Source organism: Phoenix dactylifera, chromosome 14 (genome assembly GCF_051530095.1).
Source record: "Phoenix dactylifera cultivar Ajwa chromosome 14, Ajwa_hap1_PhDact_Kaust_v1.1, whole genome shotgun sequence".
In the NCBI taxonomy this organism is placed as follows: Eukaryota; Viridiplantae; Streptophyta; class Magnoliopsida; order Arecales; family Arecaceae; genus Phoenix; species Phoenix dactylifera.
The window spans coordinates 14,938,799-15,082,977 of NC_143203.1; the positions used below are offsets into that span (position 1 = coordinate 14,938,799).

At 39.4% G+C, this 144,179-nt stretch overlaps 3 protein-coding genes, 1 long non-coding RNA gene, 1 other non-coding gene and 2 pseudogenes across 12 annotated transcripts in view; 4 read left to right on the forward strand and 3 right to left on the reverse strand.

Annotated features, from left to right (window-relative positions):
- Positions 1–1,097, reverse strand: part of LOC103723360 (protein argonaute 2-like) — a 3,170-nt gene extending 2,073 nt beyond the window's left edge. Inside the window, exon 1 of the mRNA XM_089927178.1 lies at positions 1–1,097. This exon is cut by the window's left edge and continues 2,073 nt beyond it. The gene's annotated coding sequence lies outside the window, so the exon portion shown is untranslated.
- Positions 1,098–19,394: 18,297 nt separating this feature from the next.
- Positions 19,395–19,501, forward strand: LOC120112817 (small nucleolar RNA R71). Its single transcript, XR_005514448.1, has one exon. It is a non-coding gene; the product is annotated as a small nucleolar RNA R71 (small nucleolar RNA).
- Positions 19,502–53,626: 34,125 nt separating this feature from the next.
- Positions 53,627–57,455, forward strand: LOC103709847 (O-fucosyltransferase 23 pseudogene; annotated as a pseudogene). 4 transcript variants are annotated; one of them, XR_016398318.1, is made up of 3 exons: positions 53,627–53,786; positions 54,470–54,545; positions 55,666–57,455. The product of XR_016398318.1 is annotated as an O-fucosyltransferase 23 pseudogene, transcript variant X4 (transcript). The 4 variants fall into 4 exon arrangements; XR_016398316.1 differs by lacking the exon at positions 53,627–53,786 and adding an exon at positions 53,800–53,966; XR_016398315.1 differs by lacking the exon at positions 53,627–53,786 and having other exon boundaries at positions 53,799–54,545.
- A 9,505-nt stretch (positions 57,456–66,960) lies between these two features.
- Positions 66,961–88,233, reverse strand: LOC103709846 (Cysteine proteinases superfamily protein). 3 transcript variants are annotated; one of them, XM_008795369.5, is made up of 10 exons: positions 88,093–88,233; positions 82,912–83,148; positions 82,505–82,578; positions 77,826–77,880; positions 77,577–77,651; positions 70,972–71,045; positions 70,799–70,847; positions 69,506–69,590; positions 67,331–67,387; positions 66,961–67,244 (listed from the first exon to the last, which is right to left on the reverse strand). In XM_008795369.5, the coding sequence occupies exons 2-10, from the start codon at positions 83,074–83,076 to the stop codon at positions 67,201–67,203; spliced, it is 678 nt and encodes a 225-aa protein (XP_008793591.2). In that variant the 5' UTR covers positions 83,077–83,148; positions 88,093–88,233; the 3' UTR covers positions 66,961–67,200. The 3 variants fall into 3 exon arrangements, with proteins under 3 accessions (XP_008793591.2, XP_008793592.2, XP_088566385.2); XM_008795370.5 differs by having other exon boundaries at positions 88,085–88,233; XM_088710259.2 differs by lacking the exons at positions 70,799–70,847; positions 70,972–71,045.
- Positions 88,234–93,771: 5,538 nt separating this feature from the next.
- Positions 93,772–100,146, reverse strand: LOC103709862 (FKBP-like peptidyl-prolyl cis-trans isomerase family protein). 2 transcript variants are annotated; one of them, XM_008795383.6, is made up of 5 exons: positions 99,830–100,146; positions 96,454–96,576; positions 95,076–95,192; positions 94,605–94,722; positions 93,772–94,160 (listed from the first exon to the last, which is right to left on the reverse strand). In XM_008795383.6, the coding sequence occupies exons 1-5, from the start codon at positions 100,100–100,102 to the stop codon at positions 94,156–94,158; spliced, it is 636 nt and encodes a 211-aa protein (XP_008793605.4). In that variant the 5' UTR covers positions 100,103–100,146; the 3' UTR covers positions 93,772–94,155. The 2 variants fall into 2 exon arrangements, with proteins under 2 accessions (XP_008793605.4, XP_026661523.4); XM_026805722.4 differs by lacking the exon at positions 96,454–96,576 and having other exon boundaries at positions 99,830–100,129.
- Positions 100,147–125,104: 24,958 nt separating this feature from the next.
- Positions 125,105–127,953, forward strand: LOC149751363 (THO complex subunit 4A pseudogene; annotated as a pseudogene).
- A 12,289-nt stretch (positions 127,954–140,242) lies between these two features.
- LOC149751364 (uncharacterized) lies at positions 140,243–141,379 on the forward strand. Its single transcript, XR_016398378.1, has 2 exons — positions 140,243–140,498; positions 140,602–141,379. It is a non-coding gene; the product is annotated as an uncharacterized LOC149751364 (long non-coding RNA).
- Positions 141,380–144,179: the final 2,800 nt, after the last annotated feature.

Below are 144,179 nucleotides of genomic sequence, written 5' to 3' on the forward strand. Positions count from 1 at the left end.
AGTATGGATTCATGCAACTTGAGATACAAAGAAATAGCGAATTATGGATTATTGGCTGAAGAATCATTCTAAAAGTAAATAAAAAATAGAATCTGATTAAGTATGTCTGGTGAAGAAAGGATTGAGCTCATGAATGAAATAGCTTTATCAAATTATGTAACAAATTACTCTTCCGATTCTATCTTTTAGATTAGTTTATGGTGAAAAGGCATCTGCTTCTGTCTTGTATCAATTAAAAAGATGAAAATGCCTTCCATTAAGTATACTGTCAAAGGTGAACAACATGGACCATGGAATATAGTTTTCCGAAGCAAAATTACGGAAAACCCATGCATATTAATAAGAGCAAAGAAGATTTAGATATTCTTTCAGAACTAACATAGAATGATATCTCTAGAATTAAGAACATTTTCACTTTTTATATTTGTGAGGTTAATATCAATTCAATGCATTCTTCACATTTTAGGCACTTGTGCATGCATGCACACATGCACAATATCTCAAGACATTCTTGAAAATGTCTACTCTTAATTTGAAGCTATATGAAGCTATAGTAGTTCTGATTAATTGGTCTTAGATCTTCAGTATGGCTAATTAGAGTCTGATGTATTCCAACAGGCAAGCAAGAAATGAAACAAAACTTGAAAATGTCTACTCTTTATTTGAAGCTATATGAAGCTATAGTAGTTCTGATTAATTGAACTTAGATCTTCAGTATGGCTAATTAGAGGCTGATGTATTCCAACAGGCAAGCAAGAAATGAAACAAAACTTGAAAATGTCTACTCTTCATTTGAAGCTATATGAAGCTATAGTAGTTCTGATTAATTGAACTTAGATCTTCAGTATGGCTAATTAGAGTCTGATGTATTCCAACAGGCAAGCAAGAAATGAAACAAAACTAAAGCAACAAGTAAGATGGTTTAGAACAATACCTGCAAGGCCCATCTTCTGTGCGCATCATGCTGAATATTATCTCTTTCCTCTTCATGGGAGAAGCTAAGCAAGAAATGATGTTTTGCATGAGTCTTCTCGGGACATTCCGCGAAGCAACCCAGTTATCTTAGTCTCTAAGGAAACCATTCTTGCGGTCCAAGTCATCGCACCATAAATTGAGGTCCTCCACCTTGCATTCCCTTTGTTTGTGGTCGGACTCCTCGGGCCTTTCATAGATGGACTTCCAATCCGGGAGAGCGAGCGGTGGTGCTGGTAGTGGCGGCGGCCGCGGTGGCGGTAGAGGGAGAGGCCGCAGGCCTAATCAAGGCAATGTCGCCGGATTCCGGCAGCTGAACTCGCCAAATTATGGCGTTGGGGCTAGCGGTCCCCGGCAGGGTCCGGGAAGTGGCAGCGGTGGATACTATAGGCAGGCGCCCGCCGCGAATTATGGCCGTGGCGGCGATGGCGATGGCGGCGCCGCATCCGAGATGGGGCAGTCGAGGCTGCAGAGGGGCGCATTTCGAGGACGCTGCGGTCCGGTCGCCGAGTTCAAGCTCGATGAGTAACAGTTAGCATAGTTCTTGGGATTTTAATTTAGTGATCTCGCTTTTACAATACTATATGATCTTTTGAAGCCTTCACACTTACTGTAAGACATAATATTTTTGGGTTGCAATGTGTGTATATATATATATATATAATCTAATGCAAATATTATGCTAGTACTGTAAATATTAACCATTATCATAAAAGAAAATTATAAACTTTTTTTTGGGTGCGTGAACAGTTGAGGGTTCCACTCATGCACTTATTCTTCTAATCTTCTTGCAGTTTGTCATTTTTTTTTTTTTACATGTTATAGTCATAATTATAGTTCATCCATGCGTCCATAATTCTAGTTTGAAATACATGACAAAGTTGGTCCTTAACTTAGCAAACTGAAAGCATTGCCTATTTTTGTGCAATATCTTGCAAAATATTTGTCTATATTGGATCATGTTTCTAAAAGCTCCTAATAATTCTTCAATTTTCCAGAGTCTCTGGCTTCAGATCTTAGTTCATTGACAATTTCCCAGTCACAAGCAATACCGTCATCTTTACCGCCATCTTTGCCTGATGTCAGTAAAAGGGTTCCCATGCAGAGGCCTGATCATGGCGGATCATCACGATCACCACAGCCACCAACTTCTCTCGAACTTGGAAAAAGGATACCTATGCGAAGGCCAGATCATGGTGGGTCATCACATATCAAGATTGTCAACCTCCTTGTCAACCATTTTCTGGTCAGTTACAATAAGAATTCAGTCAGGAACAAAGGGGATTAATTAATTGGACTTGAAACAAGAATCCTACTTCAGATAGGATACCTAGAGTCCTAATTAGATTAGGACTGGGAATCCTAGTTGGAGTAGGACTGAGATTCCTACTTGGAATAGGAAGAAGCAAGGAGGAGTGCTTTTTCTACAAGGAGGAGTGCTTTTTCTGCAAGAAGCAAGGACATTGGAAGAGGAACTGTCCTCTTTACATTGCATCCCTCGATCCGAACCGGCCTAAGAAAAGTGGGCAATCAGTTGCCAATCAAGGTACTTATATGATAACACCTTGCAATTTTTCTATTTGTGATAATTCGACCTGGGTATTGGATACCAGTAGTCCTTTTGTTGCCCAGTAGATACAACCCAAGAGGGGGGGTGAATTGGGTCTTTTAAAACTTTTAGACTACTTCTAAAACTTTTCAATTAATTATGCTAAGTTGTATAGATGCACAGTGAAATTTAAACTTAGCAACAGTTTGATGTATAGAATGTGACTTGATTGAATATGCTTGCAACTAAAGGATGCGCGGATAAGAGTTAAGCAAGCAATTTATCTAAGTAAGTAAGTGAGTAAGTTAGACAATGACAAGAGGCATTACAAACACAACAAACATATAGTGGTTCGGTGCACCCCAGCACCTACATCCACTCCCCAAGACCTCTTGGGAATTTCACTATAATCCTACAGATTACAGCCGGTTGTTTTACAAGCTCACAACCCAACTTGTTGTTTTGCGAGATAACAATGAACTCGGTCGGTTTTCACAGGCTCACCGACTAGAACCAACCGATTGTTTTCCCGGGTTCACAATCAAACCCAGTTGGTTTTCCCACAGGCTCACCAACCACAACCTTACAACGATTGTTTTCCGGGTTCACAATCAACCCAGTTGGTTTTCCCAAAGGCTCACCAACCACAACCTAACACCGTTGGTTTTCCCTTTGGCTCACCAACAAACCTTAACCCCTTGATTCAATCCCTTGATTGAATCAAGTTACAAGATATTAAAACAAAGGTTAAAACAAATCAAAGCTTCTTAAACAAGCAAATGTAACAATATAAACAAATAGAGTAAAGAGAAGCCCTCAAACGAGTTTTGAAGATGAAGGAGCTTGGCTTCTTCTTTACTTGACCCTCTTCTGATTTGGCACGAAGTAGAGGATCACCGAGGCAGCACACGGATGGAGAGGAAGCTTTGGGATTCACTTGGATTCTCTTCTTCTCTCTATTTCGCTTTGGATGGCCCTTTTGTGCTTATGGAGGATTTTCCTTGTAATCTCTTTGAGATCTCTTCTCTAAATGTTCTCTCCCACTTCCATACCTTCTTCCCTAGCTCTCCCCTTGATTTTATAGCTTTAGAGAGAGTGGAAACAAAAATCTAGCCGTTAGAGACAAAAATAGAGCCGTTGTGCACAGTCTGCAACTCCTGACAAAGTTTCCGTTGGGATCGGAGTCGACTCGCGCGATCTGGAGTCGACTCGCCTGTTGCAGGAGTCGACTCGTGCTTTTCTGGAGACGACTCGGCCACTGTTCCAAATTTGAATTAATGTGCATGCCTTGTCCTAGAGTCGACTCGGACCAAACTGGAGTCGACTCGCCAATAGCTGGAGACGACTCGGGCACTTAGGGGTCGGCTCATTCTCAGGAATCCAGAGAACATATTTTCTGATTTTCTTCCTCGAGTCGACTCGGATTCTCTTGGAGTCGACTCGGCTCTCAGAGCCCGAAAACTGATCCTCTGTATTTTGGGGTCGCGCTGCCTTGGAGTCGACTCGAACTGTCTTGGAGTCGACTCGCCTCTCAGAGACGAAAATACCGTCTTCTGTCTTTAGGGTTGCGCTGTCTTGGAGTCGACCCGGACTTAGCGGGAGTCGACTCGGCTCACAGTGTCCGAAATTTGCTCTCTGACTTTTGCCTTGTTTTCCTTAGGAGTTGACTTGCCAGCCATCGGAGTCGACTCGAGTTCTTCAGGAGTCGACTCGGCTCTCAGGGTCCAAAATAGCTTCTCTGTCTTTTCGTCTGTTACTCCCTGGAGTCGACTGGTTCTACTCTGGAGTCGACTCGGCAAGCATCGGAGTCGACTCGAATTCTTCAGGAGTCGACTCGAGGACTATTCTTTTGAATTTTTCTTTGAATTTGCTCCTCCAACTTGAATCCTTTGAACTTGAAACTTGGGCCAATAAATTATAGCTTTCTTCCAACTTTTCTTGAGAGCTTTGGAGGCCTTCTTGTGTTCTTCCAACTTGCTATGTTCCTTGCAAAATAAATATCTTTCTCCTTGCAACACAAACATTAGTATTTATACTTCAAGGTTTTGTGATCATCAAAATCAATCTTTAAATCGATCTTTGGGTCATCAGTCTCCCCCTTTTTGATGATGACAAAACTTGGAGTATATGCAATATAAAATATATTGTGTTCTAGAAGTAATGCATAGCTAAGTTGTTTGAAGTAGAAAATATATATCTTTAACATAGACTTCATGATAATGCTTTAGATTTAATCAACTTAACATAATCAACACATAAAGCATTATGAGCATATACTTAGATATTTCTCCCCCTTTTTGACAACATCAAAAAGATAGTAAAACATTAAGCACAAAGATAAGACTACTCAAATATTTCTTATTGTACTCTGATTTGCATGTCAAATTATTGCAAGAATATGAATCATATAACTCAAGGCAATAATATTAGAATAAGATTAATGGGCATAGATCAGAGCCAATTTCAGAGCAGAACATATCGAATGTGATTCCAAAGATAGTTTTCAAATTAAGTGTAGGTGGAATCTTTCTCAAGTTGATGCAAGAAGTACCATGAATGATATTCAAGGAAAGCACGAATGAAAATCTAACCTCTCTTCAATAATAAGTATGAAAGCTTGTTCATTTATGGTGTCAAAATATTGTGGCATAAATGCCAAAAAAAAAACATGAATTCATGCAATTTAGCATACATAAAATTCAAAGCTTTGAAGGTTCTTATAAAAACTTTAATCCTTTAAAAAAGAAGCATATTTTGGTACATATAATAATGAATTGGCATAAAAATTGAAGTTCTAAAGAACAAGCCAATATTAACTTACTAGTAAATTCCAAAAATAGGTTTTGTAAGAGATACTCAAGAACATTCAACACATTATTCTCTCCCTTTTTTTTTATTAAGTTAGAGGCTCTTAAGATCAGCTGTTTGAATTGCAATTTGGTTCATGATTTATGCATAAGATATATTGACCAAATAACAAGCCTCAAGGTGTATCATAAAGATTTTCAGATTTAAATTTCAGATAATACATATTGGAGTGCATTAGGATCACTTTTCATTATGCTTTCTCTCTCCTTTAGTTATAGATTTATGCGATTAAGTTTCATATGATCTTTTCCTCTAAAATTTTCTTTCTCCCCCTTAATTATTTATTCCATTTAAGAGTTTAAAATTTGAAGATAGTGTCCAATAAAATTGTCAAACTCGAAAATATATGTTCAATATATTCTATTTCCATAAAGCTCAAATTTTGAGATAAAACAACCTTTATAGAACTCATCTCAAGGTATAAACTTATTATATAATTAAAGCAAGTCTTGCAATATAGGGAGGTTCATCAAAATCAATCCATAAAAATTAAGGTATGAGATACTGAATATCTAAAGCTCCCGCTCAAAAGATGCATTCTTCTTTAATCATTCTTTTCTATTGTTGAATTTCAGATTTTAGTGATAAACGTGAATAAAACTGAAATTCTATGATATCGAGAATGTAGAGTAATCTAGTATTATTCAAAATTTGTAGCAATTACTCTTTCTAATCCTTCAAGAACAAGTTATGCTTTCTCTTAATCTTGGAGAAAATGTATAGAAATATTAATCAGAAAATGATTCATTTGAAGCTCAGTTTCTTTCAAAAGCATTTACATTTTCTTTCTTTTAGAATCATTTGAGTGAGCTGAAATATTTCTAGCTTTAAGATCATTCACTCTATATATATTCTGATGGAAGTCTTTAAGAATGTAGAAGAGAAAAACATAAAGATGATCATTGAGGTATATATATTTATAGAACTCAATTTCTTAATCATAGTTTTTCAGCAATGTATACATGGAACACAATATTTTTTTTTAATATCAAAATAAAATCATATATTTAGAAATTTTTGTTTGCAATCAAGATCATCGAAAGACACATCATTTGGACCAATATTAGTACACTTTGAAGATAAGAAATGATATGTTTCGGATGCGTATCGGAGCAATCAACCAAGGCATCAGAATTATTCTATTTTTCTTAAACTGTAGTTTTTATCTAGAAATCATATTGAGTTTAAGCTTTTATACAAAATCAGATTCTGAATTTCATAATGATTTTCAATAGAGGCTTTCAAAATCATAATTTGAGATATGTATCTTCCACATTGTAGCTCATCTTAAATCATTACGATTGAAAACACATATTTCAAACATATAAGAGCATATTCAGAATATTTATATTTATGTTGAGTTTTGGTATGAATTAGAACATTATATACCAAAATTAGGCAAGTTGAAAGATAAAACAAAATCAATTCATTTTGCCTAAATAGAAATATACTTCTCTTCTCCTTTTTACAAATTTATTCAACTTTCAGATTTTAACGATGATTGTGAACGACAAATCTGAAATTTCTTTTCAATAATACCAAACAAAAGAAATTAGTAGTATTTCAAACATTCAATCAAATTGTCCAAGCATGGAGCATTACAAAATATTGAGAACCCATAATTTAAGACATCATGCCACATGCAAAATATATTATGTGTTAAGTCATGCATTAAAATAACAAGCATGTCAATGATCAAAATCAATTCTTTTCAAATAAACTCTCCCTATTTAAATATAATCTTGCACTGATTTCATCCTTAAGGTGTGTTTCCAAGTGATTAAAGCTTGACTTGATTCTTCTTAGATACTTTCATTTACTTTGTCATTCATTTTTACTTTCTTATGCTCTATACTCTATTTGCTCCCTATCCGGTGGAGTTGGAAGGGGCACGAGGTACTACCACTAGCCTCCCTCTTGTGCCGTCCCTAATATACCCTACACTAAATAGTTGGGTCAAATAGTGCCGGGTACTACCACTAGCCTCCCCATTGGCACCATCCCTATGATGAGCAATATAGAAAGGTTAAAATGTTCACTTTAAACTCTCCCTCTATTTAAGTGTAATTCATTACGGATTTTATCCTTCCAAAAGAATGCTCACACAAGTGCTGAATATATTATGCTTATTTTGCTTTTTCTTAAGATTGGAGTATTTGCCTTTACTTAGATTTTACTTCTCTTGAATAATATCCATTATCTTTTCTTTATCTCTCTTTCTCTTTGTTATTCTCAAGTAATTTACTTGAAAGAGCAGAATAAAGAAATGATCAAATGTATCATATAGAGGTATATCAACATTTTCATTATGCTCAAGAATTCATAGCTTCTCACAAGTCATTTTAAATCAAAATTTTAAGCATAAACTTGTGTAGTTCATGGTTATGACATAGGCAAAGATATATTTTAGTTTGGGCAAACCATGAAACAATTTCTAAAAGCATAAGTCAATCAATACATATATAGACATGATATCAAGAAATTAATAATTAAGGACTTTAATCATGCCATAGAAAGATTTAAGTTAATGACTTTGCTCAGCTAATTTATGAGAGAGGTATCTAAAATTACCTAATCATTCTGCATTCTTCAAGTCAAATACCTACTAGATTTCTTATGTGTAACTTTTTGGCCGAAGAAAGTCCTCTCTCTTGTTTGCATGTGAATGTTTATTGTACCTTTTATGGAGGTGTCCTTCAAGTTGAAATCTCTCATTTTCTTGCTCAAGGATCCTGCAAACACCTTTTCTTTCTTGAAAGAAAGTCATTAGTTTCTTCAAGATACAAAACATTCATCCACCATATTTTTAACTAGATGACTCAATATAAGATATGACACTAGTTGAATGTTGAGTCACTTTACTCAAGAGATTGCCTAAATATAAGCAAGCACATATCACTTGAACTAAAGAGATAGTTTCATTAACCAAGATGATTCAAGGACAAGTATGTGAGGCAATAGGAAGATTTATCAAGGTCAAATCAATTTCTTATTTTCAAAATCAATTTAGTTTAGATTTTATTTGCTTAAGATAATTATCAATAAGACAAGCTAGCTAAGTTTTATCAAATTATCTTAAACAGTTGTTTCTATCAAAATTTAGATTATGATTTATTTGTTATCAATAAATTATGATTCATTAGAGTTAGATTGAAATCTTGCACATAATGAGCATACAATCTGGTCTACTAGCTATATGATAAAATAATTATTCTATCATGCTTCAATACAGCTTTAAAAACACTAGATCTACCTTGCTCATCCTTTTCAAATTCTACAAGATGAGGTCATAGAATACCTTCTTCATGCCAATCTTCTATAAGAGTTTTCTTGTGGATTAACTTTGGTCAATGAAGATCCTCTTTCTTGTTTCTCTTAATTTGGAGTTTGAGAGAAAATGTTAATTCATTCATCATACATATTTCAAACTCACCTTGCATGAGCTTAGTAAAATCTTCATATAAATCCTCGTTTGTAGAACCAAGAGTGATATCACAAATTCTTCTTTTTGATGCATAGATTTATCACTATTACTTTCTATCAAAAAGTTACTCAAGCTTTTATATCATGTTTTTGGTGCTTGTTCCAAATCACATATTGCTTTATCATATTTGTAATGAGTGTTTTCTACACATTCATTTGACAGAATATAAAGCTCATGAAGCAAGCAAATGATAATAGTGATCTTTACTTCTAATTATGCAAGAATTTCATCAAGATCAATTTCTCTTCATTAAGTGCATTTCTGAAAAGCTCAATTTGGTTCTAGTGATTAACAAGTTTTCAGATTGTTATATGTAAGAGATTAACCATATACATATATAATTAAATTTCAGTTTCTTGATAATAAATCATTAGTTTCATAAAGAATAAAATGAATTGATATTTCTACAACTCGAATCTTTTCATTGAATGTTCTATATGCATTGCTTGATGAATGATATCCAAGGATAGAAATATCTTTATCAGATTTGGCATTATTTTCAAAAGACCATATCAAGCATAACATAAACTACTGAAAAATATGAAAGATATGCAATAGATCATTTTCTATTTTTCAGAAGATCAAAAGGAGTTTTCATCAAAAATAGATCTAATAGAAATCATATGTATGACAAGCAGTGATGATAGCTTTTAAGTAGATGACTATCATACACAATTGTCTTTTTCATTTCTTCAAGAATTCTATTAACCTTATTTTACTTAAGGTGTCCTTGGTGCTGAAATAATTATTTTCTGTATAAACTTTATCAGGATTTTGGTTTTCAACACTGTGCCATGATACTCTTCACAGTTTGGAAACCTTTTTTATTTGAAACACTTTTACAGGATTTAGCAAATACAGAAAATACTTCAATTTTATTTGCCAAGAACAAATCCAATGTAAGCCTAAGCATCTGTTATACCCGGAGGAAATAACAAATCAAAGAAAATATATAAGTTTGAAATAATTTCTATAAATTAACTGCACCATAAATCAAATCAAAAACATTAAAATCCCATTGATGATTAAATGAAATACATGAAGAAAATGCTAGGCTTTTTCCTAGCCTTAGCTAGAGAAGATTTAGCTACTCATATGAAATGGAAACATTTTTATAAAAAGGATTAGTAAAGAATAACTTAAAATAAACATAAATTCCTTTTTTTTTTCTTTGGTTCAGAAAACAGGGTGCTCTGTTTTCTTCTCCCAGCTGCTTTCTCCCTTCCGTGGCCCGACTGGATGAGGAATCGTGGCTTCTCCTTCTTGGCTTCTTCTCCTCTCTCGCCCAGACTTGGATGGATCCGGCCTCCCTCTCATGATTTGCTCCGTCCGGCTGGGAAAATCGGAAGAGGAGATGCAGATGCTTCGGTGGTTCCCTTGGTCTCTTACTCCTCCGTCGCACACTCACACGGCTGCTTTCTCCTTCTTCCCGAATGGCCTCCTTCTTCCCGAATGGCCTCCTTTTATAGACACTTCACCGGATTGGAGAAGCTGGAACGCTGCTGGTAGTGGATGAGGCGTGGATTTGAATGCTTGGGACTCTTCGACGTTGGGAGGTTGAACGTTGAAGAAGTTTGAGCTGCAGTCATTGATGTTGGATTTGAATGCAAGACCCTCGGATGAGAATTTGTTTGCTGGGAAGGGAATTTGAAGATGAAACGATCGGATGTTGAATGCGGCTTGGAATTGAAGAGCTGGTTTGCATGTGCTAGGAGGTCCACTGTCGGTTGGGAAGCTGAGATTGAAGCGTTGCTGTTCGTTGGAAGCCACGGACGATGGGATGAAGGAAATGTGGATGACCGTTGGGAAGAAACAGGGGAGACGCTTGGAGATGATGATCGTTGGGAAGCTCCTCACAGCCGCTGACTCGAACGGATGGAATGTGGCAACGGTTAGAAGACTTTGACGTTAGGAAGTTGCTGGGAAACGGATACTTGGTTTGAGAAGCAATTGAATTGCTTTGGGACTCTCGAGACGGCCCGGGGACACTTGAAGATGTTGGGAAATCACTTGCTTCAGCCCGTTGACGTGGATACATGGGAATTTTAGGTTAGAAACTGTTGAGTCGCCTCATCACAGACACTGGAGAATTTGTTGAGCTCGGGCTGATAGGCATTGGGCTGAAACCCAGCGTTATTGAATCTCTTGAATTACTTGCACTCAGACAAAAATAAAACATTAATTGATTAATTTTATTAATAAAGATTGGCTATAATACTAATTAAGATAATATGAAAATTTCACTTTTGTACTCTCATCACACCCCCCAACTAGCTTATTGCTAGTCTCTAGCAATTTAGTGTGAAAATGATAAAATGAGGGTGCAAAAGTATTGTTTATTAATATATATCAATATGCATGAATTAAAATAAATACTCACTTTCGTAAAGCATTACGATTGCACTTAGCATGTGCAACAAGCCGTTAAACCCCTAGGTTACCCTAGTGGACGAGTGTTGTCTCGTGAGGGTTTGCAGTGATGTTACTCACAAACATCGTTTTTAAGTTAAAAAAATTCTTTAAATCATAGCAACCCTTAAGGCAAATGTAAATGTGACGTCTCAGAATACCTATACCTCCACCACAATTGGGTACCCCTTGAGTTCTAGGTGCACTACTCAAATTCACAAGTGTTAACTACCATTTGTTAGCTCCCGACCCACTAAATTTTCCAAATATCACATGTTATTTTTCCAAAATGGTTCGCATATAAAAATGAAGCTATCAATCCCAACTAGACATCCCAGGTACACTGAGTTCTAAAACAATGGAGTCAAACCAGTCATCCACAAGTCACTTGGTTTTAATTTAACTAACCCACTCATGTTTATTTTATTAATAATATATATATATATATATATTTCGCATAGTGACTACAGCAGTCCAACTCCATTAGGCTCTAGTAAGGTCCATGTAACGAGCTTTGGGTCAATGACTCTTGATCCAGTTGGCTCAAGGCATTAGGTGAAACACCCCTCGGACTTAATTACTCGAACCAGACTACGCCACGAGGCCAGACTAGTCACTTATTTCAGTCATTTTTACCTTTTTACGTGAACACTCGCTGCTTTGTAGGCAAGAGGCCCGGTTACTCAGTGAAGACAAACTGTATTATTTCTCTCTCTCTCTTTTTTTTTTTAATCTAACGTGATTGTATTGTGACTATAGGTCAACCAAGGTCAGAACATAAGGCACCCAGGTGATCTAGCCGGGAATTTCAAACTCTATCTTTATGTGAAAACCAAATCATGAACTTTAAGACAAGGACACTCGTACTTCTCTTGCGAATAAGGTCAACAAACAAATAGGTAACACAAGTGAACTCCTGAGGCCTTCCTATTGTCATTGAATACTTATGTGGGGATCCAATAATAGGTCTCTGATAAGTCATAATGCGCTCCTTGCCTTAATAGCTACACATGTTTAATTCTTTGAAAAAAATTAAAGTGGTAATTAAATGAAACAAAATATATGTTTGTTATTATGATTACTATTATTATATATATATATATTATTTATTTATTTTTTTTGAAAGATATGACAATTGGTATGATATATAGAAAAATACAGTAATCTCTCCCCTCCAACTTAATTTCAACATTGTCCCCAACGTTGCAACATGAATGCATAAAATATGGCATTAATGATTGTATGAAGGATAATAAGGCTGAAGGTTAGAATTTACCTGATAGAATGACCGCACACTGTTGTTGCTCACCAATTGTCATATCAATAGAAAATGAAAGAAAGAAAAATTATGTACAAACAGAGGATCTCTAGCAGATATAGAGATCAATCCTGATAAACAGGATCTCCCAGATTAGTCGATTCAACCTCTGGAATAAAGTTGTCTAAAAATAACTTCAAACGTTGGCCATTTACTTTAAAAATATTACCGGTGTTTGGATTCTCTATCTCAACAGTTCCATACAGATAAACAGTTTTAACTATAAACGGGCCGGTCCACCTAGATCTCAATTTTTCTGAAAATAAATGAAGTCTTGAATTATACAATAGAACTTTCTGGGAAGGCTCAAATGTTTTCCTTATAATATTTCTATCATGAAAGACTTTCATTTTGTTCTTATAAATTCGAGCATTCTCATATGCTTCATTCCTGATTTCTTCTAGTTCATTAAGTTGAAGTTTGCGTAGTGAACTAGCCTTATCCATATCAAAATTAAATCTTTTAATAGCCCAGTAGGCCCTATGCTCCAATTCCACAGGCAAGTGACAAGGTTTGCCAAAAATAAGACGGTACGGAGACATACCAATCGGGCTTTTAAAAGCAGTACGATAAGCCCAGAGTGCATCAGTTAAATGCAAAGACCAGTCTTTGCGATTTGGGTTAACTGTTTTTTCCAAAATATTCTTAATTGATCGATTGGAGACTTCAACTTGTCCACTTGTTTGTGGATGATAAGGGGTGGCGATTTTATGGGTGATTCTATATTTTTGCATTAAAGCCTCAAAAGGCTTATTACAGAAGTGTGAACCCCCATCACTGATGATGGCTCGAGGCGTTCCAAATCTGGAAAAAATGTTTTCTTTTAAAAATTTTAAAACAGTTTTATGGTCATTATGTTTGCAAGGAATTGCCTCAATCCATTTGGAGACATAATCTACAGCTACTAAGATGTACAAATTTCCGAATGAAGGAGGAAATGGACCCATAAAATCTATTCCCCAACAATCAAATATTTCGATAATTAAAATTGGGTTGAGGGGCATCATATTCCTACGAGTTATCCCACCTAACTTTTGACAATGCTCGCAAGCTTTGCAAAAGTTATGAGAATCTTTGAACAAGGTGGGCCAATAAAAACCGCATTGTAAAATTTTTGCAGCCATTTTCTTAGTAGAGAAATGACCACCGCAAGCTTCAGAATGACAAAAGGAAATGACACTAATAAATTCGTCATTAGGTACACATCTCCTAATAATTTGGTCTGGGCAGTATTTGAAAAGATAAGGGTCATCCCAGAAGAAATTTTTTATTTCGGTCAGAAATTTTCGTTTGTCCTGTTTATTCCAATGAATCGGGAGTTCACCCGTGACAAGAAAATTTGCAATGTTTGCAAACCAGGGTGACGACTGGATCTCAAAGAGTTGCTCATCAGGGAAAGTATCTCTTATGGGTGAATTGTCTATGGAATCTGGAAGAGTGAGACGGGACAAGTGATCAGCTACTACGTTCTCTACCCCCTTTTTATCTCTTATTTCCAGAAAAAATTCTTGGAGCAGAAGGATCCACCTAAGCAAACGTGCCTTAGCATCCTTTTTTGAAAGAAGGTACTTAAGGGCAGCGTGGTCAGTGTAGATAATGATTTTGGATCCAATCAAGTAAGACCTAAATTTGTCTAGTGCAACTACTACGGCGAGTAGTTCTTTTTCCGTAGTGGTGTAATGCATTTGTGCACTATTTAAAGTCTTACTTGCACAGTAGATAACATAAGGTTTTCTTTCTTTTCTTTGCCCTAGAACTACCCCAACTGCATATTCACTAGCATCACACATAATTTCAAAAGGAAGCGACCAGTCGGGTGGTTGCATGATGGGAGCAGAGGTCAGCAAGCTTTTAAGTTTATCAAAAGCTTTTTGACATTCTTCAGACCACACAAATTGGGTTTCCTTTTGAAGGAGATTACATAAGGGTTTAGATATTGAGCTAAAATCTTTAATGAATCTCCTATAAAATCCTGCATGACCCAAAAATGAGCGTATATCTTTGATAGTTTTTGGGTTGGGTAAGTTAGCAATTAAGTCAATTTTAGCCTTGTCTACTTCAATTCCTTCAGATAAAATGACATGCCCGAGAACAATTCCCCTAGTTACCATGAAATGGCACTTTTCTCAGTTTAAGATTAGATTTTTCTCCTCACACCGAATTAAGACTAGCTTTAAATGGTCCACACAGTTTTCAAAAGAGGAGCCAAAAACCGAAAAATCATCCATGAAGACTTCCAAAAAGCGCTCAACCATGTCAGAGAAAATACTGAGCATGCATCTTTGGAATGTTGCAGGGGCATTACATAATTCAAAAGGCATTCTCTTGTAAGCAAATGTGCCGAAAGGACATGTAAAAGTGGTCTTTTCCTGATCTTCAGGATCAATTGCAATTTGGTTGTAACCTGAATAGCCATCTAGGAAGCAATAAAATTTATGACCTGCCAACCTTTCTAAGATTTGATCAATAAAAGATAGAGGAAAGTGATCCTTCCTTGTGACAGAATTAAGTTTTCTATAGTCAATGCATACACGCCAACTAGTGGGGACCCTAGTTGGAACTAATTCATTGTTGGCATTTTTGACTACAGTAACACCAGATTTTTTGGGGACTACTTGGGTTGGACTTACCCATTTACTATCTAAAATTGGGTAGATCATACCCGCATCCAGAAGTTTCAGAACTTCTGCCCTAACCACATTGTGGAGTGATTGATTAAAACCCCATTTGATTTTGATGAGCTCAAAGCATTTGAGTATATCTTTTGATTACTAATGAATTCAATTGAGTGTTTCAGTGAAAATTCTGTCTAAGTGTCCCAAGACTTGGTTCATAATTTTTGGATAAGTTAAGGAGTCTGTTTGAACCAATGTCTGAGACTCGAGTCGACTCCCGAGTATCACGAGTCGACTCCAAGCGTATCAAGTTCACTGGCACGAGCTCGAGTCGACTCCAGATAAGTACGAGTCGACTCCGACTGAGAACAGACAGAAGGACAGAAAGCTTCAACTCAGAATCTATCAGCGAGTCGACTCCCGAAGTGCGCGAGTCGACTCCGATGTTCACCGAGTCGACTCCAAGGAAGTAAGAGTCGACTCCAAGCAGTCACATGCAGAAAAGTCAGAGAACAGTTTTCGGGTCTGAGATTCGAGTCGACTCCAGTGGAACGCGAGTCGACTCCGATAGGTGGCAAGTCGACTCCAAAGAAAGCAAGAGTCGACTCTCAGCGGTACACAAAGAAAAAGTCAGAGAGCATTTTATGGACTCTGAGATTCGAGTCGACTCCCGCAATACGCGAGTCGACTCCAAGACACCGCGACCCCAAGACAGACAGAAAACCAAGTTACTGCCTCTGAGATTCGAGTCGACTCCCAGACAGCTCGAGTCGACTCCAAGACAGCTTCACGTCAAAAGGCAGAAGACCATCTTTCGGAAACTGAGAGCCGAGTCGACTCCAAGGAAGTTCGAGTCGACTCCAAGACTGGACGAGCCAAAAGACAGAGGATCGGGAGTTCGGGCTCTGAGATTCGAGTCGACTCCCAGGACAGTCGAGTCGACTCGAGTGGACAAAATTCAAAATTGGATCCACGGACTTCAGTGGATGAGCCGACTCCAAAATTGCCAAGTCAGCTCCAGAAGTTGGCGAGTCGACTCCAGGTCAAGACGAGTCGACTCCCAGTCGTGAAGGCAACTTTAATTCAAATTTGGAACAGTTGCCGAGTCGACTCCGGAAAAGCTTGAGTCGACTCCCGCTACAGCCGAGTTGACTCCTGATCGCGCGAGTCGACTCCAACCCACCAACGGTCATATTGTCAGGCTGCGCAGAGTGTTCAGAACGGGCAGAAAAAGCACTCTAACGGCTAGTTTCCGTGGGGGTTGGCTTAAATAGCCACAGAGGATTGTAGCAAGGCAGAGAACAACCATTCCACTCCAACTAATCAAGCATTCAAGCTCTGCAACGTGCTCTTCAACGAAAAAGAGGAAGATCTGCATTTACTGCTTCCAACTACATCTTCCCAGCAATTAAAGCCTCCTTCTCCTGCATTCAAGTCGACTACTCTTTCTAGAGGAGACCAGAAGTTTAAGAAGCCATTCCTCATCTCCAATCTAAAAGCGTTTGAGGCTTCTTAACTTCATTTATTGTTCATATTGTTTTCATCTGCTTTTTGAGAAGCTCATTTTCTGTTTTCTTTCTACAACTTGTATTTACTTGGTTCAATCGGGGATTGAATCAAGGGGATTGAGGTTGGTTGGTGAGCCGAGTTAAAACCAACGTGTGTAAGGGTTTGATTGTGATCCCGGGAAAACAATCGGGGCGGTTCTAGTCGGTGAGCCTGGGAAAACCGACCGAGTTCGTTGTGAGCTCGTAAAACAACAAGTTTGGTTGTGAGCTTGGAAAACAACCGGCTGTAATCTAAGGGGGTTATAGTGAATTCCCAAGTGAGACTTGGGGAGTGGACGTAGGAGCAAGGGTTAGCTCCGAACCACTATAAAACCTTGTGTTTGTGTTGGATTGTCTCTCTTCTTCTTCCCCTCACATCACTCACAGCACTTAGCATTAATTAAATAACTTGCAATAGTTTTTAATTAGTCAACCACATCGTTTTAATTATTCAAATTATTTTAAAACCCAATTCACCCCCCCCCCCCTCTTGGGTTGTCTATCTGGGCAACACACATCCTTTATGTTTGGGTTTAATCGACGTTGAGGTTGACGAGAAGGTTTGGCATCAGCTTCTAGGTAGATTCTATGAGTGCAAATTGAGGGACTAATTTTCTTGATATCAGCAATTGTCCACCCAATTGCTCCCTTATGTTCCTTGAGAATTTCTAACAATTTTAATTCTTGATTTTGTTCGAGTTGGGATGATATGATCACAGGAAAGGTCTCTTCTTGACCAAGGTATGCATACTTTAGCTCAGATGGTAAAGGTTTTAGCTCAAGTTTGGGTGCTTGAACACTAGATGGTAGAGGACTATTGTTGCATGGAGGTAATTCTTCAAAACGAGATTTCCACCTATCTGTATCCAACAAAGGAGCTGAATCTAATATAACACTGATTTCTCTAAAGTTTTGGTTGATATCTGTATTTCCGAAATGAGTTAGGCATGTTTCTAAAGGATCAGAAGAAAGAGATGGGACAAGAGCATCTTCTACAATGGAGTCGATCAGATTAACTCCATGAATCTCATCATTTTCGTTGTCATTATCGGGTTGTTTGCAAATGTTAAATATATTAAAATCTATAGTCATATTTCCGAATGACATTTTCATTATTCCATTTCGACAGTTAATCAAAGCATTGGAAGTAGCTAGAAATGGGCGGCCTAAGATGATAGGTATTGGAGTGGTACAGTTCATGACAGGCTGGGTATCTAATACTATGAAGTCGACTGAAAAATAGAATTTATCAATTTGGACAAGTACATCCTCGACTACTCCTCTTGGTATCTTTATAGATCGATCGACAAGTTGGAGAGTAACCTTGGTGGGTTTTAGTTCACCAAGTCCTAATTGTTCATAAACTGAATAGGGCAGTAAGTTAACACTTGCACCTAAATCCAGAAGGGCTCGTTGTATCCTGAAGTTTCCTATGATGCAAGATATGGTAGGACAACCAGGATCTTTATATTTAGGTGGGGTGTTGTGTTTGAGAATAGCACTCACCTATTCAGTTAGAAAAGCTTTCTTTTGTACGTAAAGCTTTCGCTTTATGGTACAAAGATTTTTTAAAAATTTTGCATAAGATGGAATTTGCTTAATGGCATCTAATAGAGGAATGTTAATCTTTACTTGTTTAAAGATATCCAAAATTTCTTGATCAGGTACTCCTTTTTTAGTTGCAAGCAAGCACTGAGGGAATGGAGCAACTATTTTATGATGAGGTATTGGATCATCTTGTTCATTATCATCTTCATCCTTCTTTTCAATAGATTTTTCAGGTTTGTCATCTTTTGTCGGAATTTCTTTGTTAATTATTTTTCCACTATGAAGGGTTGTGACAGACTTAACTTGCTCAAATTTAGGTTGGGATGAACTTGCTTCATGGACCTCATGTTGACCCTTTGGGTTAGATTGAGGTTGGGCTGGAAATGTCCCTTTTTTCCTAATATTGAGTTGAGCCTCAATTCTACCTACAAAATTTTTAAGTTCTTGGAGTGATTGCATTGTATTCTGATTTATTTGAGTCTGCCCTTGCATGAAGGTTTGCAAAGTATCTTCAAGGGATTTCCTATGTGGTGGCACATAAGGAGTGGGAACAGAATTTCCTTGAGATTCATTGGCAGTGGGTCCATGTCTCCAGCTAAAGTTAGGATGGTTTCGCCAATTAGGATTATATGTTTCTGGAAATGGTCTTTTATAAGTATTGGTGAAATTTGCTTGATCATGCAACACTTCTTGAAAAGCAGGGATTGTAGGACAATCCTTGGTCATATGTGCATTACTCTCGCAAATTCCACATATACTTTCAACAATAGTTTGTGCTTTTCCTATATTGGCTTTGCTTAATTCCATGGCTTCAACCTTCCTAGTCAGATTAGCAATTTTTACATTGACATCATTATCATCTTTAATAAGATATATTCCTCCTTTTGCATTAGGTGCTATTTTAGATTTTTCATTTTTATCTGTTGTATCCCAAGCTTGTGCATTTTCTGCTAAAAGATCAAAATAATCCCAGGCTTCATTTGGTTCCTTACTCACGAATTCACCATTACACATCATTTCTACAAATTGTCTCATATTGGAGGACAAACCATCATAAAAGAAACTAATGACCCTCCAAATTTCATATCCATGATGTGGGCAAGCAAGCAGAAGGTCCTTAAATCTTTCCCAACACTGAAAAAATGTTTCCCCATCTTTTTGTGCAAAGTTCATGATATTTCTTCTAAGTGTGTTTGTTTTATGTGTTGGGAAGAATTTCTTTAAAAATTCTCTTGTCATTTCTTGCCAGGTAGCTATGGTCCTAGGCCTTAAGGAGTGTAACCATGACTTAGCTTTTTCCTTTAAAGAAAAAGGAAATAACTTAAGCTTAACTACTTCTTCAGTGACATCATTGAAATGAAGTGTTGAACACACTTCATCAAATTCTTTTAGGTGCAAGTAGGGACTTTCAGAATCAAGTCCGTGAAACTTTGGGAGTAATTGGATTATTCCTGGTTTCATGTCAAAGGCTCCCGCAGCAGTAGGAATAACCATGCAAGATGGAGTACTGGTCCTAGTAGGTTGTAGATAATCACGAAGCGTTCTAATAGGTAAGTCATCTTGAAATTCATTATCTCCCTGATTACTACCATTATCTTCCATTTGATTATTTGAATTTTGAACAATTAAATTTTTATCTCTTGATTCAACTCGAAATAATCTATTCGTTTTATCTCTCTCTCACAACAGCATATACTGAAATATATATATATATATATATATATATATTTTGTTTTATTTTTTTATTTTTATTTTTATTGTTTTTTTTGGGTTGGTACAAGTACCACCTAAAGAGATCTAAACAAACACTCTAACAAAAATCTAATTAAAATTAAACATGCATTAAATCATCACCCAACAATTTCTAATGTTTTCCTAAAAATTCTAGACAACTCCTAACTGGTTTGAAGAGGACACCTAAGTCTCCAATCCGGTCTAGTAACCTTAGTCGACCAGGTAAGCTCCCAGGTAAGTGGAGGGGTCACAATGCGTGTAGCAAAGGTCCCACTTAAAACCCACTTTCCTCGAACAGAAACTGTCTCCCTTCAATCACTTAGAGGGACAAAGCTTGCCTAGACATCGACCAGGGCCATAGAGCGAAATTGGTGCAACTTTCAGTGGTCTTCGTCCTATTGAGCTCGAATATCCTTAAGGGCCAACATCTAGTTGATTTTAATTAGGCTTAGGATATTTATGCACTGGGATGATTTTTGGGCTAAGGACGAGTGATGAAATCCCGACCTTATCTTTTAATGGGTTCAACCCTTAGATTATTTTATGCAAATGCTTTATACTATATGCAACAATCAAGAAGATTTTTAACATTTTATGTCATGACATTAAATTGCATTTGAATAGTTGATCAAGCAAACTAGCTAAAATTTTTTTTTCTTTTTATTTATTTATTATTTTATTATTTTAATTAATAATTTTTTTAAAACAAGAGTAAAATTCTAATGTAGGAAAAATAGGACTAGTATGAGCAAAACAGGAAAATTAATTTAAATACTCACGGTCGGAGTTCGTTCACTCCGGGAATCCAAATATGTGATCTTGATCTTCCTCGTTACTGGTCCCGCTTTGTGTCGTCCTTGAATCTGAAAAGATTTGAAATTTCAGCTGTGTTAAAAAATAAAGAAAAATTGAAGAAACAGAAAGTAAAAATTGAAATTTGCAGCCTTGTTCTCGTTCGCACGTTGCAAATCCCCGGCAACGGCGCCAAAAACTTGCTACGATTTTAATCTTGCTCTTTTAAAAAGGGAAATTAAATGTAGAATACCCCAAGTATAGGGTGTAGCAAAGTAATATTCTCGGTGAGTTTGAGATCGAATCCACAGGGATTTGACAGTGAATAAAAACTAAAGGCTGAATAATATTCGGATTAATAAAAATATAACTAAGGCATCAAGATTCAGCCTAGCATTTCATCATGCTTTTCTTAAAATCACCTATTAATCATAGTAAAATAGATTTAGTTTTATGGGCAGCATTACAGTAATTCAATTTTAAACTACAGGGATTTCTAAGCATCTGTTATACCCGGGAGAAATAACAAATCAAAGAAAATATATAAGTTTGAAATAATTTCTATAAATTAACTGCACCATAAATCAAATCAAAAACATTAAAATCCCATTGATGATTAAATGAAATACATGAAGAAAATGCTAGGCTTTTCCCTAGCCTTAGCTAGAGAAGATTTAGCTACTCATATGAAATGGAAACATTTTTATAAAAAGGATTAGTAAAGAATAACTTAAAATAAACATAAATCCTTTTTTTTTCCTTTGGTTCAGAAAACAGGGTGCTCTGTTTTCTTGTCCCGGCTGCTTTCTCCCTTCCGTGGCCCGGCTGGATGAGGAATCGTGGCTTCTCCTTCTTGGCTTCTTCTCCTCTCTCGTCCAGACTTGGATGGATCCGGCCTCCCTCTCATGATTTGCTCCGTCCGGCTGGGAAAATCGGAAGAGGAGATGCAGATGCTTCGGTGGTTCCCTTGGTCTCTTACTCCTCCGTCGCACACTCGCACGGCTGCTTTCTCCTTCTTCCCGAATGGCCTCCTTCTTCCCGAATGGCCTCCTTTTATAGACACTTCACCGGATTGGAGAAGCTGGAACGCTGCTGGGAGCGGATGAGGCGTGGATTTGAATGCTTGGGACTCTTCGACGTTGGGAGGTTGAACGTTGAAGAAGTTTGAGCTGCAGTCATTGATGTTGGATTTGAATGCAAGACCCTCGGATCAGAATTTGTTTGCTGGGAAGGGAATTTTAAGATGAAACGATCGGATGTTGAATGCGGCTTGGAATTGAAGAGCTGGTTTGCATGTGCTGGGAGGTCCACTGTCGGTTGGGAAGCTGAAATTGAAGCGTTGCTGTTCGTTGGAAGCCACGGACGATGGGATGAAGGAAACATGGATGACCGTTGGGAAGAAATAGGGGAGACGCTTGGAGATGATGATCGTTGGGAAGCTCCTCACGGCCGCTGACTCGAACGGATGGAATGTGGCAACGGTTAGAAGACTTTGACGTTAGGAAGTTGCTGGGAAACGGATACTTGGTTTGAGAAGCAATTGAATTGCTTTGGGACTCTCGAGACGGCCCGGGGACACTTGAAGATGTTGGGAAATCACTTGCTTCAGCCCGTTGACGTGGATACATGGGAATTTTAGGTTAGGAACTGTTGAGTCGCCTCATCACAGACACTGGAGAATTTGTTGAGCTCGGGCTGACAGGCATTGGGCTGAAACCCAGCGTTATTGAATCTCTTGAATTACTTGCACTCAGACAAAAATAAAACATTAATTAATTAATTTTATTAATAAAGATTGGCTATAATACTAATTAAGATAATATGAAAATTTCACTTTTGTACTCTCATCAAGATGTTGTGGGATAAAGATGGGGTTGGGCTCCAATAACTGTTAGGTGAGGACCCAATCACAGCTTTATTTTTGCGGGATATACAGTGGGTCTGACTTAACCAAGGAACGGATCCAATAACTGTTAGGTGAGGTCCTTATGACTTGGAGACTAGGTTAGCTCAATATGCTTATGAAGCATTGTACAAGAGTTATACACTCATCGTTTATGTGTCTCCAATAACTGTTAGGTGAGGTGATATGTAGATTGGTGGGACTGCAGCACCCCACTCGAAACCCTAAGTCGCAGGTTTCCGTATCTTTACCAGGGGAGTGTGAGAGATCCGAGAAATAGTGGAAGGATTTGATCCAATTTTGTTTTAAAAGTTCCTAAAACAAATTAATGTCAAATACAAATTTCTAATTAGAATCTTTACTCTCTGCAGATGTCAATGGCTTCCAACCCGATAGTTCGAATTCTAGATAATAATAGGTTGACCGGACCAAACTATAAAGATTGGCTCCGCAACTTGAAGATTGTCTTGACTTATGAAAAGATAGCTTATGTTCTTGATCATGAACTTCCAATGTTACCAACCCGTGCAACCAATGAGCAGCGTGAGATGCATGCAAAATGGTTGAATGATGACAATAAGATTAGGTGCTACATTTTGGCATCCATGTCCAACAAATTGCAATGCCAGCATGAGAGCATGAAGACTGCTAAGGACATACTTGATCATCTACAAGAGTTGTATGGTGAACAGAGACGCGCAGCGAGGTTTGAAGTGTCCAAGCGGCTCTTCAAAGCCAAGATGCGCGATGGGCAGTCCATCCATGAACATGGTTTGACCATGATCAAGGATCTTGAGGAGCTTGAGAAGCTTGGCATGACCATGCACAAGGATTTCAAACAGATTTGATCCTACAATCGTTACCATGTTCATATGGGCAGTTTATTGTAAACTACCATATGAATAAAATTGAATGCACCAAACTTGAATTGTTGAATATATTGGTGACAACTGAGGGAGCCTTGAAAGGTTCAAGGGGCACTATTCTCGCTGCTGAGCTAGCTTCTACTTCCAAGAGAAAGTCTACTGGGAAGAAGAAGAAGCCTGCGAAGAAGCAGAAGACCGAGAAAAAGCCGAAGAAGGAAGTTTCTAAGAAGAATGTCGAACCCAAAGAAAAATGTTTCCATTACAATGAAGACGGCCATTGGAAGAGGAACTGTCCTATCTAGATGGAAAACATAAAGAGCAAGAAGGATGACACGCCTTCTGAAGGTATGTCTAATATGCTCATTATTGAAACTAATCTAACGGTTTCTTCTATTTCCAGTTGGGTTATAGACTCTGGTTCTAATGTTCACTTGTGCACTACCATGCAGGGTTTAAAAAAAAGTAGAAGGCTTACGGAAGGTGCGGTAATCCTACAGGTTGGCAATGGAGCAAGAGTTGTTGTTGTTGCTGTGGGTACATTCCCTTTGCATTTACCGTCAGGATTTAGTTTGATACTTAAAGATTGTTATTTGTACCTAGTGCTAGCAGAAATCTGATTTCTATATCTTGTCTAGCACAGGAACATTATGAATTCAATTTTAATAAAGACTACGTTTCCATTTATTTGCGAAATAAACTGTTTGGACGTGGTTTTATGATTGACGGTCTCTATCACCTACATATGGATGTATCTGTGAACGTATCTGAGCATACAGTGAATACCATAGGATCTAAAGATCTAGAGATGAGATAAATCAAAAATATTTATGGCACCTCAGACTTGGTCATATAGGAGAAGACAGAATTAACAAATTGGAGAAACATGGGCTTTTGAGTTCATTGACTTCTAAGTCATATTCGATTTGTGAATCCTGCCTTCAAGGAAAAATGGCCAAATTATCTTTTGTAGGACACGGAGAGAGGTCCACTGAAATACTTTTTCTAGTACACACTAATGTATGTGGACCATTCGATGTGCAGGCTAGGGGTCAATTTTTCTACTTTATTACTTTTACCGATGATTTCTCACGGTATGGTTATGTCTATCTTATGAGACATAAATCTGAAGCATTTGAAAGGTTCAAAGAATTCAGATTTGATGTAGAAAAACAGACAGGATAAGATTTTTCGATCAGATCGAGGAGGAGAATACCTTAGTGGAGAGTTTCGTGATTATCTCAAACAAAATGGTATAGTTTCACAATGGACACCTTCTGGAACACCTCAACTCAACGGAGTGTCAGAAAGGAGGAATCGGACCCTATTGGATATGGTCAGGTCCACGATGAGCTTCACTGACTTACCTTTATTCTTGTGGGGAGATGTCCTACTTACAGCTATCTACATATTGAATGGAGTTCCCTCTAAGTCCGTTCCTACCACACCGTATGAGATATGGTATGGTAAGAAACCAAGTCTTAATTATCTCAAGATTTGGGGATGTCCAGCCCAAGTCAAGCAAGAACATGCGAACAAGTTAGAGTCTAGGATATTTGGTGCTCATTTTATTGGATATCCTAAAGAGTCGTTAGGATACAATTTTTACATCCTAGAAGATTATAAAGTGTTTGTGAGCCGACATGCCATCTTCTTGAAAAAACAGTTTATCCTTGATAGAGGCAGTAGGAGAAAAATTGAGCTCTAAGAGAAAGTCTCTGAAGAGCAACGAGCAATTGAGCCTAGTGAACCTATTCACATTGAGCCAATATATGAAGAACCTCGTCCACTTCGTAGATCCAGTAGGATCTCCCATCCTCCTGAAAGATACTTAGGTATACTTACATAGAAAATAGAGGAAGAGTTCCTCATGGGAGAAAGAGATCATAGTAATGCTTCCAAGACCTACAATGAAGCGATGTTAAACATCGACTCCGAAAAATGGATGGATGCAATGAAGTCAGAAATAGACTCCATGCATTCCAACCAAGTATGGACCTTAGTAGATCCGCCTAAAGGTATAGTACCTATTGGGTGTAAATGGATCTACAAAAGAAAAATGGGTTCGGATGGCAAGGTAGAGACCTATAAGGCAAGGTTGGTGGCAAAATGTTATAGTCAGTGTGAAGGCATTGACTATCAGGATACCTTTTCACCGGTAGCCATGCTGAAGTCCATTCGAACGTTGCTTGCCATTGCAGCTTATCATGATTATGAGATATGGCAGATGGATGTGAAAATTGCATTCCTTAATGGATATCTTAAGGAAGATATCTATATGAAACAACCACAGGGTTTCACTTTCAGTGATGGTGAACACAAGGTCTGCAAGCTGCAAAGATCCATTTATGGACTAAAGCAAGCATCTCGGAGTTGGAACACTCGTTTCGATGATGTGATCAAATCGTTTGATTTCATCAAAAACGAAGAGAAACCATGTGTGTACAAAAAGGTCAGTGGGAGGGCTATAGTATTCCTCGTATTGTACGTCGATGATATACTCCTAATTGGGAATGATATTCCCATGCTCACATCGGTCAAGTTATGGCTGTCTAAGAAGTTTTCCATGAAAGACCTAGATGAAGCATCTTATATTTTGAGAATTAAGGTCTATAGAGATAGATCTAAGAGGATGCTTGGCCTATCATAGAAAATGTACATAGAGGAAGTGCTGAAGAGGTTCAGCATGGAAAACTCTAAAAGAGGATTGTTACCCCTAAGGCATGGGATAAATCTCTCCAAGAAGATGTGTCCTAAAACATCTGAAGAGATTCAGCGCATGAGTAGGATCCCTTATGCATCGGCAATACGGAGCCTCATGTATGCCATGCTATGTACTCGACCTGATATAGCACATGCTGTGAGTGTCGCGAGCAGATATCAGTCGAATCCAGGCGAGGAGCACTGGATAGCTGTGAAAAATATCCTTAAGTACCTGAGAAGGACTAAGAATATATTTTTGGTCTTTGAGGGAGGCACAGAGTTAAAGGTAGAAGGATATACTGATTCAGACTTCATGACTGACCCTGATGATAAAAAGTCTACATCAGGATATGTATTCTTATGCAATGGAGGATCGATAAATTGGAAGAGTTCCAAGCAACCGATTATTGCAGATTCTACCATGGAAGCAGAGTACATTGCTGCATCGGATGCTGCGAAGGAAGCATTCTGGTACAAGAAGTTTGTCGAAGAGCTAGGAGTCATGTCATCAGATGCTATAACCCTTTTCTGCGACAACAACAGTGCCATAGCACTGGCTAAGGAGCCGAGATCTCACCAGAAGTCCAAGCACATAGAGCGGCGATTTCATCTAATTCGCGACTACCTCGAAAAAAAGTATGTAGAGGTGCAGAGAGTAGACTCCACTGATAACGTGGCGGATAAAAGTGATTCCTAGGTTCTTCGGTATTAAGCATGCTGATTTTTTTTTTTTAAACCATAGTTGAACCTGATCGGGTTGCCTACGTACCCCTTCATAAGAGGGATCAAGCCATACGTAGTTCTTTTTAAGTTTTAAAAAAATGCAGCGGAAAAACGAAATCAAACAATTTGATTCATGCATGCTTACAAAATCAAATCTAGAAATCAGCACCTTAAGAACACATAGGATTATGCCGGAATCGTTTAAACAATTATGCTAAAATATTCATGCATGATTAACTATCAGATCTGAAAGATAAACACTCTATTCCGATTAATCTCCGAATATCCATCGAATGGATTCTGGAGATAACTCCGTGAGGAGCCCCAAAGGAGGGTAAAACCTCGGGAAATCAGACCTAGATCCTGACCCAAAATAAAATATTAATGTGGGATTAATACCTTTGAGGATGATAGTGTTATTTTGATGATTAACAAGTAATTATCTAGAGCATGCTATAAGTTAAATTGATACTCCATTTATAAGTTCATTACTCTCAGTACATTTGTTTAATTGAAAATATATATATGGTCTTGTTCATTTGGATGAATCTAACCTTGAGAATGCAGCAAAGTGTGGATTGAGTCGACCCATAGGTTGATTGGGTCGACCCCGGCACATCTAGGAATCATCTGGCACACTCCTGCAAAAACAGCACAAATGAACAGTGAGTTGGGTCGACCCAAGGTAAGCATGAGTCGACCCAACCTCCAAAGAACCTCAAAACGCAAAGGAAGAATGCTCACTGGATTCACTGAGAGGGTCGACCCACACAGTGGTTGAGTCGACCCAAGCTTGAGTCGACCCAAACTCTGAGAGGGTCGACCCAAAGGGCAAGACAGAAAGACAGACAGAAAACGGTTCTCTGGAATTACTGAGAGGGTCGACCCAAGAAATGGTTGAGTCGACCCAAGTGAACTTTGAGTCGACCCAAAGAATGGTTGGGTCGACCCATGGGAAGGAAGGCTGAAATTGAGGTTTCTGTGGTTACTGAGAGGGTCGACCCAAGAAATGGTTGAGTCGACCCAAGGCAAAGTTGGGTCGACCCAAGGACAGGTTGAGCCGACCCAAACACGGGCTGAACATAACGGCTAGTTGTGCAGAAATGCTTTTTGGACTCCCAACGGCTATAAACGGCTAGTTTCTTCAATCCAACGGTCAGAAAGGACTATTTGGAGGTTGGAGAAGTATTTAAGAGGGAGTATTCATCAGAGGAAGCAAGCTTTTGGGAAAATACATCAGGTGCATTCAAGAGAGAACCCTAGCAAGGCAAGCTTCATCCAAGTGCTTCATTCAAGAGTCAAAAGAAAGGGGTTGAGCAGATTCAAAGAGTCATCAAGAGCTCCATCCTCCCTTGAAGAGTGAAGCTTCCTTGACAAAGAAGAGCAAAGCGACTTCAAAGCGATAATTTCTTTCTAACTCTTCTTTGTAGTTCATATTGCTTTATATGCTCATTTAGGAGTTTAAATCTTTTCTTTTCATTTGTTTTAAATACTTTGTAAAGGTTCGTTGGTAAGCCCGCAAAACCAACAAAGGTTTTTGGTAAACCCGGAAAACCAAAGTTGTATAGGTTCGTTGGTGAGCCCGCAAAACCAACAAGGTTTTTGGTGAACCCGGAAAACCAAAGTTGTATAGGTTCGTTGGTGAGCCCGTAAAACCAACAAGGTTTTTGGATTGTGAGCCCGGAAAACAATCCAACTGTAATCCGTGAGATTATAGTGAATTCCCAAGGGTACGCTTGGGGAGTGGACGTAGGTGCTAAGGAGAGCACCGAACCACTATATATTGGTGTGTTTGCATTGTGTTTGTGCTTTCATTTTCCCTTGCTTTATCTTCTATTCTTGTATTAACTTAACTCACTCAAATAACCTAAGAAAGCATCCACCGCACTTAATTACGAAAGTTTTTAAAAGCACTAAAATTTAGAAGAAACCAATTTACCCCCCCCCCCCCCTCCCTCTTGGATTGTCACCTTGGGCAACAAGTGGTATCAGAGCAAGGTGCTCCAATAGTGCTCATTGATCTAACAATCAAGAGTTAAAGATCATGGCAACCCAAGTGGGAGGTGCAATAAGTGAGGGGCAATCCACGAATAGACCACCTCTATTTAATGGCACAAACTATGCATATTGGAAAGCTAGAATGAGGATATTCATTCAAGCTTCAGATTATGAACTATGGCAAATAATCACTAGAGGACCTCACACACCCACACTCAATATAGAAGGCACTATCATACCCAAACCAGAAATGGATTGGAATGAAAATGATAGAAGACTAGCACAGTTAAATGCAAAAGCCATAAATATACTTTATTGCTCTTTAGATGTAAATGAATTCAATAGAATATCCACTTGCTCCACTGCCAAAGAAATTTGGGATAGACTTGATGTCACACATGAAGGGACCAATCAAGTCAAGGAATCAAAGATAAACATATTAGTACATAAGTATGAATTGTTTAAAATGGATTCTACCGAGTCCATAACTGATATGTTTACTCGTTTTACTGATATTATAAATGGGCTTAAAAGCTTAGGAAAATCTTATTCTAATTCTGATTTGGTGCGAAAAATTCTCAGGTCTCTACCAAGGAATTGGGAGGCCAAGGTAACCGCCATACAAGAAGCAAAGGACCTCAATACACTACAGCTAGAGGAGCTTCTAGGGTCACTCATGACCCATGAGTTGACTATGAGGCAAAATTCAGAAGATGAGGTCAAGAGAAGAAAGCCTATAGTCCTAAAGACTACCACCCCTAGACAACAATCTGAATCAGAAGATTCAGATGATGATGAAGATATTGATGAGGAAGGGATGGCAGTACTTGGCAGGAAATTCAGAAAATTCATGAGAGGTAAGAATAGATTCCATAAAAAGAAGCCCTTCTCTAAAGGTAACTCAAGCAAAGAAAAGGGTAAGGACAAAGAAAGGGAGAAAGAAACTCCCATTTGCTATGAGTGTAACAAACCCGGGCATTATAAGATAGATTGCCCAGATTTGAAGTGGATGGCAAGAAAATTGAAAAAGAAGAATTTTATGGCTGATTGGAGTGAGAGTGAGGAATCAAGTTCAGAGGATGAAGATCATCAAGACACGGCCCAAATATGTCATATGGCCAATGACGATGAGGTAGATTCTGAACTTGACTGTGATTTTACTGTTGATGAATTGCATGATGCATTTTTAGAACTCATGGAAGAACATAAGAAAGTAATTAATAAAAATAAAGCTCTAAAAGAAGAAAATCAATCTCTCATTAAAGATAAAATAAAACTGTCTAATAACTATGAAACGTTAAGTAGGAAACTTGAAAATGAAACCAAGAATCTAATTGCTGAAAATATTAAGTTAAAAGAAGATGCTGAAAAGTATAAATCCTTGGTAGATAAATTTACTCTTAGTTCTACCAAATTGAATATGATACTTGATAGTCAAAGAGCTGTATATAATAAGGCTGGTTTAGGTTATAGAACAAATACAAAACAAAAATTCTTAAAGAATATCTTTGTAAAAGCTAAAAATGAAAATGTTACTTGTTATTGTTGCAATAAGATAGGACATAGAGCATATGAATGTAACTTTAGAAAGTCTAGTCAAAACAAATCAAGTAATAATCAAAAGATTAAGTTCAAGAAAGTTTGGGTTCCAAAAGGAACATGGAGTACTAACCCTAAAGGACCCAACTTAGTTTGGGTACCTAAAGTTTCTTCTTGATCTTGATTGCAGGTGTGTCTTACAGCTGATAAAATGGAAAAACGATGGTATCTAGATAGTGGCTGTTCAAGACACATGACCGGTGACGAAGATCAATTTGTCACTTTGGAACCAAAGAAAGGTGGAGTAGTTACCTATGGAGACAATGGTAAAGACCATATCATTGGAAAGGGTAAAATTTTCATTGCTCCATCTGTTTTTATAGAAAATGTTTTGTTAGTTAAAGGTTTGAAACATAATCTTCTTAGTATAAGTCAATTTTGTGATAAAGGATTTAAAGTTACATTTGAAGCATCTGTATGTATAATCACAAATCCTAAAGATAATAGCATTGTACTTGTAGGACAAAGGCAAAGAAATATTTACTTAGTAGATCTTCATGAATTAGGCAAGAAAAATAGTTTATGCTTAATTACTAATGAAGAAAAGAAGAATGAAACTAGTTGGCTTTGGCATCGAAGACTAGGACATGCTAGTATGGAATTAATATCAAAACTAGTTAAGAAGGAATTAATAAAGGATGTGCCAAAATTGATTTTTGAAAAGGACAAAATATGTGGACCATGTTCATTAGGAAAACAAACTAGATCATCTTTTAAATCGAAAAATGTAGTATCAACAACTAGACCATTTGAACTCATACATATGGACTTATTTGGACCTACTAGAACTACAAGTCTAGGAGGAAAGAAATATGGACTAGTCATTGTTGATGATTTTTCAAGGTATACATGGGTTTCATTTTTGGCACATAAGAATGAAGCATTTTCAGAATTTTTGAAACTATACAATAAAATCATAAATGAAAAGAAACTCACATTGGTAGCAATTCGAAGTGATCATGGCACGGAATTTGAAAATCAATACTTCGAGGAATTTTGCACTAAAAATGGAATATCACATCAATTTTCAGCACCTAGAACGCCTCAACAAAATGGGGTTGTTGAAAGGAAAAATAGGACATTGGCAGAAATGGCACGCACAATGTTGTGCGAGTCAAATCTTCCAAAGTACTTTTGGGCTGAAGCTATAAACACTTCTTGCCATATTCTAAATCGAGTTTTAATACGACCTATAACTAAGAAAACTCCTTATGAACTTTGGAAGAATAAGAAACCCACTGCAAAATATTTTAAAGTGTTTGGATGTAGATGTTTTATCTTAAATAACGGCAAGGAGGACTTAAGTAAATTTGATGCCAAGTCAGATGAAGGTATCTTCTTAGGATACTCCACATCTAGCAAGGCATACAGAGTATTCAACAAAAGAACCTTAGTAGTGGAAGAGTCGGTCAATATTATATTTGATGAGTCTGATAGTGAATCTGCTAGGAAAGAAAACTCTATTGATGATGATACAGGAATTATCGATTTTGAGAAGTTAAAAATTGATGACGTACCAAATCAAGATAAGGGAGATGATTGCGTGCCACCACAACCCCAAGACGTGCCAAAAGAATGGAGGTATGCACATGGACATCCTAAAGACTTAATTATTGGTGATCCATCTCAAGGGGTAAGAACTCGATCCTCTCTTAAAAATTTAAATGATTATCTTGCTTTCGTTTTACAATTAGAACCTAAAACTTATGAAGAAGCTGAAAAAGATACTAACTGGATAAATGCCATGCAAGAGGAATTAAATCAATTTAAAAGAAGTAATGTATGGACATTAACTGAAAGACCAAAGCATAATTCAGTAATTGGAACAAAATGGGTATTTAGAAATAAACTAGATGAAAATGGAGTAGTTATAAGAAATAAGGCCAGACTCGTAGCTAAAGGATACAATCAGGAAGAAGGAATAGATTATGATGAGACATTTGCTCCTGTAGCTAGATTAGAAGCTATTAGATTACTTCTAGCATTTGCATGTTTTATGGATTTTAAATTATATCAAATGGATGTGAAGAGTGCATTCTTAAATGGTATTATTGAGGAGGAAGTATATGTAGAACAACCTCCAGGATTTGAAAATCATGAATTGCCAAATCATGTGTTTAAACTACATAAGGCATTATATGGATTAAAGCAAGCACCTAGGGCATGGTATGATCGACTAAGTAAATTTCTGCTTGAAAATGATTTTTGTAGAGGAAATGTAGATAAAACTTTATTTATCAAAAGAAAGGACAAAAATCTATTAGTGGTACAAATATATGTAGATGACATAATCTTTGGTGCCACTAATGATACTCTATGCAAAGAATTTGTTGATTTAATGCATGAAGAATTTGAGATGAGTTTGATGGGAGAACTAAGTTTCTTTTTAGGATTACAAATCAAACAAACCAAAGAAGGCATTTTCATTCATCAAACTAAGTATACAAAGGAAATACTGAAGAAGTTTGGAAATGAAAATCATAAGGGAATTGGCACTCCAATGAATCCTACTAGTAAGCTAGACAAAGATGAAAAAGGAAAAAGTGTTGATATTAAGCTTTATAGAGGACTAATTGGATCCTTGCTCTATCTTACTGCTAGTAGACCCGACATTGTATTTAGTGTAGGGATATGGGCTAGATACCAATCGGATCCTAAGGAGTCACATTTAAGTGCAGTTAAGAGAATCCTTAGATATTTAAGAGGAACTACCACCATTGGATTATGGTACTCGAGAGACTCATGTCTAGATTTGCTTGCATACTCAGATGCAGATTTTGCCGGATGCAAATTAGATAGAAAGAGCACAAGTGGCACATGTCAATTCTTAGGAAGCAATTTAGTATCATGGTTTAGTAAAAAGCAGAATTCAGTGGCACTATCCACAGCTAAAGCTGAATACATAGCTGCTGGTAGTTGTTGTGCCCAAGTATTATGGCTCAAGCAACAATTAGAGGACTATGGAGTTAAACTAGATAATATTCCTATTAAATGTGATAATACTAGTGCTATCAATCTCACTAAAAATCCAGTTCAGCACTCTAAGGCCAAACACATAGAAATAAGGTACCATTTCATTAGGGATCATGTGCAAAATGGAAATGTATGTATTGAGCATATATGCACAGAAAAACAATTGGCCGACATATTTACAAAACCATTGAGTGAAGATAGATTCTGTATGCTCAGGAGGAAATTAGGTATATGTGATCCTTTTATTGAATAAATATGAGAGGGAGCTAGTAGTCTCATGATACATTCCTCTAACTTCAAAAATCCCATGAAACATGAGTCAAACTTGTTATCTATAGATTTCTTACTCATGTATCATTGTTCCATAAAGAGCTTATAAGGATTGGAAGCAAGGAAAACCTTTTAGAAGCAAAAAGGGAGAGAAAACAAATTTCTGCACTTGGGTCGACCCAACCCAGAATATGGGTCGACCCAACGTTGAGTCGACCCAAGAAAATTCTTGAGTCGACCCAACGTCGGGACCCCACTGTTATAAGGGGGCCCGAGAGCTCATCTAGGGCACTGTTTGCCCTTTGTCTTCTTCCGAAAAGCCTAGTCCCCACTCTCCAATCTCCACTAAACTCTTCCAAACAGTAGATTTCCTAAAGATCTTGGAGAAATGGGACCCAAACGAGCCGTAGCCAAGAGATCCGGAAGAGTGACCCGAGTCCAACAAGAGGAAAGGCGCCCTACCGAGCCTTCTCCCGTGTCTCCACGACGTGAGGCACGTGCGGAGGTCCCTCCTCCTCCTTCCCCCTCAGTGATCCTTGCAAGATTTGCGGGGAGGCCGGTTACTACCGGGAGAAGGATCCATTCGGAGTTTTTCAACCAAGAAGGATTTAGGATTTGGGAATGGATCCAAAGACAAGGTTGGGAGTATCTTTGCTCCCTTGATGTGGTGGTTTACCCCGGGTTGGTCCAAGAGTTCTACGCCTTCCTCAAGACTGGTATGGGAGGGCTTATTTCAGATGTTAGAGGGTTTCGGATCCGTGTATCCGAGGAGAGCTTGAGTGAGCTACTACGCCTACCCTGCACAGGAGCTACTCCGGAGTGGCCAGAAGACAAAATGGGAGCCTTACGATTGATCATGGAAAATGAGAACTTCGACTTCTCTCAGAAGGTAATAGCTAGTTCTCTTTCCGCCGAAATGAGATTATTGCTCAACATGATCAATAGGATTTTATTTCCAAAGACCGGGAGATTCGATCTCATCTCAGAGCGAGATCTTGCAGTTATGGAGTGTATAATTCGGGGGATTCCCCTAAATCTTCCGGCCATGATATTGAGGCAGATGAGGAAGGTAATATGCAACAACAGGGTATCACTACCTTATGGTATGATACTTACATTGATCTTCCGTCAGCATGGGTTACCTCTCGAGGAGGAGGCATTCAAGAATTTGCATCCCACAGACACGTACACTGCACGGACACTCATACGCATGGGATATGCGAAAGTAAACGGGCAGTGGATTCACACCGGTGCAGGCATTCAGGGTGAGGCACCAGAGGGAGAGGCACCAGAGGATGAGGATGAGGAGCCTATGGATCATCCTACTGCACCCTCAGAGGCTGGACCATCGTCATCTGCTCCTCCGACAGATACGGATGACTTCTGGAGCAGGATGACAGAGCTCATGACAGCCCAGGCGAGGACTATTACTGACGGGCTCACGAGCCGATTAGACGCCCGGTTGGATGTCATGTCTGCTGATATCAGTGATCTGAGGCAGCAGATTGGAGCACTCCGGAGAGAGAGGGAGACACATGGACCATCTGTCCCACAGGCTGCTGAGTCAGAGATATCGGCACAGAGTCATCCAGCTCGACGTGCTCCACGCCAGACTCAGTCTCACCAGGCTCAACCTCCCCTCGCCACGTATGCTAGGAGGATGAGGACTAGATCCCAGCCATTAGATTCCCCCTAGGCTGATCTTAGTATCTATGTTTAGAGCCTAGGCTAGAAATCTAGTTCTCATATGTATCTTGCTTTTCCCTTATATCTTTAAATCTTGATTGAGGAACATTGTACTTATCTTTATTTTGGGCATTAATGTATGAAAATGTTCCTATTTTGATCAATGAAGTCTGAAGTTTGTTCTTTATTGCATCTTTTCCCATATATATGTTTTTGATGATAACAAAAAGGGGGAGAGAGAAGGAAAGAGTATATAAAGGAGAAGAGAAGGAAAGAGTGGAGAAGAGAAGGAAAGAGTATATAAAGGAAACGAGAAGAAAAGAGTATATAAAGGGGGAGAAGAAAAGATAGATATTCACTTCGAGAAAAGAAAGAGTATTTCATTTGACAAGTTAAGAAAGAGTATTGATTTTGGGAGAAGCAAAGATAGTGTTTAAAGAAAAGAATATTAATTTTGTGAGAATGAGTGAGTAAAGAAGTTATGAAAAGAAAAGAGAAATAAATGGGCAAACAAATTGAAAATCATATAAGAAAGCTTATATATCTAAGGGGGAGCAATTTGTAACAATGAAAACCATCAAATCAAAAAATTTCTATCATAATTCAGAATTTGGCACATATAAATTTAAAATTTGGCACGCTCCTCTCTCACCCCGATACATAAGCTGAAACTCATATTTTATCTCAAATTTTTGAAGTTTCATTGCTAATGAATTATAAATGAAAGGGGGAGCCATTCAAAAAGTCAAATTGGCAAATTTTGAATAATATAGGGGGAGATTTCACAAGTATATATGAAAAGCTGAAATTCTGAAATTCAATCCCTTTTATAAACTGATTTTAAAGACAAGTATCAATAGGCTTATACTCTTTATTTTGTAATCATCAAAAAGGGGGAGATTGAGGATGATAGTGTTATTTTGATGATTAACAAGTAATTATCTAGAGCATGCTATAAGTTAAATTGATACTTCATTTATAAGTTCATTACTCTCAGTACATTTGTTTAATTGAAAATATATATATGGTCTTGTTCATTTGGATGAATCTAACCTTGAGAATGCAGCAAAGTGTGGATTGAGTCGACCCATAGGTTGATTGGGTCGACCCCGGCACATCTAGGAATCATCTGGCACACTCCTGCAAAAACAACACAAATGAACAGTGAGTTGGGTCGACCCAAGGTAAGCATGAGTCGACCCAACCTCCAAAGAACCTCAAAACGCAAAGGAAGAATGCTCACTGGATTCACTGAGAGGGTCGACCCACACAGTGGTTGAGTCGACCCAAGCTTGAGTCGACCCAAACTCTGAGAGGGTCGACCCAAAGGGCAAGACAGAAAGACAGACAGAAAACGGTTCTCTGGAATTACTAAGAGGGTCGACCCAAGAAATGGTTGAGTCGACCCAAGTGAACTTTGAGTCGACCCAAAGAATGGTTGGATCGACCCATGGGAAGGAAGGCTGAAATTGAGGTTTCTGTGGTTACTAGAGGGTCGACCCAAGAAATGGTTGAGTCGACCCAAGGCAAAGTTGGGTCGACCCAAGGACAGGTTGAGCCGACCCAAACACGGGCTGAACATAACGGCTAGTTGTGCAGAAATGCTTTTTGGACTCCCAACGGCTATAAACGGCTAGTTTCTTCAATCCAACGGTCAGAAAGGACTATTTGGAGGTTGGAGAAGTATTTAAGAGGGAGTATTCATCAGAGGAAGCAAGCTTTTGGGAAAATACATCAGGTGCATTCAAGAGAGAACCCTAGCAAGGCAAGCTTCATCCAAGTGCTTCATTCAAGAGTCAAAAGAAAGGGGTTGAGCAGATTCAAAGAGTCATCAAGAGCTCCATCCTCCCTTGAAGAGTGAAGCTTCCTTGACAAAGAAGAGCAAAGCGACTTCAAAGCGATAATTTCTTTCTAACTCTTCTTTGTAGTTCATATTGCTTTATATGCTCATTTAGGAGTTTAAATCTTTTCTTTTCATTTGTTTTAAATACTTTGTAAAGGTTCGTTGGTAAGCCCGCAAAACCAACAAAGGTTTTTGGTAAACCCGGAAAACCAAAGTTGTATAGGTTCGTTGGTGAGCCCGCAAAACCAACAAGGTTTTTGGTGAACCCGGGAAACCAAAGTTGTATAGGTTCGTTGGTGAGCCCGTAAAACCAACAAGGTTTTTGGATTGTGAGCTCGAAAAACAATCCAACTGTAATCCGTGAGATTATAGTGAATTCCCAAGGGTACGCTTGGGGAGTGGACGTAGGTGCTAAGGAGAGCACCGAACCACTATATATTGGTGTGTTTGCATTGTGTTTGTGCTTTCATTTTCCCTTGCTTTATCTTCTATTCTTGTATTAATTTAACTCACTCAAATAACCTAAGAAAGCATCCACCGCACTTAATTACGAAAGTTTTTAAAAGCACTAAAATTTAGAAGAAACCAATTCACCCCCCCCTCTTAGATTGTCACCTTGGGCAACAACCTTTTATGATAGAAGAAACTTATGGATCTGATCCTTGACTTTGCAACCACGCACACGAATGGCCTCTATGAGAAGTACACGCGAAGCCCTAGGTAGATCGTCTTCCGCGGGAGTGCTAGCTCGCGCAGGAACGTTGCAATGGCTGAAGCTTTCTCCTTCTAAACACTCAACCTTTGATTGTTCTTCAAGAAGATGGAGGATGGACGCGAGGAAGAAGGAGAAGAAGGGATGGAGGCCCTCAGAGAATTTTTTCAGAATTTTTTGAAACCTCTAAATATGGTATATCTTGAACCCAAGGCATGTGGGTCTTTTATAGCCAAAAGACCACCCCACGCCTCATACCTAATTTAGCCAACTAATTTGGCTGATAAAATTCCCAAAAAATTCTTGTGGTTTGGTATCTAAGAGGAGATAAACATATCCAAATTTTGTGCATTTTGGATCCCTAAAAGATAGGAATTCATGCATTCAAAGTTCAGCCGCAGCCACCCTATTTCATGCGCCATGCAATCCATACAAATTAGGAAATTCATCTAAATCTTTCTAGAAATATTTAAGGTGCCATTTTTTTAAAAAATATAGCCTCATGCCTCCTCTCTTCTCACGCCAATTTTTGGCCAAAAATAAAGAGGATAGGCATAGAAAATATTGGGGATAAATTAAGGTGTCATTCTTCTCCAAGAAGATAAGGATGGGTTCCTAAAATTTAGGGATTCTTCTCCTTATCCAATTCTGATTATTTGGACTCATAATCCTCATCAAATAAGGTCTTCTAATTGATTTGGATCAAGCCCAATCCAATTGGGTCAAGTCCATCACTTGGGTCAAGCTCAATCTACTTGGGTTGAACCCAATCCAATTAGGTCAAATCCTGATGCAGCCCAAATTGAATCCTATTCAATTTGGCTCAACCTAAGCCCAATTACTCAATCAAATTGAGTTCATTAGCAATATAATTGCTAATTAATCCTCCAATAATTTAATAATTATTTTAATGCAACTTTTGCTTAGGATAATTTGTCAATCGAATTGACCAAATTACCCCTGAATGATTCTTAATCATCAATCAGCTATTTGATCAACCTAGAAACTTCTATGCGTGTGACCTCATAGGTTCGAACCTAAGCCGGTAGTATAGGAACATCTTCCTATACTAATCGATGTGACCATCTAGCAATGGTACCCGACGTCCGGATAGGCCGAATATATGCGAAGCAAATATTCTGGAACCCTGGACTATGGTTACTGTATAATTCAATCCCTTTGACTCCTAATGCCAGGATGACTTAGAGCTCACTGTCAAACCTATAATTAGTACATCCATTATATGATTAACTTTAGATATCCCGTGACTCCTCACTGGAATTACCCTGGCCAAGATTTTCCTAAATTAATCACAAGACATTATCTCCTGTTTCCAGGAGTGGTCAATTCTATCTCGACTCACAACTGACTACGCAAGTACTTGACTGCACTCAGTGACCTTCCGTCACTGAATTAGAAATTCAGATAGTCCGGTACCAAAGTACAGTGAGTTGCTTGCTAGTCACAGGTTGCGATCTCAGGTCAGAGGGCCAAACTTATACCCATATCCACTCGGAACGTCTCTTGATAGTAGAGCGTTCCGGATTTGGTCACGTTCAGTGAAATGTACTCCTACACTTCACCTGTATGGCATACCAGCGTCTCCACACTCCTTGGTTAAGAAGACAACCAACGTATATATCACACAACGACCTAATCTCGATAATGTTGTCGTCCTAGTAACAACGTATCATTTGGTCGCGAACAAGTTTAAGGACTCAAAGATAAATCCTCCTTTATCATAACATAAGTCCTAAGGACTTCATCATATAAGAGTTCATTTGAAGATGAAATGATGAATAATGTCAAATAATACTTTATTAATTTGTCAATTCATTTACAAAATTCAATCATCAATATGCTGATGATTGACATTTAGGATATAATTTCCAACAACTCCCACTTAGCCTAAAGCCAATCGGCACAGTATCTAATACCCATCTTCGACTTGTGTTCGTTGAACTCTTTGATGCCGAGGACTTTGGTAAATGGGTCAGCCGGATTTTCTTTTGTGTCAATTTTCTGAAGATCAATATCACCTCGTTCTATAATCTCTCGAACCAGGTGATAGCATCGTAGAATATACTTGGTCCGCTGATGTGCTTTAGGTTCCTTTTTCTGAGCTATGGCTCCAGTGTTATCACAAAATATAGGAACTGGACCATCAATGGAAGGTGCCACTCCCAGCTCGGTGATGAACTTGCGCAACCATACGGCTTCCTTGGCTGCATCAGATGCTGCGATGTATTCTGCTTCACATGTAGAATCTGCCACTGTATGCTGCTTGGAACTCTTCCAGTAGATGGCCCCACCCTTAAGAGTGAAGATATATCCTGACACGCTCTTGCTATCATCTTGATCTGACTGAAAACTTGAATCAGTATATCCCTCAAGTTTTAAGTCAGAATCACCGTAGACAAGCCACTGATCTTTAGTATTTCTTAAATACTTAAGGATGGTTTTTACAACCTTCCAGTGGTTGCTACCTGGATCAGACTAGTATCTGCTCACTACTCCTAGTGAGTATGCCACGTCTGGTCTAGTACATGTTATGGCATACATTATAGATCCCACTGCCGAAACATATGGAATTCTATCCATACTCTCTCTTTCTTGAGAGGTTGTCGGACAATCCCTTTTAGAGAGGTTAATTCCATGGTCCATTGGAAGATAGCCTTTCTTGGAATTAATCATACTGAACCTTTTCAGTATAGTATCAATGTATGTGGATTGGGATAATCCAAGCAATCTTCTAGATCTATCTCTGTAGATCTTCATCCCTAGGATGTAAGATGCTTCTCCCAAATCCTTCATGGCAAATTGAGATATGATAGCCAAACCATTATTCCTTGTATTGCAGGAATGTCATTTCCGATTAAAAGAATGTCATCCACATATAAAACAAGAAATATGATAACTGATTCATTTGCCCATTTATAAATGCAAGGTTCCTCTTCATTCTTAATGAAGCCATACGATTTGATCACCTTATCAAATCGTATGTTCCAACTCCGTGAAGCTTGCTTTAATCCATAAATGGATTTTTGAAGCTTGCACACCTTAGACTCATCTGCAGATATAAAACCTTCAGGTTGCATCATATACACCTCCTCTTCTAAATCTTCTAGAAAAGCAGTCTTTACATCCATTTGCCAGATTTCATAATCTAAGTGTGCTGCTATCGCAAGCATAATCCGAATGGATTTGAGCATTTCCACAGGAGAAAACGTTTCGTCATAGTCAAGACCATAACGTTGACGATATCCTTTGGCAACTAGACGGGCTTTATAGGTCTCTACCTTTCCGTCTGCGCCCCGTTTCTTTTTGAAAATCCACTTACACCCATGGGTTTAATTCCTTCAGGTGGGTCAACTAATGTCCATACATCATTGACCTTCATGGATTCCATTTTGGATTGCATGGCTCCAAGCCATGCATCAGAGTCATACCTCTGCATCGCATCCATGTAGGTGATCAGATCCTCATCGTTTTCATCAAGTTCGACAGGATCCCCGTTCCGGACCAAGAAACCGTAGTATCTGTCCGGCTGACGTGGTACTCTACCTGATCGCCTTAATGGTGCATCTAAGATGGGTTCTGGATCTGATCTAATCAAATCCGACTCAATTGGTTCAGTGGATGGTGTCGGATCTTCTACATGTTGAACTTTCCTAAGCTCAACATTAGAGCTTTTAGTTCCTTCACTAAGAAATTCTTTCTCTAAGAAAATATTTCTGTTGCTTACAAACAACTTTTGTTCTTCAGCAAAGTAGAAGTAATATCCTTTAGTTTCTTTAGGATAACCAACAAAGAAACATCTGTCAGACTTGGGTTCAAGTTTGTCTGTCGTCAAACATTTAACGTACGCTGGACACCCCCAAATCCTAAGGTGAGAGAGCATCGGCTTACGTCCAGTCCATCTCATGTGGTATTTTATTTACAGACTTACTTGAAACCTTATTTAGAATGTAGCAGGCTGACTCAAGAGTATATCCCCAAAAGGATATGGCAGATCAGCAAACCCCATCATGGATCGAACCATGTAGCCTGACTCAAGAGTATATCCCCAAAAGGATATGGTAGATCAGCAAACCCCATCATGGATCGAACCATGTCTAACATAGTTCGATTTCTCCTTTCTGATATACCGTTATACTGTGGTGTACCAGGAGGAGTCCATTGAGAGAGAATCCCATTTTCTTCTAGATATGTCAAAAACTCACTGGTGAGGTATTCACCTCCTCGATCTGATCGAAAAATTTTAATACTCTTTTCAGTTTGTTTTTCTACTTCATTACGATATAATTTGAACATTTCAAATGATTCAGATTTATGTCTCATTAAATAGACATAACCATACCTAGAAAGGTCGTCTGTAAACGTAATAAAATATGAATACCCACCTCTAGCATTTGTGCTCATTAGCCCACAAACATCAGAATGTACAAGGGTCAATAAGTCACTGGCTCGTTCACCTTTTCCGGTAAAAGGTGATTTGGTCATTTTACCAAGAAGACATAATTCACAGGTTGTCAATGATTCACAATCATTAACATCGAGGATTTCCTCTTTACTTAACCTGTTCATCCTATTCTTGTTAATATGTCCTAGCCTATGATGCCAAAGATAGACATCCATGACATTATCTATTCTAGGGCGCTTATTGGACTTGTACATTACATGAACAGGCTGTGACAAAATGTAAATGCCATTACTCAGAGTTCCATTCATTACAGCAGCACCATTCCAAATGATATTACAATAATTTTTTTTTTATTGATATTTCACTTGAAACTTTACTAAATTAGATTTAAAAGCTCTCTATCATTTTTTTTACTATAAATTTTATCTCGTTGTTAATCATTAGAAGTCGTCTTGATCTCATTCTCTCAATATATTATGAATGTATCGAGGGTGTCGTATTTATTAGTGATATATCATGTTAAACTGTATTTTTAATTTGATGTTCCCTTAATTGTTGTGTTAATCATCGAAATAACACTATCATCCTCACGTTGCGACCTCAGGTGAAACTTCGTGTGCGGCCTCAGGAGCAGCTTCAGAAGCTTGTTCATGAGCACCTTCGGCGGCTTCTCCAAATGGGGCCTCGCGAGCAACCTGCTCAGCCCCCCCGATCTCGATCTCGGTGGCTGTAGCTCAGGCTCGCCTTCGGGTTTCTCATGCGTACTATCGAGCGCGCCCTCATCCTTAGGACTTCCGGGTTCGATGTCATCCACAACGACCCCTAGACGAGGCTGAAGACTATGGAGGTCGAGCTTGGGGCAAATCCTCAGCATCTGCCTCCGGAAATCTTCGATGCCACGGATGTGCCCATCAACCGCCTCCTCCTCTAGCAGCTCCCGAAATTCGTCTGACTCACGGAAGATCTGCACCGCATTCCGAGCCTGCTCCAGCGCCTTCTTCTCTCAAGCTTCAAGTTGCTCGATCTTCAATCGAAGGACCCCCGCCTCATATTTTAGGCCGACGAGCTCAGAGCGAGCGTCAACCAAACATGCCTCAGAGGCACGAAGCTCTGACCTGGTCAGAGCTTGTGAGGCCTCTTCCTCATCAAAGTGCTCGGCCTTGGATCGAAACTCGGCCTCAGCAGCCTCCATTCTCGCAGTGGCCTCCTTCGCTCGGCCTCGGCCTCACCGAGCTTCCTCTCGGCGTCCTCCTGCCCCTTCTGGCTCCTCTGAGCCTGATGCTGGCACTCGGCCTCCACGGCGACCAGCATGTCAATCTCATGGAGGTGCTGTGGAAAAGAAAATGAAAGTGAGCCGAGATCGAAAACTTAGAAGAATATGAAAACCAAAGCAGGAAGACAACTTACTCGGACGGCGGAGCAGTAAGCTTGGTCAACTGGAAGCAATGTGCAGCGAACAACCTCGCGCAGCGAACAACCTCCAGCTTCGAGCTCGGCACGGTCAGCTGGAAGCAACGCGCAGCGAACAACCTCGCGCGCGACGTCACTATTATGGAGGGCCGAGTCATCCTATAGACCGACCACTCCGGGCAGAAGGGCCTCCTTTCAGAGCAGCCCCCAGTCTTCGACGATCTCGAGAGGTTGACCCTTGAAGAGCTCGGGAGGCTTGGTCTTGAAGAGCTCGGCACAGAACGATGAGAAGAGCTCGGGACCCCGAGATCGCTGCCCGGCTCGGGACCCGAGCGCCGCAAGCGGATGACCTAGCGGGGTCGCTGAGAAATCGGGGTCGAGCACGCTGGGGTCGCTGGATCTCTTGCAGCCCCGGATGAAGTTGCGCGCTCGACGAGGGGAGCTTCCTCCGGTTTGCGCTCCCCAGTCTTCTTCTTGCTGTTTTTCCGAACGAGCTTGGAAATCTCAGCTTCGAGGTCCTTAACCTCGATACCGGCTTAGCCTTCTTCTTGGGCATGGGGTGAGCTCCGCCGGCTTTGGCTGCCCTCTTCTTGTACCTGGCGAGGAGAGGCGCATTACTAGACACCATCCCTACAATGTCTGAAAGGAAGAAAGAACTCAAGTGTCAGACCGACACCAAAAAAAAGAGGAAAGGAAAAAAGAATAAGAGAAAATAAATAAAATGAAGGACGATGAAAAAGGGATAAGTGGTACAACCGCCCTTACTCTCAAGGCTCGCCGAGCTCAAGCCGACATTTACTAGGGCCTCCTCGCTCAGGAGGTCGTTCAGAGAGATATCCCCCTTCAGACCGCAAAGAGCCTCAAGGATCTTCTACTCGCTCATGGTCAGCTCGGGGACCCTATTGTTGGCCTTGACTATAGGCTGGCCCCACGACGGGTTAAACCCCCACGGACGCTCGGAGGAAAAAAAGAAGAATTTCTCCTTCCATCCACGGATGAAGGTAGGAGCACCTCGGAACAGCGGCCTACCTTCTCGAAGGGCAAAGTATAGCCACCCTACATCCGCGGGGTTAAACTTCAGCATATAACATCCACGGAAGATATTGACCGAGGTCGGTATGCCATGAGCAAGGCGAGGGATAAAAAACCAATTATTATCCTCCATAAGTTCGGAGCGAGCTGCGCTGGGACGAGGCGATACTTCTCCAGGAGCTCGCTCATGAACTCGTGCAGGGGACTTCTCAGGCCGGCTCGAAGTGTCTCCACATACACTGCGACCCGACCGGGAGGGGGCCTAGTAACTCGGTCCCACAACCCTGCGAATTCGAGCTCGAATTTGCACGGAAAGAAGAACTGGGTCCAAATCGTGCCCAATTCTTCTCTGGACAAGCTCGACCCGATCCCATCTGGACCATTGCTCACCTCAGGCCCAAGCTCCTTCCCCCGAGAAGGAGAAGCCCCCGCAAAGGAAGAATTGCTGTTTGACATTGTCTCACTCACAGTACTAAAAAGAAGAAAAGAAGAAAAATGGAGGAACAGAGAAGAAAGACTGACAATCCTCCGAGCGAACATGAAAAGAAAAACCTACCATGGACCTCGCTGAAAAGGCTAATGGTCAAAAGCAAAGAACCAAGGGGAATCACCAAAGAACGCCTTGAAGCACCCTCGAAGAAAGCTAAGTAATGATCGGGAGAAGAAGAAAGCAAAAGAGGAAGAAGACAAGAGCTACGGTGGCTAAATAAAGGCTTTTAGGGCCAGGCCAAGGGTGTATATAGACCCTTCCAACGATTCAGATCGACAAGGACAAACCGCGCCTCCCATCCAGATCACGCCACATGTTGACCTTAGAAACCGAAGCAACGTATCAACTTGGATCGGCGCTTTAAAAGCAAAATTGAAGCGGCGTCTCGTTGGACACTGGAGCCTCATCATGAACCCACGGCTCGAAACCTCCTCGAAAAGCAAAAAGCCGCCGCCTCGTGTTATCATTGAAGACGTCCTAAAGCACTCAAAACAGCGGAACAATTTAAAGCCGCCTGATCTCGCCGACACGACAGAAATAGCTACTACCTTCGCCCGCGCTCGAAAATGGCTCGAACTTGGAAGTCGGGGAGTAATGTTGGGAGAAAAATGGACCACTCCAAGCACGTGGTCAAATCGCTGGCACTCGATGACGAATGTGACGACAGCAACCATACTCTCGGCAATCACGACCTCAAAGCGCCCGACCTCAGAATGCCCGACCTCAAAGCGCTCGGTCTTGGCATCGACAACCACAGAGCTCACAACCTCGATCTCGGCATGACCTTGGCAGGCACGGTCTCGGCAGAGTTGAGCCCGATCGACCTCATGGCCAAGAAAGACCCAGTCAAAGGAAGACGTAAACCTCCCCACTACACCGAAAATCAAGCCCTCCATCTTCGAGATCAAATCCCGCGATCTCTACCTTAACGGCTGTCAACATTTGAATACACATGATCTCAACGGATCGCCAGCTAGCCCGAAATCTCGAATCGTTTATGGTAACTCATTGATTCGCGTAATCACGCCCGATCACAAATAACTGCTACATCCCCTACTATAAAATGGGGGGAGAGCTCTAGGTAGGGGACTTTTGGGCTTCCTTCCCGGGCCATCACTTCTCTCTGTTACTTCTCATTATTATCCCTCTCCATTAAAAATTCCCTCTAACTTAAGCATTGGAGGGCCTGCGCTGGAACCCCCAGCCCGCAGGCTTCTTGCAGGTCCGCCGGAGACAGCCATCAGCCGTCGTACCACCAGCCGGAGCTCCTCCACCTCGGTCCGCGGTCGCCACCGAGTCCAAATTCTAGCAACAAGTAGGATAGGTATTATGGATGTAAAGGTGATGAGATAGTGAAAAGCACATATTTGTGTGTATTAGTGACTTTTAATTATTTTGGAGTAGTCGATGACCTAGTGTACTATGGCTTGGAGATTGGGGATTAGGTTTTAAAAATCTATTTGGCCTAAGATTATAAAAATATTACCTGAATACTAGCAACATTGGTAAAAAGAAGTGAACTAGAATCCGATTGACCAAATTTTAAGTCAGTCTCAGTCAGTGCTAGTCGGATGATAAGGGTTTGATACCTATAATCCAAGCTAGTAGACATTATCTATTATGTCTAAGCACTTAAATATCAAATATCATATGATTTAGGAACCTCTAGCCTATGAATCAAGTGGTTAAAAGATATACATTATTTCATCTTATTTAAATTATCTTTTTTTTCTAAAATTTTATGTATAGATTTGGAGTATCCAAATTATATAATTTTTCTATTTAGAGATAAAAAATATATCGAATTGTTTCTCATTGGCGTCAAAAATCCATCCAATTAGGATTGATTAGATTTAACTTGAAATTCGGTAGAGTAGGTTCTAATCAACCTTTTCTGTAAAAATATTTGTTAATATGGCATAGGACCAACATCCGTATCATGGATAGACAGGTGGCAAGCAATTTTGAAAAAAATTGATTTTGGAGTAGTTACAACTCTACAATTAAGAAGATCTAGAAACAGAATGATGGTCATAGCTCATAAGGAAGGAGTTATAGCTCATCTCTTGATTTTTGCCTCCAACTATAACACACTCATGCTCCTTCGCTTATATAAACAAGTCCAAGGGACCTCAAAGGGAGGAGCTCTTATAGCTAGAAATTCTCATAGCTCAAAGATCTTATGGTGAGAGGCTCTCAAGTCCTGATCCATTGTCTGCTTTTCTTTCTTGCAGCTCAGTAGGTCTATGAGCTGCCAATGCTGGAGAGAAGGCCGAGGCCAAGATGAAGGCTAAGGTCGAGGTAAGGTAAAAGCCGAGGCTGAGATGAGAAGGCAAAGGTAAGGAGCCCATGACCTAGGTGAGAAGCCAGCGACCGAGGTGAGGAGCCCGAGGCCGACTAGAGGAGGCCAATCAGAAAAAGACAATATTACATACTAATCTTTTCTCTTATATTTTTTATTTTCTAATGTTATTCCAAAACCCTTCCCGACTTAAGTATCAGAGGGCCCGACTGGAGCCAATCTGGCAAGATTTTCTCTTCTTTTGTATGCAGATCAACATATCTTCATGGATTGACTAGCACTCTCCAAACTTCCATAGTTGGACAGGATTTTGGCATTAACAGCATGGCGTTATTTGTGGGAAAGCGGATAAAAAGCTATGTCGCCTAAAAGAAGGAATCACTCCGACATTAACTAGAATGGCAGCATAACTGCCAAGAGCTAAACCTATGGTTGGCCAACTTTACTGCCTTCAAGGGTTTAAGGTCCAAGAAAATCCATCTCCATCGTAGCCATCCACCATAGTGACACTTTGGTTGGGCCCATTTAACCATCCTCATGAATTTGGGGACCGAGGAGATCCATCTCTCATAGCCATTAGCCAACGAGGTAACTTGTTACCCAAGACCGAAAAATATGGTCGGGCCAACTTTGCTGCCTTGAGAGGTTTGGGGTCTGATGAAATCCATCTCTATCGTAGCCATCGACCATAGTGGCACTTTGATCGGGCCAACTTTACCACCCTTAGGGGTTTGGGGTTCGAGGAGATCCATCTCCCATGGCCATCAACCATAGCGGCGACCTAGCAATGTTAAGAGTGAAGGACAAAAGTCCGAGCCGACCATAATTACTTCAAACCTCTCCGAGCTAAACTCCTATAACCCAACGTCTTCAGGCTGGAAATAGATATTTTGGGATAAGAAGCTGACCTTGAGTTCGCTAAGCCAACCTCAAATACAGACATCATAAGTTATGAACAAAAATAAAATTGCTTTCAGTAACACTCAAAATATTTGATCATGAAATTGGTCAATGAGCCATCTGACTACTTCCTTCAGTCGAGCTAGAAAAAACGACTTAAGATTGGAAGTGGGAGGTTTATGATATGGCATAAAACCGATCTGCCTATCGTGGATGGACGCGTGGTAAGCAATTTTGAAAAGATTTGAATGCTGGACAGTTACAGCTCTACAATTAAAAGGATCCAAAAACAGAAGAGTAGTTATGGCTCATATGAAAGCAAATTATAGCTTATAAGGATGGTTATGACTCATAAGGACGGAGTTAAGGCTTATCCCTTGATTTCCACCTCTAGTTGTAATGGACTCATGCTCCCTCACCTATATAAATAGAACCAAAGGACCCCAAAGAGAGCTCTTATAGCTATAAGTTCTATAGCTAAAAGCTCCAATAGCTCAAAGCTCTCATGGTGAGGGCTCTCAAGCCCTCATCCATCATTCTGCTTTTCTTTATTGCAGGTCAGCAAGTCTATGAGTTGCCAAGGCCGAGATGAGAAGGCCGAGGCCGAGGTGAAGGCTAAGGCCGAAATGAGATAAAAACCAAGGCTGAGGTGAGAAGGCCGAGGTGTGAAAGCTAAAGCTAGGGTGAAGGTTGAGGTCGAGAAGATGTCCAAGGCCAAGGTGAGAAGAATGAGGACGAGGTAAAGACTGAGGTTGAGGTGAGGCCGAGGTGAAGGCTAAAACTAAGGTGAAGTCCGAGGCCGAGGTAAAGAGCCCAAGGCCAAGCTCCTAAAGGCCAAGCTCCCAAAGATCGAGCTCCCAAGGATGACTAGAAGGCCAACCTGGTAAGGCCGAGATAAAAAAAAACTGAGGTAAAAAGGCCAACATGATAAGACCGAGGTGTAAAGGCCGAGGTGAAAGGCAGAGGTAAAAATGCTGAGGTGAAAGGGTGAGGTAAAAAAACTGAGGTGAAAGGCTGAGGTAAAAAGGCCAACTAGAGAAAGGCAAATTTTGCACTAATTTTTTTCTCATTTTTTTTTATTTTCTGCTAAAGCTCTTCTTGACTTAAGAATCAGAGGGTTTGACTGAAGTTAATTTGGCGAGCTCTTATCTTCTTTTTGTATGCAAATCAGTAGCTCTTCACAGATTGACTGATATCTTCCAGATCTCCATCGTCCGACAAGATTTTGACATTAAGATATATTACCTAATGTTTTAAACTAATCAATGTTTTTAAAGAAGAAGCTATATGGGTGAAAGAGCAAAGAAGCTTCCAAAAAAGTGGCCTCGATGGTAACAGTTTGAAATAATACAAGGAAAAACTAAAGAATACCTGAAAGTATAAAGATTCCGGTCTCCACGGTGCCGACAATGCGTCCAAGGAGACGTCGCTTGTGCTTTCGAAATGTCTGTTTGACGTCACTATCAAACAGTGTTTTCAAATTCTACCTTGTCGGCTATCCTTTTTAAACAATGCATGTCCTTTTTCCACGTGGGCATGCAAAGGACACCTCCGTTTACATTTAGCTTATTTATTTATAACTTATTACAATTCATAACAACGATCGCAATATATGTTACTAAAAATAATTTTAAACCAAATATCATATATTTTATTAATCTCTAATCTATATAGTATAAAAAAATATTTTTATTATGCTTATATTATACTAAAGTATATAATAAAATATTTAAACTAAGAATCTATCTTACTTACCATGATTTTAATTATATATACCAATAAATTTTAATACTTAGATTATAGCAACATTTAATTTTTATTATTTTTATTATTTTAATCTTTTTTTTGTTAACATATAGATTGAAGATAACCAAAATATACGAATTTTGATCTATAAATATTTTTAGTATATAAATCAAATTAATGATGTAGATCTTTAATTTAAATATTATATTATTGATTTTAGAATCGAAAAAAGTAGATATTTTCTTCTTTTAAAGAGCATAGTTTATATACATGTACAATATAAATGTATAGATAATAATGTTATAAATTGATGCTATGCTCTCCTAACATTCACTTTCTATTAATTCAATCTTACATCTTGTACGGGATAATAAAATGAGTTCATAAAACACTAATGGCAGATTTGCTGCCAATTACAGAATGCAAGTACAAAGAAACAATTGTAATTCAGTTCACACTAATTCCTTGAGCATTTCTAGTTTGTCATCCAACATTATTTAATTAGGCAGACAAATTAGTAGTTAGATTGTTTTTTATCCATTGATCCATTATCTTTTTGGATTTTTTGAATGAATACCCTTCTAAAAATTCAAATTTGTGTGAATACACTCTTAAAATTTATATTTATTTCCATACTCTCATAAAACATTATTTTTCCAAAAATGCTCCTAATATAATGGTTCTTCTAACACCATTAATAAAAACCATATTTATTTTAATTAAAAATAAAATAAAATTTTAAAATTACTTTTTTCTCTTCCATTGCGATCATCTTATAAATGTTTTTTTTTTCACATCTACCCATTAAGGGTATTATTTAAAACCGTTAATTTTTTAATGACGTTAGATGGCGTGGGTACATATAAAAAAATAAGAATAAAAAAAAGAGTATAATAGAAAAAATTGTTTTACGAGGATATACGTGCAAATATTAATTTTGAGAGGATATTTATGCAAAATTTAATATTTAGGATGTAAAAACTCCCTATCTTTTTCTACCAATGAGTTGCCCCTATAAATTTCTAAAGAATCAGAAGAATCAATTAGAAAAGAGGGAAGGGGGGGGGGGGGGGGGGGGGGGGGGGGGGGCTGAAATCATGGAATACAACTTTGAATACTTACATGAATGGTTTTATTCAGAGTTCTTAGTGTAACCTACACGAAACATCTCAACCACATATATGGCTTCGTTATTATGCAGCTTCATGAGCATTTGGCACTGATGTTGCACAGTAATAAAGACTACATTTAGCTTTATGCCAAAGGGAGAGGCTGAGTTGTTGGATTGCCCTAATAACTCCAACTATATAAATCATAAAGCAATTCAAAGTATTATTGGTTTTATTTGGACTTTTCATGCATGGAGAAAAATAAATCATCTACGATCATGTCCCACCTACAATCATTTGATAGTACCTACAAGTGAAATGGATTCAACTTGCTGCTAACAACCGTTTGAAGCATTTCTCTCTTCTTTTTTTTTTCCCCAAAAGACAGCCAAGAATCAAGCAATAATGCACCTGGCATGGTAAACTCCTCTAATCCCAAACACTAGATAGTATTTATTATCGCAAATATTAGTGACCACATTTTATTGTCGCTATTATCATAAATATTAGTGGCCATGGTCTCGTAATTATTGAGTCGACTAATAGCGACCAACTTTAAGAGCCGTAACTACTACATCAGTGATTTGAGTATTAGTGTAGAGTCACTAAAATTATTTGCGGCAAACTTTTGCATTTTTAGTGACAAACTTTTTATTGCCACTAAAACTCTAATTTCTTATGCTTGTGTAAGTTATTAATTTGCAAACCAACCCAAGTTATTGAGCACAAAATCTAGTGAAGCTAGCAAAGGGCAAACCACATATTCCAAGTGAAAGCTCTACCTACTCCATAAAAAGGAACAAAAAAATACAATTATAACTCGGCCCGCCCTGTTTAAAACAAAGGTTTTGTTGAGAGGTAGGAAGCAAACTGGCTCTAGGGGGTTGTACGTTTCCGGGCGAGGTTGACAACCAAAAGCCAAAGAAAAGGCGGAAGCATTTTGTTCCTTGATTCCTTCCACCAGTCCTTTAGGAATTCCCTTTCTGTAGGGCCCACGGCCCACGAGAAAGCCCTAGAAGATGCTTGTGACCATGACGGCGGCCACCATAGTTGGCCTTATTTGCCCTCACCTAGTTTCCAAATAGTTAGTGTACCCCACCTACTTAAGACCAATAGATTTTTTTTTATATTCTTTTTTTATTATTTTTTCGGTTAAAGTCATTAGCAATAAATTTGAACCATTAATATGTTGGACTTTGTAAATGTAGCAAAGACCGAGGTCATCATTTTCAAACAACCATAGTTGCCACCAAGAAAAATGATGTGAGAAACAATATATAAAATAGAAAGCTGAAAATAAGGGTCATAATTAAATGAATTTAGATAGTCTATTTTGTGGGGTATCTTGTTTCATGGACCTAATGAATTGATCAAAATATGGCAGTTAAACTAGTTTGGATCGGTGGGAAGGTGCACTAGCAGGACAACAGTTATTATCACTGTTACAAATTAAGTTCTAGAATTTATTAATTTAAAGATTTAACGAATATTTTTAATTTAATTTTTATGTTTTCATTGATATGCATGCATGCAAAATTGGTCCTCCCGTATGATACAGAAAGGAATAGGTTCTTATTAAGTGTTTCATTCTCAATCAGATTAAAAAAAAATTATTAAAAAAAAATTAGATAAAGATCTCAGGAATTAGGTCGACGATCCTAGCGACCTTCTTCTTTTTGCTCTAGCTACCTCGCTCTCCTCTTTTGGCATTCTCTTCCGCCTCCAATTCTGCCAAATTCCATGGATCATTCGCCCCAAAGAGTAAAATTATTCAATGCATTTCTATATCGTTCGACATGATTCACCTGTAAATTAGCATAATTTAAACAGTTTGATTCTACAAGTTTATGGAAGAGCCATTTCTACATGGTTCTTCTCATGTTTAGTGTGGTTGAGGAATTTAACAACTTAGATTGATTGCCACGGTGGAAGCTGACAATGGGGCAACAATCTGAAACATATTTATAGATTGATTTTTCTATAAAAGGAAAAATTATAGATTGATTTGTCTGACAAAAAGGGCAACTTCCTCTCCCAAGAAATCAGAATCAATCCCACATGGTCCACTGAAGGCGCCCAAACAAGATTGAAAAAAAAAAAGTCTCCAAATTAGCTGCCAGCTGGCCCTCATGGAGGCCAAGGCCACAAAATAGAAGGGCATATTGGGGACCCCAAAAGAGGGAAGTGAGGCCTTCCCCACACGTGCCAACTGTTTCATTTTGGCTCTTCCTTCTTTTTCTGATTGATCCCAAGCACAAAAGCAAGGTACATTTCTCTCTGTCTCTCCAAATTTAACCCCCAACATTCTGCAGCTGCAATCCCTCCACTTGTTTCCTTATTCATGTCCAATTGTCCATGAGAGCCCTCCCCTTCCCCATCCCTTTTCTATGTGATTTGTTGACTGGTTTTCTCCAAACTTGCGCATTAAAGAGGCTGGGTGTCAGGGTGTGTTTTTGTGGTGTTGGAGTTTGCATTATACTTTCATGATATCAATTTCCCCTCAATCATTTCTAGATGCGATATGCGGTTTTGTGTTGGATTGGAACCTGTTTCTTTCTTTTGTGTTGGATTGGAACCTGTTTCTTTCTTTCTTTTTCTTATATACATGGATTTGAGTGGAAAGTGGTTTTTTTTTTCTTTAATTTATAAAGCCAGATGGGTTGACCTTACCAGTTACACATTCATGGCAAGATCTTGTCGTTGTTTGAATTATATCTAGGTGTTAAAATTCATGGTTATGTGTGATGGGGGCTTCTGGTTTGGAGATTGGATTGGGTGGATTTTTTTTTTTTTCAGCTTTTCTGTTTTGATTGAGAAGGATTTCCTTATAACTATCCTATATGATGTGCTGGTTGATTGCAGAGGCTCAGATTTAGATGTTATATAGAGTTTTTTCATTTCCGATTATAAATAAGGTGGCTTTTGGGGACTTTTTTTTTTGGGTGCAGGTATGAGTACGAAATGGGTTTTCTGCAGCTTGGATTGGGTCAGAACTTGAATTTTTTCCATCGTTTTTTGAGGGAGGTAATTTTTCAGCATCTCTCTCTATTTATTTTTGGTTGGGGTTGGGAGGTCTTGTTGGATAAATGGGGATGGGAATTAACTTTTGTTGTCACTTTTGGTTTATGTCATGAATGTGAAAAGTCAGGGGACTGCTGGGACTTGAAATGGGTGAACAATCCTTTTTTAAAATATTTTGTTAACGTAAATGAGCTTCTCTTGAATTCTTTTATTGGGAAGTTGCAGAAGATAAGAATTTAAAAGTTTTTCTGTAGCTAATCTTTGAGAGGTTCTCTTTTTTCTTTTTGTATAAATTATTGGAAACTGTATAAGGATTCTCCAGTTCAGGATACTTTCTCAGTCCTTTTTAAGTACAATTTGTTTTTCTTTTTAATGAATAGGAAGGAGGAGCTCTGAAGTGTGCTTTCTTTCTCTCTTTTTTTCCTTAGGGCTGGATTGAAGGCTTTAATCACTAGGAATATAGTTTTGATTTTCATCTTGGGATTTTTTTTTTCTATTCCCTTGAATTATTTTTTATAAAATATACTTTTCTTAGATTTTTTTTATGGGTAATTTTGGACCATAGGATCTTTTGAAGTTGGGCTTTTGGGAGGGGATTGTTTGAATGGTAGTTGTAGGAGGATTTAGATGCTTCAAGTTACTAAAGCATATCCTCTGGTTTTGCAAGAAATTTATAGAATGGGTTAATGGCTTTCAATGGAGCTACTGTATTGTCTTGAGAATGTAAGAGGTGAAGATTTTGGAGCTTAGAAACATGAAAATGTTTTTTCTTGAGTTTTACTAATTAATATTCGCTGAGGAAATTAGGTCTTTTAGAGATTGGGAAGCATATAATTTGAAAGATTTCTCTTTCTTAATCGTATGCTATGTGGTTCTCATTCATTATTATAATGAAACCTGAGGTGATTTGCCACTGTTATGCTTCTTTTTTTTTTTTGAAAAAAAAATGATGTTTATGTGTTTTGGGGTTTGTTGAAAGTAATGATGGCATGTTTTAGGCTAAATATATGTATGGAGTAAAACTTTTTTGGAGCTTCGGCTATGGTGAGCAATGAATATCTATTCCTCAAGAAAAATAGAATGTAGATTTCTGAATCCTTTTTTCTTCACTTTTAATTTGCAGAAGAGGAGGAAACTGAAGATTGGAGAAGTTCTATTTCAAGGGTTAAGGCTGGATTCAGATGCATGTTCTATTTCTTCACCTCCTTTTCCTTTTATACAAAGATCCATGAGAACAAGTGGACCTTCTTGGGTTTGGGACATCATTACTGTCTGTGCATGCCAAGGTCATAAGAGAAGATTCAGGCAAAGTAGAATCATTGGATGAGAAAGTATGATCTTGATGGATCTCGCAAATTGTAAATTTCTTAAGCTAATCAGCTGCCTTATGAAGCCAATGATATGCAGGTTCTTTGTACTGGCAGTCATCATTCTTCTATTCAGAACTGTTCTTCTTTCTCCTCTCCATGGTTTTCATTGGTTTCAACAGAGGGGCTCTTATTGGGTAACCACCTCCACCGCTTCTAACTTGCAGCTAGATGTCAGAACAGACAAATTCCTTGAGGTTCCTCAGATTATTTGGGGTCTAAACAATCAAAAAATAGCACTTGCAAGAGCCATTTTGACTGCTAGATTCCTGAATCGTACTCTTCTAATGCCTAGCTTGAGTGCTTCTCTGTTCTACAAAGAAATAGACTTACTGGAACCAATTTCATTCGATAAGTTATTCCATTTTGAGAAGTTTAATTACCTCTGCAACAGTTTTGTCCGATTGGGTCGTTATTCTGATCTTTTGAATCAAACCGAGCCATTTGAGCTCCAGAAGGGGAGTGGTAGGAAGTGGACTAAAGAGCGAGACTTGAGTCAGTTAAAACAATGCAGAAAGCACCCGATCGACAAGTTTGAAGTAATTCGGATTGTTGGAAAGCATCCCTTCCTTTGGCATGACCATTGGCCTGTCAAGGACTATGCAAAGATCTTTGAGTGCCTAGTATTGGTTGATGAGATAGAAAATGAGGCGATGAAGGTTATATCCAGGATCAGAGAGATAGGGGCTAAGGCAAGAAGTAAGGTTGGTGCTGCTAAAGAATTCAACTCAGATGGTTCAGTAGACCAACCTGTGCCTTACATAGCTGTCCACATGAGGATAGAGAAAGACTGGATGATCCATTGTAAGAAGTTGGAGCAAAAATCTAATGTCAATCAGATCTGCAGTAGTAAAGAGGAGATTATAGAAAGGGTAGCCCACATCACTGGCCTACGACAGCCAGCTGTGGTTTATCTTGCAGTCGCCGACAGCCTCTTAGAAGATGGTTCTATATTGAGTGGTTGGAAAGACGGTCTTCTTCCTTACGATAAAAAGAGATTGGGGGTCTGGGATATCTATAAGAAGTACCCTTACCTTATAAAATCTGCAATTGACTGCGAGGTTTGCTCAAGAGCCGATGTCTTTGTCGGCAACAGTTTCTCTACATTTTCCAGCATTATAGTGCTATCAAGGACACAAAAGCTGATTGGATTGGGTATTACAAGGGCATGTGGAGTTGGTGTCAGGCCTGCTTCATATGCTTACAATATCTTGGGAGAATCCAGGGGCCCAAAGATGTGGATGACAGACGTGTCTGCTCCAAGCCTTCAAAGCATAAGCTATGGGACCAACAATGTCTCATGCTATAGCAACTGGAAAGCAAGGCTATTCTAAAGCTGAGTTCAGGGAATGAAAGGTGTATATTTAGGGAGAGGAATTCTTTTATTCTATCTCATACCAATTAGGTTTACTAGTGGTGTTGAGCTCTTTTGGATCTGTCTTCTAAAGCTCACTCGTCAGGCAGATCTGTGTGTACATGCAATTATTGACTTCTACTCAACAGATGATACAACTTTTTTATGCACAACATTTCATAATGTTGTTCATGTTGAATTTTTTATGTTTTTCCTCATAATGGTTGCTGATCTTTAGTTTAGCCCCAATCAAATATTGATAGACATTCAACCTGAAAATCTTTTTTGTTTGAAGAAGAAATTGTTGCTTCTTGCTTTATTTGTAAGATTGATTCATGTTTTTGGATACACTTGTTTTCTGTTCTGCACCATGATACTTTGTTCTCTCTAATGCTCATGGAAGTTAACTAATTACAAGTTGTGCTCGAGGAATTATATATGCTACAACCATTAACCATGTTTTTGATGGAAGCTTGTTTCAGCTGAAAAAAGGGTTCAGATTTCGCTTGCCTTTCAAATGGATATTATTTTTTCGAACTTGGAGAAGATTCAAATCATGTTACGCTAATCAGTGACTTTACCAGATCGGCATGAATTATCCTCAATGCTCCTCAAAAGTCATTTCTTCGCATGATCGAAAGTATTGAATCTTTTTGCCAAGCAGAATCTATACCAGAGATGAGGGATATAATCTCTTTTTTAAAAAAAAAAGAAAATTATCTTTAAAGGAATGGAATGGCTAGGCCCTATGAGATAACGAGCCATTAACAATCAGTTGACTCATTGAGTAAGGGCACCATAAAAAAACGAGCATTGATCCCCAATTAATCATTATGGCTAAAGGCAGGTTTCTTGAGTTGTTTTTGCGTCACGACACCTCCCACTATTGTCTCAAAGTGTGGAAACCAAACCCTAGAAAGAAACCCTAGCGGCCATCGCGACAGGGAGAAAAGATCGATACCTCGACGCAACTCCAGGGATTTTACTATCCGTCTTCTGCTAACTACGATTGTTCTTGGGGTTTGGATCGAGCAAAGCTACATGAGCTAGAGCCCTTGCTACAACTCTTACCACCTCCTTGGTAAGTCGAGTGGCAATGCAGCAGTAGCACCAATCGTGTGGACATGATGCTAGGCTGGATCCTAGTGATCCACCTAAAGATGGTGATAATGGTGGTGCCTCAAGGCAGCGTGATCATCAGATCCAGAAGAAGGGCAGAAGGGAGATAATCCACTTGATAGGGATCACAACATAATGGGGTAATGATTTCAATCTTTGGTTGGAAGAGGGGACAAGGGAGAAAAACAGAAAAGGTTACTTTGGCCATAACATAGGCAATGAGTCCAATCCAATTTGTCAGAATGTTTCATGCAATGTAGCTTAGTAGCTAGTACCATAGCCTGCATGGTGCATGGATACTTTTCCTCCTATTCTTTTTTTTCAATTGTTTTTAAAATGTAATGTAGAAATATAATAAGTTATGATAAATAGAGAACTTCAATTATCAAATTTTCATGGCATAAACGTTGAGCTTTGATAACTATCGAGCATAAACTCTAACCAGCAATATTGGTAATCATATGATAAATGGAGAAGTTTACACAGGCTGAGCCTTAGTACAGAAACTTTTTTCATTAATACCGGCATCATTAGTATCAACCATATGCGATGCGCAAGGTCATTTTTCCTCTCTTTTTTCCGGCTGACTTTTGAAATATAATATGACAATGTAACAAATTATAACAAAAGAATATTTCAATAACCAGATTTTTGTTGTATATTAAACAATGAACTTTAATGATAGTTGAGCACATTACTAATATCATTAATATATATTCTATATTAAGAAAATATCTTTAATAATGGTCAAGCATATCAATATCAACATCATTAATACCGGTATCTGTATAGTGAATGGAGAGCTTTGTGCCAGCTGAGCCTCTATTTTAGTTATATACTAGTTTATAACCTGCACGATGTATGAGATATAATTTTTTCTTCTTTTCTAAATAATTTTAATATATATAATATGTTTGGCATAAAATATGCTTATACTTGATATGTTTAATTTAAAAATATATAATAATTGAGTGTTTTATAATTCATGAATAAATCATAAAAATCTGCATGTAGTTCATGAATAATTGAACAGTCTTTATTGAACAAATTCTTTCATGGAGTACAATTCAAAGAATCAGATATCCAAGGAGAAAATTGATAGTATTTTTCTGAACTTTTTTTTTGATAATTGGAGAACATAGTTACAAACTTACAAATTCTTACAGCATAAATTGAGTCCCCATAGAAGTTTATATGTGGTGTTCCAGGTTCATTCACTCGAGTTGAACATCTCTGGTGGCAGCTAAAGTGAGCTTCTTCACTCACCACATGCACAAATCACAAAGGTTTAGCGATGCTCGAAGGGCTAAAGTATTCTGGGGAATAAGGTTCCTATGATAGCTATATGGAAAAGTTGCTTGTGTATGAATAATAAGGTTCGCCGTCTCGGTATCTGACTCTATGCCGGTGCCATACTAGCACAATATTGATACGATATAGTACGAAATTTTTTTGGCATATCGAGTATCGATACACCACCATTTTTGCCTAAAAACATGGCCATTGTTAGGATTACCCCATTATGCAATGACCATCATTGTACAATGACCCATATTTGAGTGCTGCTTATATGTACTCCATGCACCTTTGTACAATAAAACAAGTAGTCTTCGAAAATCGTGATAAGAATTGATAAAACTTTGTCTTTGGGGTTTTTTTTTTTATTGGCATTTTATTGTTCGGGTTGAGGTCTTTGTATTAAAATTTTTGTTTTTATTTGAAACCAAGTTGAATCTTCTTAAGTTCTAATAAAATAATTATGCATATAGACTAAAAGAAAACAAAAATCTTAAATAACTAATTAAAATCCCTCATAAGAATTCTAAACTAACCCACATTAACTTTCTGTTTAGAAGGGTGCAAATTAGGCTACTGGCCCATCATCGGTAGAATGTCAAACTTATTTTGACATGGTTCCTTGTCAACCATATTACAATTTGATGGTAAATAAGCAATTGGTTACTATGGCTAGGCTAATGTTCTTTAAATTGGATTAAACTAGGACTCCAAAATAAAATAATTTGATCCGAGAAAGAAGGAAGTAATTTCTTCAATCCACTTAAATCAAACATCTCATAAAAAATAATAAGAATTTTGAAAGTGCTTTAGGTTTTTTTTTTTTGCTTTTATTACTTGATTATAAACTCATATAGAGAGCCTCTATTTATACTATCAAGGTCTTTCAAAAATAGGATCTAATTCCTCTTCTAGTTGAAAAAGGTGAAAGGTTTCTTAAAAATAGTAAGAGATCGCATAATCTCAATATTTGTATCAACCTTGTCTACTTGAACATCACCTAATTCTTCCACAATTAAAAGATACATCCAATTAAATATTTATCTAAAAATAAAAGTTTTTCTTCGATAAGCCTATTTCAGACATTGCCGAACCTCCATATAAGCTGATTGCAATGAATCCCTTAGAAGACAGGGTCTTCATACTTGCGTAATACTTCCCAAAAGCTTTGACTTGGCACATGAAATGATAAAAGTGGACATTCAAAGTGGGCAAATGGTTCCAGAACAAATTCAGTGATCCTCCTAGTTCATGAAAGCTTGACTTAAACTTGGGTAAAGTCTCGTTGTGATCTAGGAAACCTAGGCATCCAGTGATACAAGTCTAAATAATACATAATACAAGCAATTACACATGCAATACATGTTTGAGGAAAAAGATAAGAGAGACCAAGTAATTGAATCCAATGTGTTTCGGAGTCAAATCAAAGAATCAATTTGGGAGCTGAATCAAGTAAGATAAAAGAGTCCATGCAGCTAGGGAGTCTTATCAAAGAAGTCCAATTTGATTAGAAAAATGAGAGAGAGAGAGAGAGTATTTGCTAGTTAACACAAATAAGAAGTTGATGGGATAATTGATTTTTTTTTTAAGATAAGTAGAAGAGGTTTTCACAATATAAAAATGCAAGATAGAATCAAGAGCGAATATTTCTTGATTTCAAAACTATCATTTTTATATATAACATAAACATCATGCGATTGCAGATATTCAGTTGGAGAAAATAGAAAGATATATTTATATCAAGTATATAGTTAGATGCATCAATTCTTACCCTTCAATTAGTGATTATCCATCAATTCAAAAATTTGAGGTTATGATTGTTTATTAAATTTAGTTTAATGAACCAATCATATAGCTCTTATATTAGTTTATTATAATTGAAGTGAATTTGAGATAATGTGAGATCTGAATTATGAAGTTGGTGGAGGTGGGGCCAGGCTGACCCCGAAGGAGGGACCAGCAGGAAGAGCCTTTAGTCAATAGAGGCAAGAAGAACAACCATTATAATGCACAAGAAATGCGGATGGGAGTTGGCTTTTTCTTCACCTGCTTGCTCTTACTCATTACAGCTTATTTCCTTTACTAAATGAAATATGGATGGTATTTTCTGCAAAGGGCTGTTCGGTAGGCTGCAACCAAACCGCTAGCTATGTGCAGCTCAAGACCCAAGCTGTAGCAACTTGACCTGAGGCCAAGATGAGCTGCAACAGCTCTTTTCTCCACTGCTTCTTCTTATGAGTATCAACATTCTTTGTCCTGATTATCAGACACTTGGTTTGAAGCTATTTAGCTTCTTTTTCTCGCATCTATTTCTCTCCTCTCTTGACTCTGCCCCTCATCTCTGTTGTAAATACAATTAATTTTTAATAAAAGCTAGGTGGCTCCTTTTGCCTCTCTTTGCATCAAAAGAAAAACAGCACGAAAAGCTGGAGACAAATACAAGAGAGATCTCATATTGGTTCCTATCGCCACATTCCCTACATTTGCTCAAGATCAAGGTCATGAAGCCGCAGGACAACTCCAACATCCTCTCCTTATCAAATTACACTGCTTTTCCTTCCTCTAATAGCCACCAGACAACTCCAACATCATCTCCTTGAGGCCGCCGATCTTGGTAACTTCATTCCCTCCTATCTACTCTCTTCTTTTGATCTGCTCCTCCACCTTCCTCTTCCTCCTGGATATTGACTCCAACAAGGCTATGTTGCTAACATCCATGAAGATAGGCCTAGATTTGGCCGTATCTCCAATCCTAACCCTGATTTCTAAGTGATTGTATACTCTGTTATTGCATCCAATTAATAGTTTTTTGAACTTGAAACTCCTATCTGCAACCTTACTAAGCAAAACAGAATTATTACTACAACATCGACATCTGCAACCTTCCAAACAAGATAGATTCAATTGCTTTTAACTCAATTGCATGCAATTCTAGTAGCATGCAACTTGACTTGCAATGCATCTTCTTTCCTTCGAAATCAAGTAGCCCCTGATATTAGAAATGAGTACTCTAGCTAAGTATAACTTTAACGACATTTTTTTGTCATCATTAAGCATGAACACTATTAACTTCTAAGATTAATTAGTTACTTTTATGATCACTAAGTACAAACACTATCTAGTGATGAAGACTGATAATTCAGGAATCGAGACTTAGAGTTTGTATACAATTTGCCCAAATTTGGTAATCTCAAATATTGTGATACTCTATGTTACAAATAGATATTTTAGAAATCAAAACTTTTCGGACACAATTTGCCCGAATTCAATAGTCTAGGTATGGACAAGAAACACATAGAGCTCGACCTTATAAGTGAGGCTTTAACCTTTTTTAACTTACACATAGCAGGAGTTCCTTTTTTATATGTGTTTATCTACATTTATGCACCTGTCCGTTAACCTCTGCATAAAAAAAAATATATGCATAAAAATAATTATTTTTATCAGTATAGAACATATAATTAAAAAAATAAAGGTAATTAAAATAAAAATTAAAGATAATACCTCTATTTTTTTTCATAGTTTCGCTACAAATGGGCGATAGCAAAGTATCTTGGAAAGACAGAAGAAAATGAAAAAATAAATAAACATCTTTTTTATTTTAGTTTTAATTTTTTTTAAAAATGAGGAAACATAATTAATTTTTAAGAGAATCAGGAACCCAATTGAATTACGTTCTAAAAAAATAATGCATACGAGATAATCTAACATATGCATATAACATATTTTGAACATGTGAATCCCAGTGGAGGGAGCCTACGGGTTGGAAAAGGTATGTGGAAACTTGCGGCCTGTATCGAACATTTTCTGGTAGAAGGAGCGCTCAGTGGGGGCAGTTACGTGGGTGAGGTCCCCCCCCCCCCCCCCCCCCCGATATTTTTGAACAAAAAAAAAAAAAAGAAAACATGTTTTCTGCCTGCTTCTAAAGATTTTCTTTCTTCTTCACAGCCTATCGATGTGGAAAAAATGAGTGAACCAATAGATTCTGCAACTATTAATTGGATATTGAAATTTGTATTTATTCCATATGTTCCTTTTGCTTTCTTTCCTAATTCTATTAAAAAATTGCAGCATGATGCTGTTTTTTTGGCTAGCATACATGAAATGTGGATGGGCGTTGGCTTTTTTCATGGCCAATTTTCTTTTACTCAATACACTAATTTCGTTTGCTAAATCAGATGGTATTTCCCACTAAGGGCTGTTTGGTAGGCGGCAACTTAACTGCATTAAGGTCTAGGTCGAGTAAATAGGTCAGCTTGTTTGTTTAGCAGCTGCCAGTCACTTATGATGGTAACTCGAACCGCTAGCTATGTACAACTTAAGATATATGTGAGAATTCGTGCAGGCGTGTATTTAGTCTTATATTAGTTATTTGCCGAAAAAATCTTGGGTACTTATATAGGACCAAAAAATCCAAAAAATATCTTCCGGCAAGTTTTTTTGAATGAGGTCGTGGGTTGTTACAGTTCAAGCTACAACAACTTGAACTGAGGCCTCGAACAACTGGAGTCAAAGAAGCGAGAGATCTCATATTGGTTCCTATCACCCCATTCCCCTACAAACAACTCCAACATCCTCTCTCTTCTACTACTCTATTCTCTTGGATATTGGCTCCAACAATGTGATGTTATCAAACCAATCAAAGATTGGTTGTTTATGGATTAAATGCTTTTTTGCATCCAACCCGAATCTAACCCAACGCGACCAATTGCCATGCTTAGTCTTGTAACCGCAAGAAGAGATTTTACAAACTTTCGCGGCTGGTACCATCGTGAACACAAGCTTTTCATGAATTCGGTAGAATATAAACGTATTAAATACATGATATTAGCATGTGTAGTTTACCATAAAATAGAAGCTTCAAATCCTATTTAAATTTAATTTTCAACACCAACTAGAACACGGCAGGTTGGCACCTAGGGCAGAAAGCAAGACGGTTTATATCCAACTATATACGATTTGGGTAAGATTCAGATGCTGTTTTTTTGGTCCAATCAGATCCAAATACTGATCTGGATTGTTAATTCAAAAATTTTCCAGATACGATTATGATGCGGATCCATCTGATTTTTTCGGATTCGGATTCGGATATCCGTATAATAAAGATAGTTGAAAAAAAGTAATTTAAGTTATGTTAAATCAAGGAACTAATTAAGTGATTAACCAAAGCTAAACTAAAAGGAACACTGATATCGAATGATCATCACTTAAGATAGTATCGTGAATACGGAATGCCTAATTCAACTAAAACCTTTCGAATAACTCTGCATGCCAGAAAGGCTCAAACATCTCATTCATCTAATTCATCCCTCTTTTCTCTTCATCATCTTCAAGCAACTAATGTTTCAAAGATCTCGTCCACTTTTAGTTTCCACCCGGTGATTACAACCAGTGACGATCATGAGATGCCTTAGAGGTGACATAAATTCCGTCTAATTCGGTGACAAGCAACCTTAAGCGGTATGTCCTTTATGAAATTATTAGTTTTTATTATTAATATATGCTTGTTAAAATTATATTTTTTTAATTAAATCTTTTCTTTATGATCATATCTTCATTGCTAGTTTGCATCATTAAATTTTGCTCAAATTTGATTAATATCCACAAAAAATATCCAATTTGTATCTGTATTCGGATAAAAAAATATGGATATGTTGGAAATCTGATTTGTATATACACAAATTTATAACAAATATAGATATACTTAATATTCAATTCGTATTGTATTTATTTAAAATAAATATAAATATTAATTTTGATATCCATTTAATATTCATATCCATATCCGTTGAAAAATATGGATACAAATATAGATATATCAGTATCCAATCCGTATCCAACTCCTTTTCAGCCCTATTGGCACCCCTTTCCATTTGGAAGAGGTATAAGACTTGAACCCCAGCCGCGGCATCCCCATTTTATTTCTATTAAAAAAATCTGCAACTTCAAATTTTTTCATATTTTAGTACACAAGTATTGTTTTCTTTTTTTTTCTTCTTCAAAACATATTTCTTTGCAAGTTAATATGACAATACAAATATGGGTCTTTAATTTAGTTTTTGAAGTGTAACTATTCTTCATGTTTCTTAGTTAAGATTGCCTAGGATGTCTTATCTTTAAAATATAATAGTTTAGAATTTTCTTAGAGTATAACAATCATTTATTTACTTATTTTTATCGACCTTTTTGTTACATGTTCCATCTCTCATTTCGGTATTCGCTCGCTTACATCAAATGACTCAAAATTTTCACAGGAAAACTTGTTTCCCCCATTTGATTTTGGGTCCATAATGTATAAATACAACTTCACAAGATTGGGTAAGGTCAGGTTAGATCTTGGGTCAGGTTAGATCTTGGGTCAGGTTAGATCTACTAACATGACTAACTTGCAAACCTTACAAGAGCAAACCTTCCACCGATTTCTGTTGATTCTTTCAGCTAACCATCACGGCATGCAATTCCTGCATTATCACCTACAAATAACATGCCTTCCCACAGTTTTTTGGTTATCACTTCATAATTGGTTCCTTCAGGTTCCATGAACCTAATTGTCCACAAATAAAGGCAAGATTAAAATTTGATGTGAATAAAATTTACCCGTCTCGATCCCAAACCACATATTCATACCATACTAATACAATATCAGTATGGTATGATATGAAATTTTTTTTTGGCATACCGAATATTGATATGCCACCTATACTGGATACCATGTACCGAACCGTTACGATATGTCTCGTATTATCCAATTCAAGCTGGTACAGCGTACCATAGATACTAACCTTCTAAAAATTATGATTAAATCAAATACTCATAGATAATATATAAATAAACAAATGAAAATAAAGAATACCAAATTCTAGAATATCTGAAAACCAGGTGCTTGATTAAAGCCAGAACACTAACCACGTGGGAAACATTTGACATATCAATGACCTGATAACATTGACTTCCAACTCCATAGCTCTGGCAACTTTCTATATCAGAACCTCGGTTTTGCAGAGATCTTATCTCTCATCTCAAACTGGGATCGTCGTTGATAGAGAAAAAGGAAATAAATTAGATCGGCTTAAACCAAAAACAAACTGAACCAAAATTGAGACAGCCAGATTCAATTCATCTCCCACTCATAACAGGTGAGTGCCATTCTTTTGAAAAAAAGAAAAGAAAAAAAAAAAGTTTGAGTGCCAAAAGATTTCAGCACGATAGTTGTGACGCATCATTTTAAGGGAAAATTGAATCACACAAGTGATAAGTTCCATCGGGTCTGCACCACAAAACATTGTGGAAAGGAACCAAGTCATGAGCTATTAAGACAGTATAAAATGATACCATAAAGAATATGATACAGATTTTACAGTATAAAGTAAATGGTGAAATTTGGCAGAGTTAATGATAACAAATCACAACTAGGAACCTGAAATGATACTACAAAGAGCTGATCCAATTTGAAAGAAAGCACGTTTCTGTCGAGACTTCCATGTATGGCCATTCGATGGGATGGAACCGAGGGAGGAGACCTCTAGAAAAGCCAGTGCTTTCTCTTAGTTACTCGAGTTGGAAGATCTACACGCAAAATAATATTTCATCTGTAAATATATCAAAACATTTGACAGCTATAAACCAATGGCAGGGACAGTGTCAAGAATTACCATCAGCTCCATACAAGGAATTGTAGTGCACTTCACTCCAAAAGCTTAGCCAAAGCTCTGCAATGCAAGGATGTGAACCATCAGACCAAGGAGGTCATGCAATAATGCATATTTTTAGTGCAACCATAAATGAGCATCATATAGCATGAATGCTATAATCATCTAAGAAAAAAATAAGATTTTCTGTCATCTTTTTAAAATTTTCACCACAAACATTTATAATTTAGAGGGAAATAGAGAAATGTGCATAGTAGGTCAGTCCACCAAAGAATATAGAGTCCATTTACCAAAGAAAATTTAAGGAATAAACATATAGAGCCTTGCATATGTGATGTAGGATAGATCTAGATATCTATGAGATTGAACGGAAGAAGCCCACCACGGTCAACATGAAACCAGCAGCTTCTGAAAGGCATAACTTTTTGCACATATATTGGGTTTCAGTGATCGTGGACTCACTGGAATGGTCTCTTTGAGATTTACAATTGATAGTTCATGGTTCTCAGGCCAAATTATAATATTTGCTGGATCGAAAGTTGCTCAAAAGATTAATCTCTCCTTTAGTCATATTAGGAGTCCTTTAGTTAGATGCAAGAGTCTAGTTTAAAAATTGTCTAGGGTTTATTTTATTGAGTGTCTATTTAGGTAGCTCGCAAAGTGTTGTAGCATAGCTTTTGTGATTTGATTACTAAGATCATTGGATTATCTTGGCGGATTTCATGCAGCTTCTCCTCCTTGAATCTCTCCTTTAATTCTTCCTCTTTTCTTCTTCTCGAATCTTCCATGGCCCTCTGCATTCTTTGTGCTTCATTGATACGAATGCTTGCAAGCCCAATTGAATAGCTTGAGGGCCGTGTTAACAATTAACTTATGGAATAGATCAGGACTCACATGACCATCCAGTTTTGCTTTGTGCTAGAAACAAAATGTACCCCATCTGATCTGTCATGAGTTTGAAAAAAGGCATGTCGAAGATGTTGTACATTGTATTTCACAGTTGCACATTATTGTAGTGTGGTAAATTTAATGTATACATGTGTGTGTGTATCCTATGGCTGGCAATCATCTATTGCAGTTCTATCTACTCGAATTAAATCAACTCCACAACACATACCCACACCCCCCAACCCTGAACCCACGCCTCTTTTAGTGATTGCAGTGTTGCAATATCTTCAGTGCTCAAACTTACATTCCAAACATGTGCATATAACAAATTTGTAATGTCACAGAAAAATCTAATACTACAAATATTTACAAAGTAGTGATTGATAACTTAACAAGAGCTGATACAGATAAGTTAATATGCAACCTTGATCTTTCTAATACATTGCCAAAAATATTTCTTCTAATGATTTACCGAACATAAATTAAGATTCAAACTTCTAAAGAACAGAACTAGTTTGACCCAACTGAGATATAAGATGTGTAAGATTTCTTCCACCCCTAGTAAGTTGAAGCTTTTTTCTTTGAAGTACTCTTAAAGTAATCAAGAAAGGAAGTACAATTAGACAGTAGATAGAAGAATATTGACACACCAAATTAGCAAGGTCAATCGTTAAATATAAAACCAACTAAATGAAACTTCAAAGTGGCTATAAAAATATAGACAATCTAGCCTAGCGGTTTGAGAAAGACTCTTAAATTTGGAAACTATGATTCTAGTCATCCAACGGTTCACAGTTGCAGCCAAAAAATAAAAGGTGGAGAATCTTGACAGCATGGTACGCTATATCATACCAAACTGGATGGTACAGAGCATACCATACCGTACTAGTTCGGTACTAGTACACGGTACAAAAAGCGTACCGCACTCGATACGCCGAACCAGCCCTATACCGGGCATACCGACATAGTGATAGGGTGGCACCGGTATGGAGCCCGGTATCGAGACGACGTGCCTTGCTTGATAAGGATGGTGATAAACATAATATTTAAATTGAAGAGCACCACAAGATACAGGATGTTTAAATGGAAAAATGTGTGCATAGGCTCTCAGAAAAATGCAAAATAGATGATGAAATCATTACAATATTTAGTTCGGTTCGAATTACATTTACAAACATTAAGAAAAACATAAAGTTCATAATTAAAACAAAAAAATAGTATAGGACATGCAATTTCACATGAAAAATAAACAAATGAATCAGTATGATGTTAGAGAGATTATTTCTTTACCTCTTGTAGGATTTTGGTCTTTGGGAACAATTTCAATGAGGCAAGTCTCTCTAAATGACGTAACCAGACAAATTTTGGCACAAAACTGCAAGGAAGAATAGATGTCACTGGCTTCCCATAAAATAAACAATTAAATGATCTTGCCTATTAAAAATTCTAGAGACTACATAAGGATGGAAAATAATACATGTATGAAAATAAATTGTGATTTATGAAGTGTTCATTCGTAAATCACTAATACAGTTTAGGTTAACAAAAACTTGCAGATGTAGGAAAAGTAAGCATTAAGCATCGTGAATCCATTTCTTTATTAAGATAGCATGTGCAGTTAAAAGGCATCAATAAATACAATGAAATAGTTAATCTTTGCCGCTTTGCAAATTATTTGCACAACACACCCAAACATTAAAAGTCAATAAAATTCATCTCTCCATTAAAATATAATAAAAATCAGTTACAATTTAAGAACATAGAAGTGGACATTGAGGAAAACATGAAAGAAATATGGCCAAGAATGTACAGGCATGCACAGAAAATTCCTTGAAGTGCCAACAAGGACAGAGGTCGGATTTTATCAAAGATTAAAACTTGATAGAGGTTGGATAGATTAAACAACACAAGTTTCAGCTGAAGTAGCATTAAGTCTTCATTGACATGGTCAACGCTGTACCTGACATACTTATAAAGCATACAAGGATTCTCCTTAATATTTTTGCAGTTCACCACTTATTGAATATTTGAATGACCAAAAAGATGCCAAGAATATTGTAATTGTTAAAGAATAAACGTTGTTAAGTCAGATTATGGTGAGAAACATCTTCAAGTTGTTAGCCAGCATTTTTCTCAGCTGAACTGATGCACCTTATTGGAGATGAATGGCAAATGGGTACCCAAAAAATTTAACTAGGCACAATGTTAACTTTGGATTGAAGAAGGAATAAGAACATTAATATGTTTGAGTCATCAAGTCATCAACATGCAGTTATAATAGATCACTATTACATCCGTCATTTATAGATTCAATGTTTTAGTGATAAAGAATGTCTTACTTCATCTACTTCTATTATTTATATTCTCCAGTTCATTCTGTTATCTGCATGGTTGTAAATCTTCAATGTGAATATCTATTATCATTACATCAAATGCAGAAGCCCACCAAGATTCAGTTAAAATACATGGTAAATTGAAAACTATTAAGAAGACAGCATGAATAAATAACAAAATCAAGCATAAACCTTTGTCTGGCAGGTCCTAAATAAAGAAAACCAACTTGAAACTGAAACGCAATGTTACCCGGTCCGCAGCTGCCTGTAAAGTCAGGTGATCTCCCCATTCCCCAGATCTAAAGCCATTGACAATTAAAACAAGAATAGGGATTAGCCAGCTACTGTGCCATGAAATATTAGACATATGGTGTTGCACTTAAGTTATATTTTATTAAAAAAGGAAGAATTGAGAAGTGAAACCTTTTCATATTCCTCAAGTATGTTTTATAATTCATTGGGACATAGCCTTCATAATTTTTCCTGAAATGTTTGAGCTGAAAAGGGAAAAAGATACCATTATATATTATCATGAACTCAATGTGATCTACAGGAAGTAATCGCACTTCATATATCTTAAAACACAGAAAAAAGACAAACTGTCATATGATGTTTGCGGCATGCAGATGTTTGCAGAACCTAGCTGTCAGACACGAAATTTCTAGTCAACTGGTTATAGATATGGAAGATGTTAAGCTCCTGACCAAGGTTCGCCGTACCGGTACCAGTACGGTACACCTGGTACCGACTGGTACCAACCGGTACAGCATACCATAGTCCTGACTATCACTTAACTGGTAGTTCTATTCATAGATTGCTCTGTTGAGAAACATTAAGGTGTAAGACCTCTAATGTGGCATTTAACCTAAATGTCTTGCTGATTAAGTTATCTACTGAATTTCATGTATAACGGTCCTTAAATTTGTTCTTCAATAAAGAGAGACAAGTCAAAAGTCAATTGCCTAGAGGACGTATTTAGATTGAGGAGAGGTGGAATAACACAGAAGTATAAAATTTTGTGACGCCACTGGAAGAGATCTGAAAATTGAATTCCAGGTCAATGTAAATCCAGATAGAAGTGGGATGGATGTTGGAGTTTTAGTTAAAAGAAATTGGTAGAATTAGACAGAAATTGGACAAGGAATCCGGAATTCATCCTAAAAGCTTGATGGTTAACTTAACAGCAGACATGTGCTTTCAGTGTAGTGTATATGGAGGTTTGAGATGAATTCATGAAAGCGCAATGAAGATTGGTGGGTCCAAAAAAACTCTTAGCAAGTGGATTGTATTGACATGCATCCGAACTAGAACCAACCCAAAACAAAGTCGTTTGAATGAGGCTTGGATCAAAAAATATGACAATTTCGACTTTCAATCATGTATCAGATATGGATCAGTAAGTGACTTGCTATGAATCTGAACTGACACAGAATTAATACACTGTATTTATCACAACTCAACATGAGTTTAACTTAAGAAATTAAATCTGCTTTAGAAATAAGTTTCTTTTTTGTGTAATTAATCATCAGTTGGTGTTGTTGATGATAATTTGGATGTGGTTGAAAATCAATCTTATGTGGAATGGGTTGTTGATAGTGTCTGCTTGTTGTTCAACCATTAGTCACTTTATAACATGTTCAGAATATAATCAAATAACATGTTTATACATATTTCATATTGTTTGTGCTTTGGGTTGTTCATAACCCAATTCGGCCTGAGAAACCCAACAGATCAATAAAATAAATTTAAAGACAATGAGACTCAACCCCAGTGAAAATGGATTAGGATTGGATTAAACTTTTTGACCCAACCAAAATCTAGATTGGATTTGGGTTGGGCTAAATCCTGATTCCAAACCAAGTCACTTGCAGCCCTATGAGGACTCAAGCGGGAGCATAGAAGGGTGAAGACATAAGATGAGGTCTGATAGTAGAATTCTGGGTTGATGGTGACTATGCATGGAAGGAGAATAAGACATTTGAAGCTTCAATTATAAAGTATGGTGGAGTTATGGGCAAATCAGTTATAAAGGATGGTGGAGTTAAATGGTGAATCTGGATGGAGAGTCTGGAGTTCATCTTAAAAGCTTGATGGTTAACATAAATGGAGGTTTCTATTTTTTTTGTAAATTGTTGTTGGAGGGGTGTGCCATGAAAATTTAGTGAAGACTGGTGACTCTATACTAAAAACCACCCATCGAGATATACAGATCCCTTTCCATTTCAATGAAACATTCATATTACATATATGGGCCTATCAAGAGAATTTGTTTAGGGTGTGTTTGGTACCTGCAACTCCCACTTAGTTTTAGTGGGGGTTACAAGGAGGTGGAACTACTAGATCTTGAGTCACAAACCAGTGTTTAGTTTGCAGGGACTGCAGTTGCAGCAACTTGCTTTCTACTGTTTGTTTACAAATAACTGGAAGCTGCAACTGCAATTCACCCATTTGTCTGTTCACATAACTGGGAGTATCCCATCATCCCTAAAATGGGGTGGTGCGCTTACCCACCAATCTGCTACGCAATTTAAAACTACCATGAGCTATAACAATCCAATGCAACAACTATTATGCTCAAAATAAAATTAATACAGTCTACTCAAACAAGTTTACATTCAAAAGAATATTTTTCATTTCCAACCATTTCAGTACAATACTTTACATTTTTATTTATTTCTAACTAGTTCTAATGATTCCGAATCAAAGCCAGAATAATATGTATATCATACAACCTATGAACCTAATGTTTCTCAAGTATCAAGTAACAGAAATTACATGGAGTTAGGGTCAAGGTTAGGGTTAGATTTGGAGTAGATCAAGCAAAGCCTTGAGGTCGACAGCCATGGAGAGCTCCAAGTCATAGAGATTGTTGAAAGTAATGATGGTGTGGTTAGGGTTAAGGTAAAAATTGAGGCTAGGGTTAAAAGTTTTAGCCCTAGAGTGAATGAACACCTCATTAAGATGTTGATCGGACCTATAGAGGGTGGGAAGGAGGAGAAGGATCTCCAACAAGAGCAAAAAGACAAGAAGAAAAGCAGGGAGGAGAGGAGGGTTAAGTGAGAGGATGAGAGGATAAGGAAGCAAATCTCAAGTAGTAGAAAGTGGTTGGCGAAGCTCCAAGGATGGGGATGATGGCCGGTGGATGTTAGAGCATTGGATCAGTGCGAGAGAAAGGAGGGAAAGAAGGATTTCCACAGGAGGTGAAGGTAACGCACCCTAAACCCCAACTGGCGCAGTGGGTGGAAAGTAAAAGCCCATTAAGAGCGCCTTTTTACTTGCTGAAATTTGCCCTGCAGCTGATTCGGTCACTAGTTGCTGCAAGTGAGAACCCACTGCAACCACAAATACATGGGTCTGACTCCACATGCATGTACCCAAAAACTGGAAACGGGCCACCTCTTGCAAATAGAGTTCACTTAAACCCAGTTGCAGGTAACCAAACACACCGTTCAAATAAACTGGGCAAGTTGTTTCACAGCCCTTCTTTTGACAACCATTTTTACAGTTAGTCCTTGGGCAAGTCTTTTTTTTACTTTAGTCCCTGATATACAGTTATGGCCTCATTTTTGTACACAATTATCCCTATTGATTATGCCTGTATAAAAATAAAAATGTCATTAAAACCATGGTCCAAGGATAAAATGCCCAGTCAATGGAGCCAAGACATCGAATGGCACTAGTCTGTGAACCCCAAATAAATTTTCCCTTAAAATTTTGGAAAAGCTAGAAATTGTTGGAAGCAAATGGTTGGCTTGAAAAGCATAAAAAACTTTCAATAATGAGTGGAGAAGAGAAACATGACTCAACTTTAAATAAAACCAGTATTTGTTTACTTCACCCTTTGAAAGGCCTTTTGTTGGATAGTAGATTTTTATACCCATTTTTGGCCTAAGTGGTTACATGACTGGTTTCCAGGGGCATCAGTTAACATGTTCAGTTTTTTGTCCCAGAGTACTAAAAATAACAGTTATATTTCGGAGAATATAAAACTAAGGAATCCAGCCAAACTCGCATGACTTTGAGATGAGCATATTTGAACTAAGTTCTATTTTCCTCCATATTGTTCTCTAAACATAAAATTTCACTAAATTATCTCCTCAAATCTGTTTGTGATAATTAAATTGATCAGACCATGGTCTACCAAACCAGGCCGAACCGCCTGGTTTGGGTAGTGCCAAGCTGACTCGGTGCGAAACCGAGTCGATTCGCTATTTTTTCCGATTCCTTCCGCAAACTTTTTTTGACTTCGGCCGGTATTCGGTCCCGAACTGGCCAAAACCGGTCCCGAACCAACTGGAACCAGCCGAAAAGGTCAGAACCGGCCAAAATCGGTGCAAACCGGCCTGAGACTGGTCGAGCCATCTGGCACCGGCTAGAACATATAATTTTCGGAATATATATAATGTTTAAAAAATAAAAATATATTTTTAGATTAAAATTAAAAAACTTTAAAATCAGAAACGTATTTAGAGGCATGCAAGCTACTCTCCATAAAATGTTGGTATCCATTCATTCAAGTTTTGATGTGATCATGCACACAGTCGCCTAGGCCTAAATTTGAAAAAAAATGAAAAATAAATAGCCTTTGATGCAAGCCCAATAGCCTTAAAAAAATATATGTAGCATCCATTATTGAGTTATACATAGATCTAAACTGAAATTAATTTTTTAAAATATTAATATTTAAAATTATTTTTAAATTCAAAAAATAATTAAAAATATAAAAATAATATCAAAAATTATAAGAAATTAGTAGTATGTATTACATAATTCAGAAGTAATTTCTGAGGTAGAGACCATGAGCAGAAGTTATGGTCTTTGATTCACCAGTGAGTCCCAGTTTACGCATGCAACATAGGTAGGAACCGCGGTGCATAATCTAGTAGAGCCCACGAGGATACGATTGTATATAGAAGACGGGCTTCTCAAGGTTATTCAAGAGGACACGTAGCTGCAGATGACCTCGCACATAGAGCAGGATCCATAGACTTATCAGGTTCCAAGTCGTATGTTGGATCCTATTATCTGCAACCACAGGCAGCCTATGACCCATATAAATACGAATATGGATATGGTGCGTCTGAGGCATCTTCCGGTGGCCACTACTCTACGCAGCCCGGAGCATCTTACGGATCGGATTTTGTTATCGGCATATTCGGATGGGTCTCTCCATATAGCCATATTATCAGCCAGAAGACACCTTTTAGAATCAGAGCTTCAACGAGAGATCCGAGAGTGCTTATAATTCGGCGCGTATTCCTTATGGGATGAATGTACAGGACTACAATGCAGCTTGGTTCGAGGGATGGGCTGATGTGCCTCCTGACTATGTTAATGATCCGGATATCTATTAGAGGCATCGCCACTCGATCCGATTTTATATAGCGGTATATATGTTGTACTTTAAATATATGCAAGTGATTGTATTATTTTATAAATTTTATGTCACTACTTGATTTGAGGATATTTTATGTTGTTCTTTGTAGCAGCAATATCTCACTAATCATTTTATGATTTGTGTCATTTTAAAATAATAAGATGCATTATTTAGGTTAAACCGGGATCATAGAAACATCAAAAAAATCAAAACATATCAAGAAAACATCAAAAAAATATCAAATTAAAATTAAAATTGCTGAAAAAAATTCAAAAAGAGTGATTACCCATACCGACATATGGTACGGTACCAAACCGATATCGACCCATACTGGTCGCCAACCAATCCGGATCCCTATACCGGTTCGGTGGACGTTGGATCAGACTTTTGTTGTACAACACTAATACTTTTCTATCCATGCACAGAACTTCCCAATCTCCTTTTCCATGTCCAAAACAATCTGCAGGAAGGATTCTAACAGCCAAAAGTATGTTATACACGTCAAGTTTATCCAACTAGAGAAACTAACTTCAGCTTTTTGCGACAACTCAGCAAATATTCCCAAGCAACACCAAATACTCCACATCATATATTTTTTTATTAATAAAATGGAAATTTCGGTAAAATATGTTCTGGCATTTACATAAAGAAAAAAATTAACAAGACAAGTAGCAAGGTTATGCTTTCCTTCTTGCTCAAAAATTAGTGTATATGATTCTGTCAAGGGCTTGATTATGTCTCTACATCAAACATCGGTTTGGCCTCACCCACAAAAATCTTGCGAACCAATCATAACTCTAAACTTGACATTTTCCAATTTTAGTTACAGATAAATAACTGATGCAAGAACCATTGCTTCACATAACCTGGAAGAGCACCACCAGCAAAGAGAAGTGGCTGTTATATGGTCCCACAAGTGCCAACAACATACATCATAAAAAATGCACCCATGACTAAATCTCAAAACACTTGCAGGCAGCAATGTAAGGCCCATACCAATATATGGTTCATATATTCAGGAAAGAAATTTATTATCATAGCTAATTTGAGCTATAGAAATGAAAGTAGTAAATTTGTTTGAGGAGCAAGTTTGACGAAAAATACAGATGATTTGTTGGTCTACCTAATGTTAGGTCTACATTCAAAATCTACAAGGTAATGGTAACTTTACCAAAACCAATTTAGTCATCAGTCTACATATCAAATTTTTTGTTCCTACACCAAAGTCAACAGAGTTAGCTAGTAACTTTAATCACTATTCCCTGATTATCACCTGTTTTCTCTCTCTATGTAAGTGTGCGGCGCACGTGTGGCGCAGTGCGCAGTCGCGTTTGTGTGGCTGTGTTACTGCATGCATGTAGCATGAGACATGTAGCTACTCAACATTAAGCAATGTAAGGCTTTCTCAAGTTGTTTTTAAATGCTAAGAAATTGCATCCATTTTGAAATCCATTTTCACATGCTGGAAGTGGAATCAGCTAGCATGGAGTTGAAAGAAGATAAAGATAGAGAACTTATAAAGCCTATCAATTGAACAGCATTGGTCACTGCAAGTTTTCTTTTTAAAAAAAATTATACTTATAACCAAAGTGTCATATTTATAAAAACTAGACCTAGAACAAGAAGTGAATCAGTGAGACAAGAAGAATACCTGCTTTACAACTGCCTTTCTAGCATGTTTGTGATAGTCAGGATTGCGGAAAAGCTGATCAGCCAAAGCTCGAAACTGTTTATCAAGAAGTATAATGCAAAGAACTGTGAATGAATACAACTACTAGTTTAACAGAGCTGCATATAATTTTCTTGTTGAAGTGTAATTTAATTTCCGAATAGCAATAGTGTCAAAGTGCAAAACCTAGCTACTTTTCTTTCTCAGAGTATATTGTTTGTTGTTACAAACCTGGCAATTGCCATCTCCTTCAACTTGCAATTCAGCTAAACCATATGTGGTCAGCCTGCTAACAAAAGCTCCAACTCAATATAGTATATGTAGAATGAGAAGAGAATAGGCAAATTACAAGATGTACATCTAGATGAGACACTGCATCTGCACTTGAGAGATGAAACACAAGCAGGTTTGACATCAGGCTCATAAATCTGCATTTTATTGTAAATTCTCAACCACTGTGGAACACAGATAAAACCAAATACACATTCACCATAAGCACAATACTTATTGAACCATGGTACGCCACACTATACCCAATCGGGAGCTACGGAGCATACCATACATACTAGTCGGTATCGGTACATGGTACGGAGGGCATATCGACACTCGGAATGCCGAATGGGCCCCCTATCATACTGTACCAAGGTCTGCCGTACTGGTACCAGTAAACGTACCGGTCGCCTACCGGACCGGTACGGTTCGGTTCGTACCGGAACCGGTTCGGTACGAACCGGTAAGCATTTTTTTATCTTCTGGTTTTCACGTCTGCGCGCGGACGCCCGCGAGAACAGAGTGGACATTAATGAGCCCGCGTGGGCGTGCAGGTGCGCTGCCCTGCGCGGGCTGGGGACCCGCCCCGCGCGGGCGGGGGAATCACCTGCGCGGCATTTCACAGTGTGGAGCTGGGAATCGCGCGCCCGCGCGCGGGCGTGCTGCCCCGCGCCCGGGGCCGAAAGGGCCACGCACGCTTTACCTCAGAAAAAAAACGTACCGGTGCGAACCGGCTGGTTTGCACCAGTTCCAGCCAGTACACGACCGATACGCATGCGTACTGGTCCGTATCGGGCCGAACCGGCCGGTACGGTCCGATTCGGCAGACCATGGTACCAACATAGTGATAGGGTGGCAATAGTACGAAGCCTGGTACCGACACGGCGTAACTTGCACGAAATCATTTTAATTTGCTTATGTAGCTTTTACTTCAAATGCCACATGAGAAATAAACCATCACCCAAATTGATTGATGATTATCACTCCATTTCTGTGTGCTTAAGAGGAACCAAAAAAGTGATAACATTAGTTTAAAATTTTCATCTCGAAAATCTTGTCCGCATATGTAATGAAGTGGCTACTCAAACTGTGCGGGGCAAAAGAAATATATAGACTAAAGATACAGACAGTTCTAGAAAGACATGCAAATATCTGAAAATTTCATTTGAATTTGAGTTTGAAACAATAATATAATTGATGTACAAAGCAATATCAAATTCCATTCCAATTCAAGGTATGCCGAACTGGTACCGGACCGGTTCGGTACTGGTAGCGGACCGGTTCGGTACTGGTACCGGACCGACAACAGCGCGCGTGGCGCGCTGTGGCATGAAAAATGCCACAGAGTGGCATTTATTGCCACTCTATGGCATGACAAAGAAAATGCCACCCTGTGGCTGTGGGATTTTAAATGCCACAGAACGCGCATACAGGTGCGAACTAGTCTAATTCTCACCGGTACAAAATAGTACCGGGCTTGTACCCGTGCGAACCGGTCCAGTTTGCAACGGTATCATTTTCTACCATCGTACCGTACCGGTCAGGGACCAAACCAGTATGGTACGTGCTGAACCAGCCCGTACATACAGGTCGTTCAGCATACCATGTTCCAATTTGCCAGAGACAAGTTTACATGCAAATTATACATTATTGATGGACCATATGTATGTCTTATATAACAGAGTAAGTATACCCTTGCAATCAATTAAATTCTCATTTCTCAGTAATCCATTAAGTGAAATAGACCCATCAATATGTGATGTCTATACCTAAAATCTCACATCCTAGATGAAAACAAATTGGTTGAGCCAACAAAACTAGATAAATTATCCATCACATTTTATGGACCTTTTTCAGAATTGGAGTTCAATTTTTCTGTCTAACAGTTCAGCATAAGTCATAAACATGGATAATTTAAAATTATGTTCAATTATTTGTTACCAATCGAAAAAAGGCTCTTATAAGTAGTAATATCCACTAAAGGTTAGTCTTCATTTCCGCAGACCATGTTGTTTGTAAAAAGATACATTTTCTACCACTTTTTCCATTATAAAAAGAAAAAATAAATCTGCTGCAGAACTTTGAAGGTTCTCATCTATTAGACAAGATTAAGAATTAAATGATAAATTATTAAGCACTAGATTAATCATAAGCAAATGATGATCATAAGGCACAATGCAAGATTGTTTCTATCCTATAAGAAGCAACTTTAAAAAAAAAATTTAAACAAACAAAAAGGCTATCCTAGACCAACTATATGTGCATATCGTTACAATTCAAGTCATTCAATAAATGGAAGACTTTTTGATGATGTACGTAGTGACCTCATCTCCCTCGTAGGCATAACAATATCCCATCAAGCTTCAATTAGATGGTAGGCAAAGAGTTTTCCAAGAACTCTCTCAGTTCAATTTTAGTTAAACAATATATCTATGCATTGTACGATGATGATGGACAGTAAATAATCCTTAGATCAATCTTGTTGGCAATCCTAATTTAATGTCTTCTCCCTTTCCTTCTGTTCTACTTCCATGAAAATCCAAGGTTACCAATTTCTCTCCATTCCTTTTTTCTCTCTTCTATGAAAATCCAAGGTTCTACTCTCTTTTTCTTGCTCTTTCCCTTATTCTCATTTTATTTCCCTTTTTCGTTTTTTTCTTCTCAGCAGTAGAACAATGGCAAAATAAACAAATAGCACCTTTCAATTTTCCCTTCTTTGCTATAGTTACAAGACCTCTCTTCATCTTGGATCTCTTATCTAAATTCTCCTTTTACCCTTTTGTGAACCTGCATACTAAGAGTTAGATAATCATCAATCCTGCAACCCTAGCAATATAATTCGAAATATTTCTTTCTCAAAACCTTTTGAACTACCATCAATTATGGCAGATATCAGTTAGAATTGCCTTAAAGTTCAATCTCATATAGGAAACGCAATCTTTAATTTAGGTCTTCTATTAAATCTTTTTTAAACCAGCATGGTGCTTGCTAGCATGCTGGAGAAAATCAGGGCTCACATCATTGTAATCCTCTTATAATCTTGCTCCATCAATTACCCTTAGAAATAATAAATTCAATCCCATCATGAGATTGTTTCACTCGACTATGTAAGGAAAGTTCATTATAAAATGGTATTTAAAGAGGTAAGAACCTATCATTTGATACAAACTCTTTTTTGGCCTAACTGGAATGGCATAAACTCCAAGCCTCATAAATCATGCCAATCAGCATTGCACAAAGAGAACACAAGAAACAGATTTGGACAAGGATCCAGGCATCTTACTTGGCAAGAGTGAAAAAAATGAGTAACAGGGGTGCATAGGGAAAAAATAATTTTAATCAAATCATATACTAATAGATGATCTACCAGCTAGATAGACCTAAGAAACATGGGGTAATTATTATGTTCAGAGAACACTAAGGTTTCACTTACAGCTAAGTAGACATCAGCATTTTACTGGCAGTAATGACAATAACCGCAGCTATGTCATACGATGACACCGTATCTGCAAATTTTTAAGCAGAATGTTGCCCATTGCTGCCTTGAGTAAGCAAGTTTAAGAGTGTCAATGATAACATACAGCATATAGTGTGGTGGTGGTGTGGTGGTTTTCTGGGGTGGGGGTGGGGCGCATTGCTTGACTTATAGTGTGTAATTCACTGCATTTATGTCATAGAATGATCAATATTATCTAATTATATGGTCTAATTATATATGAGAACCTAATTGTGCATCAAGGATGTTAGATCTATGGTTGCTTGAACTACTCTAACCTATCCTATCAAGTATTCAATATAACTGAGTTTAAAAAATGTCCAGCAGCATAATGTGTGCCAACAAATAACTTTAGCTGTTCTTGTCACATGTCCACGTGCCAGAGAGGATACAAATAGCATGCTACCTGATTCTGACACTAGGTGCTTTGGAACATGCCATGAGGTTGAAGACAAATAGAAGAGGAAAATGAAGAAATAAAAGAACCAAAAGAAAAAGAAAACTAGAAGCAAATATTAAATTTTGATACATAGTCTAATATAGCATGTCTCAAAACACTTCTAGCATGTTAATTTAGTGGATTAGCATCTTGATGTGGGATAAACCAAAAGCCAAGGTAGAAAGGTTGGCTAACCTAAATATCATAACTTCATAATTTCACATTTCAGCATTGAAAAGAATGAACATAAAGTCATAAATAAATAGGCTGCTAGCTTAAAGGCAATTTCCTCACTACTAGCAATCGGCATCTTTTTTTCCTTGACTGACTGCCGATTTAAAACATTCCTTTCATACCACATACTTGCTATGTTCTCTGCTAAAAACATCTCATTAGATTTGTTTCCCTTTAGTCGCCATCTGCAGAAAATAATGGCATATATTTTCATCAAGGGCTTCATTGGGCTTTTGCTGAAGTGATGGCAGTAGATGATTACAAGTAGATTACATTTTAGATCTTTCTTTAATCAATCCAGATTCAAGAACATAAATGTATTGAAGACAGCACAAAACAAATGTTATTGCCAAAGCATTAAATTAGTACACTAAATTACACACAGATCAAACATGAGTATGCTATCTATCAAAAGAAACAAAGAAAGAAAAAACAAAAAAGGCATATTAAAAGGATATCTTGCACTGTTACCTTTGTAGCAGCCTTTCATGATCTAAGGTTGCATTATCAACATCAGGAATTTCACCATTAACTCGAGGTGTGTGCTGTCAAATAATAGAACAAGAAGCTCTAGGTGTTAGCACTAAGAGACTATCAATCTCACAAAATGTTTACTAAACTCTAAAACTATAGTAGGAAAATATAGTCAACATTTCAATGTATAGATAAGCACACACATTTATTAATAATGAGTGTTCGGGTGGAGATTTCGGTGGGGGGAGATGCATGGGGGGGCGCGCAGAGAGAGAGAGAGAGACTTAAGAATATTGACAAGGCAATGCTTATGCAAAGTTGTTGATATTTTATATATAAAAAAGAGCCTTGCAATTACTAATTTAATAGCTAACAGCCTGTAATTGTACTGGAAGAGGTCATACTGGAATGGAGTCCAAATGAGACAGGCGCTTTCCAAGACTTCTTTCATTTTTCTGATTTGCTTCAGCTAAAATGCTGCCAATAGTTATGTCATCCTCGGTATCCTGTAAACTGCTGCTCAGACTTGAACAAGAGCTTTTTGAAGTTTGGTCAGGCTGTTCGGACATGCTATCTTAAAGAGAGCATTTGCTAAAAAGCATTATAGCTCACTCGGATGCAGCATCAAAGAGTATATTTGTCTAATAGAAGACAAAAGTTGAGTAAAGTAAATCAGAAGGCATATGTTAGCATATGGAATGAAGGCAAAATGCACCATTTTAATATAAAGCAGACAACAACTTGCAAAACAAACAACTAGAACCTATCCCAAAGAGGGAGAGGGAGAGGGAGAGGGAGAGGGGGGAGAGAGAGGGGGAGAGAGAGCCTAGAATAGCTGATTGCAAACACCAATAAAAACTACTGCAAGGTACATGTATCTTTTACTGAAGTCATCTCTGTCTCATCTGTAGAAGTTTAGAAGTTAATACTCAACTAGCTACTTATGTAAAAAGCTCTATAGATCCAACAGTCATTGAGTCAAATAAGATTGCAACCATCTGAAAAACTCACTGCTTCTTACAACCAAAGCAACTAAAAAATGTAAACATCATCTAATAGTGTATAAATTAAGAGGTGAATCGTGGAAAAAACTAGATTAATTTAGTCAACTAGTTTATCTAATGATATTTTTTATAATAAAGAAAATTCAAAATAATTGGAGAATAAATTGCAAAAACTATCTGTAAAAACAAATACAACAAAAGTGCAATAATTAATGCAGAATTACATTTGAAAACTACAGTATTTGGTTAAATTGGTTATAGAACCAGGTTATTGGACAAATACATAAGAAAAAAAGAGCGTAGATGAACTACAATAAGAAATAAAGAGTGTATATGAACTACAATGGATTTCTAAGTAATTTCCCTCTAAATCTTGTACATTTCTTCTAAATATATGCCCCCCAACCCCAAGCCACCAGGTATCATGCAGACTCTCGAGGAATTCCCGCAGAGCCAGGCTCCAATTAATGTAACAAAACTTACCAAGGAAACCCCATGAATTCTAGAGTACCAAATAAGGCCCTTTATTTTCCAATAAAAAGTAGTTATAGGAAGCACAAATACTTCCCTTGTTAAACATTGCATTCCAAGAAGGCATCCGATAATGTGTGGATTTTCAAAATTAATTGAAGTTGTGGAAGCTTCAGGATTTGGGAAAGGATAGTGCCATAATCTTTGACTTTTCTCATTAGCAATATTAATCAATAGATGTATATAGTGTGTTCTTGCTATTGCTTATTGCTACATTAGGCAGAAGGATAAAGAGAATGAATGAAGAGAGCCAGTTTTAGAGGAGTGGCCACTTATGTCATGGGACTTTTAAAATCTTTTAGTTAAATATTTCATATGTGTTGTGAATTGTGACTGAAGACATTTTCAGTAAAACCGTGTGAGTAGATAGCTCCTGTTAGCTGTTCCTAAAACAAACTAAAAGATTTATTATACAGAAGATGTTTCTAATCAGGTTTGGGCCAAACTGTTTTTATCTTAAAATGGTTAAATGAATATTTTTTAGAATTTGGGCATTAACCTATTTCGCATGTTGGAAGTCCATTTTCTTCTCCCTTAAATTTCGGTCTTTTTGGAATCTATGTTTGCAGCTGCTACTTATCTTTGTTTGGAGTCTCATATTAGATGAACAATATTATTTCGTGGACTTTGTTTGCAATAGATTGTTCCCTAGAGAGGGGTTTAATTTCGTTTTTTTTATGCGAGATGCTTTTCCTTTAACACAAATGTTTCATTTATATGATTCTTTCTAGTATATAGAGTTTAATTATTAAAATGAAAGAATAGGAAGAAACTTGCAATAATTTAAACACACACAAAAAAGAAACTATTTTACCATACTGACACTAGCATTGACATAATGACAATTATTAATATAGTTCTTTAGTTGCCCCCTCCCAACATCAAAGCTAATCCTCACTCTGCCCCTAATGATATATGTAATGGAAGAGATAATATCGTTAATGTTAAGGAAAAATAGCATAATGCAAAGGTGTTTAATATGAATACTATGATAGTTAGCAAAGAGACAAGGAATAGCAAAGTCATTTTGATCCTACTAGGGTTTGGCATTAGGCCATTATTTTGTTTACTTTAACATAGATTTATTAACTGTTAATATTCATAAGAGTTTAGAGCATATATTATTAAGAAATCATAAAGTATAAATACATGAGAGACATTAAGACCCTATTTGGTTGGGGAATAATATTGTCATGGTAGCTGGGGTGAAGAATAGCTTGACATAAAATTTGATGGGATAAATTAGATCAACTATATTCTGACATTTTGACAGAATATAATTATCCAATCTGTGAGAGATAACTGCCTCATTAATTTCTTATTTTACCCCTCATAAATAAAATAAAATGAAATGAACTAGAAAAAGTTGGTTACTCCGCCCCCCCCCCCCCCCCCCCAACCCCAACGCCCCAATCTCAGTTTATCCCACAACCAAGCGCAGCCTTAGAGAGAAGGTTGAAAGGTAGATTAAAGTTCACAGAGAAAACTTTGGAGTTTGAATATCAAAAAGTCAGTAATATTAAATGAAGCATATAGAATGCAATTTTAATTGAATGAACATGAGTTTCGGGTCAAATTTATGGTAATAGATAATGTGACTTATCTTAATCTCAGCTTGTCTAGGATACAATACCGTCTTGAACACATATCGACACATACCACAAGCTGTATTGACTCATATTGATAGAGGGTATAACCCAGTTCTGCAAACCATGACTACATGTGGGAAGCATACCACATCTCTACCATACTAATATGTGAACAATGAGAGGAGATATACAAGATTTCAAACCTTGACCCACACACATGCATGTTAACACACACCAAGAGTATGAGAAAGTTAGAATTGTTGAAACTAGAAGAGATATATGGAAGAACAAATAAAAATACATATATGCATTCATGAATGCATGTAGTTATATATGTGGGGGGAGAGAGAGAGAGAGAGAGAGAACTAGAGTCGGGTGTTTTATATGTATGGGGACCTATAATGTGTGATCAATCATACCTTTGAGATTTAAGGAACAGTTTGGCATAATAGTGACGCATGCAATATTATACTAGTCGAAGTGTCAAGCAATCAAGGTGGTCTAGAAGCATAACATGAGCATGATAGAGATCAAAATATAAGGGTAAATGTAAGGTAGAAACCATGAAAAATTAAAATAATATGGACATGTGAGATTGTGTTGAAGATTCCACATGATGGCCTAGTTTGGAAAAGCAATAAGGTTTTTGAGGATAAATAGGTTTTAAACTAGATAGGCTTGATTTTGGGTAGGTTTAATTGGGATAAGGCCTTTTTGATAACAAATTTGTACTTGCAATTTCCTTTATTGTTGGGCCATTTGATAACAAATAATAATATTAAATTATTGTAATATTATATTAAATACATTAAACTAATAAATTAATAAAGAATATAGTAGTATATTATTATATAGTATTGCATTATATATTATAATATGTGTAATATTACAATGTACTAAAATATATAATATTAATAATATTGTATAATCTACTATAGTATGAAGATATTATACTATAATAAAATTATAAAATAATATTCTAACAAAAATTACTACAAAATAATAATATTATTATTAAATACGATGTATTATTTAAATAAGAGTAAGGGGCATTTTCCAAATAAATGGAATTTAAGTCACCGTGTCAAACATGCTATACCCAATTCCCAATCCCCCCCCCACCAAAAAAACCTACCTATTATCTCATTAGACCCACTATTCCTAGGCTGATTGAAATGTTGGGTATACTTAGCCTATGAGGATAAAGTAGGTGTTTGGGTGTTATCCCGTAGCTAAGCAGAGATAAAGGGAGGTTATACTTTTTTCTAAGCTAAGTGTCAGATGAATGGCTTACCTTTATAATGTAAAAGGGTGGAGACCTAAAATATGCCATATCTAATGATCTTATAGTTTACAAGAAAGCAAGAGAGAAAAATGGATGTTTAGGTTATAGTTATGAGCTCAAACTTATTTCAATTGATGCATCAAAAGATGATATAGGTTTGTTATGGAATTGGAATTCAACCTTTCAAATCAGATGTGCTCTTTTCTTTGGAGGTGCTAGTTTCGATGGGGTTATTTTTCCTTGTTTTTCTTATCCTTTCGTCTTTGTTTGATGTGTCAGAATTAATAGGCATCCTTTATTTTCTCCCTCATCTCACTTTTCCTGTCACTTCTTTTTCTACAAGAGATTTCTCCATCAACCCAAAATAAATAAATAAATAAACGGAAGAAAAGAAGGATTTAAAATTTTTTTGGCATGCAAAATTCTCATAACTAGGCACTGCAAAGAGCAACTCCACTCGTTCCAAAGGGAAATGAATAATAAAATTCTAGATGGATCTACAGCAATCTGCAGACATAACAGAGACATACTTTTCTTTTGTGGCGAAGATGTTTGGAAACCTCATGATTAACAAAAAATGATGATGATTTTACCAGTATCTCCAATAAAAGTTACATCAGGGAAACAAATTTTTCCACTAGATAAAGCATAGAATTGCCAAATTCCGGCTTCTAATTATATTAATTAGAAACACCTTTTACGAAAACCAGCATCAAAATAATCTTTTAGGGCATTTCGGGTTTCCTCCCCAAATGAATTGCCCCAGAAACCATAACAATCAACATAAAAGATCCTTTCTTTATTCTCATTTTCATTCGGAAACACAAATAGCCTATCATATCTCTACATGCCAACAATAAAGAACTCAATATCCCAGACAAGTTTCCAAACTCGTTCCAATCTAACCCAGTCGATCTCTCTACCAATAACAATTCCTGCTTGATACTTAAAGGAATTCCACAATTAAGACCCAATCCGAAACTGAGATATCAAAAACACAGACAGCAAATTAATCCCTAAATCTTATCACAACTCAGAATATAATCAAATTACTCGCATTTCTCACAGAGAGAAAACGAATAAACAACACCAAAACTCCACCAAAGATCCTTTGATGGGGAAAAAGGAGCAAAAGGTAACAAATTGATAAAGAGGTTAAAAATCTTACGAACTTACGAGTTTTCGGTGCAGTGGGGATGAACTCGAGAACAGGGTTGCGGTCTCCTTTCTTCTTCGATTCCAAAGATAAAGGAACGAGAGCTCTCTCGCGTCTCTTCGAAGAAATCCTCGCAGGCACCGTGAGCTCCGCCCAGGACTAGTCGTCCTTGTGATCGTATCCCAGCCTTAATCAGGGCCGTCCGATCAGTGCTCCCGTTTTCCGCTTTCGTGAGCTTTGGCGTGGATTTTGAAGCTTTTCGTGTTCTTTTTGCCATGAAAAATCTAAGAGGTTGACTTAAAAAAACAAAAAAGTATGCGGACAAGATAGCGGATGATTACAAAATGTTGGATTTTCACCCACTTCGGCGAGACACCCAACATCACATCCTTTCGTTGGCTCACACGTGTGTAGCCACATGCGGATGAGTGGGTGTTCATTTGTGTCACGAGAAAAGGTTTTGTTTTGCTCTGCTCGTAGAGCCGGCACGTGGCATGTTGTATTGGTTTTGTGCGAATAGATGGGCACCTTTGTATTTGAAAAATAACTTTAAGCATCTCATGCTCCTTATGTATACCGGAAGATAAATGAGGCAACTGACTTGATCGCTTTCTTCGCTGTTTATTATTCTGAAAAGATATTTTAGACATGGTCGGATATCGCTTCTTCCTTTTATGCCATTTCATTTTTCACACTAGGCTGATGTGGGCAACCATTGTACTTAAAAATATATATATATTTATTAATGAAAGGTGGAGAAGTAGAGGGAGATATATATTTTTAGCAATGCTAGATTCTAGAAAGACAAGGTGATATTTTTGTTTATAAGATAAATAGAATATAATATGATAAAGAAAAGAAAGTCCAAGATCAATATTTCCTATGAAAAGGAGATTGTGTTTGTTGTGGGTTAATTTGTATTCTTTAAAAAAAAGAAGAAGCTTTTATCTGGCTTCTTGTTTTAATGGTGTTCATGAGATTAATCTAATTTGATTTTTCCGCATGTTAATTGTTTTACTTAAGAAGAAATTATACATCTCTTTCATTTATTGTGACTACCTTCATTCTTCATCAAGTTTAAAAGTGTACGAAGAATTTTTTTTTATATATATTTTTGAAGACATTGAACGAGCCTAACATGGAGAGGCCTATCCATATTATAAGTATCTGACTCCACTCAGCCTATATTTGATCTGTTGGATTCATGGGTCAAGTATGGTCAACCAATCCCAACCTGTCAGGTCGAGCTCAAGTCAGGATGCTTCAATCGATGATATTAAAAGATGGGTTACATAATATATATTTTGAAATATTTATATCAATATTTATATATATATTATAAATTATATAATATGTTAGTTATTGGATCATTGATCTAATGGCTTAGACCTAAAATGGGAGACAAGTTGTAGCATTAATGGTCCAAAACTATTAAGAAATAATATGCCCGTTTAATAAAAAGACTAAAACTAAATAGCCTTGGTCCATAAACAAGTTATCCGTTACAAGTTGGTAGATTGGCTATGAATCGAAGTTTGGGTCGACCACAAATCCGCTATTTGTGAATGGAGGGGTATGACCATTGAGCTAATGTTCAGATCATAAGGTTACAAACTTATCTGTTAGGAGTTATCTCTTGTCTATTTAGAAACAGAAAGAAAAGACTGGGAGAAACGAGGACTACGTAAAGTATGAAAGTTTTATTTTTTACTATTTCAAAATAGTGGGGGAGCTAGAGTAGTGGTAGATAGCCGAAGAGTACTTCAAACTCATCAAAAATTTCAACAATCCATCTTGCAAATCCAAAATCTAAACTATTGACTATGAACTCTAAAATGTCTCCATGCAAAAACTCATGGATTTTGAAAATATTTTGCTTGTGTATTAAGTTTTCTGAATTATATAATTTAATTGCAAAAATATAGTATGTTTAGATATCACTAAAATATGTAATTTTTGATTTTTAGCCATTTTTAGTCATTTTAATTGTGATTAATAATATGGATCTTTGAGTTAGGTGTCTCATTTCAAGAAGATACCTTCCTCTCATCTGTCTTTATATAGAGAGAAAGAGCAAGAGCGGGGAAGAAGGTAATATATAATATTTCTCAATATATATCAATGATGGATCTTACTTTAGTGCATTTGGCTAAGATATTTCTCAGCAGATATCAATAATTATCTCTCAAAATGAAAAATCAATATCGCTAATCATTATATATGATGTAAAATGCTCAAAGACTAATATTTCTTGTATTTAAAGTAGGCGATATAATATAAATCATAGCAGCATAACTTGTGAGACTCAACTAATAGAACTATCATCCAACAAACCACCATTACACTCTAGATAGGATCATTATCTATAAAAAAGCAAGTTTCCACTCTGCATAATGCATACGGCGGAAAAAATTAATGTTTTTGAATTTCAATATTTTAGATTCTTTCTTTTAAAGATATTATGCTTTTGCTTTTAAAGTTTTTTGTTTCCAAGAAAATGGTTTCTTGCTTTTAGAGTTCGCCTTTGTTTAGATTGTGATAACCGCCCCACTCCCAAGAGAAACGGAGGGGGGGGGCGACTACATAGTCGTGCAGGCCTTCGTAATCCCTGATAGTGGGCGGTTACAACCGTCCGCCTTTCCCAGCAATCGGAGGCTATAAGAAGCCTCGATCGGTGGGGAATTTCATCATCCTCTTCCCTCTTCTCCACTATCTCTCTCTCACAAACCTTCACGGTTGGCAGGATCTGGTGTTCGACCCACGCCGCCGGAGCAGAGGGCTGCATCGCCGGAGTAGGAGACGAACGATCCCCTTCAAAGCAGGTAAAGCCCTTCTTCATTTATTTTTTTTAAGATCTAGCTTAGAGAAAAAAAAAAGACGGGTGTCGATCGGGGTGGCCGAGCAGCGTCGGTCACAGGCCACGGCGGCCGCAGGCCTTCGGCCGTGAGCACCAGTTGCGGCCGTAAGCGCGGCCGGTGTCGCTGACCGGCCGGGGAGCGCCGCCGGCTGTGGCTCAGGCCCTCCCCGAGTCCGATCTCCACTCCACGGGAGAAGAAAGAAGGGGAGGAAGAAAAAGAATAAGAGAGGAAGAGGAAGAATATAAAAAAAAAACATACCGGTGGTTGATCCACAGCCGCAACCGCGGGCGCCGGCCTCGGCCGTGGGCCGCGGGTCGTCGGCCGTGGGACGCGGGTCGCCGGCAGCGGGAGGCAGACGCGGCCGCGGGCCGCCGATGCGCCCCCGAGCACGACCACGGGCATGGCCGCGGGTGTGGCCGTCGGCGCCGCAGGCCGGCCGCCGGGCGCCATCGGCCGCTGCCCGTTCCTCCCAAGCCTCCCGACCTTGCCCTCCTCCCTCCATGGGAGAAGAAATGAGAAGAAAGGGGGAAGGAGAAATCGGGAGAAGAGAAGAGGAGAAGAAGAAAAAGAAAGAAGAAGAAAAAAAAAAAGGAGAAGAAGGTTCGGGAAGGAAGAAGGAAGAAAAGAAAAGAAGAAAAAGAAAAGAAAAAGAAAAGAAAAGGAAAAAAAAAAGAGAGATCCTTAACGGGTCCGACCTAACGGGTCTGATCCGAGTACGAGTCCAAATCTGTTAGGCCCAAATAAAAGAAAAGAAAAATGGGTTTAGCCAAATTTGACTAAAACCGAGCCCAGTCAGATTGGGCTAAGTTCGGACGAACCCAAACTATAAATTGGGTTAAATCCGAACCAAATTAAGCCCAATTGAGTTGGGTCTGAACCTAATTAAGCTGAGTTAGTCTCAGCAGACCCAAATTGAATATGAATCAAGCCCAATTCAAAACCAGTTTAACTAAATTGAAACTGAATTGACTTTGGGCTAACCCTGACTCAAGCCTAGATGAGCCACATTGATCCTGGACCAAAATTAAACCTAATTGGACTTAAAATTGAGCCCAATAACATAATCAGAAGATCAAATTGACCCGATAGGGCTAGACCCAATCAGGAACCGAGCCCAATTCTTTAATTAAAGACCCAATTGACCTACGTGAACCCAATCTGGTTCTAAATCGAGGCCAAGGGCTCTAAATTAAATAAATTGGACTTGAGATCTAAGCAAGTAAATTCATATTATGATAAATTAGAAAATTATGAAATAAATAGAGAATAATGTGACCCCTATGTGATTTATTTAAGTGATCAAGGATTTGTCATCCGGACGTAAGAAATTGGAAAGCATATTGCTGTAAGTAACCTTGGCACTGATCTTAAAGTTTTTAAATTACTATTTATTCATCATTATGAAAATGTATTGCTTACGATATATTTTTCTCAAAATTAGGATCAAGTATATGATTGCATGTGATACATGAATTTGATTAAAGAGCATCCTTCATGAATATTTGATGATGTATGAGTTATGAAATTATGATTATGTTAGACTGCATAAAAAATGATATTTGAGGCATGTTTATGCATTTTAAATTATATAATGCCATTTATCATTTTCAAACCTATTTATGATGATTATGATTTATGAAAGAAAAAAAAATATGATTTATAAACTCTCAGATAGCTATGACCACCTCTAGAAATAGAGGCCAGTCGACACCCTGGAGCTAGCATCCAAAGAATAACAGGCCCTCTGCCAACGGGTTAAAGTTGGTAACGAATAACAGAATTAGTCGACTAAGATTAACAGTCCCTATCACGGGATTATAGTGACCATAGCAGCACATCCGTCTGAGAGTATGTTTTATAAAGTATGGATAAATAGCAATATTTTTATATGACTTGCATTATCATGATTATGAACTTTTATGGATAGAACATGCATTGCTTTATGACCTGATTTGTGTATATCATCTATAAAATGTTTTATTTTACATCAACTGTTGGCTTTTTAATCACTGCATTGGCATAATTGTACTTGATCCAATAAGATAGTACCTGGTTACTTACTGAGCTGTGTAGCTCATACCTTTTTATCTACTTTTTTCCTACAGATGATTAAGACCACTAGGAGCAGGGAGCTTGATGTTATTCAGGGTTGGGGTAATTGAAAATGTTATGTAATAATCAGATTTAGAAGCTCTGTACTGTTCCAACTTCTTCACTAATGTTATGACATTAGTAAATGAAACTATTTATTTTTATTATGAAATTTTATGTGGCTTCGTGTTATTGTGTGCATAAGATAGCAATAGCACGGCCGTGTCATGATCCGGATTTGGGGCGTGACATAGATTTAGCCACATCCATGTTTCTCACAAGGTGATCCAATGATTAGGTCCACCTTTCATGATTCCACAATTAAATTAGCAACTTAAAGTAAATAAGACTATGCAGCTATGCTTGGAATAGATAGTTTGCAATGCATAGCTTGATGGTGCATGCCCCCATACCATACCGATTACTGATCGGTACGATCCGATAACCAATTCGGCAATCCTAGATAACAACATATGTAATACTGAGTCATTTATAAATCTACTAATAGAATTTGATATTAGAATAGCATGTTTTTTGAAGCAATCAATAATATGAATCTGGCTTTGCATGGTGTATCAATGTACATATCTTTTTCTCAATGTAAATATTTAAAGGCCGAATCTACATGCTATTTGCTCTCCCCGGCCTCCTTCTCTATTCTCTTCTTTAATAAATGCATCTCTCCATGTAGTTCTTAGTTTAAGCAAAAATAACAAAAGTGCATCTCCAAAATATTAGCACGTAATCTTTGGCTATATAAATAATAAAAAAATACTTCTAATAAGATGACAAAAATGATAGCTAAGTAATTAACAGTTCCTCCTGCAGACGAACCGATAACTCCACCAATCATCCAATCATAAGGTACGCGGCGTTAGTATTGTGAATATCTCGCTTCAAAATTGAGTAAGAATTGCTTCATTGCCCGTTTACAATTTCATCAATTTTCATCAATTTTCATCAATAACCAAAGATAACCCAACATTACAATCTGATATCCAAGAGCACTTCCACCAGCAGTATATTGAACCTCCATGTAGGAACATATGATGCGTGTATTGAATCTATCTTCCTTCAACAAGATCGATGCATCTTCTCTTCGGCAAGGCAAGCATAAGCACTAGATAGCTGCCTTCATGGATGCTGTGAGGACCCGTGCGGGCGTGTGTTTAGTCCCACATCGGTTATTCGCTGGGTAGATCTTGAATACTTATACAGGATCAAGGAACCCAAATAATACCTTCCGGCTAGCCATTTTGGGTGAGGTCCTGGGTTGTTACAAATGGTATCAGAGCGGACCCGGCTCATAACCTATGTGGACTAGGGGACACTGCAGCACGGATCTATTGGGGCTGACCACGGGCCAATCGTGGTGTTTGTGATTAGATTTGAATAGATATGAACCCTTAGCCTGACGAGGACGTCAGAGCTTGAACGAGGAGAGTATGTGAGGACCCGTGCGGGCGTGTGTTTAGTCCCACATCGGTTATTCGCTGGGTAGATCTTGGGTACTTATACAGGATCAAAGAACCCAAATAATACCTTCCGGCTAGCCATTTTGGGTGAGGTCCTGGGTTGTTACAGATGCCTTATGCTCACAAGCTCTATATCAAAGATAAGAGTGCCAAGGGTAGAGCCTTCTCCATTGGAAAGACGAGTCGGATTAAAAATGGTGGTAAACAGCCTCTGCCGATCAAAAAACTGCAGATTATAGAGAAACATTAGAGGAGAATATATCAAACTCATAAATAGAAATTATAATTTCAAAGACACAGTTCAATGATTGAAGTGCAAAAAGAAACAGACTTTAATGTACATATAGCTTTAATTGGGATTTCAGGCTGTGTTTAATGCAGCATTTACAATAGGAAGGTGTTCAGTGAATGATGGTTACAACATAGCTAATTAATTATAAGGGCTAAGTTATATCATTTTGATTGCAGGTGTTTTTCTAATATATAGCATAGTTTGATTATGGACGTTCTTCCATGAGAGCTACTGAACGTATCATAACCAGTTGAAGGAATTTGACTTCTGAAGTGTACAAGACATACATTAGGTGGCATGGGTTCCTGGGATGTGTTCTGATACCCTTGTGATGGAGGGATAATGACACGGCGGATACCTCCAACTTTCATTGACTTCACTGCAGCTTGGATGCCTGAAATAACCTGTATGATGATATAAAGCAATTCAAATTTCAGTATAAATGATCTCCCTAGAATCTCCACATAAATATAGAAAGATGGGTATGAATAGTTTCTCATGACCCGAAGATGCTCAGCTATGATCTTAAAGCACATTTACTACCATTTTTGAAAATTTTAGAAACATCAAAAACAGAGGGAAAAGGTCAGCACTCCTACAAGCACAAGGAGTCAAAAAAAGTAATGCTAAAAGAGCATCACTGATAAAGTATACTGAGATTCAATCAGATCTATTTGTCAGATATTCAAGTTTTCAACGTTAAACGTTATTGCACAATCAACCGTGAACAACCACATTCTTCAATTGGTGTAAATTTGAATATTCGACCCGCAATAACTCCCAAAAAACAGGAGTCAACTGAGATAAGGAGGACAAGAGAAGGAAGAAGGAAAGCTGGGAGATTGTTAGACTCTCTAAACTCCATGCTGACCCCTTTCCAAGTATATTTCAGTTTATTGGAATGTGGGACCGACCAACCTCCCAATCCAAATTCTCCAATTATCACTGTTCCTCCTCATGGATTCTCACATTTGGAGAGTACTCAGTGGATACAGTAGCCAGGCATCCAAACAAGCCAATAAATGAACTACAAGTCTTCACTAGTTCCGACCAAGGAGAAGTCCTCTTAAATGAAAAATCTTCCCATAATTTCACTATTTACATGCAAGCCCACTTGGTCATCATTTCTGGATACATACCACCCTCTAATTTGAATTCAAGGGGGCCATGTCCAGGAAATGATGCAACCAGTTTTTATCTCATTTCCTTTCTGAAACATGCTCATCCCTAACTCTATCCCTCGCAATTCTACCCCATATTAACCACAACATTTCATCTTCCATCGACATCACACATGTGTTGGACTCTAAGAGCTCTTGTTCAAAGACTCATTCCGATGAGATTCGCTTTCCGGGAGTCGATAAATGGAATCCTCATTTCTGACCAGCAAAAGCAAACAGAAAGATTTTCTCCTGTGAAGAAAGATCTACATTATATACCAAAACAAATTTCCAAAATAAAAACAAACAGAAAACAGATAATCAGAAAACATATTGTTCAGATTTTCGAAATATTTTCCTTGACATTCATGTTCTAGAATGTGGCAAAAACATCTCTCTGAAGCTCGTGTGGGCACATATCTCTTTGGCTTAAAGGATACTAGAATAAACATGTGTTATTTCATGTACTACTATAAATTTAATACCACTTATAGCTTTATCTTACTTTTCCAGATCCAACAATGAATAGAAAGGGAACAGGATCCCCTATCTCATCCTTGTGATCATAAGTTGAGTCAAACCGCCATCCTTGTTTTGCAGCCAACCTTCCATAGTAATGAATTGCAACCTTCATTGCCAAATACCAACAACATAGTATTTTTAGGCCATGACAATACGCAAAAAGATATTACAAAATTAGAAGAATAAAGTGGAGTTTATATGTTTCATCAGCTATAAGCTGGCATACATCATAAACAAAAGGACAATTCACCAATAGCTATACGTCAAATACCAGTAAGAGAATCTTAATAATGCAAATGGAGGGATGTGATCATGGCTCCATGTTGATTTGGTTATAAAATTTGTTTTATACCTACATCCAAGTTGTAAGCAGGCATGCAAGCATTTCCTTTGGAGCCAAGGTTTGGTGTCCAAAGAAAGCCATATTTTTCCCCCATGGTTTAATATAGATAGTCCAGTCATCCACCTCATTTATGGGAAAAGATGAACTCAATGCAGAACATCTGGATAGATAGATGATTAAATATCCAAAATGCTTGCATAAAATCGCTTAATAATCTAAAATGTTTATGGATAGCAGATCTGTCATCCCAAAAGCTGACATGTTTCTTTGACTTCTCCAAAGGTTATATGGGATGAGAAGTTTAGTGAGAGGATCACAGATGAAATTTCGGGGCAACATGACAGCACCTGCCTTATGATGTCCATGCAAGAGAGTGTGAGTATTTCATTTGAAGGATTCGCTGCCAAAGGTTGAGAGAACATATGCATTCCCCTTTCTAAGTGTACATTTGTACAATCTGGTATTAGTAATATAATTCCTGGTCACAAAACATTTTATACATTCACATCTACATTTATGTTTTTTTTTTCATGAACTTCTCCGAGTAAAGGAACATAATTTAAACAAAATAAATTTTGGTAGCATATATTGGTATGATGCTGATGTACGGTCAGGTTAAAAAATGGAATAAAAGAAGAAAACAAGAGGCTTAATTAAGGATTCCACCTCAAGAAATCATTAAGTCCACCACATAAGGTGCCTAATGTATTTTTTGAGAGAAAGGAGGTACCTAATGTGTAACTTTGTAAGAAAAGCACTCTCAAAATTAATAGGGACAGCCTCAACTTTAGTTATAAAGATCATTTTACTTAAATCTTACCTCAAATGAACCATTAAGCAAACTAGTTCTAACACTTTTACTACCTTAGAATATTGAAAACAAAATAAGATCATTAATCTCCAAAATGTTGCCATTTCACTTTCACAGCCCACTAGCCCACTTACTAACTGGACAAGTCATTCAGTACTGACAATTTTAGCAATTCTGGAATTTGAAAAGGCTTTCCAAGTTGTCATAAGTCTGTATTATATGGTCTAAATTAACATTAATCTCAACTTTTAAAATATTTAGCAAGTTATGATTTAATTTGATCTGAAAACAAGAATTTGTATCAGAATAGCCTAACCAAGCTAGGACAAACTCTTTGTAAGCCAAAACATAGATCTAGAGCCACCAATTGAATTCAAGTTGCAAAATGCATATCGATAAAAAATAAAAACAATTCCATGTGCTATTGCTGCAGAAACTTCAGAAACTTAAATTGCACTGGATCTAGAGCCTTCTTTCAGCAATAAGCTAACACTATGGAAATGCTTGTCTTGAAGTCAAGCCTTGCACACTTAAAACTTTTGGATCCTTATACAAAAGGTCAGAACTATGTGATTTTAAAGAAAAATGTTTTTTTTTTATTTTAAAACATGCAAAGTTGCTTTCAGAGTACGTTTCACTAAACCAATATTTTTGTGATATACTTGCTATTAGTTATGTTCAGCAGTAAGTGGAAATCATGAGATTATTTGTTTGTGAATATGAACATTTGCAATGATCATCTAGTTGAGGAGAGATGTCACACAGAAAATATCCTCATACAGTTCAAAAAAAGGTACTTGTTCTTGAAGTGAGACTAATGACAACATAATCTTCAAAGTATCTTCGTTATTCTCATTCATAGAACATGCTTTACAGTTTACAGACATAAGATATCCCCATTTTCATCATAATATCCTCCTTGATATATTCAAGAGAACCTCAAAATTCTTTAGCAACCGATAATTCTGTAGTAATATTATAGGCTGAAGGATACGAAACAGCTTTGAAGAATCCTTGGAATCATCATCTTCTGAAGAATTAAGTAAAGAAGAAGGCTGAATAATCTCTCTCTCCAAGTAAACTTTAAGTTTGTGCATGCCTCCTATCAGATAAATCAAAAAATAAAACCTCAATCACATTTCACTCAATCTTCTTTTTGAAAGTCAGCTGGCTCTTTAGCAATTTAGCGATTTAGTTTTCATGATCTTTCCCAATCTTTGATCTTCAAAGACTGGTCCAGCAGATAAAATCTTCCACACTTTCAATGCTTCAAGGGTCTTCAGCCTGAACTCAAAATAAGAAGCTCCTTGCAATCAAAGAACAAATTTTTCTTCACAAGACAAACCGAGTTGGTCTATGAATCACAACAGTTGTTGAGACAATAGGCAACATATATGAAGGAAGAAGAGAGGAAGATGATAAGTAGAATGATTGAACTGTCCACTTAATGTTGGAGGTGATATTTTGGCCAATTTTTTTGGCTTCATGCCAATTATACAGGACAGCCTTAAAAAAAAGGGGGAAAGACTAGCTACTACTCCAAAATTACAACCAGCAGCCAATTCCATGAAATGGTAAACTAACTCTACTATTACCATAATTTCCTCTGAAAGGTCATGCAACAAGCTTCAAAACATAACATATTTATCAAAACCCGATTAAACTTAACTCTGCTTCCAACTTCACTTTTTAAAGCAAAAAAAAAAAAAATGAATACAAAAAGAACAAGATATTCTAAGTAATTTCACTTTTTACCGAGCAAAAAAACAAAAATAAAAATGAATATCTACATAACAATATTGTTTTAATGGGAAAACCAATCGCATTTCTAAAGAGAGAATGTGTGCAATTATCACAAAGATAACATCATATACACTTCTAGACTTCCAGTCACTGAAATTGCTAAGTCAAAAAATTGATAATAAGAAAATTCATTGGGATACTGCTTAAAGTGAAATTGAAAGGGCTGCAAATTTTAGGCTGTAAAGTTTTATCATTTCGGAGCATAAATCAACAACCAAATAAAAAATGTTATATTATATGACACAGAATGCCTTAAGTAATGGGAAAAAAAAGTTGATTTGTTTTCTTTTTTTCCCCCGAAGAATACATCCGACCCTATAAAAGAAACGATAAGGTATGGCCCAAACTGAAACGTTACAATAGAAAGGTAAAACAAGCATCCAAGAGATTTGTTTTTAGGACCTGATCGCCGTCAACAGGGGTTTCTCCAGCTCCGACGCGGAGGTCCAGAGCCTTGACCCCACCGGAGGCCGGGATCTCGAAGAAACCCGCGGCGCGAGGTGGAAGAGGCGGTGACGCCGCCGATGAAGGGAGGAGAGAGAAGGAGGAGGAGGAGGAGGAGGAGCAGGAGGAGACGAGAGCGGTGGCCCAGGAGATGAGAGACCGCCTAGTCGTTAAGGTTAGGGTTTTGGGAGGGGAAGGGGGACTAGGAACGAAGGGAAGAGAAGCGAGCATCGCAAAGGAGGGGTGGTTCTATATACACCCCCCCTATTGCTCAGGACAGCCCCCAAAAATTAAAAAAAAATTAAATACTCTCTACACCCCCCCCCCCCCCCCATTTGCTAAAGACACCCCTAACAAATTAAAAATTTCTAAATTACCCCCCACCCTCCCCACCCCCTCACCTAAATTGCTCTCTACACCCCCCAAACCCTCCCCACCCCGCTCTTCCCCTCCAAAACACCCGCCGGCTTCTCCCTTCCGCCCAAAAAAACCTCGCCTCAAGCACCTCGCCGGCGGCCAAACCCCCTCCGTCTCCCTTTGAACTGTTCCGCCCAAAGCACCTCGCCAACGCCCAAAACCCCCCCGTTCCCCCTTCTCCCTCTTGTCACCGGCATTCTCCCGATCTCCGACCACCTCGCCGGCTTCTCCCGGAACCACCTCCCCGGCCATCTCCCGAGCAACGAGCACCTCGCCGGCGCCTCCACGACCACCTCGAGGTAGCTCCCCCCCCCCCCCCCCCCGCCTCCCCAAATCGTTCGGCACTGGTTCTTTGAACCAGTGCCTTCGGTTCGGCCCCATGGGGCCGACCCGCTGCAATTGGGTCGGCCCCATGGGGCTGACCAAAATACATTGGTTCGGCCCCATGGGGCCGACCCAATGTATCTTGGTCCCCATGGGGCCGAATCCAAATTTTTTTTTTTTTTTTCTGTTGCTAGACTAAGGATTATTTTTATTCCCAAATTTTAGCCTAGATCACGTCCTTAGGGTGAATTGGATACCCAACATCAAGGACAAGTTTTTCATTACTAGATTAGATAGTAATTTGAGAAGTAGGGATAATTTAGAATCATTATCATATAGCATTAACATGGTGCATCCAAATATGATGATCTTGTTACCTTCATCGATGTCATTCTTGATCTTGGAATAATTATCTCATATCAAATGCTCTATCAAATAATAAAACCACAACATTAGTTAACGAACAAAAACTAAAAACAAAAACTAAGAACTGCGGCATAGTTTTAGGTAAAGTCTATTATTGAGTTATGTCTTGAGTTTACGAGTCGTATACTTTTGAATTATCATTTATGTATGCAATTGAAGTAACATTGAATTATTTATCACAAAACCCAATCATGTAGATTCCAAGAAGTAACTTGTTTCTTTTTTGGCTTGTTTTATCATTTATCATTTATGTATGCAATTGAATTATTTTCTTTGATATAGCCTAACATTGAATTTCTATATTTTCAGACATGGATCCCGGTTCCTCCAGAGTTAGACCTACGGCGTCAGCTAGGAGACGTCGTGCTAGGATTGCTTCTCCCGAGCCTGCTCATATGCCATCGCCCTCTCCTGAGTCAGAGCATGATGATATGCCCGCTAGGGGCGAAGACGATGAGTCCGTTGGACCATGTCCAGGAGGTCCAGAGGATGAGTCCGTCCTGATCAGTTTCAGGACGCATATAGCAGCTTCCATCTGGAGGCAACAGGTATTGTTTATTTGTTATAGCATTATATTTTGTTTATTGATGTTTTATAAAGTAGTAGTAATTATACATTTATATTACAGGAACGGGCTCCACTAAAGTGCATGAACCATACTGCCAAGGTTGGTGAATGGAAGTGGTGGTCTTCAAACCAACCAAATACCAGGTTCAAAGCACTATTGAGGCAGTCGGGCCTCATAGAGTTAGTACAATGCTCTTATCGATTCACCGATAAGATTCTGATTTCGGGCTTCGTAGAGAGATGGCAGCCCGAGACGAACACCTTCCATATACCATTTGGCGAGATCACTATCACGTTGGATGATGTATCCGCCATTTTAGGGATTCCTGTCGCAGGTGCCTCAGTAGCAGTTTCTCCTGAGAGGATGAGTGATCGGGATGCTGAGGAGCTACTTGTGGAGTTGTTGGGGGTGTCAGCTGGAGACGCGCGTCAGGAGGTACTGTCATCGCGCGGTCAGTCTGTGAGGATGGAGTGGCTGAGGACTCAGTTTCACTCTGTATCTGATAGAGACAGCCAGCAGAGGATAGAGTGTGCAACACGAGCCTATTTGTTATTTTTGTTAGGCTGCACACTCTTTGCTGATAAGAGTGGGACCAGGGTGCCTATAGCGTATCTGTGTTTACTGCGGGATCTGGATAGGGTGAGCACATATGCCTGGGGTACAGCTGCCTTAGCATATTTGTATCGGCAGTTGGGGATTGCGTCGAGGTCATCAGTGAGACAGATCAGTGGTTATATGACGCTTCTGCAGGCATGGATTTATGAGCATTTTCCAGCACTCAGTCCTCACCCGTCGCTTGAGTATACTGATGCCAGTCCCCGCGTGCACCGCTGGATGCCCGGTACTCCATCCCGTACCACGATGGACCATTTAGTGGTTCTACGTGAGTCATTGGACCTTTTGAGCATCGATGAGATACGTATCATATTACCATTTGCTTGTGTTTGTCAGTACTTTTAATATGCGATATAGTATAAAACTGAAATGGACCTTTTGTTTTGCAGGTTATTTGGGATCCCCATCATCGGCTTCGGGGAGATCGCCCATATGTTGATATCGCATTTTTTAGTGGCTCCATCAAGTGCCTTGATATCGTAGAACCCTATCATCCAGAAAGGGTTCTTAGACAGTTTGGTCGTATTCAGACCATCCCTCGAGCGCCACTAGCCCCTACGCGAGCCAACAGAGGTTCCACAGCAGGCTCGTACCGGATACATTACTCCTATATGGATCAGCTTTGGGAGCGATGGGAGGACCACGTGCTGAGCCAGGCGAGCAGGAGCCACCCAGTTACCCGGCCATCAGACAGCGTACCGGGATACATGGAGTGGTATCTCCGTATCACGCACGTTGCAGTTCAGCCTCCTCATCTGCGCTCGAGTACTCATTCTGGAGCTAGGGGAGGTCATGATGATGCTGACATGCACCGGCGGCGTATTGCAGATGCACTCGGTATCAGTACCGACATTGTACGGATGGGTCCCTCAGAGGCTACGTCACTAGGTGCCGGGCACCTATTTCATGCTATTTGTCAGATGCATCAGTTACTTCTGGGTGATGAGCCTGGCCCGAGTACAGCACCCTCTCATTCGGATCCAGCACCCTCTCATTCGGACGTACAGCAGTACACGCGTCGACGACGGCGTCATAGGGATTGATGATGGAGCCTTTATTTTGATTATGTAGCTTCGACTTTTTTTTTTGTGTAATTTGAAACTGTTGATATTAATGAAAAATATATATTTTTGGTACATTTACGTGTAATCTTTGTAAAGCCTGGCCCGTTCTATTTTACACAAATATAATAGTGCACATAACAATCAATCTAACAATGCGAAGACAGATATTTTTTGATTTATATTGATGATGGAGTTTCACAGTACATGACTCTAAGAGCCCAAAAAAATTTACAACTTTCAAAAATTGTACATATATAAACAATCAATCTAACTCTACTGTCTCGCTAATTATAACATTAGGTGAGATGCTCTCTTTGAACTGTTGAATCCGGGCTTCATATGAATTTTCCCATCCGGTAGCACAAGGAAGATGATATTTTCGCTAGTTGGTCGCTACTGGCGGAACGGGATGTCCCGGCAACAAGAACACCTTCAAAATTAGAAATAAGAAAATATTAATAGCTACAAAATTATAAATAAGCAAAATTAAATAAGCAAAATTAAATATTCGCAAGTGTTGTGAACGTAGTACCTCAACAAAATGATTTCCATTTACGAATCCGATAGCGATATCTTTGCGGGATAGAAGAGGTACTGGCACAGAACGGAGAGGTAGGAAGGTCAGACATTGTTGCAACGAGAGATGGTATAGGACAACATTATAGCAGGATGCTATAAGATGACCCATGTCCGGCATAGTCATCCATCTGTCATATGGTGGACAATCATCATAATATGATAATGCATGAGTGATCTCAGCAATCGTCCCTTCCACACCATATAATGTGCGATAGTGGTCCGAATGACATTGCAACTCTTGCAATAAATCCTTCCTAACATGCACCCAGTCATCTTCTCCAAATTCCAGTAAGTCAGCTATTGCCCTAAATCCGCAATTCCCATCAGCTTTTACATCCTTGATATGCTGGATGTATGGTCTCAAGGCAGAAGGAATAGCATCAATATAGATAATGGGCGTATGTGACTGGGCTCTAGTACGAAAAACCTGCATAGCCCTACATATAAATAATTTATCACCAAGAATTAATGAATCAGAGGATCTGTTCGGCACAAAATTCAGCACGGCACGCGATTTGGCACCAGAAGCCTTCTGTTCGGCTGCACAGTGCCGAACAGAAGGCTTTTGTTCGGCTGCACAAAGCCGGACAGAACCCTTCTGTTCGGCTGCACAGTGCCGGACAGAAGCCTTCTGTTCGGCACTGTGCAGCCGAACAGAAGGCTTCTGTTCGGTTGAGGGTTGCCGAACAGAAGGCTTCTGTTCGGCACTGTTCAGCCGAACAGAAGCCTTTTGTTCGGCGATCCAGTGCCGAACGGAGCACGAACCGTGAAAAAAAAAATTTGAAACAAGGTGGAACACGTACCTTTGCGGCCGATTCTTCGTCCCAAATCACTAGTTGCTTGTCCATGCTTCGAATGGGGCTTAAATCTCCTTCAAAGATCGCCTAAACGATGTAAATGGATCGAGGGGTTTAAGGGGGGTTTGAGGGGTGTTTTTTTTTTTCTTTTCAAAACGAAACGGAGGAGGAGGAAGGGGGGTGTACTGAGAAAATTTCAAGGGCAATATGGTAATTACACTAAAGGTTAGTTTGGGTATTTTTTTTTTGGTTTTTGGGGGGTGTCCTTAGCAATAGGGGGGGTGTATATAGAACCCCCCCCCCCCCCCCCCCCCCCCCCCCCGCCGCAAAGGAGACGACCGCCATAGCTAGCCTTACTCCGAAACGACCTTGCCTTTAGAAAGAATTACGAACCATACCAATTTGATAAAAAATAATATAATAAAAATAATTGAGATAAAATCTACCAGCCATGCAATCTCCGAGCGCCATGGATGGCTCCTCCTTGTGGAGAAATTATTGGTTGGAGCCATCCATGGATTAGTGAGGAATACAAGTGATTGAAAGGCTATTTTTTGATGCCTTGGTTCACCTCCTTATCGATCAAAATATGTTGCTATTTTTTTGTTAGTTTGTTCTTTGTTGTCTCCTCCATAGATCATAACCTCGAGGTTATCGGCTGGAGGTTAGTATGATTGGAGCAAGTTATAAACCAATCTCCATGGAACAAACTCCAATCTTGGATGAGGTTAGCATGATTGGTTTCTTTGGGGCAGAAATAATGAATAGATTGGTTTTCATTATGTTGGTTGAATCAAGCTAGTAAGATTTAGAGATTTTTGAAAAGTATTGCTTTGCGAAGTTCCATGCAAGCTGAATGTTACGTGATAGGTGTGATATAATGTAAATAATGTACAATGGAAGGATTTTAGAATTTATTTAGTAGGAAAAAGATGGGCTCTAGAATGAAAATTAGATAAGTGACTCCCATCTTTGGTTAGGGGAAATTCTACTATCATTTCCATTCGGGAGAAGAATAGGAATATTCCAATCTTGGCTTTCGTTATAGTATTCAAATCCCATTTCACTAGATTTATTTAAAAATTTTGATTTTCCCAAAATATTTTTTATGTTTAATTAATTTTTAAGTTTTTTTATTTAATTAATTTTTTAAAAATTAGTGATTTTTAATTTCAATTTCGATTATGAACCAAATGCATTGGAGAGCAAGGTTGTTCTGATTTCTGTTCTAACTCCAATTTCGATGATTCCTGTTGGGGGAATATGGTTTTTCCCCCAATGATACAATTACCCCTAAGAAATCGCACAACCGTCGACCTTGGACAGCCGAAGTCGGCGTCCGACCTCGGAACATCCGACCTCAGAACCTCCGACCCGGAAAATTTCCGACACTCGAGGTCTATTCTTGTCAACCACCTACCACGGCCGTACCCCTCCGAGGTCCAGCCGAGAGCCATACCCTGCCACTGCCCCGGCATTTATTGCGCATGACCCCTGCAAACCTCCAGTTTACTCAACAATTAATGAGGATCTCCGGCTTACTCCACAATTAATGCGGATCTCCGGCTTACTCCACAATTAATGCGGATCTCCGGCTTACTCCACCATTAATGCGCGTGGCTCCTGTTATCTACGGACCCGCAACTCTCCACGGCAAGTCAGCCCAGCAGAGTCCAATCAACGGTGATAAGTCTCTGATCTCGGCCATACCTCCGACATCAATGCAATGATTCGCCTGATCGCGTGCTACCTCGAGTCGTACGACGGCCTCACCTCCGACATCAATGCAATGATTCGCCCGATCGCGTGCTGCCTCGAGTCGTACGACGGCCTCACCTCAGACATCAATGCAATGATTCGCCTGGTCGTGCGCTGATCCGAGCAACATGCCAAGCCGTACGATGACCTCGCCCCATCACATCTCAGGTAAACCGACTCCTCCCCTATAAAAGGGGGCCCTTACTCTCCAAAGAGGGTGGGTTGGAAAATCTACACTCTAGAAGCACTGTTCTTCTTCTTCTACAATTTGCCCCCCTTCTGACTTGAGCGTCGGAGGGCCGGCGCCGGAAAACCCGGCCACCGGCTTTTCTGCAGGCACCCGGACGGAGGACGCCGCCCGCCGAAGGACCGCTGCTCCCTTGTGAAGACTCGCCGCTCCCTCTTCTCGACCGAAGATCGCCTCCGGGTCCAATTTCCAGCAACAGTTGGCGCTAGAGGAAGGGCCCGAGTAGCGATCATGAAGTTGAGAAGTAAAGGAGCCTCCAACATCTCCCGGCGTCCCCCGCAAAGTCCTGGACGCTCCGTCCAGAATTCGCCTACCCCGGCTGACCCAGTTCCTCAGGTCCAGCCGGAACAGTTCAATGCCCTGGTACAGCAAGTCCAGGCCCTGGCCGCCGCTGTTCAGGGCCTGCGACGCGAGGAGGCTTTACCAACGCTCCCCCCGCAGGCCCAGGTCCCGCCGGAATGTCCTCCCAACGGCCCGGTCTTTCCAGGCCAAAATCTGTATGGCTCCTCCAGAGCCAACAATGAAGAGCGGACTTCCCCCCAGAGAGAGCTACCGGGGGAAGATCTCAACAGAAGACCCCAACCCTCTGAGGCTGAGTCGGCTCCAGACCACCATGAGCCGGAGCAGACCACGGCGACAATCCCACGGGTTGGGGAGCTCGACAGGAAAGTCGAGCACTTGGAGCGCCAAATTGCAGCGCTCCACAGTAAGAAAGCAATGCAAGAGGGAGACTTCGAGTTCACCACCAGGTCCCCCTTTTTCCGCCAGATCGAGGATGAGCCGGTCCCAGCGAGGTTCAAAATGCCTCAGGTGGAGCCCTACAGCGGAATTACCGACCCCCTCGACCATTTGGAGAGTTACCGAGCCCTTATGGCTCTACAAGGGTCCTGAGAGGCTATACTTTGCAAGACCTTTCCAGCGACTCTTCGAGGGACCGCTCGGCTTTGGTTTTCTGGACTAAAGCCAAACACGGTATCCTCCTTCGAGCAAATCGGCAGGCAGTTTGCCACCAATTTCGCTGCCAGCCGACGCCAACGACGGACGTCAGACTCCCTTCTGGACATCAAGCAGAAGGAGGGGGAATCCCTCAAGGAGTATCTGGACCGCTTTACTGCTGCTATGTGGGAAGTTCGTGAGCTAGACCAGTCGATAGCCATGTCGGCTCTGAAGACTGGGGTCCGCTCCTACCGATTCCTCTTCTCCATTGAGAAGAGCTTTCCGGCCGACTTCACCGAAATGCTGGCCCGAGCCCGAAAGTATGCCAAGGCCGAGGAGGCAGTTGCCTCCAGGCGGGGTGCGATTGAGCCCGCCTCAAGGAAACAGAAGAAACGTCGCGAGGAACGCGGCCGACAGAGAAGCCGATCCCCCCGTCGAGAGAAGAACCTCCCTCGGCTGAGGAGCCCCCATCGACAGCAGGGGCGAGCTCAGCGGAGGACCCCACCTCGACCAAGATCTCCACCACGGCCTCGGACGTACCCAGGGAGGTACGAGAACTACACACCTGTCAATGCCCCCCGGGCCGAGATCTTGATGGAAATCGAGGGTCGGGATTTCTTCCGACCCCCGCCTCCTATGCGGGATACGGGAGTTCCCCGCAATCCTAGGAAGTACTGCCGCTTCCACCGAGACCGTGGGCACGACACGGAGGATTGCTTCCAGCTCCGGGACGAGATAGAGGCGCTCATCCGCCGGGGAGTACTCAACCGGTTCGTGAGGAACCGACGCGAGGAAAGGAGGCCGACGGAGAACGCCGCATTGCCCGAAAACCCGGACGACAACAGGCCCATTGCCGGCACCATCAATATGATCGGAAGGGCCTCGGCAGGAGAAGCCGCCCAGGGAGCACCCCCGAAGCGCCTGCGTGCTGATGAAGTCATCTCGTTCTCGGACGAGGACTTGGAAGGGGTTGAGACCCCCCATGATGACGCTGTGGTCATCTCTATGATTGTAAATAAGTTTGATGTAAAACGTGTCTTGGTTGACAATGGAAGTTTGGCTAACGTTTTGTACTACCATGCCTACCAAAAAATGGGGTTGCCAGAAGGACGTCTCCGGAAAATTAATGCCCCACTGGTTGGGTTCACCGGAGACTCGGTCCCAGTTGAAGGTGAGGCCAGCTTCCTTGTTACAGTTGGCCTCGCTCCTCGGGAGAGCATTGTGAGGACGGACTTCCTTGTGGTCCGTCTGCCCTCAGTTTACAACGCCATCCTTGGGCGGCCAGGGCTAAACGCCCTTCGAGCCATGGTCTCAACCCGCCATCTGCTCATGCGGTTCCCCACCGGCCGAGGAGTGGGCGAGGTCCGCGGAGACCAGTTGGTCGCCAAGCAATGCTACATGGCGGCCCACAGAGTAAGGCCACCGATCGAGGCGCCGATTCAGCCAACAGGCCCTTCACTACCCATAGAAACCCTGGATGCAAGGGACACCCTTTGGAAGATGCAAGTAGAGCCTGGTGAGCTTCTTGTTCAAGTTCCACTACGAGAAAATTTTCCTGAGCTAACTGTGCAGGTCGGCTCCGGCCTTGGCGCCCGCGAGAGGAATCACCTCATCAGCTTCCTGCGGGACAATGCTGATATCTTCGCCTGGTCGCCCGCGGACGTACCGGGAATCGACCCTGAGGTCATGGTCCATCGACTTCAGGTGAAGCCGACCAGCAGACCAATAAAGCAGAAGAAAAGAGGCTCCGCCTCGGAACGGCAACGAGCTGCGGCCGAGGAGGTGGATAAGCTCCTTGAAGCCGGCTTCATCCGGGAGGTCTCTTACCCAGACTGGCTCGCCAACGTAGTCCTAGTAAAGAAGGCCAACGGAAAATGGCGCATGTGCATGGACTACACCGACTTGAACAAGGCTTGCCCAAAAGACAGTTTCCCCCTCCCAAGCATCGACCAGCTCGTCGATTCCACCTCAGGGCATCAGCTGCTGACTTTTATGGATGCCTTTTCAGGGTACAATCAAATCCGAATGGCGCCAGAAGACGAGGAGAAGACGGCCTTCATCACCGATAAGGGCACCTACTGCTACAAGGTGCTGCCCTTCGGCCTGAAGAACGCTGGAGCCACCTATCAGAGACTGGTTAGCCAAATTTTTAAAGACCAGATCGGCCAAAATATGGAAGTTTACGTGGACGACATGCTGGTGAAGAGTCGAGCGGCGGAGCACCATGTAGCTGACCTCAACGAAACATTCTCCAAGCTCAGGAGATACCGAATGAAGCTCAACCCAGCGAAGTGCGCGTTCGGAGTCACCTCGGGCAAATTCCTGGGCTTCATAGTGACCCAGCGTGGAATTGAAGCCAACTCTGAGAAAATCCGAGCGCTGCAAGAAATGATGCCCCCGAGGATAGTCAAGGAGGTGCAGCGGCTTACCGAGCGAGTTGCCGCCTTGGGGAGGTTTGTCTCCCGGTCGGCCGAGCGCTGCCTCCCATTCTTCAAGATCCTCAAGCGGCCAAAGGACTTCCAGTGGTCAGAAGAATGCCAGCAGACCTTCGAAGAGCTTAGAAGCCTTCTGGCCTCTCCCCCGCTGCTCACCAAGCCTCAGAGGGACGAAGTCCTTTATTTGTACCTGGCCGTCTCTCCAGTTGCAGTGAGCTCAGTCCTCGTTCGGGAAGAGGACAAGCTCCAAAGGCCAATCTACTACATCAGCCGGGTCCTCAGAGATGCTGAGACCCGATACTCCAAACTTGAAAAGACAATCTTTGCTCTCATTACTTCAGCTCGAAGACTTCGTCCATATTTCCAAGCCCATACAATAACCATACTGACCGACCAGCCTATGAAGCAAATACTGCAAAGGTCGGATCGTGCGGGAAGGATCGCAAATGGGCGGTCGAGCTCGAGAAATTCGACCTTGAATATCGGCCCAGGCCGGCTGTCAAAGCTCAAATACTCGCCGATTTCATCGTAGAATGCACCCTGCCGGACGACCCCGAGCTGCCATCTGTATCCATGGAGGAAGCCCCAAGGCTACCATGGGTCCTACACTCGGACGGGTCTTCAACTTCGGGGGGTAGCGGGGCCGGACTCATTCTCACCAGTCCAGACGGGGTGGTGGCCGAGCAAGCCTTGCGCCTCGAGTTCCCGGCCTCAAACAACGAGGCTGAGTACGAGGCTCTCATCGCCGGGCTCAAGTTAGCAAAGGAGCTGAAAGTGGACGACCTGACGGCCTTCAGTGATTCCAAGCTGGTGGTAAGCCAGATCCAGGGAGACTTTGAAGCAAAAGAGCCATCCATGCAGAAATACCTCCAAAAGGTGCGGAAATTCACGTCTACTCTGAACTCCTTTGATATCCAGCACATTCCCAGAGCGGAGAATCTCAGGGCAGACCAGTTGTCCAAGCTGGCAACCTCCCGCATGAGCGAGCTTCCCAAGGGGACAACGCTCGAGTACCTACAGGTTCCCAGCACGGAGGAACCAGAACCTACCATGTGTATCGACTTTGAACCAAGCTGGATCGACGGGTTCGTCTGCTACCTCCAGGACGGAACCCTACCCCATGATGAGACAGAAGCTCGTCGAATCAAGCGCCAAGCTCTCCGGTATGTCTTGTACGAAAACAGACTCTATCGTCGATCATTTACCTCCCCTCTCCTCAGATGCCTCCGCCCCTCTGAGGCGGACTATGCCCTCCGAGAGGTCCATGAAGGAATCTGCGAAAATCACCTGGGGGGTCGGACATTAGCCCATAAGATCCTGCGGCAAGGATATTACTGGCCCACGCTCCAGAAAGATGCGACGGATTTTGTCCGGAAGTGCGACCGGTGTCAACGGAACGCTAATATCCAGCGCCGACCTTCGGCCCTGCTGACTTCCATCATCGCCCCCTGGCCGTTTGCCCAGTGGGGGATCGACATTCTGGGGCCCTTTCCCCTGGCCACCGGACAAAGAAAGTTCCTGGTCGTCTCCATCGACTACTTCACTAAATGGGTCGAAGCCGAACCTGTAGCCCGGATCACCGAGCAAAGGATGCGGGACTTCGTGTGGAAGTCCATAATTTGCAGATTCGGACTACCCCGTATCCTTATATCCGACAATGGTCGGCAGTTCGACAATGTCCACTTCAGGAAATTTTGCTCTGAGCTCGGCATTGACCACCGCTTCACCTCGGTTGCCCATCCCCAGACAAACGGAGAAACTGAGGTAACTAACCGTACTATTTTGCAGGGGCTCAAGGCTAGGCTTGATCGGTCCAAAGGACAGTGGGTCGAGGACTTGTACAACGTCCTCTGGGCGTACCGGACTACGTTCCGACTGCCCACGGGAGAGACCCCCTTCAACCTAGCATACGGCACTAAGGCTGTCATCCCGCTGGAAATTGGCCTCCCTTCTTCAAGGGTGGAGCATTACGACCCCGACACCAATTCTTCCCGGCTCAGGAACAACTTGAACCTTGTTGAGGAGACCCGAGAGGTCGCTAGGGTCCGTATGGCGAGGTATCAACAGAGGACGGCCCAATACTACAACTCCAAAGCCAAGCCCAAGCTCTTCAAAGTAGGGGACCTCGTCCTCAGGAGAGCCGAGGCTTCTCAACCGACCGAGCAAGGAAAGCTCGCCCCAAATTGGGAAGGGCCGTATCAAATCGCCCGAGTACAACGACCCGGAGCATACAAATTGAAGTCCCTAGAGGGGACTCTGATTCCGCAAAGCTGGAACTCCGAGAATCTACGAATGTACTACCAATGAAACCCCTAGGGGTTCAAGACAATCAGGACTATGGACTCAGTCTCTTTTCTGCAAATGATTCGCCTATTTCAATGATTATAATTCTCTTCTAATGTTGGGTCATCTGTGATCCTCAGATTCCTCGACTAAAATCGGGTTGCCTCGAGGCTCGACCGTAGAGTCCCAAACTCCCTCGACCTTGGGAAGTATCGCAGGACGATGAAATATCGACTTGACGCAAGATTCCTCGACTAAGGTCGGGATGCCCCGAGGGTCGACCGTAGAGTCCCAAACTCCCTCGACCTCGGGAAGCGTCGCAGGTCGATAGAGCTTGCCCAGACCCATCGACCTGACGAACGATTCCTCGACTAAGGTCGGGATGCCCCGAGGGTCGACCGTAGAGTCCCAAACTCCCTCGACCTCGTGAAGCGTCGCAGGTCGATAGAGCGTGCCCAGACCCATCGACCTGACGAACGATTCCTCGACTAAGGTCGGGATGCCCCGAGGGTCGACCGTAGAGTCCCAAACTCCCTCGACCTCGGAAAGCGTCACAGGTCGATAGAGCGTGCCCAGACCCATCGACCTGACGAAAGATTCCTCGACTAAGGTCGGGATGCCCCGAGGGTCGACCGTAGAGTCCCAAACTCCCTCGACCTCGGGAAGCGTCACAGGTCGATAGAGCGTGCCCAGACCCATCGACCTGACGAACGATTCCTCGACTAAGGTCGGGATGCCCCGAGGGTCGACCGTAGAGTCCCAAACTCTCTCGACCTCGGGAAGCGTCGCAGGTCGATAGAGCGTGCCCAGACCCATCGACCTGACGAACGATTCCTCGACTAAGGTCGGGATGCCCCGAGGGTCGACCGTAGAGTCCCAAACTCCCTCGACCTCGAAAAGCGTCACAGGTCGATAGAGCGTGCCCAGACCCATCGACCTGATGAAAGATTCCTCGACTAAGGTCGAGATGCCCCGAGGGTCGACCGTAGAGTCCCAAACTCCCTCGACCTCGGGAAACGTCACAGGTCGATAGAGCGTGCCCAGACCCATCGACCTGACGAAAGATTCCTCGACTAAGGTCGGGATACCCCGAGGGTCGACCGTAGAGTCCCAAACTCCCTCGACCTCGGAAAGCGTCGCAGGTCGATAGAGCGCGCCCAGACCCGTCGACCTGACGAACGATTCCTCGACTAAGGTCGGGATGCCCCGAGGGTCGACCGTAGAGTCCCAAACTTCCTCGACCTCGGGATGTACCGCAGGTCAGCAAAGTGTCCTCAGACCCGCCGACCTGACGCAAGACCCCTCGACCAAGGTTGGGATGCCCCGAGGCCCGACCGTAGGGTCTTAAACTCCCTTGACCTCGGGAAGAGTTACGGATCAACAAAGCCTTCCCAGATCCTCTCAACTTCGGCGGGCGTCACCGGGTCCGTAAGAGGCTCGAGCCCCCCTAACAAGTCAAAGTGACTCCGAAAGTCGACGAGGAAAGGGAACAACCCGCTCCGCCATGTGGAGCACAACTCTGGGAATGCAAAAGGTACATCTTACTCGACACTTGCCTCGTCATATTTTATGCGCTGTTAGCAAAATCTCGGCCAAGGTCGAGACTTTCTTCTGGCCAAAAATGGATTACTCCTACGAGTCGGTCTAAGACCAACTCCCCACCATACTCCGCCTGTTGAACCTCCATAACGACTTATGTAAGTCTTTGCAAACTAGGGCCCAACTCGGCCCCCATACGTAGTCTCCAATGTCAAGCTACGAAGACAACCTCGACCACGGACATACCAATTGGGTTCGGAAGGGCCGAGGTATCTTTTAAGGGTACCGACCCCGCTCACTGAGATCTCGGCAAAGTCAGAGGATGAAAGCTATGGAACTCTGGCGACAGCTCAATTGTTAGCTCATGCTCCCCCATGGGGGACAGCACTGACCCTTTCTATGATCTTACGATTCGAGGAGTCAAGTTCAGAAGCCCGACTAGACCCCCCGAATAGCGGCATATACAAATTTAGCACGACCCTACTTGAAAGACTAAGGCCCGACCTCGATGCCTTAAGAGCCTAAAGGCCAAACATGGCAACTTCTGCGATTCTAGGACCCGAGCTGTAGGACTTAGAGAAATCTTCTAAAAACCTAAGCTCGGAGCTCCCACTGGTTGGTATGACCAGAACTTGAGAAAGCTAAGATATAGCCAAGGAAAAAGTGCAACTCTGTTAAATAGCTTGAGAGCCGAGATATAAAGTTAAAAGTCGGTGAAGCGATTAAATTAAGACTCCGGCCTCATTTACGACAAGAGAAGGAAAGATAAACACAAAGTGATAAAAGGGATTTTTCATTAGTAAAAGGCCAAAAGGCTAAGTACAAAATTGGAGGTCGGCCCTTCAAAAGTTGGGAAGCGCCGACCTCGATTACAGTGAAAAGGAAAAAAAGTAAATCTAAGTCCTAAGGGGCGGCAGCAGCGTCCGCGTCACCCTCGGGGTCGTCCACGGCGATGACCTGGGGGCCTTCAGCAAGCACGGGCTCGGGATCTGTAGCAGGGGCCTCGGCAGTTGCCTCCGACTCGGCCACCGCCGTCGCAGGCTCGGCGGCGTCGCACTCATACAACCCCGCCTCGGACGTCAGGATGGCGGGGATGTCGTCCGAATCAGACCCGTAGCCCAGGTTCATCCTCGGACGAATTGTCGAAAGATCGAACTGGGGGCAGATCCGGGCCATCTGCTTCCGGAAGTTGTCGAAGCCCCGGAGGAACCCGTCAACAGTTTCCTCCTCTAGCATGTCGCGGAACTCCTCCGACCCCTTAAAGAGATGCACGGCCTTCTCGGCCCGCTCGAGTGCCTTCTTCTCCCGAGCCTCAAGCTGCTCAATCTTGAGGCGGAAGACCCCGCACTCGTACTTGAGGCCCAAGACCTCGGATTGGGCCTCCCCCAGGCGCGCCTCCGAAGCACGCAAAGCCGACTTGGTCAAGGCGTGGGCGGCCCTTTCCTCCTCGAGCACCTCGACCATAGCTAGGCGCCCGGCCTCAGTGGCCTCCCTCCGCGCCTCGGCCTCGGCCAGAGCCGCCTCCAGCTCGGCAATTCTTCTCTTAGCCGGCTCCAATTGCCGGCCGAGCTGCCGAGCCTCCTCTTGACACCCCTGAGCGATGAATACCAGGGTGTCAAGTTCATGAATGTGCTGCAAAGAAAGGAACAAAATGATCGTGAGTTGAAAAACATATAGGTTCGCTAATAACTTCAAGGAAATTAAGAAGAGGACTTATCCGGGCGGTGTTGCGGTAAGTACCGTCAACAACTTCTTCCAGCGGTAAGTTCCGGAACTTGGCCCGGTCCGCTGGAAGCATCGCCCGCCGAATACGGAGCGCGCGACCTCGGCGTCGTGGATAGTCGAGCTCCCCTCGAGAATAGGAGAGTCCGGCTCGGCCGACTCCTCCCGGAAGACCCTCGAAGAGCTCGGCTCGTCCGAGCTCGGGATTTCGGGGCTGCTCGCTTCGGGGCCCCGGGTCGGCTCAGGCCCCGAGCGCCGCAATCGGATCACGGTCGACCCCTCCCGCTGGGCGACGGGGACGGGACAAGGAGGGGCCGCTGGGCCCGCGTCACTGGCGGCCCGCGTCCGCCCCAGGTCAGCTGCGGAGGCCCCCGCCTCTGGGCCTCTCGTCCCGGCCGATGTGGAAGCACCGGCCGACCTCGCCTTCTTTCGAGGCTGGGGAACAGCCCCCCCGGCCTCGGCCTCCCGCCTCTTCAGGCGGGAGAAGAGCGATACGTTGCTGGTCGGCATATGAGGAATGTCTGAAATCAAAAATTCTTCTAAGTATTAGACCAATGTTAGTAAAAAGAAAGAACAGACAAAAAAAAAAGAAGATAATGCAACTACTCTTACCCTCGGGGCGCGCCGAACTCAGACCCACGCTCGCCAGGGCGTCCTCTCGTAGGAGCTCGGTCAGGTCGTACCCCTTTCCGAGGGCCCGTAAGGAGTCCAGGACCCTCAACTCCCTCTCCGAGGGCTCGGAGAGCCTGTTGAGAGCCTTCAACCGAGGGTGCCCCCACCTCGGGTTGAATCCCCACGGCACCTCGGACGCAAGGAAGAAAAATTTCTCCTTCCACTCATGAATAGAGGAAGGGGCACCGTGAAAGAGTGACATACCGCTCCGAAAGGCGAAGTATAGCCACTCTGCGTCCGCCGGGTTTTTCTTTAATAGAAAACACCGACGGAAGACGCTCACGGAGATCGGGATCCCATGCCCGAGGCACAAAGACAAGAACCCGATTATGGTCCTCCACGAGTTCGAAGCAAGCTGCGCTGGGACGAGTTGGTACTCGACCAGCAAGTTGTTCACGAACTCGTGAACAGGGAACCGCAGGCCGGCCCAGAGCGTCTCGCGATGAACCGCGATCCGACCTGGGGGCGGCCGCGTCACCCTATCTTCCGGCCCCGCAGTTTCGAGACGAAACCCGGGCTGGAAGAAAAACCGGGAGCGGATTAACTCCAACTCCTCTCTCGACAGACTTGACCCTACCTCTTCAGGACCGAGACCCATTTTTACAGAAAAATGAAATGAAACTAAAGAAAGAGGTGGGAGGAGGAAAGGAAACCCTAGCAAGCACAGGGTGGGAACCTACGGGACATCGCCGAAAATCGCTCCGGGCACCGTCGGCAAAATTTGGTCGAGGGGGGGGGGGAGCGAGGAAGAAGACGGCCAAAAATACAAGGCAACCAAATGGAACTCTTAGGACAGACTCGTGGGGTTTATATAGACCCCCCTGACGGCCCAGATTGACCGGATCGGGTCCCATCCCCTGACCGGATGACGCCGCGTGTCGACCTCAGAAGTCGAGGCACCACATTCACTCCGGATCAATAAATCGGGTACAAAATCGAAACGCTGTCCCATCGGATCACGCGGCCTCATCATGGGTCCGCAAAATTGGATCACCTCGAAAAACGAGCGGACGTCACCCCCGCTCCTCTTATTTAATAAGCCTCCGGGACACGTGGGGCTCCGATGTAGCCTCCACCTCCTCAGATCAGTGATCCGCCAATACGAGATCGGAAACGTCCGACCTCAGATCATGCCGCGTGTCCATCTTGAAGCACGAAACGGTATACTCATTGATGAGGGGGGCCTCGACCACGAGATCGAGGCGCCGCCTCGTCGGGCCCGGAAACCCTCATCATGGGTTCGCCGCACGAAGCGATCTCGAAAATCCAAGAGGCGCCACCCCCGTTACAGCCGCTTCGGAAAACGTAAGGATGCAAGCCCCATCATAAGCTCGCCGAATAGGGTAACTTCGAAGCGCCAAAGGGCGCAGGTTCCGTCATAAAGGCTCCGAAAAGCGTGAGGGTGCGGACGTGATTTTCCCCAACTTTGATAATAATCTCTACTTCCCGCGTCCGAGCTTGCAAGCTGCACGAACTCGGAAGTCGGGGGGTAGTGTTGGGGGAATATGGTTTTTCCCCCAATGATACAATTACCCCTAAGAAATCGCACAACCGTCGACCTTGGACTGCCGAAGTCGGCGTCCGACCTCGGAACATCCGACCTCAGAACCTCCGACCCGAAAAATTTCCGACACTCGAGGTCTATTCTTGTCAACCACCTACCACGGCCGTACCCCTCCGAGGTCCAGCCGAGAGCCATACCCTGCCACTGCCCCGGCATTTATTGCGCATGACCCCTGCAAACCTCCAGTTTACTCAACAATTAATGAGGATCTCCGGCTTACTCCACAATTAATGCGGATCTCCGGCTTACTCCACAATTAATGCGGATCTCCGGCTTACTCCACAATTAATGCGGATCTCCGGCTTACTCCACCATTAATGCGCGTGGCTCCTGTTATCTACGGACCCGCAACTCTCCACGGCAAGTCAGCCCAGCAGAGTCCAATCAACGGTGATAAGTCTCTGATCTCGGCCATACCTCCGACATCAATGCAATGATTCGCCTGATCGCGTGCTACCTCGAGTCGTACGACGGCCTCACCTCCGACATCAATGCAATGATTCGCCCGATCGCGTGCTGCCTCGAGTCGTACGACGGCCTCACCTCCGACATCAATGCAATGATTCGCCTGGTCGTGCGCTGATCCGAGCAACATGCCAAGCCGTACGATGACCTCGCCCCATCACATCTCAGGTAAACCGACTCCCCCCTATAAAAGGGGGCCCTTGCTCTCCAAAGAGGGTGGGTTGGAAAATCTACACTCTAGAAGCACTGTTCTTCTTCTTCTACAATTTGCCCCCCTTCTGACTTGAGCGTCGGAGGGCCGGCGCCGGAAAACCCGGCCACCGGCTTTTCTGCAGGCACCCGGACGGAGGACGCCGCCCGCCAAAGGACCGCTGCTCCCTTGTGAAGACTCGCCGCTCCCTCTCCTCGACCGAAGATCGCCCCCGGGTCCAATTTCCAACAACAGATGGCGCTAGAGGAAGGGACCCGCCCGCGCACAGACCTTCCCACTGGGGGGGCTGTGTTGTGGGATGGGGTTCCCAGTTTAGTCCCACATCGGCTAATCAGCGGAAAGGTCTGTGCCTTATAATGAGGAGGTGCAAAACCTTTCCTCACGAGGCGCTTTTTATAGGACAAAACCGTGAGGGTCGCCCAAGCCCCCTGTACGAGCTCCGCGCCTGCAGGTGGGTGCGCACCCCGTGCGAGCTCCGCGCCCACAGGGCTTGCCCAGAGCGGACAATACCTCGGGAGGGACGCAGTCGCTTTTCCTGCTCGGCCGGTGTGTGGGCTGGTGCCGGGGTGAAAACCCCGCATCAATTCCGATTTTGATTCCCGTCGCAAACCAAACACACTTTTAGATGTGTCAGGTTGGTGAAATGTAAGTATGAAACCTTGACCAAGGAAAATCCTTGCTGCTCAACAGGCATCTTACTGTTGGCTGACTCTCATCATCTCTCTAACAAATCAGGGAAGGGCTGGAGGCATGCATTGGTGATGGTAATGATTTGAGTTTATTGCATAGTTTTGGTTGTTCAAAATCCTGTTTCCCTTCTACCAAAAAAAAAAAAATCCTGTTTCCCAAAATGTCATGTTATTTAGATGTCAATACTGTAGGCGACGGCTGTTTTATTCAGGATTTTATGTTAAATAAGAGTTGGGATGTTAGTGGACTTGCACACCGTTTTGGTTATGACACGAAACAATAAAGTCTCAAAACTCCTATCTGCTACTTATCTATTGAGTTTTAGCCTGTAAAAGATAGGGTCTTCCTTGATAAACTTAGCTATTCTCATTTAAAAGATGCTTTGTGTACCCATAGGATGCCAGGTTCAGTATTTGGGAGCCGGTGGGAGCTCCGAATAAATCTTCTGCCCACGAGTAGAGAGAGAAAGGGGAGAATGGGGGAAAAAAAAATGATTTCGCACTCATCCAAGGTCTCATTTGATTGCCGGCTTTCTCGAGGAGTACCATAAGTGGAGGGCTGCACTGAGATTTGAGACTTCTATATAAAAGTATTGGGCAGTCATCTTCTGTCTTGACAATGAATTCTCTCTTAAATATGGTTCCCTGTATCAGATAAAATTTTAGCGGTTGCTAGCTTAAATTGGAGTGAATCAAAGGCTAAAACGGTAGAAAAGAAGATAAAGGACACTTATCTCAGTCTGACAATGTGGTTCAGCAGCCTTTTCCAACAACACTTGGAAAAGAATCAAGGAGAAGACTTGGAGAAGAAAACTTAGAATCGACGGTGATTCTGGTGATGAAAATCAAAAAAGGAAGGAGCCTTAAATAGAGGAAGTCCTCGGTGTTGGGATCGCCTTAGGACTTCCGAAGTACGACGATATCGGAGGAGGAAGAAGACTCCAATCGAAAGTCTTCTCCTCCAACCATCGCACGCAACAAGCACGCTTTTGGGCTAATTGGGCCTGACATCTTTGGGCTGGCCCACGAGCCCACGAGCTGGGCTAGGTATGCGGGAACGGCTTGGGCCTAACCACAAGCCTACTAAAATTGGATTATTATATTCTTCCCTCTTGAAAATTGTTTCGTCCTCGAAATTAACTTATTTGAGACTCAACTTTGAAAGTACTCAATCATTATATTATTCTTGAGCTCTCAAATAGTCCCCTTTCGGAGTACATGTTCACAAGATTTGACATAAGGAATTATAACATACATAATTATGGCATCTCAAAACTTGATCTTTTCTATCTACAATATATAACTGATTCTGTTTATCTCCTTCAAAAGAATGCCAACCTCCCAATCTTGGATTCAAATGCCATAATTCTTTGCTCATGAAATTAATTACTCTTGATTAATTCTATATAGAAATTATAATCGACTAAACAGAAATAGGAGAAAGCTTTAGCATCAAATATTCTCCATAATCTATATTCCTCTTTCTTCTCTTAACTTCGCTAATGATTTAATAATTAGACTTTTATTCTAGGAAAACCTCAAACCTCTTAACAATGTTAGAGCTAGGAGTAGAAGACCAATGTTAAAACATTTTAGGTTCGAGCTTAGCCATAGAACCATCAATCTGTTAACGCTAAATTTAAGGTGCCCAAAATTCTCTCAAAAGTGGTCAACAATAGAATAACCCACTGGTGCAAATTATATAGCTACCTTCAGTAGCTAAAGAATCATGACATTTTCCTTCTTAGGTCTTCTATCATAATACCTTTCGGATCAAAGTATTATTGTTTCTAACCAATTTTAAATTAACTCAAACTACTACACTTCTGCTGCGCAATCTAATCTAACCCAACAATTACTATAAGGCCGCTAAATGATTTTTTACCGAAATATCACTTTGCATTAGGATTAAAAAAATCTAAATTTCAAATCTTTAAGTAGAACTAAAGCATAATCTCTAGATCTCTTTGTCCTCAATTTATGTAGAGTGTACTTACCATAACCAATCCTCAAGCTATTAGTCAAGTTTAAGGTCATTGCATAATCTCCACAACCTTTTTAGAATCCAAAATATCTAGGTTTAATTTAAAGTGGATTAACCCTGAATTCTCTTAGCAATTTGATTAGACAATCTAGATTGATCTTCGTTCCAAAAGAATTTACTCTAAATTCAATGGATTAGGAGTCCCTGAGCCAATACCATTATGAGTAAAATGAACTCTATTGACCTCCAAATTTTTCTTCACCAAGATTCTTAATATCTACCAGCAATGCCATATATGATAATTTATGTAGGCATCTCATGACTGATGTCTCTACTCAATACGACATTTTACTAGTGGCTTCATCAACAATGACAAAAATTTCATTCTCAAATCATAAACTTAGATTTCAGTTTAAATTAACACATCTAATAGTCTCCAACAATTAAGAAAAAGATCTCGTACCCCAATCCAAACATGAAAATTCAAATAACTACAATTCCCCCATCAATATGCATATTCTATGGCCTCAAAACAAAATCAAATATATCAATAAGAAATAGACCTATTTGTAGTATCTGAAACTTCCAATTCTAAATATAATCCACAAATAGATTTAACCTCAAAAAATATTCCTTTATAATACTATCAAAAAATATTCCTAGTTCACTTCAATACTATGAAAGACCTATGCACAAATTTCACTGTAATCCTTAGTAGCAAAGCTAAAATTGTTATCACATCTACACCTATATCAAGTTTGAACTTCCAAGTTATTTAAACAACATCTAAACAAATAAATATAGTATTGGTTAACCTTCCTACACTTATCTTAGGTTAAACCTCTTTTATCATGATCAAAGATATAAATCATTCAACCTTTCTGTACTCATCATATACCAAACCTATTGTATACATTTTATCACAATATTTAGTGATCTTACACCTAAGAACTGAATTTATTTCTGCTACTTTTGTCATATCACAAGTGATCATAACCTTAAGCTATGATACATTTCTGTCATGACCCCTAGTGATCTTAAACCTTAAGCTTTGATATCATTCTTGTCATAATCCCAAGTAATCTTAAACCTAGGCTCTAATAGTTTTAAATCCTATTCATAAGCCATATATTATTATTAATAAGATGAATGTGATGTGTTGGCAAAGCTTTCTATCCACCGCATTTTTAAATGTTCATCCACGACATGTATTGTTTAGGGTAATTTTATAGTTCAGGAGAAAAAGAAAAACATTTGGTGAAGTTGCTATTTTCGATCTTCATAATTAATTTAAGGGTAAGGGCACGAGGTGTTGTTTGGTTTGTGGAATTTTTTTTTCCTCATTGAAATATTTTTTTCTAAAAAGCTGATACTAGGTATATAGTGCTCGAGAAAGTGATTTTGCATGTTTAGTTTACCATAAGACAGTAGCATATTCCAGAATGGCCTATACTTGGTTAAGCATTTATTTTTCTGAAAAAGATGTAAAAATACCTGTTGCGCTCTTAATAAATAGAAAGATTTTATCTCATTCTATCTAAAAGCTTAAGGGTATTTTTGAACAAAAAATATCCTAATTTCTAACTGATGGGAATTAGATTTTTTTTATGTCCCATATGGGCTTATCTTTTACATGAAATATGAGAATCTTATTCTTATGAGAAAGCCACTTCTCATCTCTCTCATTTGAAAACTTTAACCAAACATAATATATTTTTTCATTTTTGTATTGACTATATTTGCTTTTTTCTTTTTCTGCGAACCAAATGAGTCCTATTCTTCAATAGACCCTATAATCAAGGACATTGGAAACCAAGATAACGGTCATAGAAGCATCATGGAAGACATCTGGGGTCAGAAAATGAGTTGACAATATGCTTATGACAGTCAAAATACATTTGACATAAGCACATCACTATCACAATGCAACTATCAAGCCTTCTAGCAAAATCGTGCTTTATTAACTTTAATACTTAATTATTTAATTAATTCACTACTAGAAAACACGCGTATAGTGACGGAAAACTAGTGACGGACCGTTATCAGTCACTATTTGTGACGGATTAGTGACCGACAGAAATTTGGTCACCGTGGTATAAACTTAGTGACAAATTAGTGACAGACCGATCACAGAATATAAAGGTAGGATGGGCGCCAAAACTTAGTAACCACCATAGTGACGGAGTATCTGTCAAAAAACTGGTAACCGAAATTGCAACCAAACAATAACAAATTTAGCCGTCACAAATATCGTAACCCAAGTGTTTATAAATTTTTAAAAGATTATTTTTAGCAGTGACGGGTTATTGACAGAAATTTCCGTCACCAAATTTAATTTTTAATTCCAAAAATATTAAAAATATTATTTTTGAGTAATTATAAATTAAGAAAAAAAGATAAAAAGAGGGAATCCAAAATGAAACTAAGTGTGCCCGCCGCCCCGCCCAAATCCGTTCGATAGCCTAAATTCCAATCACTCTCCAGAAAACCCAAATCCCTTCTTCTCATTCCCAAATCCCATGGCGCCGGCCACAAACGATGCCCCATTTGCACCCCTAGTGATTAATGGCAGTAAACTATTTGGAATGCTCCGCCTAAGGCTAAAAACGGGTCGGATTCGGATACTGTTTTCTTCATTTGATCGTATCTGTTTCTGTATTTGATTTGGGTTAGATTCGGATACTGTTTTCTTCATTCGATCGGATCCGGATAGTTAGTTCAAAAATATTCCAAATACGGATACGGATATGGATAGATCTATTTTTTCGAATTCGGATTCGGATATCTGATTAAATAATTGATCAAATCGGATCCTCTAGGATTTAGAACCCAGATGATGGGTCCATCAGTAATCCTATCTATGAGTCCATGACCCATTGAGGCATCGCCTCAGGCCCAATAGCCAGAACAAATCGCACGCCCGCAATCCATTTCGTCTTCGGCTCTTCGTCTTTCCTCCCCGAGTTCGTCCATATCTTCGTCCCTCTTTCCTCCCCAAGTCTTCATCGTCTTCCCTTAAAAGTTGAGACGCCTGTAGGTTTTGTCCCTCTTTCCACTCGGTGATGAAGGTGGGAGGCTTTGGAGGCGGTATTTGTGAGGTGGTCGATGGCTTTCGAGAGGAAACCCATCTACTTCCAAATCTAGGTATGAGATTATGAAATCTTTGGTTTATTCTCCACATTTGTAGAACTTGTTCACAATGATGGCCTCTGGCTTATGATCTTCATCATTGCACCTTTATGTATCAACTGTGTTCGATCATTTTGCTCCAATTGTGTCAAACATGTACAATTTTAACTTGCCTTCATTACTCAGGAGTCTGATGCCTTGGATGTTTATTGTTTTAAAAATTATCATTAAAATTTATTGTTTAATATGTAAAAAATTTGTCTATCAAACCCTTTGATTTATTATAATTTAGTTTATTGCTATTTTATATTTTAAAAATAATTTAAAAAAAGAAAACATACCTCATGGATCCTGTGAGTTACATGCTAGTTTGTATACTTAAGTCTATACAAAACAAGTACAGTGCATGTTCGAATCAGTAAAACTGTGTGAACAGCAAGTTCAAGCATGTGCATGCAATCAAATGACTAATTATCTAAAGATTAATCAACAAATAGCTAATAAAGTTTAATGAATAAATATTAACCACGTGATAACAAGCTGCACGACACCTTTGATGTCGATGAGGACGAATAAATTTATATAAAATATGTTTGCTAGGTTACTCTTAACACGGTCTAATTCACTCCGTTTCATTTTCCCTAGGCAGTTGCTCCCTTTCTAGTTCCCACTCTCATACCCCGGCCCTTTCCCACTTACCCTTTCCTCCAAACCCTAGTTCCCCCAATCTTCTCTCCTCCCAAATCCACCGCCTCCTCCTCAAAAACCTAGCTCGCTGATCCCATTTCCCCCTTTTCGATCCTGCCGACATGTCGAGCGGCTTGGACATGTCCCTTGATGACATGATCAAAAAGAACAAGACGTCCTCCGCCGGAAATTTCCGCGGCTGGGGATGAGGGTCCGGCACCGGCCCCGCCCGATGCTTCCCCACCCGCTCCAGGAACCGCTCCGCCCCTTATTGTTAGATGTATGCCCTAGAAGCCAATCTGGCGGATACATTATAAATTCTGGGACATAAATTTGTACTTGACTTTATTATTATTGAATAATAAATGGGTATCTTTTCATTCATATTGTTTATGTGTCTATGAATCGTCCAAAAAATTAATAAGATGATGATACATATTCTCAAGAGTTGAAAATTTGATCCATGTATCATTGGTGATTAATTTCTAAATGCTCCTGATCAATGGATCATCACGAGGACGGTGATCGATCCGATCAGTGCACAGATCGCTTTCCTTATGGATGGACGAGACTCGAGTTCACAGTGTAGGGACACTGAAGTGATAGTGCAGGTGCTTGTTAGAGAACAAGGGTACTGAGCATGACCAAGACAAGAAGTCACTTGGATGTCTATCCACTCGTCAGTGACTTGCTTGATGTTGCAGTAGTGTGACTGGTCCTTTGACCTGCGGTGCTTCGACTATTCACAGTGAGGTTATTGTAGTTTGACTGCACATATACATGGTCTCTAGTCATATGGGTCCTTGTTGTGTAGATTGGCTGCAGTAGGTTCACTGTAGGAGTAGGGTATGCACTTACATGAAATCTATCGACCTTGATAGATGAGGAGTGATCCTATGTGATTTATTAGACTGAGTTCTAAGACCTTGCCCAGGGCAGAATATATAGTGGAAAAGAGTTTTCTACTCTCGAACTCAAGTCGAACAAATCTAGACATATGACAGACGACGGGGTTTGACGAGTTATCCATGACCTCCGGTCTGTAGGGATCCACGATAGAAGGACTGTATCATACGATAACTGCACTTAGAGGTTCATCATTCTATTCTGCTGGGTGGCCACTACATACTGCTAGGTGTCACTGGTGGATGGTGAGACTCACAGGGATCATATTGATGGTCGATAATCCCTGGTAAGTTGAGTTGGAATTGTTTCAACCCATTGAAAGGAGTTTTCAATGATATTGTAATAGAGATTGCAATATTCTCACTACCAGTCAGAATAGAACCTATGGGGTTACACACATTAGAGGTAATAACCGATCCGATGGTTGAATGTGAGTAGGAATCACAAATAATCAATTAGATTGATAAATAAAAACCCGCTAAGAGTTAGTGGTTAGAAGAAGGAATAATTGCAATCGGATTGCAATTTAATTTAATTAATTGGATTTAATTAATTGGACTTGATTATGAATCCTACTTAGAGTGGAATTCATGAAGTCCTGATTGGATTAGGATTTCAAATTAAATTAGAGTCCTACTTGGAATAGAATTTCTAAAGTCCTAATTGTCTTAGGACTGAAATTTGAACAAGTTCTGATTAGATTAGGATTTTCTTAAGTCCTAATTAATTTTAAATTTAATCTAATTAATTTCATGACTCCTAATTGGATTAGGATTGAAGAGTTCAATAGAGTCATGGTTCAATTAAATCCTAATTGGATTAGGATTTGGAGGAATTGAATTGGATTCATCTAATCCTTTTTAGAAAAGGATTGAGTTCCTATGAATGTGGCTAAACCCACCCCACTTAATGTGATTAAGTGGGGTCTGAGAATAGAAGGGAGAAGAGGGAGGGGCCCACGCCCCTCCCTTGCTTGGGTGAGATGAAAAGGAGCGGCTACGCCCCTCCTCTCTTGGAAATTAATATGATAATGATGAGCTCCTAAAAAGTAGGAGCTCATCCTTATCTATTATGGTCTTCAAAAGAGAAGGGATTTCGACCCCTCCTTCAAGCCAATTTTCTTTGGGATTTCGGCAGCAAGTAGCCCCTCTCCATACCTCTTTTCAGCCGCAAGAAGAAGGGAAGAAAAGCTTGTGAAGCGTGGTCCCTTCATCTCCTTCTTCGGTTCCAATGCAAAGGAAAAAGGAAAGGCTACGGGTTTTTGTTCTCCTTCCTTTTGATCCATCCTTCTTCCTCCTCCTCCCTAGGCATTCAAGAGTTGATTGAAAGGGAAGACTTCAGCCATCAAAAGCCATCTTTGCAAGGGAGCTAGCACCCTGGGGAGATACGAAAGCTTCGATCGGTTCAATACTTCGTGTGGATACCCGTAGAGGCCGGACGCGTGTGCGGCTTCCACTGAGCCTTGATCAAATACCACGTGAATCAGATTTGCGGAGACCATCTACCCGCATAAGGTGAAGATCTGATCTTCTTAATGATTTTAAAATGGTTTAAAATAATTTAATTCTAATCTATCTACAAACGAAAGGTTTTAAAACATGTTCATGCAATGAACGGATCCCGCATATGTTTTCCGCTGCAATCTGAAAATTATTTCGAAATTTTCATGGCATATGAGGGATGCTAACACTTATTCCATCGGCAAGGTACGAGTAGGGTTTCCACGGTCCCCTCCGGATATCTCAATCTCTGCCAGATTTCGATTCGCGGCCTTCTCTTCTTGAATCTAAAGTTTCTCACTCAATCTTCATTCCAGGCTTCGGATTTGGCATGGCAGCATGATATTTATTCGGGCCCGATGAGGGGTTATCCGGCGCCGGTGGCTAAGGCAGCAGCTATAGAGACGGGCACCAAGCTCTACATCTCCAACTTGGACTACGGGGTCTCGAACGAGGATATCAAGGTTGTTTTCTCTACCCTTTCTATTTGATTTGGTTTATGTATGAAACTTTGTGATACTACTCTTAGGATCTATTGTTCTTTCTTGTCTTTCTTTCGATCTTCTTTGGGCAAAAAAAGTTCAGAGTGTTGCTTTTGAAGAGGATTTTCTACGTTCTTTCGTTTGTTTACCTATTGATGGAAACTTAGCATATTGCTGATGACAGCCGACATAGTCAGTAGATTCCAGATAGTTCTGTTCTATAATTTTCTTTAGTGGTTCTTTGGATTTTCTTTAATATAATAAACTAGGATAGCACACCAGAAAATTTAACACCCAGGATAAGCAAAAAGTTGAAAACCCTTTTATTACTTGATACATATCTTAAGGACTTGATACTTGGACTTTTATATTTGTGGACTCATGAATTCAGATTCTGTTGGATGTTTGCTTCTTCAGCTCTTTAGTTAACTTCAGTTAGATATACCTTGGCCATAGATTCGGTGAATAACTAACGTTAGAGAGAGAGAGAGAGAAAGAGAGAGAGAGAGAGAGAGAGAGAGAGAGCACAAGGAACAAAGAAGAGGAAAAGTGGAAGGAAACTCTATGAAAATTCTATTGATTAAGCAAAACAATATTGGACTTTTGATAAAAAATCCCCGAATCCAGTGAGCAAGTCTGCTGGCTTCTAAGATTTGGGTCTGAATGATCAATCGCATTTGTCAGAAAATTGGATTTCTAGAGAAAATTTGGAATAAGCTAATTGATATTTGGATTTTCCTAGAATGGAAGAAGAAATCAGAAGCCAACAAAAACAATAGAAACACCATGAAGAATGGTAGCATCTCTAAACACTGTGGAGGATCAATCGCATTTGTCAATTATGACAAACGACTGGTACACATCTTTATTCAATTAGATTTCTATAATAATTTTTATATTATTGTTCAATCATCTCAAATCAGCCCATTATATGTTAATGAATTTTTTCTTTTCTCTTTTGTAGAAAATAAAGTTCAGTAAGGAGCCAACAATAGTTGAATCTTTTAATCGGACGCATAAGACAAAGCAAGGCATGGGAGGATATGTAGATAAGAGAAGTGAAGCTGTCATGGTAAGTATAATTTTTTTATGATTCATAAATATTATTGAGCTTGCTCATGTTTATCTCTTGTTTGATCCACCATAATGTTTTTCTCTTCTTTCAAATCAACTGGCAGGCAAAGTATTCAGCAGAATACTCCAAAAAATATGGTGATGCCTCCACCTCAGATGCTCCACCACATGATTATGACTTGTGGTTTGAGGCAACTGGTGTCCCAACTCATGACCATGTCTATGGCATTAGTCCCCTGGAGGATCTCACTGGAATTATTGGGCAATCATCATCCTCTTCCACCTCTACAAGTCAAGCTCCAGAGCTGTACATGCGTGAAGACCTTTTAGATATTCTTGAGCATGAAAAGAAAAAATGGCAAGAGGAGGTTCTTCAAAAGATGAGAGAAGAGATTGGCTTTGGATCAAGGCATGCAGATCAGAGGAGTAATGGTGATTCTGGTTCTGCTGATCATGCTTCATTATGATTGCTTTTGCTTTAGATGATAGGTCTTTACATTCCTAGGAGGAATGAAATCTTTATTGATCTCTATGACATACTTTTAGACTTTGATTTTGATGGATTTAGGACATGTTAATGCTTATTTTGAATGACATGTTAAATGACTTTTGCGTAATGTTGAATGCCTTTGCTATTAATGATATTATTATTATTATTATTATTATTATTATGAGCCAATCAATGTACCAAATGTATCAAGTTATTGGATTGTGATCAGTGACCAAATTTTGGTTATTGAATTGTTTACCAAGTATTGTGACGAGCAGCTATAAAATTAGTGACAGGATTTTGGTTAATAAAAATTGATTTTGCTCTGAGGGTTTGTGACAAATTAGTGACAGTAACCTTGTCACTAGGTCAGTGACGGGATTAATAACAAATTTACCGACAAAATTTGTGACCATGTCTGTGACGGCTAAATCTGTCACTGAAGGTTGTGACAGATCAGTGACCAAACTTGTGACCGAATTCTGTGACAACATCAGTGACCTAGTTACCTTAGTCACTAACTCAGCGACTGGATACTGACGAAAAATATGTAATTTCTTAAATATTTAATTCTTAGATTTGTAACGGCTTAGTGACGGCGGTTCCGTCACGGAGTTTAGTGACGGGAATCGCCGCCGTCACTGAAAATTTAGTGACGCATATTTTTGTAACCAATTCAGTAATGGGAGCTCCGGTCATAAATTCCATATTAGTAACCAAAAATACGTTTTAGTGACGGGAATCTCCGTCACTATACGCGTGTTTTCTGGTAGTGATTTTTTTGTTTTTTTGCTTAGTATACCTGCTCAACAAAAATCATAGGGCAAGCATTAGAGAAAGAAATATGGGGAGGCTTCCTATTTGCCATATTTTCTCTGGCATCCATCTTAAAAAAAAGTAATAGTCAAAAACTTATCAATGGAATCGTTAGTCTCGTGATTAAAAAAAAATAAAACATCCTCTTTCTTTCTCATTTTTAGAATGTACTATTTATCGGTATGCACTATATGGACAAATGATACATACCAAATAAATTAATTATATAGCAAGTTAATATACACCTCTAGAGAAATCGATACATAGTTTTCGAAATATGGTGTTCAACAATATATAGTTTACGGCCAAGTGATACACACTTAGTAAACTAGACAAAGTTAGAAAACTGTGTATCGGTACTTGATGAATACCATATTCTGAAAACCATGATTGACTTACTTAGACATATCTATTGGCTTGCTAGTTGACTATTTTACTTGATGTGTATCACCTGACTATATAAAGTATATTGATAAAAAGCATGCTCTAGAAATTATGTATCGATTTACCTGAAGGTGTGTATTAGATCACTGCTGGGTATGGACCAAAGAGGCTTACAGTATGTATCAGAAAGTCGATAGGTGTATCATCTATCTATGTAGTGTATAATGGTGAATATGATGTTTCAAAAACTTATATTAATTTATTTAGAGAAGTGTATTAAGTTACCAGATGACTAATTTACTAAATATGTATCATCTAGTCGTATACTGTGTACAGTGAACATTATGTTTTAGAAATTATGTATTAATTTATCTAAATATATGTATTAACTTAGTAGATAATTAATTTGCTTGGCATGTATCATCTGTCCATGTAGTATATGCCGACAAAAATATATACTATGTATAGTGAACACTATGTTCTAGAAACTATGTATTAATTTATCTAAATATATGTATTAACTTAGTAGATAATTAATCTGCTTAGTATGTATCATCTGTCCATGTAGTATATGCCGACAAAAATACATTCTAAAAATGAATAAGAAAGAGCATGTCGTGTTTTTTCTTTTATAATTACAAGACTAACAAAAACTCCATTAGTAAAATGAGTCTTTGACTTTTAAGTTTATTCTTTTAGATGGGCATTAGAGATAATATAGTAAAATAGAAAGTCTACCCTATATTTTTTTTCTCTCGTGTCCATCCCATATGATTTTTGTTCATGCCTTCAACATGAGCATGAGACCAACTTAATTCTCACTCTCTCTCTCTCTTTAATATGAGAGATGGATGCTTTCATTTTTAACACTTAGTTAATAAATTCTCATAATTATTTTTGTATCCTAAGAGATAGATGCTTAATTAATAAATTCTGGATTTTTTTTGTTTGATAATTTTTATTTTAGATAGATAGATGTATTTAGATGGTACATATCCATAAGATGAGCCATCCCATGGAGCCCACTAAAATGTGCGCTATTGAATTTTTTGCCACATTCAAACGTAAAGAAGTGCGCACACTAAAATGGAGGCTCTCCTTTGGTAGAGCTCTCTATCAGCCACGTGTATAAATGGTCATCTACCACTTGTATACATAGTATTAGATTTCACGCGAAAATACTTCTTGGGTTGAGGGCAATTTTATATTTGGGAGAAAAGAGAGGGTGAGAGAGAAGAGATGCAGACTAATCCTAAGGTTAGAGAGAGAGAAATGAGGGGTTTAAAGAGAACAGGGTGAGTTTTAGTTGCAATTGTATGGATTTGGGATTTTGGTTGTGCGTAAAGCTCGTGCAGACTAATAGGCATCATGTATTTCAAAATTCGAGGTGACTAAGTAAATTAGATCCGTTGATTTGGTAGTCCCTAATCATGGGATAGCTAGCAGTTGATTTATGAAAGCAATCACTTTTCTTTGACTAGTGGTGGGCTTTCTTTGACCGGTACTAAAGTAAACTTGTCATTACTGGAGACTGCAAGAGGAGAGCAGGTCCCACCTTTGACCACGTTGGAGTTGTAAAGTTTCCGAATAGCATTGTTTACATGGGTATGGTCGGCCCACTATCTTACAGTGTTGATCAACAGGAGCTAATCGAGCAATCAAAATGGTTTTACTTAATGGAGAAACAGTGGTTTCCTAAGATAATTCTTATTTAGTACAATATTCTGATATTATAATATGTATATGATAATTAATAATATAATTTATTAGTTATTATAGATTATATTATTTATCATATATTAGATATATTTAGATAATTAGGTAAAATTTGGTATATATAATCTAAATGTAACAAATATAAAATTTATTGTACTAACAGTAATACAATACATAATTATATTGATTGGATATAGTATAGTTATCAAGTCATTTATTTATTATTGTCGTTATATATTATATATAATCTTCTTTAAAAATATTCAAGACACCTAAAATTCTATACAATTATAATTATTTATTGTAGATCTTACCTATATATTGGATAACTCATCTAACATAAACATAATATTATTAAGAAACAACTGTATACCAAAAAAAGAAAAAAAAAACTAAAGTACATGTTACATTTCAGAAACTATAAAGTAGACCTTAACAAGGTATAAATAGCAGTAAGAAAACATCCATGCTTCAAATCAAATAATAGAACATTGTATTAACTATATCAAAGATGAAATCAATGGAATAAGTTAAGAGAGAGAGGAGAAAAAAAGTTAAACATAGGATGATGAATAAATAAGTCAAAGGGCAACTTAATTTAGATAATACTTTGTAAATTTAAAGATAAAGCATTACACAAATCAAACAATATACATCAATAAAAGTGATATCTTACTTTAATCTCCAGCAAGGAGGGAATTAAAAAAGTAGAAACAAGAGCTTGAAAATAAGAATAATTCATATACACAGTTTGAAATAAGATATTTTAAATTTTAATTACAAAATTAGAGAGGAGCAAATATTTTTTTAGTAAAAAATTTGTTCAATTAGTATAAATCAATAAATACCATGAAAATACTTGAAGATAGAAATCCTAAAGAGAAATACCCCAAAAGTATTATTGCATATCTTAGTCACATGTTTTTTTCCCCCTACTCTTATGAGAAACTCTAAAATATAAACCAATTTTATGCGAACTAATCTAACAAATTTTTCATTGGAAATATGTAAAGTACATTTAGAATAATTTTATTTTCTGACATAGTTTAAATAAGTATATCAAGTGTAAGTGTATCTTACATTAAGTATATTAATTATATCCTACAAAACTTGTTTGAAAAAAGAAAATAAACCATGCCCCACGTATTGCATAGTTTATAAGCTAGCATATATATTGAAATGGAGGCTCAACTTGTGCTAGCTCTCTATTTGCCACATTGATACTAGTAGTAATGATATCATTAATATGGTTCTTTATTTAATTTAGATAATAAATAAGCGCTTATATTTGTTTTGTTTTATTATCTATTATCTATATCTAAAATGGAGGCTCCACTTGTCTTAAGCTCTTCAGTGGCCACGTAGACGTACATATTAATGATATCATTACTTTGTTTTGGATAAGAAGATTAAGTATGGGTCTTATATCTATTATACTATATTCTATTATATATTCTATTGTATTCTATATTCTATTTGATCATCTATTCTATTACCTATTTCACATTACATTTCAAGAATAGTTGAAAAAAGTAAAAAATGTATCCCATGCATTGCAGATTTTATGCTAGTGTTCATCTAAACTCTGGCTCCCTTATCGAGTTTCATAACTTCAATATATTTTTCTTGAACATAGGTAGGCTACTCAAGCATGGGATTGTATTTGGGCTAGGCTCGAATGGATTCCTATAGACTAATTCATGACTAACTAACAAGTATTTTAGAGAAAATCTTGCTCTTAGAAAATGAAAAAAAATTAAACTCTCATTTTTAGTTTTATAGAGGCAAGTTTGTGGCACCCTCTTTTTCTTTTGATCTAAACATACATATTATTATCCCTTATATTTGAAGGTGAGCAAATGTGGAAAAAAAAATATCAAGAAAAAATATATTTTCACATGGGTTCACTTACATCCTCTCTTTTTAAAAATTTTCAAAGGGATCTTTCAAGTTTTCAAAATATTTTAGTGTGGAGTAATTATTGGTTGGACCAAGTCTATTGCTTAGCTGGTGGACCAATCTAACCACAAAGCAACATGCATAAGAGCGGGCAAATTAGAAAAGAGCACAATATATGTGCTTCCATGCATGTTGCTTTGCGGTTGGACTAGTCCCCCAACTCAGTGGTGGACTTGGTCCAACTAAAATTATACCTCAATGGGACTATGAACCATCCATCATCATCGGAATGTTGTCATAAAAGATAAAAATACCCCCTCTCTCAACAAAAATGCCCTCTTCCAAGCCCTTATTCTTTTCCCCATGGTTTCCTCTCCTCTTCCTCTTTCTCCCCATGGCCTCCCCGGCCTTTTTTCACACTACAACAAAAAAGGTGTTTGCCGACTCTAAATTGCCGACGCTAGATAAAAGCGTCGGCAATTTTTTTTCTTGCAACAGTAAATGCCGACGCTTTGAGAAAGCGTCGGTAAAAAATCTTCCGCCGACGCATTTTATGGAATCACCGACGCTTATAAGCGTCGGCATAAGGGAGAAATGCGACGACGCTTATAAGCGTCGTCGGACTTTATATCTCCCACGACAAAACCCGATCGACCCTCTCCCTCCGCAGCCTTAAATCCCTTATCCCTAGCTAGCTCACGCCGACCGACTCCCCCCTTCCTCCGCCGATCTCAGCCATTCCCCTCCTTCGAGCGAACCCAAATCGCGTTCCTCCGCCGCATCTCCTTCCCCTCCTCCCCCTCTCCGTTGGCCTCCTCTCTGTGGATATCTCCCGCCTCCTCCGCCGCAGATAGGCATCACGCGGCGTTTGAAGTTTGGAGCCGGCAAGGACAGGGACAAGGCCAGGTTTGGGATCTTCTTCTCTTGCTTCGATCTTTAAATTCCAGATGTTCTGGATCTTTAAATCCGTGCTCGCTTCTCGTCACCACACGTCCTCCGTCGTTGCTCCCGTGTCTATCTTTCCTTTCTTTCCCCACCTCTCGCCCACTCTGTCGATCTTGATCGCAATCTCGACAGAAAGAAGGAGAAAATGGTGATGTTTACGGTGACTCGGAAGGAGACGTCTCCTTTTGAGGGGCAGAAGCCCGGGACTTCGGGCCTCAGAAAGAAGGTAATGATCGCCTATCGTAGATCTAGGGTTTCTTTGTTCATTTTTCTTTTTCCCTTGTAGATCTTGAGTCCTAACATAAGTGTTAGGAGCTCACAGCCTAACACATCTGCAAGCATCCCCATGCTTGTGCAATATTTTGGCTTGAACACGTGCCCAATGTTGTCAATCTGGGATAGGCATTGAATTGATAGGTTTATGTCCAGTCCAAAATGTTCTAATTGTCTGCTCCATTTTAGTTGAATTAAACAATGCTGCTATAGTTTTTGTTAGCTGATGGTGCTTTAATATTAAAGTTTTACTACATTTAAATGCCCTAGTGGTTGCAATTAGATTTATTGTTTGGTGATTGAGTGATTCTATGCCAAATTAATGTCATTCGCTTGAACCTTGGCAGATGCTTTCAGCACAGTCTTTTAATAAATCAAACATGCCACTGATATGCAACCTGGCCTATCTGCTTGGAACTTGCTGGTTTGATCTGTTCATATGGATTACTAGAAGAACCAACCTTGCCAAACAATGTCCTGGTGGTTCCAATCAGACCTGATTTAATCAGCTGGTCTGCCAGCTCCTAAACTATTGATGCTCAGAGAATGTCGTTACACATTCAATGAGTAGACAGACACAATTTATGTTATGTCAGTGGTTCCATGTTTAAATGATAATTTTACAAGGTTTGCTGCTAATGCTTGTGCCGAACTTTTGATTGCTTATTACCACCAATCAGATATTCTTAGAGTTCTACACTTCTAAACATCGGTGTGGCAATGACTATTCTCATAGGCTGCATTTCACACTCTCATAGCTCCAACGATGGATATTTTTCTCTGTGTTCACCATTTTCATTTAGTAAAATGATTTCCTACTCAAAAGAAAGCAGCACAATTACAAGAACAAAATATCAAAAACATATCATTGTCATAGGCTATACTTTTTTTATTGATGGAAATCTTTTGCTTTCACCTTTTGCACTTTGTGGTGAAGGGCATATTCTAAGATAAAATACCTGGTTTAGCTGGCACTGATGGCACTTTCAAAGTACTTTTCCATCATTTTGAAGGATAAGTCGGCCATCATTGAGACTTCCATTGGATCTAGGTGTCACATTATATGTAGCCTCCCCCATGAGCCTCAAGGCATTTTCAAAGAACTTTGCCTCAAGGCATGAGGCAAGATGAGCTTCCAGCCTACCAAAAAAATGTCTTGACCATGTTATCGTTACAGAATTTAGGATTTATGGTATGGATACCATAAGGAAGCCATGAATTTTGAAGGCTTAATTATATTCCAACGATTACCTTAAATAGGGATTAGTAGGTTGTAGGACATTTCTTATCCTTGGATAAGTGACCTTGTTAGGTGAGCAGTGTCTGCTTTGGCTCTATACACATAAAAGATAGGAGTGAGGATATAGTTTTTCCTCCTTTTTATTATTTCTCCTACATATGCTTATAGCTTTAGACATATCACATAACCTAGTCTCTTTATTCACTTTTCCAGGTTTTTAAGGAAAGGTGATGTGTCCCAATTCCTCCCCTTCCGTGCCAACTCCTTATATTTGCATCTTCACAATAATTCTATATATATATACATATAGAACTTTAAGTAGCATTTAGTAGTGACTAAAATACACTTTTATTTTGGCATAAATAAATGACTGCCAGACCTAAAATGCAATTTTATTCTGACGTAAATAAACACAAAACATAAAACTAAACTAACTAATCTTTTTATCTATAAATTATTTTAAGCATAAAGATGTTCTAAATTACAATTGTTCATGATAGTTACTCATGTCCTATAGCAAGAATTTGAAGTTGGTGTTGCCCTAAATAGAAGATCTGATTGAGAAGAAACTTACCCCCTCCATAATTCACTTTAGGCAGTAATCTGCGAAACTCATTATTTGTAATACGACAACCAAGAAAAAAAAAAATATTATAGCAACTTAATATATGCAGCAACTCTGATTATTCTTTTTTTTTTTTAGAATAAGACCATCACCATTACTTTTGCATTGTTTCCACACATTTGTGACCATCAGAAGTAATTTTACGAAAATTGCTCCTTTCAAATAAGAGGCTACCCCCTATAATGACAATTGTGTTGGAACTTTTATTACAGAAAATAGATACATGAACTATTTTATTTACAATGCTCTCAATAGGTGTACATTTTTTGCACCATTGTTTACAGCTCTTTCCATTTGAGTATCTTTGTAAGCTGTTACGCCTTTAGTTTTGATGGGTTTGATATACTACATTGCACGAGTAAATTCTTATGAAAGTTCCAGCAATTTCAGCTTGTGCTATAGTTCTGCTCTTATCCAGCATTAACTCTTTAATAATCAATATCAGACCAAACCCATTTCAGTGAAGAGATCAATTTGTCATTTGTGCCAACAGGTATTAACATGGAGATTAGTCCCGGCTTTGATTGGTTCTTCTAGAAGCTAAACAGAAAGATGAATGGTAAACATACATAAGCAGTCAGGTTTTCAAAAAAATGTAGAACACACAGTAGCGATAAAAGCAAACAAATCAAAAGAGCTTTCATCAGTAATAAACATTGCAAAAATATTTTAGAAGAAGAAAGTAAAGAATTGAAAAAGTGAAAAAATATTTTGATGGGCTTTGTGTTTCTTCTAAATGAAACCAAATCAAATATAATTTAATCGTGGTCTGTCAAGTAGAAACCCATCACTATTGTTATCAAAGGAAGACTTGCTCTCTTATCAGGTACTTGAGAACTCGTTTCCCTCTGTCCCTTTTTTAATCTCTAGACCATCTCAGTTAATGTAGGCTATGCAATCATTGAATTAATTGATTAAGTGCTATTTGTTTAACTTAATTTTGCTTGAGTCAGTGTACGCATGCATATTTTTGACTGTATCATTTACCTTGTTTTTTCTTAGAATGGACAAAAGTTGGATGAATAAGCCGAGATACAGTGACGAATATTTGAATGGAGTTCAGAATTTCATTAAATTTGCTTTTCAGAAATCTAATATGAATGGGAAGATTTTATGTCCATGTCGAAAATGTGTAAATGCTTCTTCTCTTGCTCCAAAAACTGTTGAAGAACATTTAGTGTGGAATGGTTTTACAAGAGGTTATACTGAATGGGTATTTCATGGAGAGTTGATATTGTCATCTCCATGTAACCAACCCTCGTATATAGAAGACACCTCTAGTTTTGCATCCAGTAATACAGAAAAAAAACCTGTAGGAGAAGATGATATAAGGGGCTTACTCAGAGATGCTCTTGGACATAGTATTAGAAATTTAACAGATATTAGTGGAGGACAAGAAGCAACTGAAATAGGTGATGAGCGTACAGCAACTGATTTTATGCATGTTGAAGAACATATACACTCTGATGATGACACAGCTCGGTATCATAACTTGCTGAAATCTTGTGATGAAGAACTATATCCGGGTTGTAAGAATTTTACAAATATATACTATCACAGCATATATATCTTGCATTGTTTCATCTGGACTGATATTTTCACTTTGCATCCACATATATACTATCACAGCATTGTTATGTTTTTAAAACATTTTAACAGTCATGGAGTTTTGAATTTGGACTGGTTAGGCATGATCGATGTCTATTACTCATTGTAAGTCTTAAAAGTAGATGAATTAGAGAATAGCAGAGAAAATATAATTGCTTTGAATTTTCACTTTTGCTTTTACTAAACAATTTTATTTCTGTTGTCAGGGAAAAAGAATTAGTAACTATGGTACATGTTTCTATTATAAGAAATCTGGTACATGTTTCATCTGTTCTCCTATTTGCTAATGAATTATCATCACTGATTAAATAGATAGTTATAATCTGCTAATGCTATTCCTTTCTAATAACTGTTTCTTTTGCCTAATGGTGCTATCCTTGCCTGTTACATGCGTAATTATATATGAATAAGAACAGAAACTTTATGTTCTTTATTTTTGTTATGTGAATTCCTTTGCTGGTAAGCTCTTAAAAATTTTCTTTTCATTTTTTCCCTTGCCCGTTTGGCAAACTTAAAACTTTTTTTTCGAGGAAAATGCTATTCCTTTCTAGTAACTGTTTCTTTTGCTACGTGGTGCTATCCTTGTTTGTTAATTGCGACTTCGAACGACCGGTGTGACCATACCAACACAAGCTACAGATCAGTAATGAAAGTTGGAAACAAGGTGTAAAAACCCTGTTAAGCTTCGTATTGAGTTATATGAGCTTGATTCAGGGTTGGTTCACCTATGAATCAGTCTCAAGGGGCTGCCTTGTACCAGATCACACTAAAAGGGTTGAACATGCATTTGCGCACCCCTGGATACTTGTTTATGACTACACAAGTTCCTATTGGAGGGTTAAATATGTCCGAGTACTATGGATCTATTACCGATCACATTATTGCTCCCAAATTAAAATATGCTGATACATTTTGTCAGCAGAAGACATTAGAGAATTTCAAGAACATTATCCTATTATCTTCGCCACAGGTATCGTTTCTTTCTCCATTAATAATAATGGCTTCTTCTTTCTCAGATAGTTTTAGTTTGCAGTGAGAGATATGGGATGATTATGCTGTTAACGTACTCTTGAAGGCATGCCATAATACACAGAAATATTGATGCAGACCTGGAAATCTTGTTCTCTTTCCTTCACCTTTCTAATTATATTTCCTTTCCCCACCGGGATTCTTCAGTTATATATTTTAATTTTTCAAAAATTAATTCATATTGTTTTTGAGAGATATAGGACAGAGCTACATCCCTTATTTCAGAGCGTATCGGAGAGTCATCTTCAATCGGCAACACCAGAGGTGTTGAAGCTCAGGTGTTTACCGAGTTGATGGGCTCGGAGCGTTATGGTCGAGTGAGGGGTTATGGCGTTGGAGTTACCCCCACTCAGTTGTCTGCAGTGGGTAGATATACTCAAGATGTTAGACAGAGTAGTAGCACTGCAGAGGTTAATGATCTGAAGGCAGAGATAAAAGAGTTGAAGCAGAGCCACCAGACAGAGATGCAATCTTTGAGGGCTCAGATTAATCAGATTACATCTTTGTTGCATCAGTTTGTCCCTCCTCAGGTAAATTACTACATCTACTTGAACATTTTGCATAAGTATCATATTTTTCTTAAAGAGTTTAATAATTTTCGTATTCTTAACTGCTTTAGTTTTTTTATTACAGGTTCCTGATAGTTCATCTGCACGTAGAGATGGTGATGCTAGAGACCCCTGAAGCATTTATTTTGGAGTTTATATGTATTTTTTTATGCTTTTTGAAGTACATTGTTTTGTACTTCCTAAATGCTGTCTTGTTGCTCTTCTCTTCTACCCTTGAACTGGAGTTTTGGCCTTCACTATTATCAAATGGGTTGGTGATGCTACTGATTTAATGATTTACTTTTGGCTTTGTTTTAGGGTTTAGGGTTCTAATAGTTTCATCTCCTTGAAAGGCAAGAACTAGGACACTATTTCCCATCCTTCCAATATATCTAGATACCATGAAATGGCCCAAATTGTTTGAGCTTCATTTTGTTGAATTATCTGGAATGATGTTATATCATTTTTCAACATTTCATGATTGCAAATAGCATGGCATTGTTTCACATTTCTGCATGGCTCTTTAGTCACCCCCTTATTACATCTATTATACGGAGCATTACCTAAAGACATTTTCATGAAGACTCTTGTGTATGTTTTGCATATGTGACTGGCAGCATTTGTTCCTCAAGTTGCAGACATAATAATCTATTCCGTGTTATGATAATCAGAAACAGTTTTTAATATTCTAACAGGTCTTGGATGATGTAATTTTTAGGTTTGGGAAACAAATTAGGTATGCTTCACGCAAGGTCCGAGCAGATACTAGAAAGCGTGTGAAAGGTAGGTTTGTAAAGGCTGGTGAGGCTTGTGACTACGACCCTGTTTTGGCAAAAAGCAATTGAACTAATTTCAAAGTTCTATTTCCCTTTGCAAAGCAACAGGTACTTGGCTCAGGTATAATAATGTTCTTCCAATATGAAGTTTCATTTAAATTTTATAGGCTTGTTCGATCTACAGAGAGCTGAACTTCAATGGCATAAATCCTGGTCATTGTTTTTTGATTGATGAAGCTCCTCCCACTTAATAGGATTCAAAGTTATCTGATATATCATTTTTTTTTCTGCCTCTATAGAAGCTCTAGAGATGAGAATCGAGCAGTATTCAGATGACGAGACTTCTGCATGAGATTCTTTCGGAAGTTGTTTGCAGAAAGGATAACTTCAATTTTCTAGTTGCTTTCTTAATTTCTTTTTTTCTTCAGCATTTGTTGAACTCGTACAGAGTTCCTTCTCTTGGCCGAGGAGAAACGCAGCCAATTTTAATAAGTCTGTCTGTGAGTAATGGAAAACCTGTGCTTAATAAATGCATTCTATTCTTCGAATGATTTTAATAAAATGCATATGAGTTCTTTAACAGTGTTATCTATTCTTTTGTGAGTGCTAATTTTGAGTTCTTTCGTTGCTTACTGGATGCCATCTGATGCATTCCTCTCATGAGGAGAAAAGTTTCTTTTGGCAAAGAACTTGATAATCGTTTGCTTATTATTTATCTCCACCTTTCCGTATATAATGCCGATTTAAGGCTTGCCATCTTGTGTGATAAATGTGACTTGAGTGGTTCTTGGTCATAAGCATGTTTGGATCAGCACAGGATGGTACGTACTTCTATAAAAGGAGAAATATAACAAGAGGAATAGTTTTCTTTTGCAAGAAAAGAAAACGGTGTATCAGGTAGGACACGCCGAATGATAGCCATCGACAAATTACGTCATGCACGCTGGTAGAATGGACTGTATGCGGAGTCTCATCCATGCGGTTCATCAAATAAACTCAACAGTCTCAAGAGAAGTCCTTCACATAATATGATGGGGCTTTGATTTTGTAAACAGGGTTTAGAAATTTTAAAAATTATTTTTTTAAAAAAAATTAATATTCTAACGACGCTTTAAAGCGTCGTTAAAATTTCGACTAGAAATCAATTAGCGACGCTTCAAAGCGTCGCTAAAATTTCGACCAGAAATCAATTAGCGACGCTTTAAAGCGTCGTTAAATAACAGCTAGCGACGCTTTAAAGCGTCGCTAATTTTGCAATTGCCGATGCTAAAAGCGTCGCTAATTTTGCAATTGCCGACGCTAAAAAGCGTTGGTAAAGCGTTCGACGCTTTTCGATGCGTCGGAAAACATTTTCTCCACTGTAGCATAGGCGACGCTTTGCCGACGCTTACGAAAGCGTCGGGATGGTTTTTAGCGACGCTTAAAAGCGTCGTTAAAGGCCAAAAAATGCGTCGCTAATGACCATTATTCTTGTAGTGTCAAGACCTTCTCTGCACCAATGGCCTCCCTCCAAGGCTCCTCCTCTAATCGTGGAGTCCTTCTCGACCCCTCCTTTAATCTTCTAGGTAAAGGCTAAAAGGAGTTCATTTAAGATCTCTCTATTGTTGGACTTCATGTCACGGCAAATGATTAATGGTAAGCTATCATGGTGGAGATGGCAAAGGCCTTTTGCCCCACAATCTTATAACTTGTGTCCCCCTTCTTGCTACGGAGGACCTTCCTAAGTCTCCCATTAGGCATGTATTTATTGAGTTATAGTGATTGTTCGCAACATTTGAACATCAGGAATCCCAATCTCTCTATGCTGTCTCATCTTACGTGCAAAAACATCTATAGAGGTTTAATTTTGGGTAGTTTAAGGCTGTTCTATGAAACCTAAAATGAAACAATGCAACAATAATTGGTCCATCAGCAACAAAGAAATAGAAACCATCACTATATATTGACTGTTTCAGTTGGGTCTTGTAAGAGACTAAACCGATTCTTTTGCTGCCAACTTGGGAGTAGTCTTATTATCTATGGCAAAAATCCCGATGATGATGCATTAGTGGTCATGGCAAACATTTCGGAAGGTAGGGTGGTAGCTGACAGCTAATTGTTTCACCACTGCTAATTAAAGGTCTCCTCCTCCAATTCTTGCTCACTTCAATATTCAAATGATTGTTAGAACATGAAGCTTAGAAAGTCCACCGAGTAAAAAGAATGTTCTGCATTAGCACTAGCATGACTCCAAGTGGACCAGAATAAACCATGCATATAGAGCTATTGCGAACAGAAGATCTACTATGGCTAGCAAGAATAAATTGTTGATGGAGCCTATTGTAACAACTTAGGACCTTACCTAAAATGGCTAGCCGGAAGGTATTATTTGGGTTCCTTGATCCTGTATAAGTACCCAAGATCTACTCAGCGAATAACCGATGTGGGACTAAACACACGCCTGCACAGATCCTCACATATTCCCTCCATTCAAGCCCTGATGTCCTCGTTAGGCTAATATTTAAATTTATTCAAATCTAATCATAAACACCACGATCAGCCCGTGGTCAGCCCTAATGGATCTGTGCTGCAGTGTCTCCTAGTCCATATAGATTATGGGCCGGGTCCGCTCTGATACCATTTGTAACAACTCAGGATCTCATCCAAAATGGCTAGTCGGAAGGTATTATTTGGATTTCTTGATCCTGTATAACTACTCAAGATCTACCCAGCGAATAACCGATGTAGGACTAAACACACGCCCGCACGGGTGCTCACACCTATGAGCCAAAAGCTGGCCAAGATAATCATAACTTGGAAGTCAGATATTTGTGGTAGAAAGTCCGACTACAATTAAAAGCCACATAAAATAATCTTCTTTCTTGGTGGCAGCTTCCACTCGTTTGCT

What these genes read in the sequence shown, in the direction of transcription:
- LOC103709846 (XM_008795369.5), bottom strand. Translation starts at nt 83,076, where the DNA reads ATGTCCGAACAGCCTGACCAAACTTCAAAAAGCTCTTGTTCAAGTCTG. An exon ending in CTCATTTGGACTCCATTCCA is followed by an intron (nt 82,579 to 82,911) that starts GTATGACCTCTT and finishes ATTATTTGACAG; the next exon opens with CACACACCTCGAGTTAATGG. An exon ending in AAGGAGATGGCAATTGCCAG is followed by an intron (nt 77,652 to 77,825) that starts GTTTGTAACAAC and finishes CTTGATAAACAG; the next exon opens with TTTCGAGCTTTGGCTGATCA.
- LOC103709862 (XM_008795383.6), bottom strand. Translation starts at nt 100,102, where the DNA reads ATGCTCGCTTCTCTTCCCTTCGTTCCTAGTCCCCCTTCCCCTCCCAAA. An exon ending in CCCCTGTTGACGGCGATCAG is followed by an intron (nt 96,577 to 99,829) that starts GTCCTAAAAACA and finishes TTGGCAATGAAG; the next exon opens with GTTGCAATTCATTACTATGG. An exon ending in AGGAACCCATGCCACCTAAT is followed by an intron (nt 94,723 to 95,075) that starts GTATGTCTTGTA and finishes TATAATCTGCAG; the next exon opens with TTTTTTGATCGGCAGAGGCT.